This window comes from Podarcis cretensis, assembly GCF_951804945.1.
Source record: "Podarcis cretensis genome assembly, chromosome: 1".
In the NCBI taxonomy this organism is placed as follows: domain Eukaryota; kingdom Metazoa; phylum Chordata; class Lepidosauria; order Squamata; family Lacertidae; genus Podarcis; species Podarcis cretensis.
This window is the reverse complement of record NC_137170.1, coordinates 69,561,434-69,683,809: the sequence shown is the minus strand read 5'-3', so window position 1 is coordinate 69,683,809 and position 122,376 is coordinate 69,561,434. Positions and strand designations below refer to the sequence as shown.

General features: G+C 40.7%; 2 protein-coding genes and 2 long non-coding RNA genes across 10 annotated transcripts; 2 read left to right on the top strand and 2 right to left on the bottom strand.

The window, feature by feature from the left end:
* Positions 1-157: 157 nt before the first annotated feature.
* Positions 158-5,716, bottom strand: LOC307211081. Its single transcript, XR_013836275.1, has 2 exons — positions 5,151-5,716; positions 158-870 (listed from the first exon to the last, which is right to left on the bottom strand). It is a non-coding gene; the product is annotated as an uncharacterized lncRNA (long non-coding RNA).
* Positions 4,772-7,617, top strand: LOC307210998. The gene is made up of 2 exons (XR_013836240.1): positions 4,772-5,055; positions 6,737-7,617. It is a non-coding gene; the product is annotated as an uncharacterized lncRNA (long non-coding RNA).
* A 27,004-nt stretch (positions 7,618-34,621) lies between these two features.
* On the top strand, positions 34,622-99,151 carry USP47 (ubiquitin specific peptidase 47). 4 transcript variants are annotated; one of them, XM_079965735.1, is made up of 29 exons: positions 34,626-35,111; positions 42,675-42,734; positions 46,186-46,389; positions 47,298-47,411; positions 48,385-48,523; positions 49,517-49,613; positions 51,753-51,898; positions 53,261-53,340; positions 53,900-54,049; positions 62,727-62,822; positions 62,926-63,078; positions 64,545-64,709; positions 66,351-66,482; positions 66,932-67,008; positions 67,398-67,453; positions 67,971-68,083; positions 69,477-69,581; positions 69,938-70,145; positions 70,401-70,516; positions 70,705-70,824; positions 71,136-71,916; positions 73,346-73,521; positions 74,462-74,542; positions 75,132-75,247; positions 75,724-75,842; positions 76,703-76,833; positions 79,119-79,166; positions 79,445-79,575; positions 80,425-81,890. In XM_079965735.1, exons 1-29 carry the CDS (start codon positions 35,073-35,075, stop codon positions 80,597-80,599), a joined length of 4,128 nt encoding a protein of 1,375 aa, XP_079821861.1. In that variant the 5' UTR covers positions 34,626-35,072; the 3' UTR covers positions 80,600-81,890. The 4 variants fall into 4 exon arrangements, with proteins under 4 accessions (XP_079821863.1, XP_079821861.1, XP_079821860.1 ...); XM_079965734.1 differs by having other exon boundaries at positions 34,627-35,111; positions 64,542-64,709; XM_079965736.1 differs by lacking the exon at positions 42,675-42,734 and having other exon boundaries at positions 34,628-35,111; positions 64,542-64,709.
* DKK3 (dickkopf WNT signaling pathway inhibitor 3) lies at positions 82,736-114,666 on the bottom strand. 4 transcript variants are annotated; one of them, XM_079966841.1, is made up of 9 exons: positions 114,377-114,666; positions 112,984-113,211; positions 96,824-96,958; positions 95,964-96,047; positions 89,687-89,779; positions 88,717-88,861; positions 86,725-86,760; positions 84,906-85,062; positions 82,736-84,151 (listed from the first exon to the last, which is right to left on the bottom strand). In XM_079966841.1, the coding sequence occupies exons 2-9, from the start codon at positions 113,185-113,187 to the stop codon at positions 83,938-83,940; spliced, it is 1,068 nt and encodes a 355-aa protein (XP_079822967.1). In that variant the 5' UTR covers positions 113,188-113,211; positions 114,377-114,666; the 3' UTR covers positions 82,736-83,937. The 4 variants fall into 4 exon arrangements, with proteins under 4 accessions (XP_079822967.1, XP_079822968.1, XP_079822969.1 ...); XM_079966842.1 differs by lacking the exon at positions 114,377-114,666 and adding an exon at positions 114,227-114,315; XM_079966843.1 differs by lacking the exon at positions 86,725-86,760 and having other exon boundaries at positions 114,377-114,664.
* Positions 114,667-122,376: the final 7,710 nt, after the last annotated feature.

Here is a 122,376-nt window from a genome sequence, read left to right as displayed (position 1 = left end):
AAAAATATATCCATTGCTAAACCACCACTAATCCCGTATTACAGCAATTAGGACTGGTAACCCTGCATGGATTAATTTACATATATTATTCCATGCACAGAGGTATATCATGAACGTAGGGCAGTTAATTACAACATATATATATATTTACACAATCCACTGCAAAGAACCTACTTTTATTGCATATTTTCACATGAAAATTAGACTTTCAGTACTGCTTTGATCAGAAAGGTAATTGAAGAAACTAACTCGTGGGATTTTATGTTTGCATTTCAGATGAAATAATTTCACATACAATTTCTTCAGTTTAAATAGAGTCGTTCCTCCCGCCGCCACCTAACCACAAACTCAGTTTGTCGGCAGAATAAGAAATCAAATTCTATCTGGGTCACACGTAATCAGCAGCAACAAAGATTTTGCTGGACAAATTTAGTTACATCTGTGCAGCAGCCACTGATGAAACAATTCATCATTTTAAAACGAACCTGGCATGTTTGTGCTTCATTTTTAATGACCCATTTCTACCTGGTATTATAATTCATGCCCACACAAGAACATATAATTTTTTTTTGTTGCATATTCATCTCTGAGGGGGGAAATCCATGTGCTGAATTAAAAATACATGAGTTTTTGTTATTTGCCCAGTACTTTAAAATGCTACTACAAGCTTGACTGAAGCTCTAACTATTTCCTCAGATCTTGAGGTACTTGCCTTTGCTATCTGCTAGCTCTGCTGAGCAGAAGAAAGTAATTTCAGTGTGCTGTTCCATGCTGAACAAATTGAATACCTCGGGCCTAAATCAATTTTGTTGTTGCCGCCTCTGCTGAAATGCTGGGATCCCCCCACAGATGCTGAAATGCTGGTTGATGCTTCATAAATTTCCAGGAAATATTATCAAAGGCCTTCTCCGCATCTATAAAAATTAATACTGCTTTTGTATTTATATCTGTTTGCAGAAGTTCCAAAATGTCAATAATGTTCCTTGTATTGGCGAACAAATGTCTACCTGGGAGAAAGCCTGCCTGGTCCTTGTGGATTACTTCATTTAGAACTTTTTTGAGTCTACTTGCCAAAATGTCTGCAAATATTTTGTAATCCACATTTAAAAGAGAGATGGGACGATAGTTCTTAAGTTGTGTCTTTTCAGCTTCTGATTTTGGTATCAATGTGATAAAGGCTTCCTTCCACGATTCCGGCGCCCTCTTCCCCTCCATAATTTCATTGCTAACCTCCATCAATGGTTGTATCAAGTAGTCTTTTAATGTCTTATAATACTTGGAGGTCAACCCATCTGGCCCTGGAGATTTGCCCAGTTGCATGTTCTGAATGGCTTGTTCAATCTCTTGTCGTGTTATTTTACAGTTCAGGATTAATCTATTTTCTTGTGACAATTTTGGTAGTCCATTTTTTTCCAAAAATTGTTTAATCTCAACCTCATCTTGCGGCCCTTGAGTGTATAATTTTTTGAAGTATCTCTGGAAGCACTTTCTAATGTCTGCCGGGTTCTGAATGTTTCTTCCTTCAATCTCTAGATTTGTAACTGTATTTAGTTTTTGTCTCCTCTTCAACTGCCAAGCTAGCAGTTTTCCACATTTATTCGCCGATTCAAAAGTTTTTTGTTTCATTAGTTTAACCTTCCACTCTATTTCCTGATTTATCAATTTAGAATATTGAGCTTGATAAAGTTTAATTTCTCTCAGAATCGGCTGTGACTTCGGGTTTGATCTTAACTTCTTCTCTAATTCTTTGATTTTCTCCAAGATCTTATATTTTCTCTCATTTTGTATCTTTTTCTTTACAGCATTCTGTTGTATCAAGAACCCCCTCATCATAGCCTTACTTGCATCCCAGATAATTCTTTTTTCCACCGTAGTGTTCATGTTTATCTCGAAGTAATCCTTCAAGGCTTTTTGGGCCTTCTTAATAATCTCCTGATCTCTAAACAAGTTGTCATTCATCTTCCATCTAAAGGAACCGGTTGGTAATAGTGTTATATCCATCTTTACTGCATTATGGTCGGAGCAGGTCTTTGGGCAGATTTCCACCTTTCTGGCCTTGGGTGCCAGACCTCTAGATATCCATATTTGGTCGATTCTTGTCCAGGTCAGCTGGGCTTCAGAGAAAAATGTTCCCTCTCTTCCCAAGGGGTTCTTTGTTCTCCAGATGTCAATCAGATCCATATTGTCTGTCATTTCAAAAAAAGTCTTTGGTAGTCTGCCGTCTTTTGTGACGTTTTGGCTTTGTGACTTATCCATGTTAGTTGATACGACCCCATTCATATCTCCCATCATAATGATGTTGTTGTAGTCCAGATAATCCAACATAGTCTCATGCAACTTCTTATAAAATTCCGATTTCCCCTCATTAGGTGCATAAATTCCTAATATCAAAAGCTTCTCTCCTTGATGCTGTATCTCAATTGCCAAAATTCTTCCATGTTCATCTTTAAATAAAAATTTAGGTGACAGGCTCTCTTTTGCATATATCACCACACCTCTCTTCTTTACTCTGTCTGAAGATATAAATTCCTGGCCAAGTCTTTTATTTATTAACACTTTTCTATGGAGCCTAGTCACGTGTGTTTCTTGTAAACAAATAATGTCCAATTGTTCTTTTTTTAATATATGAAATATTTTCCTCCTTTTTTCTGGGATGTTACAGCCATTTATATTCCAACTCAAAAGTTGCAGAGACATCCTGAATAAATCTGGTTAATTTCCTGGGGGTGGTATCTTCTTCACTGGATCTTCCGGTTCCGAAGGTGCAGGTACTGCCGGTGCTCCAGGCCCAGGAGGTAGTTCAATTCCTTTTTGAAGGTCCTCTCCGTGTGCAATCAGAAATTTGTCTCTATCTTCCAATGTTCTGATTTTGACCTTCTTCCCTCTGAAGGTAAAGGATAATCCTTGAGGAAATTCCCACCTGAAGATAATTGAGTTGCTCCTCAACAGTCTGACCAATTCCAAGTAAGCAGATCTAAGATCCAACAGTTGTTTAGGAATGTCTTTATAAATTTCAATTCTTTTGTCCAAAATGTTCAGTGACTTTTCGTAGTGTAGGCCCAAAATCTTATCCCTTTCCTCCTTTGATCTCAATGTTATCAAACAATCTCTGGGCTTCTCTTTCTTTGCCAGTCTTCCAAGCCTGAAAGCTGATACAATTTTAAAGTCCTTTTCCTCTAAATTCCAAAACTTGGAAAATTCTTTGGTCAAAAACTCAGCTAAGTTGCCTTCTTCCGCTTCTGGTATCGACCTTATCCTTAGGTTACTCTCCCTATTCCGCAGTTCTATCATAGAGAGATAGGTCTGATGTTCACCTCCTTGTTTGCAGAGTGGTCTTACCTCTTGTTCTAAATTTCCAAGTCTTTGGCTAGTATCCTCAGCCAATTTCCGATTTTCTACTGTGGCCTCCATCGGTTCTCCAATTGCTTGCACGTTCTGTGATACTTGACCAGTTAATCTATTTAGGCATTCTGTGTTTTGGTCAATTTTAGCTGTTTGTTCGTCAGCTTTCTTATCCAAAGATTCCACTCTCTTATCCAAAGATTCCAATTTTTCATAAATTTTCTCTAATATAGAAGCAGTTGCTCCTGAGGCCATATCTTCCAATTGTAATTGCTCAATTTCTCCCTCCCCTGCTTGTCTGCAGAGAAGCAGCTTCTTCCTCTGAAGGCAGAGTAGGTACAGATGATCTACATGTCTGTGAGGCTGAGGTTAAAGTTGTTAAAGTTGTTTGTCTGGTTTTTGGTCCCTTTTTTCTTGCGCCACTCATTCCAGAGTTATCTAAAAGTCAAGGTCCAGCTGAGTTGTTCCCATGAGAAAGCAACAGCCCAGATGTTAACAACCAAACAGGAGGCCGGGAAAAGGAAAGTAAAATGATGTCACTGTTATAAATCCCAAATCCTCTAGGGGGAGCTTAAAATGTCTTTAGGAAAGAGATCAGTTCTGGTAAAATTACTAGAGTCAAGTTTAAAATCCAGGAACCTTCAATAACAAGTTTTAAGCAGAGTTAATATTGGCAGTCACAATTGTTTCAGACAGTGCATGCTGGTATTCCAAATGTTACTTCAAAGTAGCAAGTCCAAACGCCCTCAGATTGTTGCAATTTTTAATTCAAAGTGTCCAAATCTGCAAACTGACAGCTCAGTTGCTCAGGCAGCTCCAACGCCTGGGTTTCTTACTCAAATTATATTTCCAATAGAAGAAAGGTATCACAATGCAGATAAAGAGCATAAATCAAATGCTTAAAGTCCTTGTTTGCTTACAGGAAAATTCAATGGGTGCTCAGATCAATTAAGTTAAAAATTTCTTTCTTTGCCTCCACTCCTCCAGCTCTTTGCTTTGAAGTTCAGTGACAGCGGAAGACGGACTTCCTGTTTTTACGTCGCTCCGCTTTCAGCCAAATTCAGTAGTTTTTAGTCTCAGATTTTATAAAGTCCTTCTTTACTCACGGGTTGTTGCTTTTCCGAATCAGAAGTTTTCAGGAAGAGAGGTCAGCGCTCACTGGCAGCAGCAGCGCGGCTTCACTCCGCGGATCGCGAAATGACTCACAGTGCCGCTACCCCCTCCACGTTCCGGAGCCCCTTACGGGGTTCCTTCAGCGCTTTGGGGGTCGCTTCTGGCACCCACCGAGTCTCAAGACCACAGGCTCTTGCTGCCTGTGGGTTTCCAAAGTGGGTCTCCGCTTCGCCGTAGCGGACGACCCAATTCCGCGGAGCTTCCTCCTCACTAGTGGAAGAGGACCGCCATTACCGTTCGCGCCGCCTCCTTGAGAAGCCACAGGATCGGATAGGCCTGGTATAAATACAAAGAGCCTGGTTTTCGGCCTGCTGCATAGATAGTGCTGGAGATGGGGAGCAGAGCAGAGAAACTGCCTCTACTCGTCTGTGGCTTAGCATGTCCCTGCCTCTGAGGTTCATTGGAGAAAGTATTCAAGGTTTGGCTTGGGCTGGAACCGAGGGGTGCTAAATTGGAGGGTCGGAGATGGGGAATCTGGTTTTGTAATTCCCATAATTCCTAAGCTACTTGGGGCTGATGGGAGTTCGAGTCTAGACTGAGGTACAATTGGTTTAGATTGAGGTATAACTGTCCGTACAGCCACAACATAACCCACAACCTTTGGGAAATGCAAAGAGTGGGTCTGCAAAACATACTGGATGCAGTTGTGGGGGTGAAATATAGCCTGCATTGCACTTCAAGGCCCAGCTTCCAGAGCATCCCGATTCTGCTTGAACCCAGCCCCCCCCCCGCCTCACTTGCAGCAAGTGGGCGTTTGCACTCTGGGTCGGTGAACAAAACCTCCCAGCTGAGATTCACGCCTGTCAGCCACAGCGCTGCCTGCCCTAACAACCAAAATTTGTACTACATACTTTCGAAGAACTCTGTGATCCAAGAATTTGAAGGGGGGGGGAGAGAAGGAACAACACACAAATAAAACATAAGCATTATGAAAATTAGAAGGACTTTCAGAGAGGAAAACCGCAACAAGGGGGGGCGGGCGGGATTATCCTTCTGGCTTTTACAGCAAAACAAAGCATCTGCCCTAGATACCAGTGTTAATTAAACCAAGCAGTTCTTCTGCTTCTGAAAGCATCTCTGGGAAATTAATTAAAATTTCATTCTGGATAAGGTTTTTACACAGAAGGCTAAAACGAATACACACACACACACACACACACACACACACACGACAAAAACCCCTACTATCTAAGAACATACTGTTGCAACTTGAGGCCAGCATACATATTACTGCTTCCCCCAAATCATGACAGCTTTTTTGGAGCTATTGTGACTGCAGCAATTGCTGCCAGCTGCATCCATGGGGCAAATGACATGCAAATAAAGCCCCTGCCATCCCCCCCCCACTCTAAACTTCCTTCCTAGAATTGCTTTCTGTTATTGTCATGTTTTGATGGAAACATTTGTGTGTAAGTTCTTCTGGACGTTCAACCCAATGTACAGTGGAACCTCGGGTTATGTACCATCCTCATTACAAACACTTCGGGTAACGAGCTCTGCTAACTCGGAAGTAGGTGCTCTTGGTAGCAAACTTTGCCCCGGGATGCGAGCAAAAGTCACACACCGGCGGCACGGCAGCAGCAGCAGGCCCCATTAGCAAAAGCGCGCCTCAGGTTAAGAACGGTTTCGGGTTGAGAACGGACCTCCGGAACGAATTAAGCTCGTAACTGGAGGTACCACTGTACATGTTAGGTTTGCCTAGGGCATGGATAGCCAACGTGGTGTTCTCCAATTCTTAATGTTCTACCTTTCCCATCATCCTTGACCATTGGCCAAAACGGCAGGAGCTGATGGGAGTTGTAGTCCAACAACATCTGGAGGGCAGCACATTGGAGGAAAGTTGGGTAAACTGGCCCTTAGAAGGTAACAAATAGTATGTGTGGTGTGGTTTTTTAAATTGGTTTCATGAGGCCAATTATCCTAATTTTCACTCTAGTATGAGTTATCCATGACTGTACAAGCAGAGCGTAGTTGTCATGTGTGCTTTTGAAGGCTGTAGGCTTGGGCTGCAGCAACCACTGTGATCTCAGAGAATGAAAAACAGGTCTCCCTGTTACACAAGCAAGCCTCTTCTGTCATTCAAAATGATCAGCGCTGTGATGAAGGAGAGCAGGGGCCAACCCTCTAGCTCCACCACTTCCATAGCTGCCCCCAAGAGGTTTTATCTAACTTCATTGTCTTTGGCTTTTCTCCTGACTTTGTTGTGTCTTTTACATTCTAGCTTCCAATGCTATTACAGTTCACTTTCAGCCACTGCTGCCAGGACACCCCTGTCTCCCAGTTTCATTGACAACAGTCACCTATCAATGCTGGCATTCAGTTATGATCCCTGGAGAGCTTTGGGGAAGAAGGGAAGACAGCTGTATACCAACTGAAGGAGCACATATTTGACCTCAATTCAGAAAGCAATTTAAATGCATAAGTAATGTTAAAACATGAATGGACCTATTTAAATCAATAGATTGCTCATATATTTAAAGCAATGAATGGGACAAAACATTTTTCCGGACTCGTACATTAAATCTAGCCTGCTATAATGAGTTGCTATAAAAAGAAATAATATTCAAAATACCCTGAAGGGTTTTCAAAAAGCAAATTTGTGCACTTCATTTCAAGATCCAGAGACATCTTGGGGTGAGTTTTAGAACTAGTTGAATTAAACAAATAATCCTCCCCACCATCAAAAAATAAATTCTTGCCAGCTCTTCACTGTTTTGTGAATGATACTCAGAGCTTCACTGTGACATATATCAGATTGAAGCACTAATTGTGTGATCCTATGCATATATAAAAAAAATAAGTCCCATTGAGTTCAGTGAGGTTTGCTACCATTCAAGTAGGTATTGAAATGTCATTGAACTCAGTGGGACATACTTTTGGGTAGACAAAAATAGGATTGCACTGTAAATCAAAATAATTTCAAAGGTTATCCCACATTACATTAAAGGTAAAAGGAACATTAGAAGGGTCAGGAACCTATTGGATGGTGTGAGACATAATGTTGGGGTTTTACTAAGAAAGAAAGATGGATGATATATTTCCATAGCTGTGCAGCTCCTACTAAAAGTGTGTGGGAAAGAACAGCAGAAGTATGGTGATGAGGGGGGGAAAATGCATCCAAGAAGCAAGGCCAATAATACTTAAACCACTCCAACAGACATCTGTGTTATCTAATGAGTAGTATATTCCAGATATAAAAGCTTACTGTATGGTATGGGAAACATACATTATACATGGCCTGCATGTTTTAAACTCTTTACAATACCATTGTTAGAGGCAGAATGGAAATAATTCAGACCTCAGAGGCAGTGAGGAAGGTCAAACAAGAATCCATTGGATGGGCAAACAAATAACTAAACAGTCAAGAGTATTCTGAAAGATGAAGAAGGGGTGAAGGAGTGCAGAAGGCCCCACTGATGTTCAGTGAGCCATACACATACAGTAATACAGGCAACATGGATAATATATAGTACACACATACATACAATACATACCATATACTATATAGAAGAGCTCCAGAAACATAGGCCCCAAATAATCAACCATAAGACCTGGTGGACCCCTCACATATTTTATTGGGTGGTAAGGGACCTTGGACCCTAGAATTTTGCTCCTATGCCAAGTGATTTCAAATCTTTATTAATAAAGCAGGATCACAATAATCCTTAGATTTGAAGTCCAGAGGCGAATGTAGTGTGGAATCTAGACACATATAAAAAATGTTGTGAATATGCTTTTTTTAAAAAAAAAAAAAAATTGAAAAAAATATATTGAATTTGCCATAGCTCACCATCTCCATCTAGTGAACACATTTGTATCATGCACTTTACAACAAACTTAAAACATTTTATTTGCAGCTATATAGCTGAGTCCTACCATGTGTAGAGAGGTTGCTCAGAGGGTTGAGAGGATCTTCAGAGTCTTGGGGGGGGGGGATTGGTCATGGCTCTGAGCCTCCCTCTGGCAACATTACCATTACCATTTGACTTATGGAAGTTAAAGGTCTTATGTGAGGAGCCTTCTGAACGCATAGAGGTTCCCCACATTCTTTAGAACAGGCATAGGCAAACTCAGCCCTCCAGATGTTTCGGGACTACAACTCCCATCCTCCCTGACCACTGGTCCTGTTAGCTAGGGATGATGGGAGTTGTAGCCCCAAAACATCTGGAGGGCCGAGTTTGCCTATGCCTGCTTTAGAACCCCAGTTTTCCAGGGTTCTAAAACATACAAGGTGTTTCCACAAGTTTAGAAGCCTCCTCACTTCAAACCTTTGCCCCCCATAAGTTGAAATGTTGCAGGAACAGTGACAGATGGCAGAGGTAGTGTGCTTGTCCCTTCACATGTTGATCCTAACTGTAATATCTACAGGGTTTTTCAAAACTCAGAAAACTGCTCCAAGAACATATCTGATAATCACTCCACAACATAAATCATAATCAAGTAACAATTTGGCTATTGCTAAGAGGTTTCTTGGTATGGTTCTAGATTTGCAGCATGAGGATGTAAGAAACCTCTGTTTCAGATACTCCTATTTTCCTTTCAATGCATAATGAAAAACGTGAGTCCAAGGCTAACATAAAATCCTCTAATTTTAGTCTTCATCAGAAATCACAGCAGATCTTGGATCCTATGCTTCTATTTTCATTTATTTTCTGAGAAGTTATTTCCATAACGGAATCATCAGACGCATTTAATAGAAGTTTTTGCCACTTATAAATTTTTATTTGCACTAAAAAGCCAACTCTAGGTCTATCTCTAGGGAGCCTCATCTGTGCCAATATCCTGAAAGACGTTTTCATTAACCTTCTTTGACCTTCCATGACCATAATGTAGGCTTTCACAGAACTTATTTTCTGATACTGCACCTCTGTTAGAATATAAACCAATCTAAATTTAAATGCTCATATCAGCAGCAAATGTCTTAGAAGAATAACCTTTGTAAATGCAACATAAATCCTAAGATAATGGAGAGGTTAAAATATGAGGCAAAAATAAAGCAGCACAATTTGAAGAGAATGGGGAAGGCATTTTGGTGAAGTTGCTATTGCCAATGATGTTTCCACATGTTCCTTTATTATTAAAACAAGAGGGAGAACTTGGTTGCTTCCGTATGTTCCTAAGTATAATTCCTTTACCAAAGATGTGTCTACTTCGTGCTTTCATAAAACAAATAAAATCTGTTAATGCTTGTAGTATTTTTGCACATGTGGGTTCTCTAAACCGATTCAACAGTCGTCACGTCAGTGTATACAGGCCTCCTCTCACTTAAGCGGGAGTTACGTTCCAGGACCCTGCACACATAGGCAAAAATTGTGAAAGTGGGGACCACCCTCTAAAAATCCTCTCAATGCCCATTTTTCCTACTCTCCAGCTCTCTCTAACAGTCTCTCCCCAATCCAGACCTAAATATCTGGAGTTGAAGCTCTGGGGCTGGCTGGAAGCTGCAGGATGTGTGGGAAAGTGGCAGCTACTGCTGCTGCTGCGCTACCCTATATACCAGCTATTAGGCAGGAGGCTCTAACCTGTGTCCGGTCAGATTCGGAATGAGTTATCCGCCACTGGCACTCTAGCTGTCTCAACGATTGTTTCATTGCCCTCAGATCCATGGAAAACCACAGGGCTCTCCAGGCTCCATGCAATCGGAGAGGGCACTTCGGAGCCAAACAGTCAATAGCCCTGGTTAACTCCACATTCCAGCGGGCCACCAGGGAATCGGCTGAAAGGCCATCAACATGGGATAAAGCATCCCCTACCACTCTCTGGAAACCATTTGGATCCATTAAGTGGCGGGGGCGGACCATCCGAATCGGTCCCACCTCCCTGCAGAGGGGATGGATCGCAGAGAAGTCCAGTTGCACCAGGAAGTGGTCTGACCATGGCACTTCTTTCGTTTTGCTTTTACTTAGTGTCAGATCACCAACATCCATAGAGGTAAACACCAGGTCCAAGGCATGTCCGCGGCTATGGGTTGGGCCAGACTTATTCAGGGACAGCCCCATGGAGGCCATGCTTTCCACGAAGTCCCGAGCGGCCCCTTGTAAGGTCGTGTCGGCATGGATGTTAAAATCCCCTAGGACAACCAAGCTAGGTGTCTCCAGGAGAACATCCACCACGACCTGAAGCAGCTCGGGCAGGGAATCCTTGGTGCAGCGGGGAGGTCGGTACACCAAAAGGAATCCTGTACTGCCCCTATTGCCCAACTTCCAGAACATGCACTCGGAAAACTGGGTCTTCCCAATAGGACGCCTGGTGCAAACTAATGACTTCCTAAAAATCACTGCAACCCCCCCTCCCCGCCCACATGACCTGGGTTGCTGTGTGTAAGAGAAACCTGGTGGACAAGCAACGGCAAGGACAGGCCCATCTGCTTCATCCAACCAAGTCTCTGTTACACATGCCAGGTCAAGTCCTCCATCCATGATCAAGTCATGGATGGCAGTGGTCTTATGAATCATTGACCTGGCATTGCACAGCAACACTTTCAGGTCATGTGGGTATCCCTTGCTGATTCTAGTATCCATCCGGTCAGGACCAGACCCGGAAGCAGGGATAGTCCTCAGACAACGACTAAACCTGCCTCCTCTGTAATGACATGGTCTGGTCTTAGCGTAACTCCTCCTCCTACCCGTGATCACTGAGATCGGTTGTCCCAGTGCATCCTCCCCCCCCCCCCCCCGTGGAACATGCCCCAGCCATTTTGTTGGCTGGGACCTACTCCCCGGCAGCCCTGACCCCTCCCCTTAAGAACAAAATAACACCTTAAAAAAAACAAATAAAACAATACAAACAAAAAACAATAAAAATTACAAAAACATAAAATCAAACAAATTCCCAGGCCCAATAAACATCCATCCCATCCCCACCCCCCACATACAAAAAATTCAAAAGAAAAAAATTAAAACATTTTAAAAGCACTCTGCACCCCTCCAGCAGTAACAGCAACTGTCCTAGTGAGGCCCGTCAGGCCCTGCCCTTGGCCAGGTGGTAAGTGGCAGGAAGGAGCAGGGCCCCCAGACACTCACACAGGAGAGTCCTCCCAGGCAGCAGAGCACAGCAGTCCCTGTGAGGCTTCAGGCCGTGCCCTGGGCCAGGTAGATGGTAAGCGGCAAGAGCAGGGCCCTCAGACACTCACACAGGAGAGTGTGAACCAACTGTCTCTCCATATGAGAAAACGCCTGAACAGGGCTAGCTTTGGAAAATGCACTCTACTTTACTACAAGGAAATTCTATATTACAGTGGTACTATAAGCCATTGAAGTAACAGTCTCCAAGTTCATCATACCAAGAATGGTTGGCATTTTTAAAGGCGTCTTTGTCTCTTCTTTGCCCTGGACAATGAAGATATTTCCCCCCCATAATTCAGGATTTAATAGTTAATTTTCTGCAGTTCTCTGAAAAGAGAAGAGAGATCATTTTTCCAGGCAGTCTTGAAAAACACCATCCGGCTTAAAGTGTGCATAATGTATCATTTTGTTAGGGTTATTGCCAGGCAGAGACTCTGAAGGGAGGCATCAAATAAGGCTGGGGACTGCTATTCTTCAGCTTGGAGTTAATGATTTTGCCATTGCTACAGTGAAATCAGACCTACAGGGGAAATGGTGCCCTTTAAAGACATATCTGTGAGCTTTTCCCTATGGGGAAACTCTAATTCATCCATGACAGGATTCAGAGGACATCTCAGACACTTCAGAGTTTTAAATCCATTTTACCTTTTAGGCTTTTGTTATTAACCCTATTATTCTGGTCTGAAGAGGGGGTGGGAAGCTAGAGCCAACTCTCTTGGGAACCAATCATTTCTGCATTCTGATCAGGTGAAGGATTTTCCCCCTAGGGAGGATTCAGAGGTGCTCATTTCCCCCCTTACTGCAAAGTGGCCTTTCTCTTCCTCCAATCACCTTGTGTTGCTGTTTCCTGGCCTTGGCAACAGATTCAATAAGCATTTATCTGTTATTCTAAAGCAGCAATGCAGCAGCAAGCAAAGGCTATAGCAGCCAAGTCTGCTGCTTGTGGCTGGAAAGCCAAACAGGATGTATGTGACTGTTGCCATGGAAACAAAGGGGCAGTCCATTCTGTATTGAGCACCGGATGTTAGCTCAGTGTGTGTGTCATATGACCTGTACAGGATGTACATGGGTGGAGTTTGGAGTTTCTCTCTGTTTGTTGAACAGAGCAGACATGTTTTCTCTGTACTGAAGTGAAAGACAGGAATAAAAGCAATGTAGTTACATTTCTGTCTGTGTCTGATTCCCCTCCCTGGGGATATGCTGGAGAGCAGGGAGGAGGAGAGCAGTTGGTGTGTTTTTCTCACAGCCTGAGGAAAATCGCCGGAACGGACCTAGTGTGTTTTTACTGCCGGGAGTCGCCGGAGGGAGGTCGAAAGAATTCAGCCGGTGCCTGGAGAGATAGGCACATACCTCTGACCGGCCCTGAATTCTGACATTGGTAGCAGAGGATGGTTGCTACGATCCATGGAACTCTGCATCAAGGAGACTGTATTCATCCCTCTCCATGGAGGCCTGAGATGGAGGCTGATTCTCTGCAGCTAGAAGCTGACCAGAAGAAGCTGAAAGCCAAGCTACGGAGCCCAGGTATGAGATTTTCGGGCTTAGAAGTGTGAATGCAGATGGATTAATTCTCTGCTTCATGGGAGCAACGTTTGGGAAAAACAGCTCCGAGAGAGAAGCGTCTGCATTCCAAACATTCCTGTGGTTTTTCCTGTCCAAGGAAAGGAATGTGGTTGCTTAGCAACGCAGATAAGGGCTGGAAGTCAGGCTATGCCCAGAGTGGCAAAAACAGCTTGTGTTTTGACTAGGTCCTTACAAAGGAACTTTCCAAGCGGCCAGTGTTATAGCTGCCAGGTGCACAGAGTGTAAACAAGCCAGCTATTGGATTTTAGAGGCTTGTGTTTGAGAGTCAATGCAAGGACTCAAAATGGATGTCAAGAAGGGAAGCCTGCCTTCTCCACCCCTCTTGACCAGTGACAATTATGCATCTTGGTCTATTAAGATGAAGGCCTTGCTGCAGAATCAGAGACTGTTTAGGGTAATTGAGAACCCCATCCCTGCAGCACCAACGCGTCCTTGGGAGTCACAGGATGTGAAGGCCAGAACTGCTATAATTCTGTGCGTGTCAGACTCTCAGCTTGTTCATATACAAGATTTACAGCACGCGAAAGATGTTTGGGACACGCTGAGAAGGACACATCAGAGAGATGCAGGTTCTTCAGCGTTGCTGTATTTTGAAAAGCTGACTAACCTGAGGCTTGCGCCTAATGGAGATGTTCAAGCGCACCTGACGGAAATGAAATTCCTGCGTCAGCAGATGGTGGAACGCAATTTCCGTCTGCAGGAGGAAGTATTTTGCTTCATGGTGATCAACAGCCTGAATCGGACTTACAAAACGGTTGCCAGTCAGCTGGGGTCTCTCCCAGCGCAAGATCTAACGTCGGACAGGGTCTTTGCCGTGGTCCTGAACGAACATGACAGACTTGCCGCCCTGGAAGTCAAGGACAGGGGGAGGGAAGAACGGAGTTCTAACACCCCCACTGCTGTAGCTACTGGAGGAGACGCCGTAGCTTTGAACGTTGTCCGATGCCACAATTGTGGACAGACTGGGCATCTTCAGCGGTACTGCAGGAAGCCACGTCAGAACAAAGGAGCCAAGGGAAGCTCCACGAAGTCTGAGGCGTCAGGCAGAAGTCATGCCAAGTCACAGGCGAAGCCTGCAAAGGCTTTGATGTCCCTAAAAGCCACACCACAAGTGGGGAATTCCTTCGTTTTAGACACGGGAGCGACGGTTCACATGACCCATCGCAGGGATTTGTTTTCGTCGTTTAAGAAGCAAAGCTTCGTTGTACAACAAGCCAACGGTCAAGAGCTGGAAGCCACCGGAATTGGGACTGTGTATCTTAAAAGTCAGAACTTGACTATAAACAATGTTTATTTGGTTCCAGAGTTGAAGTACAATCTGCTCAGCGTTTCGCAGATTGCCAAGAAGGGACTAAAACTGTCCTATGATGATCAACACTGCGAGATCTACAAAGATGGAGAGTTGTATCTTTCTGCCAAAGAGAAAGATGGACTGTATTTGTTGACTTTTAATCAAAGTGATTACATGGAATGTAATTCTTGTGATTCTAACATGATTTCTTTTGCAGGTGTAGCTGAAAAGAACACCAAGCAGGTCACCTCGAGGGTCGACAAGGCATTTCAGCGGGTGTATGCTGATGTGATTGGTCCTTTAGCACCATCTAGAGGCAATGCAAAGTATTACCTAATATGTGTTGATTCTTTCACAGGTTTTGTCTGGATTTATCTTTTGGAGAGACCGAAAGAAGCCTTAGAAAGGTTTAAAGAGTTTTGTGACAAGGTTAAAAATATGCATGATGCTGACATAGATTGTTTTTGCACAGATGAGAAGCCAATTTTTCTCTTACAGGATTTCCAGAGGTTCCTGAAGAAGAAAGGGATAAGACACAAAATTGCAGCTTCCGAAGAAGCTTGGAACAGATGTGTCTGTGGTAGAGTGAACAAAGAATTGCAAAAGGGAATGCATGCGCAATTGCTTAGTTCACATCTGCCACATGAGTACTGGGCTGAGTCGCTAATGTCTTTTTGTTACACGTGGTTGAGAAAGGTTTCAAAAGACTTGGGATGTTCTCCTTTTGAGAAACTGTTCCACAGAAAACCTTCTGTTGCCCATTTCAAGGTTTTCGGGTCTCATGTGAGAACAGAAGCTCCGGGTGGAGTAAAGAATGCCAGAGGCATTTTTGTGGGTTATGAAAAGGGTCTCTACAGAGTAATTTTGTCTGAATCTGGAAAAGTGATTCTCACAAAATTTCTAGAGAGTGCTCCTGAACAGGAGAGAGTGATTGTTCACACATTTCCCACAGGTGATGATGATGATTCTGAAGATGATGATGATGAGTTTGATCTTATTGAGTTCAGTAGTACTGATGATGACAGCGATAGCTCAGACAGCTCAGTTGTCACAGTCATTGAGGGGAAATCTCACGTAATGACTAGACCCTCAGAAGAGGAGGATGAACCACTGATTAAGCTTAGTACTGGTTCTCCAGAGAGTTCAGAGGCTGAACCAGAAAGCAAGGGAGAGCAGCACCTCTTACGTAGGTCTGAGAGAGCAACGAAGGGTGTACCACCCAAGAGGTATTCAAAAGAGTTTGCCAACCAAGCTATTGCATATGTTGCTGTTGTAAACGACCAAGGTCAAATTGAAGCTGTGTCTGAGTCAGAGACAAAGGCACAACAGAGAGTTGCTAACCAAGGTAATGCAGAAGCACTCATTCCTTGGAAGTCACACAACCAGAGAGGTACATTGGTAAAACCAGTGGCGTGTAGTTCCAAGGGTGGAACTGAAACATCAGGGGAGTGTTATAAGTATAACAACTGTTTGTTTTCTTCTCTGGATGACGCTTTGCTCGCAGCACGCATTGATACTTTAGGGGGAGTATGTTATTCTAAAGCAGCAATGCAGCAGCAAGCAAAGGCTATAGCAGCCAAGTCTGCTGCTTGTGGCTGGAAAGCCAAACAGGATGTATGTGACTGTTGCCATGGAAACAAAGGGGCAGTCCATTCTGTATTGAGCACCGGATGTTAGCTCAGTGTGTGTGTCATATGACCTGTACAGGATGTACATGGGTGGAGTTTGGAGTTTCTCTCTGTTTGTTGAACAGAGCAGACATGTTTTCTCTGTACTGAAGTGAAAGACAGGAATAAAAGCAATGTAGTTACATTTCTGTCTGTGTCTGATTCCCCTCCCTGGGGATATGCTGGAGAGCAGGGAGGAGGAGAGCAGTTGGTGTGTTTTTCTCACAGCCTGAGGAAAATCGCCGGAACGGACCTAGTGTGTTTTTACTGCCGGGAGTCGCCGGAGGGAGGTCGAAAGAATTCAGCCAGTGCCTGGAGAGATAGGCACATACCTCTGACCGGCCCTGAATTCTGACATTATCAACCTGGACTTCACTTCCAAAACATGGCAGCAAGCCTGTTTTCTTTCTTTCCTTTTCTGCTGACTTCCTGGTTCAAGTGTTTCCACATAGTGCATGTGTTCATCTTACTTGCGGAAGGAATCGACCACAGACTACGTTGTACTTAATTTTTTTTAAATCCCTGTTACCAAGATTTAGTAATTTGGCACAGACCTTCCTGACACCCACACGCCAAGTGTGTCAGTCATCTCATCGCACTCTCCCACACCCATTTTTAGTGCCTGCAATATCTAACTCCATTTGTTGCATGTAAAAGGAACCAATTTGATCAGTGGGCAGACACTCCTTCCCCCAGTACCACCTCAGGTTCTACTATAAGTGACATAGGAGTTCTGTAATTTGAATTAATGTCTTTTTAATTAAAAAAAAAATAGCCATGGGAGCTGTAGCTGATGGTATTCTAGTTTTCCAATAATTTCATTTTAGTGGCAGATGACATAAAAATAACTGCACATATAATAAATGTGAAATTGCCAGAAGTGTCATTTTCCAGATAGCATTATGAATAAAATGAACACATTCACGAAGCTGAAATATCAGTATTTCTGATACACATAGCTCCATTGTGAGACTATAAAGCTTCCGGGATGTAAAAAAGAAAGAAAAGCTAGTGCTTCCAGAATTTCAAAGATTATCCAATAAAAGGTATCACCTCCTTTACTCTGCAGGACCAACTTTTTTCTCTGTAGTGCTGGTGCCATCTAGTGGATTAAAAATTACTTAACTGGGAGAGTTTCTGTAACTTTTATAACTAATAGTTTATTCTGGTTTCGGCCTGGTAAAATTTCAATTAGACTGAGGTCATAGTTATGATGTTTTCTTTTTAACAGTTTATAAAAGTACTTGACTATGTGAGAACTTCACAAAAGCTTTTGAAACCTGGGAGAGTTTTGAAAATAGTTTACAGTGTCATGATGTGGATGGGTTACTGGTTTTAAAAATGGAGATATCTCCCTGAGTTGAAGTAAGCCCTTTGTTGGTACTTGTTGGCATCCATATGTCTCGGGAGACAATAAAAGAGTGTGCCTTATGGGGTGAAGTCAAACCATTGGAGAGTTACAGTGCCTTCTGTGGATGTAGAGGCCAGTACAGGAGAGACATGTTTTGTTGCAGCTGGGGCTACAGCAGGTGCACCATGGCGTTTCATGTGCCTATAAGTATTTTTATGAATTATGGCAACATGTTGATAATAGGTAACCATATAAAAATGCTTCCATTTTCTGTTGGTTAGAAGAATTTGTCTGTAATAACTAGAAATAGATGCTCAAGATCAAAATGTTGTTGTTACACTAGCATGAAAGGCTGCATTTAGAATCTTTTCCTAGGCTAAGATGGACTAGCAAAACTATTTTAGTGGTGAATGGTTTTCTGTGATGTCTTTCATAGTACAGCTGTATTAAGAGCAGATCCACACCATGCATTTAAGGCATATTTAAAGCAGATAACTTCCCCAAAGAATTCTAGGAAACGTTGTTTGTTAAGGGCACAGGGAATTGTAGCTCTGTGAGGGTAAAACTACAGTTCCCAGGATTCTTTGAGGTGTAGTGGAGTTTAAATTTCTGCTATATGTGCTTTGCATAGTCAGAATTCTTTGTGTACAGTCAAATTTGCCAAAACAAATGTGTAATATTTCTTTATTCTGAGAATTAACAGTCCCAACAATATTTTAGATTATTAGCATTCAAGAGATTTTTAGATGTACACAGTGCAAATTGCATACTGCCCTTACTTGTCTGGAGCAAGATCAAGAAAGTTGAACACCTAAGCAATGAGCCTTTGAAAAGTTGGGGTTCCTTCTTCTTTTCTAATTTTGCATATGTTCATAGGCAGCTACTTCTCAGAGGTGTAATCAAAAAGGAAGTGTGGCCTGCTAATTCTAGTCTTTGTACTTGAACAAGAGCAAGAGCCAGATAATCTATTTTTGCCTACTACGGTGTAACCTTTCATGATATTCTTAGGCCTATCCCAGAATACTTCTGCCAGTGACATGTGATTCACAAGGCAGGATCATTTACAGGCAGCACCAAAGGAAGTAAAGAACCTCCAGAGCTTCTGTTCCACGGCTGGTGGAGGAATACCCAGGGAAATACTCGTAGTGGAGGGAAGCATTTTTACTGTGAAGGATTGCAAGGGCTTGCTCACCAACCCACTCAGTTTCCTTAAGCCTGCAGCTGAAGATGCCTTGCTGGAGGGAAGCAGTGGCTGAAGTCAGCTTGCTACAATGGTTGTTTTTTTGTGGGGGGAGGCCTTAGGCTGTGTGCGCATTCCCAACTTAAAATGCACTCATTTTGTTTCTCAATTCACATCAAAGGTTTTAGGAAAAACACATCAGAATGCAATATTTCCTGAGAAATGACAGGATATGTACAGGATAAGTATGGATTGTGGCTAATGTCATGTACAATGGTACCTCAGGTTACAGAAGCTTCAGGTTACAAACTCTGCTAACCCAGAAAGAGTACCTTGGGTTAAGAACTTTGCTTCAGGATGAGAACAAAAATCGTGCGGGAGGCCCCATTAGCTAAAGTGGTACCTCAGGTTAAGAACAGTTTCAGGTTAAGAACGGACCTCCAGAACGAATTAAGTTCTTAACCTGAGGTACCACTGTACACTGCTCCCCAAACCAGTAGTAGGAACGCACTGAATGCAGAGGAAATTGGAGTGTGTACACAGCCTTTGTCATGTCCCAGAAGCTTTGCCCTCCTTATTTATCACTCTCTCCTTCTGCCTTTTCTCTGCTTCACTTTGTGTTCTGCTCACTGTACTGATGGGTTATAAAAATTGGTATGGAGTTAGCCCCGAGTGCAGCAACTGTTAATGTTACTGGAAAAGCTTCTATGATGCCTACTGGACTTCCACACTGAAATCTTGATGCAGCCAGGTTACCTCATTGAAAACACAATGCCAATTTGTTGTCTTGTTCTAAATTTCAATCCTTCTTCAGAAAAAAAATATGCTTTTTTTCAGTTTCAGTTAATAGTAGGACAGAAACAAGGCAATTGGCATTAAGGAAATGCTTAAATACTCATTAAGGGAAGACATGAGTAATGTGAGATTCTGGGGGTAAGGAGACCAGCATTTTTCATTTAGTTGCCTGCACGTCTGTGCAAAATATTTTAACTCATGTTCCAGTGCAATAATTTGCCTGCAAATGATAGTGTTGTTGCTGTTGGGTTTTTTTTTTTTAAAAAAAAGAACATCTACTGATGTTTACAAATAGGAACATGTCTTCAGAAACTATCATCTGTACAAGTTGTTTCTGCTAGATTAAGCTAGTTGAGCCCAGATTTTATAAGACAGCCAAGTGTAGAAGATTGTGAGCAATCATATGCACATTTGCTAAAGAAACAAATCCCACTGAAATAAGTTAATACTCTTTATGTGAAAGACTGTGCTGTTAGAGACCCTAGCAATCCTATCAGTCTGTTATATGAACCATTTTAATTACTAGTGTTTCTGAGTTAGATGGCTTACCACTGGTTATGTGCTCAAAATGGTAGGCATTAAGACTAACAGTTTGAATGCCAAAACAGGAATGACACAGGGCTACAATAACCAGCACCTGTAACAAGCTACACTTCCCTTGATTCTTTGAGGGGAAGTCATGTGCCTTCAATATGTGCAGAATGTGCTTTTGATGTATAGTGTGGATATGGCACAACAACAGTAACCTTAAAGCATGCTTAAGAGCTCCCATTTTGGACCCACAGTGCTGGGAAGGTTTCCCCCCTATCTAAATTGCTCCCCAAGCTACTGTTAATCCAACCTGAGAAAAAATAGAGGTACTTGTGGTGGGAGATTTTACAGTCAAAACATAACTACCATGCACAATGTTAGCTAATGTATGAAAGGGGTTAGGACCACAGAGCTATATTTGCTGAAAGGCAGACTCAGAAATGAAATTGGTAGGGAAGGCTCAGTTAAGTCACACCCCCTTACCTCTGGAAGTGAGGAAGTAAAAGTTTATCTCCTCACTCTCTTCTCTTCAAACCTTGTAGCCAATTACATGTGTGAGACTGGCACTCCAAGCCCGGACTCCACATTTAAATAAACTTTTTCTGAATTTTGTACTCAAGAATGCAAAAATGCATTGGTTTTGCTGTGAAATTGAATGATGCTTGACTGAGACCTTGGTCTACATAAGTAAAGCATCTAAACTTACTTCACAATGTGGTCTATTCACTGCCAGAGGGGTAGAGACGGGGGAGCACATTGTGAGCGCCTGAAACTGGATATTCAAAGGTCTAATAGCCTTTGTTTTCCAAACTTCACAAATACTGCATAGATTTGTATTTTTAAACTCTGCTGGGGGGCGTGTTTCAAGCCCCACACTTTTGAGTCAAGTCCCACACTTTTTAAATTCTGGCAGGCAGACATTTCTTTTGCACTTTCCCACACATATTGGACTTCAGAATTAAATATACTTCCCCAATCTATTCCCATAATTTGTTTCATACCTATATTCTGCCCCCCAGGAGGAAACCAGGATTAAGAGCAGCTTGGAGACAAGAACAGGTTAGGGGAAAGGGTTGGCTTCCCAACCCCAGCATCACTGCTTAGAAGAAGAACTATCTGCAGTACCATCACTGCTCTCCCTTGTCAGCCTGTTTGGGCCTTCAGTCTTCAGACAGGGATGCAGAACCTGTGGTCCTCCAGATGTTGTTAAGGCTCCAACTCCAGTTAGTTGCAGCCAACATGGCCAGAGGTCCAGAATGACTGGAGTTGTGGTCCAGCAACATCTGTAGGGCTGCAGGTTCCCCAACCCCTGCCTTAAGCTGTGAGAAGTTAACAACTCTTATCACCTTAAATGGCTATCAACTTTATTTGTGTCATAAGCATCCAAAGACAACTTGTTGCCAAGCTGTATGCATCTGACTCAGGATTTTGTCTATGGAAAAGCATGTCATAATATAGTTGTTGGTGATGGATCCCATCAAAGTTCTTTTAAGTCTTGCTGGCTGTAATGGAATAGTAAAAAGCATATTATTTTAAATCTCTTCCACTAAATCAATGCAAGTTAAAACTATGTGCTGCCTTGGAGTGTTTCCACTAAAGGCAATATTTATTTATTTAACAACACCCACATGGTGCCCCATTTACATAAAGTTCTCTGGGAGCAGCTGTACATCAAACAGCACAACTATTCTGGGGAAAATAGGTTGTGGACTGTAAGCATTGGCCAGAATCCAAAGTTATGTGGATGGAATTTCACTTGCTAAATGAGACATCACCGTCCTCTTCCCCTCTTGGGCCACCAGATCTGATGCAGAGAGCCCCTCAACCCTCTGGAGCAGGTTTTGAGAGCACGCAAGGGGCTGCAGGACAGAGAAGAAGAAGGTGAAGTCCCATTTTGTGCACAGAAGTTGGCTCTGCTTGTGCATGAACAGCACTGGGTATAACCCTTTGGCTCTAGTTGTTTGATCTGTCAGAGGAAAGCCTATGGGCATTGACTGGAGAATACTGTAAGCTCCACCAGACACAGTATAACTTACTTCAGTGTATTATACATAGGCTTCCACTCCATGGTTAATTGAAATCATGGATGTACTTCTGCATCTGCAATGAGATTTGAGCAAACTGGGCACAGTCTCGGTGCTTTTTTTCCAGAGGGTAGCCAATGCACCTGTTGTTGTTGTTAAAAAGTGAGACACTTCCTGTAACAACTTCATGGTAAGTTGTTGTTGTTGTTTAGTCGTTTAGTCATATCCGACTCTTCGTGACCCCATGGACCAGAGCACGCCAGACACTCCTGTCTTCCACTGCCTCCCGCAGTTTGGTCAAACTCATGGTAAGTACTGGCACCTATTTTTCTGCACAGTCTTAACATAGCTTAAGTAAAGAAGAAGTGTAAGAATGGGGGGGGGGATGTTTCCCAGCATTTAATCTGATATACTAATGTCCTTTAATTGGCCCTTTATCTGCCTTGTTACATCCAGACAGGTTGTTTTATCATTGTAGATTGTGACATAAAGGGCATATAACAGTCTTTGTCAGGAGACAAGGATCACCATATGGATTCTGTCTTGCTTAATAGTCTCTTTCATTTGTTACAAATTGGTAAAAATTACAAGAGCCTAGTCCTATGCTTGCCTCACAGCACCAAGCCCTCCAAGTTACACAAAATAGTACATGTCGTCGCAAAACAAAGTAAATTATGCAAATTGCTCAGTTTGCATGATTTATAAAGATTGCTGAATTCAGCTTTCCTTGTGGCAGAAATTGTGCTGTCTTGGCATATAGCTTTAATATTTTTTTTAAAGAGCAGTTCTTGCAACCCTTCTATTGACACTTAACTTTTTCATGCATATAGCATCACTGATAGGTTGCATCTTTCATGCACACAATTACTATGGGGCAGTTTGGTCATATAAACACTTTGCAGTGAGTTCCTAACTTGTCCTGGTAAGACACCATAAGATGCTTCTTGTGTAACAATTTTCTTCCACAAATGTCACAGCACTGAAAGTCTGGTCTTAAAGTGTGTGAGAAATGTCTTGCTGCATGCAGGAAGAAGTGGGTTATTAGATTCCCCCTGAGTAAGCTTTTCTCAGTGAGCTTGCTGTATTCAAAACAGTCATGTTCCCGAGCCAGACAAAAAAACAAAACACTTTGCAGATTTGTTTGAACAAATTGTATTTAATAAGGCACAAGAGGCTGAAATGACTACACATTTCTTGCTAGTTAACGCATACAATGTACACAACACCAAAAAAATAAGAATATGTAATCTGTCATATAACCATGAAGGAAAAAACACCAAAAGAAACAATGAGCTGTAACTGTATTTACTGGTGTTTTACTACAGAAGAAATTCAATTCAATTATGTTAACTAACAAGTCAGAAAGAGTGTGGAGGCAAAAGCTTGATTCACTTTAATGCCTGCCACATGTTTTCATTTCAAAATGTTCAAGTCAATGTAGTGCTAACCTGCATGTGTCATTAGCGGACCTGGCATGTTCAAACACATGTCTGCTTTATTTACATGTAGAATGGGGGTGCACTATTAAGGGCCATGTGGGAAGCAGAAGCTGGACCTCCCCAACATTGTAGCTCCCCCCCCCCGCCATCTCCACTATGCTGGGTTCACTTTCAGTATCATAAACCAACTGGAAAAGAATCTATCTTGCATGCCAGCAGGACTAAAAGAGGAATAGCTCAGCACCTCCTCTCTGTGTGCCTTTTTGACCTTCTAGACTAGGAATAGGCAACCTGTTGACTTCCAGATGTTGCTGAACTGTAACCTCCATCATCCCTGGCCATTGACCATACTGGCTGGGACTGATGGGAGTTGGGGTTCTAATCTCCCACCTCTCTCTTTACATATAAATGGGACAGGCCAGTGTGTGTGTGTGTGTGTGTGTGTGTGTGTGTGTGTGTGTGTAAAATCACTGACAGACTTGTGTTATAATTCTTTAAAGCTGAAGCCAGAAGCAACACATTCTGCAACATATTTTAAGGTGTGTTTCACCCTGTGAATGCAGACATGGGTACTCATGCATTCATAAAAACCAAGCAGTCTGACCAAAACTATAACACAATATATATTCAAACAGAATGAGTAGAATATGAATAAATGTACAGAATTCTAATTAAATTATTTAATAGAACTCAATAAATGCCTTCTTTAATAAGATCATTATAGTAAAGTTTTTAATATGTGCTTTTCTGTTGTAACCTGAGTTAGCAATAGCCAAAAGTAAGTGTTAACTCAGGTAACTTGAGTTACAAAAGAAAAATCCTGGTGGGGTATGAATGTAAGTTAATGTGAGCACAAACATATGAATGCTAAGATCAGTAAAAATAACTTAAATGGTCTACATTTCAGAATATATAATGCAAAATACATCTGTTGCCTTAATCTATCAGTGTGACCATCTTAAGGGCATATTTGCACCACTCATTTCTTTCCTAAAACATGGAAATGCAAACAATCCCTCCTTAGCCTGACAAATTTTTCTGCTGCTGTTTGGGGGTGGACAATTTGCACCTTTAAAAATAGCGGAGGAATTACTTGTGTGAAAGCACCCAAGTGCATGAGGCTGCAGACTGGGGCAGATACTCATGAGCTGATTTAATCTCCCTCTTGAAACAGAGCCTCTCTACAGATCTACTGCAGCTAGTCAGCAGAAACAGATCTAATGTCTTTGCTGGAAGGCAATCTCAGAACCATGTTCACTAGTACAGTGGTACCTCGGGTTACAGACGCTTCAGGTTACAGACTCTGCTAACCCAGAAATAGTACCTCAGGTTAAGAACTTTACCTCAGGATGAGAACAGAAATCGCATGGCGGCAGCAGGAGGCCCCATTAGCTAAAGTGGTACCTCGGGTTAAGAACAGTTTCAGGTTCAGAATGGACCTCCAGAACAAATTAAGTTCTTAACCCGAGGTACCACTGTACAGTGTAAGGGCCACATGATGTAGTGCACTGAATCTAGCAGAGGAAAATTATCACCGTCTCCCCTCTAACCTGGGGCTACCCCTCTTCTCCAGGAAAAGCAGGACATGCAGTTCCATGCAATCCTTTAACAGTTCCTGGAATGCCTCTTGGCTCAGCATTATTCTGTGTGAAGCTCCAGAACTTGGTCCATCTCAAGAGTCAAGAAAACTTCACAGGTGAAAAGTTTCCAACAGTTCCCCCTGCTTCCCCTTTCACACACCTCTCCTGCATTGCCTGGCCCTGGAACATTGCAGGGAAGCAATGGGATCTCACATAAAGCAGAAAAGGAAGTTGCCTTTCCTAGCCTCTCATTGTTTGCCCCAAATTACCCTGCGCTGTGGCAGAGCTGTTGAATGGAGATATGTTATGTTGTCAGACTTTTGAGATTGGGAACCCATGAAGTTTCCCCTTTTGCCATCAACTGCTGAGATGGCCAGCTCTAACCTGTACCTGTCCTTCACCCCCCACCCCAGGAATGGGAAATCCTTTCTGCATTCATAGCATCCGATCTGAGCCTATAAGGCAAACGGTTGCACATGACAATCTGTAAACTCCTTTCTAATTATTGAGGAGGAAGCCAGGGCTGAGGAGCTGAAGAAATCTTCCTTCTGAACCACACAGTCTTTGTGTAGCTGAAAACTGTTCTCTTCTCTTGCTTGGGATCTGATTGCACAGAGTTAGCTGAGAGCATTTCTTGAACATTTCATTCTCGGCAGGCACCTGGGAAACCTGCTGAGCGGCAAAGGAGCTGCTGTCATTGTAGCTCCTGTCTTGAAAAGGCCTCTACAGCATTGTTTTAGGGGAAAGGCGGCAAGTAGTTGCTGGAAACCTGCAGGGTAAAATGGGGTTATAAAGAGCTCTTGACTGTCAAGGGTATTGCTTACTGCTTCAAGATCTGAACCCATGTGAGAAGGCCTGTCAGTCCTTAGGTCTTCCATATTGAATTCTTCAGAGTTTCAAGTTTTAATTTCCAGTGGCACTGGACTTGATGACAAGCGGGACTCTGTACTGCTGGCACAGCTGTTTATTTCAAGAGTGCTGGCTCCATCCTTTGCACAGTTTGCTATTCTGTTTAAAGCCCTTTATGACGTTTCCTCTAAAACAACACACTGCAGAATCAAGTGCTTCTCCTTTACAAGGGAGCTGAAGCCAAAGTGCTTCTCTCCAACTTAATCCCTTCAGGTGTTTGTGTTTTGTATCTCTAAGGGCTTCTCGATTGCTATCAACAAATGCAGAGCCCTGAAGTGTCTTTGTTTTCTTGCCTTTCCTTATTTCAAGGAATTGCAGGCAAGATGAGTCCAGCTTCTCACAAATATCTTTTCAATCATAGTCCAAGCTGTGTGGTTCCTCAGCATGATTTTGACTCACTCCAAGATGTTTATCCTTTTTGAGAACTGGATTCTTTCCATTCCCCTCAGACCTGACCGCATTTTATTTTTTCAATACAATAAAGAGTTTCTTCTTATTTTCTGCCTTCCATGTTTTCCACTTCTTTCTATGTTTCTTTGCTTCCATTTTTTTCTGAGTTTTTGACTGTGTTTCCAAATAGTAGCTTCCACACAGGCCCAAAAGTCTAACTTCCTCCTCAATGGATTCAAAGTAAGTAAGTTGAAAATGAAAAGATTCATGGCTATATTTATGTATGCAATTATTTGGCACCATCAATATTTGCAATACATTTATATAATGGTAGTAAATGCAGCTTGCCTTTTGCGAACCTAGATTCATTTGCGCCCACTACTGGAAGAAATTCCTTTCACATTTTATGTGGCAGCAAATCCAAGGGACATGATCTTACCCAAGTTGTCCCATTGATTTAAATTGAAAAATTAAGGGTGTGGTTTGAAGCTTGCCCACTAAAAATCAATGGGTGACACCCAGTGTTGCCTTTTCTGCTTGCACAACATGATCTTCACCTTTGCAGTCCCTCATATGCCCTCAAAGTCTGCTCTGGAAGTCTCCTTTTGCAATAAATAATATCTGCAGAGAAGGCTTGCAAATAATAAATAACAACATGCACAGATGCGCAAAAGAAGAGGAGCATGGCATGGATGAGAAATGTTTGTTTAATTATTTTACCCTCCCCTCTATAGGCAGTCATCTCTGTTGTTGAGCCAACAAATCCAAAGGCTGAGGTGAGTTTCCCTGGATTTGTATTTTTATGGGTATGATTAGGGCAATCTCCCAAATAAAGATTTATTAGGGCCAAATTACATGTGGCATATTTTTTGAAGGGAGGCAGGACTGCAGTCCAAAGCACACTTACTTGAGAGTAAAGCCCACTGGGATCAACATGCGCATTGAGGACATACCAATACATCTTAAACCCTTATGCTATAATTACGGGATTGCGCCTCTAATTATGAATCTTCCACAATATGTCTAGTTTGTCCCTGACTTCCAAACACATAAAATCAGGCTGCATGCAAGAGTCAGAGTAAAGGACCACTATTACTACACTTATATTATAGATACATATAGAGAAAGTGTTTGACGATGTGATTAAACGTTTATGAGATTTTCTATGAAAATGGATATGTTGTCAACCAGGACTATTTCTGAGATTCCCAGTGAAAATGGATGTACTATCAGCCAGCATTTCTGTTCCTTTCCTCTCAACTAAATGCAGAATGTGACTGTGGATTGCATAAAGCAACTGATAAACAAGATTTCTGCAAGTGCAGGAAAAGGTCGGTATATCCCCCATGTGTTTGTTTAGATGCCATCATCAATAAAAGCATTGCGTACAAGATACAGATTATTTGACAATAAGGAAATCAAACTGAAAGGGCACACAGTTTATAAAAGATGTTCTGACCAGCAAATTCTCATTCCCTCCCCTCCTTTTTAATTTCCTGGTAGAATTTGCAATTTAGCTTAATCCTCTCAGGGAACTGATAGGTAATATTAATGTTGTAACAGAGCACAGAGCTACCATCACCGGCAAATATCAGAAAGGTTGTTGTTGTGAGAGCAATATTAGAAATGAATTGTAGAAAACAGAGCTGAATTCTGAATGTAACAAGGTAATAACAATTCCCCCAAGGAATTAAATGACTGGGAAATGTCAAGCCCTTGTAATCACGAAGAAAGATATATAACAATTTCTGGAACTATTTACCAGCAAGTAGTTTTGAACAGCCATCATAGTAAACAAATATTAGAAAATAACATTCTAGCAGGAAAAAAAATACATCAATTTACCTGCATGTATGTTCTGTATTTCAGAAGACAAGGTATTGGTAAGCTGACGCAGAATTGCAATGGAAATTGTAGCGCCATCCCTGGGTAGCAGGACTGAGTACAATGAACAATAAGTGCAATAATTATATTTCACACTTGCATCTGCAAAAAGTTGTAGATGTTATATCATAGCATTATTCACATATTGTACCAGGAATAAGTGTAATCAGCCCTGACCATAGACATTTTTGTACCTACAGGCAACCTCACATTAACACAGGGATTACTTATACTGTATTAAAAACTTCCCTATACTTCAGATGTCTTCTAAAGGTTGTATCTTATCTCTTTGGCATCTCATAGGAGGCTTGGGTGAGGTATAAAGTGGGGAGTTGGCAACACCGTGGTGGGGTTGATGGGGGCAGGGGCAACATGAGCAGGAGCAGTAGCCCCTAATATAAAGGTATCTCATACTCTCCAACATCTTGAGTCCCAAAACCGGGATGTGTGTCTTCCTGCCTGTGCTCCCGCATGAATCACATGACCCACACACAATCATGGAGCCCAAAAGACACACTTTTTTCAGGACTATTAAACCACAGGGGGGCATGCTTTTTTTAAGAGAGGACAGTGCTTTTTTCAAGGTAAGGTCTCGGTGCAAAATTGTGCCAGATCACAACACCCAGAATGGTTTCCATGCTCTCGTGAGAGAAAACGGGGTGTCCTGTTTTTCCCAGGACCCTTTATGGCCAACTCATAAAGGGTCAAGGCAGTGAACATCAATAAATATATATACAATAAAACATAAACACTATACAAAATAATATGAGTGTCTAATTAGTAAAGTTTAAACATAACTGCATAGGCCAGTCAGCATAAAAATAACTCCAAGAGACATGGATCTCTGGTGGAAGACTATTTTGCATCATGGGATTGGTGACGCTAAATGCCTGACTTCTCGCTGAAGCCAGTTGGGCCTCTGTAATACAGGAAATAACTAACAGCACTCCTCTAAATTATCTCAGTACGATATAAGGTCTCAGGCACTTCCTAATATGATCATCTCTGAGTCCTTGTGAAGAAAGCCACATGCCTGGAAGCATCACCACTGCTAGCAGACACATTAGCACTCATTAGCCTCAAGGGTTTTTGTTTCATTTTCTTGTTTTTATTATGTACTTTGTGTTTTTACCTTGATTTTTTATGTTGTGAACCACCCTGAGATCTATGGATGAAGGTCGGTGTACAAATTTAATAATAATATCCCCTGCATTAGATGCTGTCTGCCTTCTCGTGGCCAGTTAAAAGGTATTTGAGCCACATCTTGCGATGTTGTCAAAGGTGTTCCAACTAATGTAGTTATTATTATCCTGCTGTTCCCTTTTCCATTGTTGTAGATGAATTGGACTCTCTTGTGTGTTGCATTGTTCTCGCTGGCAGACACAATATAATTAAATACACAATTGTCAGAGCTGCCTCTAGGTCCCAGCTCACAGAGGACCAACGCTAGGCTGTCGTTATGTACAAAAGTCTTTATTGAGGTTCAGTTTCCATTTCAAAGCCGCAGCGCGCAGCTCTACGTCTTACACCCTAGACCGGCGAAGTACCGTCTGAGTCTCCTCCCCTATGACACCAGTTTAAGATCCTAGCCCTGCTCCACCTTTTACGCTGCTCTCTCCTCCTCTGGGTCCTCCTGCCCGCTGGGGCATTGCCCTTTCTGGATTCTTCCGACGCTGAGTCGCTTAGCTCCTCCCCCTCCCTCCGGCGGGCTTTAGGACCCGGTTCCCAATCCTCATTCTCTGCTGTCCCGCGCTCCTGTACATTTGAACTTGCCTCTCGCGCCAACCCAGTGACCTTCCTCCTGACCGTTACACTACTTCTGTCACTGCTTCCCTCTTCCGGGATACTGGCCGGATCTGACCTCCCCTCCGTTGTCTGACTCTCCGATGGAGGTGTGGTCAGCCCTGCCTTATCTTCTCTCCCTGGTGGGGAATGCACTGGCCCCGATCCTTGGGACTCTTCCCCCCCACTCTGCTCTGGTGGGGAAGCTGGTCCTGATTTCCAACTACTGCTCTGGGAGTCCCTGCTGCCCCCTTGCTCCTGGGGCGTTCCCCTTGGGAACCCCCTACCCCTGGCCACTGGCGCCCCCTTCTGTGAATCTTCCGATTCGCTGGAGAGGCTCATGGAATCCCTCGGTCCACTGTCCTCTTCTCCTACGCTCCCCTCGGATTCTTCCCCTTCGCTCTCCATCTCCTCTCTTCCCTGTGCCTCTGCTCCTGAACCCCTGACATCAATATAATTATGGCATCTTTGCACTTCATTCCTTTTCTGGTTAAGATCCCCCATGAATAACAAGCTTTTTGTGAGCTTGTTTATCATTAAAATAAAGGATGGAATGATAACCATGGTCTTTGCTGCAGCAGTTCCCAAGCAGATGGCAGCAAGCAGATATTTAATTTCTACCCATTGAAATATGGGAGGTTTTCTTAAAAGCTGAGGATATAGTAGCCAATATATACATGGCTGCAAATAAGAGGGACACTGCTAGTTAAATAATGCCAGTGCAAGAACAGACCCTGGTATAATACTATTTCATAACTGTAGTTTCTTGCATCCATTACTTTCCACAAATAGGGCAAGTGTGTAGTCATTTGGCAAACTAATATGCATTCTCCTTATTCTGAAATAATAAAGTAGTAGAGATGATCTGAGGAAGGAAGAAGACCTTGGGGTTGCAATGTGTTTTATGGCATCATTTCCACTATTTAGCTATGTTTGCCAGTTGTGATCCTATACACACTCACCTGAGTCTTTCAGATTTTGCTATTGATGGGGTGTAAAATTAGGAACTGACAGAGAACACTGGATGAATATAGTGGAGAAACATGGCCTTTACTCATGCAGCAAGTTTGCTTCCCTACAGTAAAGATTGTTAGCAAACTTGTACAGAAGGAGGAGGGAGGAACAGAGTGCCATAATAATTGGACACATTGATCCCAGGCACAGTGGCAGCTAGTCCCAATGGCTGGCTTTACAGGTCCAAAATACATGTGAGTTGCAAGTATGCTTCAGATGCTTCTGAAAAGAATTCTGGTGCACCTAAACCCCCCCCCCAACACACCACTTTTGGAAACATGTGAACTATCCCCACACCATATTCCAATACAAAAAAGGGTTGGGGGCACTATAGAGCCCCTCCCTGAGGATGTCATTTAAGAAATGTAATTCCAGAATTAAAATAGAAACTTATATTTCATTATTCATGAGACTGAATGTATGAGATTGGATTGTGTGAGAGGGAGGCTATTATTATAAGGTCATACTGACCTCAGAAAATAGAAACCTTGAGCACATAGTGCCAGCATGATGGCTGATGCTCAAGTGGACAGCATGACTGTATGAAGAAGTCCTTTCTTATTTGGAGTATGTTGTGTACTACCGTTACTTTTATATTCACTTTATTTTATAACCAACCACATTAAAATAAATCTCTATCAAACATTTTCCAAGTGATGCGAGGCTTGACTCAATATTTATGTTTCTAGAGCTACCTCATTCACATTTGCAATCAGGTAGCTTTGGCTCAGAGGATTTCTTCTTCTTCTTTAAATTTTGGTTAGCTAGTTAGCTTGAAATTGCATCCTCTGAAAACAGTCTTCTTGATCACATTTCACATTTCAAATAGTGTATAATAAATAGCCTTTATTCTGGACACATGGACATACAAACTTTTGTAATATGCATCGCAACTGCTATACCTTAAATATGTCAAAGGCCATGATAATATAATATACAACTGTGTGCGCATACACATGCTATATAGTTTTTGATTTTAAAATAATATAACTTATATGCTATGATGATTTTTGTTTGTATTTTCACAATAAAAACATTTACAATTTCTAGGTATACATACTCTTCAATTGCAAACAACTCTTATATGATATTGCTGGTTTTGAAATACCCTGAAATGAAGACAAACCTATTTAATTTATTTATATAAATACACACATCCTCCCTTTTGCAAATAAACATGTATTAGACAGGGTTGTTTGCACACATTACAGGGCAATTCTAACCTGAGACAATAAAAGCAGAAGAACCACTGCCACATCCAAAGCCAATAGCCCATCTGGTCCATCATCCTATCCTCACAGCAGCCAACCAGAAATCGGAGGGGAACCGACAAGCAGGACTCAAGGACCAAAGCACATTCCCCTTCTGCAGCTTCCAATAACTGGCATTCAGAAGCATTATGCATCCAATGTGGAGGCAGAGCATAGCCATCATAGTTAGTAGCCATTTGTAGCCTTACCTTCAATGGAGTATCCTGCTGACTCCTGCCAGCCAGTTTTTTTATGCACCAGCTCCAGACTGGCACAGAGGAGGAGGAGGAGGAGGAGGAGGAGGAGGAGGAGGAGAAGAAGAAGAAGAAATTTGGATTTGATATCCCACTTTATCACTACCCTAAGGAGTCTCAACGCGGCTCACAATCTCCTTTCCCTTCCTCCCCCACAACTAACACTCTGTGAGGTGAGTGGGGCTGAGAGACTTCATAGAAGTGACTAGCCCAAGGTCACCTAGCAGCTGCATGTGGAGGAGCGGAGACACAAACCCGGTTCACCAGATTACAAGTCCACTGCTCTTAACCACTACACCACACTGGTACATATATTGGAGGGTGCATCTGGCAGTGGGCCAATTAGAGTGAAACAATTTACATGATGGTTTTTATCTTACATCCCACTTTTCAAAACAATCCTCAGAATGGCTTACATAAAACTAAAGTATAAATATTTTCTTAACATTTTTCATTGTCTTCCCCCCTCTTTTCCATTAATAAATGAGTTACCGTAATTCTTGTGCATACAGCTCTCTCACGACCATAGCAAACACTTAATATTTGGGGGCTTTTTCATATCACTCTCATCTTTGCCATTCACTGCTTGCTCTACGGTTTCTAGGCCATCAGACTCTTAATTCTAACTACGGGATTATAGGGGAATTTGGCTTTAGCAACACTGCCTGTAGGGAACAAAATCAGCTATATGGATCAAAAATTGCTTCATCTTCTTTGCGCAGTTGTGTGTACCCTTGTCTGTGGGATTATGTTCACCCCTCCCTTCACTAATTAGTTGAACTTACTCTCATAAGACTCAGAACAGAGAGGCCTTCTTTGATGTTTATGAAAGGTAGGAAGGAATTTCACACTTTGCTGTGCGTCATTCAGCTGCAAGGAAAGAATGTTACAGCTTGCTGGGCACATTACTTGGAATCAATTATTGACTTGTCTTGGCACAGAATGCCTGGTAAAACTCAGTCTTGCAGGAGCTGTCATTTACTCTGGGAAATATACCTCCTTTGTGGATGAGTGCTAGCATGCTTTTTAGCTGAGGTACTGATGAAGTGGTTTAACTTCTTTTCTGTGTGGAAACAAATCATTGCTTGCAATGCCACAGAACTTTTGAATCATTCTCACATTATATTTCTACTGTGTTTCCAGGCTGAAAAGGGGAGAGAAGGGAAAAAGTACCTGTTATGTTTACACACCAACCAAAGTGTAATAGATTAATAGTCTTAAGTGTAAAGAGGACTGAAATGTGCCTTGCATCACTGTAAAATATGCCAGAATATTCTCCCGCATTCTGCTTTTATGGGTTATTTTGACAGTCTTGGTCACTTCCTCATGAATGTTGATGTAGCTGTCATCATGTGTGTAGCCAGGATTTTTGTGGGGGAGGGGGCAGAACCTCAGTGTGCTATGTATTTTTATTGATGGGGGGGCAGCTGCCCTCCCTTGGCTACGTCCATGGCTGTCATTCACTTTCTTATAAGGAAACCAACGCTGCCGGAAGTAATTTGCCATTTCCAAATCAGAAGCAACCTTTGCCGCTATTATTCTTTATCTATCTCAAATCGCTGCTGAAAACTCATCATTTGCTGATCGTAATTTCATTACTGTACTCTACTGAAGACTCTTCAGATTACTTAATAGCATTTCAGTAAATCTGCCTCTTGGATAGAAAGTGGGAGGTGTGGGGGGGGGAGGCATTAATCAAAAAGTAATACAAAAAAACGACGAGCTGTCACGGTTTCTTGCAAGTGCGCCTGCAAGTTTACTTGTGAGTAAGCACCCATCCGCTGAACTCAGCGGGGCTTATCACGGAGCAAACCTGCATAGGATGGGGCTGCGCGTTTCTCTTTACGCGCGACTCAAACCTTAGGCACGTTGACGGTGCGAATCAAGTTGCTGGGAATTAAATGCGGCTTTCCTCTGGGTTAAGCAGCCTTCACGAAAATCGGTGCGTGCCAGTTTAACGACATGGGAGGGCGGAACCAACCGAAAGCAAACTCTCCACCCAAGTTGCCTGCCTGATAGCCAGAGAGGGCGGGGGGGGGCGCCCAGATGTTTGTTTTATGAGGGTCAAGGACGGATCGTCCTCGTCCTCCTCCCGCCTCCCCGGGAGACAGCGCCGCGGAGCCCGGCGGAGCGCCGCCGGCCCTTCACAGGGCGAGCAGCCCGGGAGCAGGCCAGAGGCTTTCCCGCGGCCTCTCTGAGCCGCTTTCCCCCAGCAGAAGGTGGGAGCGGAGGCGCCCTGAGGAGGGAAGGGCTCCAGCTGCGCCGGTGACGTCTCGCGAGAAGCCCGTCGTCGGCCATTTTGCCATTGATTGGCGCTGGCGGAGGGAGGGGAGGGGAGGCGGCTGAGGCGTTGCTGCGCTCGCTGAGAAGGGGGAGAGGCGGCAGAGAGACACACGCACGCAGGGAGCCACAGAAAGGAGGCGGCGGCGGAGACCGAGACCGAGACCGTAACGATGCCGAGCGTGCCGCGGCCCCGCTCCTCTCCCTCCTTCGCGGACGGCGCCTCCTGCTGACGACGACTCCCTGCCCGAAGCTGCCGCGGGCCCCGGGCTGGCTGCGCCACTGGCCATGGTGCCCAGCGAGGAGAACCAGCTGGTCCCCAAAGAGGTGCGTCAGGGGCCCTTGGGCGGAGGCCGCGCCTTCAGGCCCCGCTTCAGGCGGCGGCAGAGGAGGAGGAGGAGGAACGGGAGGCCGAGGCGTGCGCGCAGCCTCACGGAAGGAGTCGTTGCGTGCCCGGGCGGGTTCCAGGGGCGGCGAGGGCCTGGGGCTTGGCGGGGCCTCGTTTGGAAGCCCCGGTGTTGCCTGTTCGGGGACGGGCGGGCGGGCTGGTGCTGCCGGGTGTTTCTCGGCAGGGCCTTCCTTCGCTGCTCTAGGGCCTTGCGGAAGGGAAGGGACGGCCGAGAGGCCGCGCGCATGAGTGTTGCTTCAGACGTCGCGAGGGGAGGGGGGGACCTGTCACTGTGAGGAGGGAGGGAAAGGCCAAGGAGGCCCTCGGGGCATTCATTCGTGTCAGCAAGCGCAGCTTTCCAGGAAGTCGAGGTAGGTTCGATAAGGCTCAACCTTGGAAAGTTGCATGCGTGTTGTGATGCAGCTCACTGTGCTCCCACGCTGTTGAGTGGCAGTTTTGCAGCACCGGCAGAGATCCACGCGACAGGTGTGGGCGAAAGTTCAAAGGATGCTGGAGAGAGGAGGAACTTCCCGGGTTAGTCGGGGCAAGTTCATGTCCATGCGTTCAGGTTCATAGTTGTAATAGGCTCTACCTGGAAGGAGCCTTTTATGGGTGGTGTGTCTGCCATGGATTCGTGTGTGTGTGTGTGTGTGTGTTGCAGAGGATTCTGAGGATCGTGGATGGCACTCACATAAACACACACACACTCACTCAACTAACTGTTCATGTCAGGGTGCTGACTCTTGCAGGACTTCTGGAGAGAATGCAGATTTCACACTAGGGCTGGGGTTTCACACTAGAACATGCTGTTCCCCCTACTCTGGTACTTTGTAAAAGAAAAATAGTGGTAGACAACCTGTTTTCCAGGGAAACCCATCCACCATGACTGATCTTGTCACTGAAGAGCTACTGATAAGGGTTCTCTTGAGTACAGTTTGAAAACCACTAGTGTTAGAGTTTAATAAAAGAAAATAGAACCAGACTTCCAAATACAAGGAATATTCTTCTGGTTGTGATTGGAACCATGTTTTTTTACAAAGGTTGTGAAGACTGAGAAAGAGACTGGTAGCTCTTCCTTTATGAAATGTTGGATTGGGGAAGTGATAGAGAAGTGTTCTATAATATTTTTGTGGCAAGGAAAGGAGCTTTCATTGTGTACAGCATGGTTTGCCCTATGACTTAGGCTGAAGCAATGCTCTTCCAAGTAGATGTATCTATCTATAGCAGCGTTCAATATTGGCCAGGCAACAGGCATATTTTGCACCCGGCTGTCAGCCACTTGTGACCACGTGAAGATACCCAGGTGCTGGGATAGCACCTGGAAGTGAATGCCTGGGAATCCTTAGATCTTGCCTGTTTTCACACACTAGCAACACATCCCATAGAATTCTATCTGTTATATTTTATCTGCACAGTCAGAATGAATTTCAGGAACCAATTTTTATTCAGTTTTCCAGTATGAACTTCTGTCCCCCAAATGGCAACTAGGAATTCCGTTTTGGCCACTTTTACTCTGGTTTAAGGAGTCATTTGGCAGCTAGCTTATATATCTGAGTTTCTAACACTGAAAGACTTGGATACTGAACTGAACTGTTTCTGGATTATTTACACATTATTGCTTTTCATGTAAGAATGCCAAACTCCAGTGTTGGCTTTAGACTAGACTGTTACCTTTCAGCTTTGTAACATGAGAAATAGCCTTGAGATTGTTGGAACTCCTAGAGGATCTTTTTGAAGTGAATATAATCTTTTCTTCCAAGTCAAATCTTTTCAGTTGCAGGGGAGTAAGATGGCATATAATATTAAATTACCATACTGGAATCCTGACCCTAAACTCATTCAGTAAAATATTAAAAATAATTTGCCTTTCTACATGGGAACAGGTGTTTGGATGCATCATTGCAATTACACAAGTTCATAGAGAAGAGGTCACACGCATGACCCAAAAATGCATCTGAAAACAGTACAGTACTTTGTTTGCTTTGCTCCCCCCACAAAAAAATATTTAGTACAACTTACCTTGTATTTTGAAGCCACAGCATAGTGGGTTTCCCTACCCACAGTTAGGGCTGTGAGTTTCTTCAGCCCTAACCAGTAACGTGGTAAGTTGTACAAAATAATATAGATGAAAGGGGAGGTATGTATGTGACATTGTCACACATAAAAATTGTAGCTCAGTGTATTTGTTTTTTTTAATAGTGTATAATTTCCACATTTATGGCATGTATGACATACCGATATAGTTCTGAATTATATAGTAATGTGAACAATAATGGTGCAACATCATGTGACAGCCAAGAAGCAAAGGCTAATAGCAGAAGGCCTTTGGCAGTAATTGTAGATAACTAGCACAGACTGGAATGATTAATGGCAGAGTCTGGCTCTGATCATTGTTCCTCTGTAGATATTATTCAAATGCCTTAGAAGCTTATTTTTATCTTCTAGAGCTGAACAGGATTTCAGTCCTCTCCTTTTTGGATATATTGAATTCTGTACTCAATAGGATGAAGAAAGGTTCTTGTTTCTTCTAACCTCACATTTTAAAGAAATCACTTAACTACATCTGTGGATTGTGTATAATTCTTTTTTGTTTCTTCTTAAAATATAATCATGAAACATATTTTGTAGTGTTTTTTGGACATAAACACAGACTAGTACACACCAAATGATTAAAAGGAGCTGCATTCTTAAATCTAGTTCAATGTAATTCTTAGCATGTTTACTAACAAGAAAGTACATATGAGTTCAGTGGTATTTATTTTCTAGTTAGTTGCAGTCTTGGTGGTATAAATATGCATGTAAAGGTTGGAAACACTTAACTTTTTCTTCAAGAAAGTCAAGGGTGGTGTGGGATGCCTCTGAAAATCCATCAGAATACCCCCCCCCAGTAGCATTTTATTTTCTACTTTAATTATTACACTGTACTACCTTTCGATTAGAGCACTAGAAAGCATTGCATTTTATATCTCTAATCTCTACTCTTCAGACACTGATACTTTTCAGAGTAGAAAAATGGTTTGTGTCTGTATGTGTATAGGAGTTACTTTTTCTTGTCAACCCCATATATTATACCAGAGTTAACAGAAACATTGTGTTTGTATATATCTATGTATCTATATTGCATGATTTTGTAACCATAAATCATTTCCCCCTTTATGAAATACACTCCCCAAACTGCTACATCACATTTTTGTAGGAATGTTCATAACTTAAGTATACAGTAGCACCTCGGCTTTTGTTACACTCGGATAACATAAACTTCAGGTTGTGAAAGCGGCAAACCCGGAAGTGTTTCGCTGCGCGCACATTTGCAGGAACACTCTACTATACCGCACATATGCACAGAAGCGGTCCCTCCAGTTGCAGAAACCTCAGGATCTGACTGGAGCTCCGGAACGGATCCCATCCGCAACCGGAGGTACCACTGTGTTACGGTAAAAACTGATAAAAGCCTGAACTTAAGGATCTCCCATTAAATATTTTAGTGAAATTTATGCCAACTGGGATGTACAGAAATGCATTGTGATAATCCACCAACTCTTTGCCTCAGTTTAGTATCTGAAGGTGGGACACATTTCATTTGCATATTTTTATGTGCAAGCCAACTTAATGAATAGCATGTGTTTTTATATTCTGCTGGAAGCTGCCCTGAGTTGCTGGGGAAACCCAGCCGGATGAGTGGGGTATAAATAAAATAATCATCATCATCATCATCATCATCCAAATAATTACTTGTAAAGGTTCTGTTTCTAGTACATAATTGCAGTGATTTGGTACATAATGTGAAATACTGTACATTAAAAGACTTAATAAACTTGTAATATGAATACTTTTGCCAAAAAAGCTAGCTACTAACATGCATAGGTGAATATTACATTGTTGGACCATGCTGGAAGCAACCTAAAACAGTTTCTGAAAATTAAAGAATGTGGTGTTTTAATAATTAATTTGCAATTAATCCCTGAGCAGTAGTTCAGAGTACATATGTTAAACTTTGAGCAGCTACTGCTCCACAGGGTGAATTAAATCAAATTGTTGTTTCTTTTAAATTTTTAACATATTCTTGAGGTGCTGGAACACTGGGGAAAACAGCAGATGAAATTAGAGGGACAGTTGATATGTTTTTGGCAGTGCTAGAGTGCAAAGCCAAAAAGAACTTTTGCATTTATAACCATAGTACAGATATATGTACAATATAGTTATATAGTGTAATATATTCATTGTAGGCTCAAACATGCAAAAGTAAATCAGTTGTAGAACTTTTCAGCCAGTCACTGAGGACACATAGTACAAATTGATTTTTTTTGTAGCTGGGTTGCATAAATATGCTTGATGCTATTATTAAGTTGAGGTTAGTACCTTTTTGAAGCAGTTTTAGCAAATTTATTTAAGGCCAAGCAACAAAATCAGCAACAACTTACAATACAAGTATTGGTCTGGAAAACCAGGATCATTGGAACTGTATTCAGTACCTTGATTAGAGATTATTACGGTTGGCTAAAATTAAAGCTGTAGGGCTTGATTAGGTTCAGAGGTAAAAAAGTAAAGGTTGATTGCAAGCACCTGGGTCAATGAAGGTAATATTTTAATTGTAATTTTTAATTAATTAATTAATTTATAATACTTTTTTCTGACCTCAAAACAGCTTACAAAATATTCTTAAGGTAAAATTACATGTAAATCTTGAGATATTTCACAGAGTATGAAAGCAGAATTATTCAGGCAGCATTTCCTATATCAGGCAGCAGCTCCTCCCGAATTCTCTGAGGCAGGGGTCTGGGACTGAGCAGCTGGATTGCACTACTTCAAAATATTACTCTATAAAAACAGTGTTATATAATACAACTAGCCCATCCAGTCCCATACACTTTGCTATGTGTGGCAGTTACTCTACATAGTTTTAGGTAGAAGTCTTTTTCAGCACTTCTGTGTGAAATCTTTTTAACTAAACACTCCAGGAGATGAACTTGGAACCATCTGGTTGCAAAGCATACACTCTGCTGGTGATCTGTGGTCCCTCTGCTGAATAAAATACATCCAGATTGCATACAATGTAAATAATAACAGCTGCGGTTTGAACTGGCAGAAAACTAGACCCAGGCCTGGAGGAGAAATGACTAATCAAAACTGAGGCAAATAGTAGTCTTTGGATTTATGTTTAGTCATGTCTGCTGAACTGTGTGTTATGGAAATTTTGATTTTCAAGGTAGACTGCTGTGAGCTCCATTTGCAGAAACTAAATAGACAAGGATTATGTTTTACTACTCAATCTTATGTTCATTTTAAAATTTAAAATGATGATATTGCAGTTGTCATAAACAGATCTTACACATTCTCTGACTGGATATGCATCAATAGAAATGTTATTTAAAATTGGAAATTGCAAAACTTTGGGATGTGATATGCAAGTGCTCTGTTGCAATAATCATTCTCCATCTCTGAATCAATGCAGACATCCAACATGATGCCATCTCAGTGTTGCTGGACTACAACTCCTGTCTTCCTTTACTTTTGGCTGGAGCTGAAAGAAATTGTAGTCCATAGCACCTGGAGGGCATCATCTTGGCTGTCCCTTGTAGTAGGCATACATGGGAAATGGATATTGTTCTTCTCTTTTTCTAATAGCTTTCCTTTAAAAAAAATGCATGCCAAATCAACAATATTTGACACATCTAGGTTGCATCATAGCCATGGATTTTGTTGACATATTGCAGAGATCATACATTTTGGGATCATACACATACACAGTCATAATATCACATTATATAGCCACAGTATTTGTTTTCATATCACTAGGACCACATCCTCCACAAATTTGTTCAAGTCACATTTCCAGTAAATTGTGTGCTCATTTGTTGACCATAGAATGAGATATTCCTACCATGGTTATTAATGGGTTATTTTGAATTGCAGGATCTCTTTAAAATGAAGAGAGTCAACCGCATGCCAAAATTAACAGGGATACTGCAGTAATTGAAGGGCAAAAAGTTTTCAGATTTTTTGGCATTTCTATGGTTATTATTTGGTGATTGCTTTGCTTAGGTTGATTGAGCTTTAGAACTGTTTAGTGAGGTGCAACATAGAAACAATTTCTGGCCAGTAACTTTTTACAGTACTTGTACAGATGATATCCAGCTCTACATCTCCTTCAAATCAGAACCAGTGAGGGCAGTGAAGGTCCTGTGTGTGTGTCTGGAGGCAGTTGGAGGATGGGTGGTGGCTAACAGATTGAGGTTGAATCCTGACAAGACAGAAGTACTGTTTTGGGGGGACAGGGTCTTGAACAGGGTAACTATGCCACTGAAATACCAGGTGCGCAACATAGGAGTCATTTCAGATTCACAGCTGTCCATGGAGGTGTAGGTCAATTCTGTGTCCAGGGCAACTGTTTACCAGCTCCATCTGGTATGCACACTGTCTCACCAGAGTGGTGTGTGCCCTGGTATCTCCTGCTTGAACTACTGCAGTGTGCTCTACTTGGGCTACCTTTGAAGGTGACTCTGAAACTACAACTAATCCACAATGAGGCAGCTAGACTGGTGACTGGGAGTGGCCACTGGAACCATATAACATCGGTTCTAAAGGATCTTCACTGGCTCCAAGTGCATTTCTGAGCACAATTCAAAGTGCTGGTGCTGACCTTTAAAGCCTTAAATGGCCTCTCCACCCCCATTGCTCAGCCCAGACACTGAGGTTCTCCTCCAAGGGCTTTCTGGTTCCCTCACTGCAAGAAGCAAAGTTACAGGGAACCAGGCAGAAGGGCTTCTTGGTAGTGGCACCCTCCCTGTGCAATGCCCTCACTTCAGATGTCAAGGAAATAAACAACTATCTGACTTTTAGAAGACATCTGAAGGCACCCCTGTTTAGGAAAGCTTTTAAGGATTAATGTTTTTAGATATGTTGTAAGCCGCCCAGAGTGACTGGAGAAACCCATCCAGATGGGTGCAGTATTAATAATAATAATAATAATAATAATAATAATTTCCCCATTAGGAATTAAATTCTGGACATTGCTGAAAGTTCCACAACAATATGGGAATGGTGCACCTTTCCCTTGTGGCCATTGGAAGGGGAAAGGCCTCAAGATGCATGTGCTTGGGTTTGTAATAGATTTAGTTGCCCTCTGCATTAGGTTAATCTAAAACATTGATGGGGAACCTGTGACCCTCTAGAATCGATATTCTTGGACTCCCAACTCCTGTCATTCATGACTATTGGTCAGGCTGACTAGGACTGATGGGAATAAGTCCAGCAGCATCTGGTGGGTCAAAGGTTCCCTATCCATGTTCTAAAACTTTGAGATCTCAACCAGACAGACTGTGAACTAGGATTTCCACATTCTTTTAGGCTCAGTTTTCCAAGTGTTCATTATTTTAGAGGAAAATGGTTTTTCTTTTTGCAAGTAACTTTCAAAGCTGTATAGATATTCTGAGTAAACATTTGAAGATTCTTCTCTACTTCAGGGTGCTATAATCTTACTATTTTGTGTTTATATACCATAGGATATGCTTTGGAGATGCAGACAAAGTATCTTTGATGAAATGAAGAAGAAATTTTCGCAGGTAGTTAGCCGCAGTAAACATTTAAAATCGATTGCTTAACTGGGTAGTAACAGCATGAGACTAGTACTTGTTAACATCTGCATGAGTTAGTAAAATGCTTTGTGAGTGTACTTTGAGCTTTATTTTTACAAGGAAGCTTTGGTATTTGGGTGTGTGTGTTGTACAAAATGGTAAGCTTGGTTGCTTTTTTTGTGTAACATTCACAAGAATTAAAAAGCATGGTGTTAAGAGCTCCAAAATAAAATAATGTGCTAGATGTTTTTTAGAAGAGTTGTATGGCACAAAACTGAAAATAAAGTAGTGAGTATGTCTTATGAGCTTTGTATCTGCTTCTCATTAAGGCAGGAGTGTTTGCTTTGCTGCTTACATGACCTTTTTAGCGTTCATGTGGATTGTTTTGTTTATAGTGAGCACATACACGTCTGTCTTTTTGCTGAATGCATGTTTGATTCTATCAAAATGTTGGCTATTGGGAAGCATTTTTCCAGAGAAAATGACACGAGTGTGTTTTATTGGATGTGTAGTGAGAAAATAGTAGATATGTTTTTAAGAGCATAACATTGTCATGCCTCAATAATAGACTGGATAAGAGCCAACAAACAGAGATCTATGAGTATAGGGCAGTATACAAATTTAATAAATAAAAATAATAGCATGAAACATTTCAGTATGCATAATATGGGATGGTGTGATTTATAATTTTAGTACTTCTTAATGGTTGAAGGAAAGGGGCTTTGGTAAAAAAAATGATAATTCTAAACACTGTTCAGGGAGGCTCTTGATGTGCTGAGAAGAGAGAACCTTTCAGTTGTTGTACAATTTGCACAAGTAAGCAAACAACCCAAACTGCAAAGAAGTTGTTTCACACAGTTGCAGGAGGGGAGATTTGGCTTATTTTCACCCCTCCCCTTCAGTATTTTGCTGAGACACACTGTGGTTTACAAACAAACAAACAAGCTGCAAATGGTTAATGAATTGCTTCTCAAAAATGACTTGACTCTAGCAGTAAAGTAGTGCCTCTTTTCTAGCTTTGCTTTTCATTTCTCCTAATAATATTTTTGCTGGCTTGCATGGAAGAATAAAGGCTTGCCCCCTTTATTTGGATACTTGTGAGTGGGTGGGTGGGTCCCTTCTTCTGTAGGTGGGTCCCTTCTTTTGTACCTCCCCACTCTGAACTTTTTTGTGTGTATCTGGTGGCGTGTTTGGTATGGAGGGAGGAGTGTAAGTAGAACAACTATTATTATATCTTGAAATAGATAATAAAACCATTCTGGTCTAGTTCTTGGTTCTGGTCCCTAGCTTTTAGCCAGGGTTTTCAAGCTAATCATGCTTAGCATTGACCTTGGTGTAAATGTAAATGAGGCCACTCACCTGCCAATAAAACAATGATATTAAAATGTTACATGATTGGCTTGTGTTGTCCCACCCATCTGTCAAAATCCTTTGCATGGGGTTCCCACTTGAGAACTACACCACCAGGGTCACCCCCATGTTTGGTATTCCAGGAAGCCCTGAGCATAGGCCTGGCAAAGTGGCTGTTTCTCCTCTACTTGCCATTGACAGGGATAAAAGAAAATGCTGCTTAGTGCTGAGTTTGAGTGCTTTGGAGATCTTCCTTAAGGGAAAACCTTGACAGGCCAAGATTGGAGCGTGAGCTGGAGGTACTTTAACCCTCATTTAAAATATTATAATCAGTTCTGATTGCTTTACTTGTAAAAGCATATAGTAGAGCTAGAGAAGATGTAAAAATTGCAGCTGCAAGGATCTGAAGGATAAGTTATCTTCTGAAAAATGCTTGCAAAAAGGTGACCGGGGTGGCAGCATGATGGAGGCTTGTTAAATGACCAGCTGTATGGAGAGTAAATATACTGTTTGTATATACAGCACCAACAGTGTATATAACACATTACAAAGTGTTGTAAATAAATAAAAAGGATGAGTTATTGGTCAAAAGGAGTTGGCAATCTAAAATACAGTTGTAAATACTGTGTAGTTGTAGAATAGGATTAGGTCTTTGGGTGTAGCTCGAGGTTAGGATTAAGTCTGGTTTGCACAAATACCAAACCAACACAGCTCATCAAGTTTGGCAAGCCCCTGTTTTTGCATTCCCAAGTAGACTTCATGACCAAACAGTGTACTATCACACTAACAAACTGTATTTAGATGACAGGCTTGGCTGCAATGTACAGGCTTTGTTGAAATGGGTTTTGAGGGGGAAATTGAGGGAGATAATAGATGGCACTATTTTCATTTTCAGCATCTGAGAGTTTGATATTAAAACTAGCTAGCAGTTTGGCAGGAATCAGAAATCTGTGGCCCTGTAGATGTTTCTGGGCTATAGCTACCATCATTCCAGGCCTCTGACCTTTCTGGCTGGTGTTGATGGATTTTGGAATTCAGCAACACCTGAGGGCACAGGTTCCCAAACTCTGGATTAAGACAGACAGATGTAATTATCTAGAAAAATTGTAGTTTATCAGTAAGATTTATTATTGTCAGACAATGCAGTACTGTGTAACATAATGTTTTAACAAAGCATTGATAGATAAGTGTATCTGACAGTAGCTGGTCATCGCAGCAAGAACACAACCTTTTTCTCCCTCTGCCCCATACATAGCTTGCCTCTGATTACTGTATAATGTAAGTCCTGCCATTAGAATTCTGTGCTTGGCCATTGGTTTAATCTAGCATGACAGTCTTGTATGTAACACTGCTGTACATAATTCAGTTGACCATGTAAAGCTAATGAGAGGGGGGAAAGTGTGGGAACAGGATCAAGTATGGAATTAACTTGGGGAGTGTTTTGCTAATCTCTTACAAACCAATTTAAGTTTATTGTTTGCCTTCAAATAAACATGCAGTTGGACCATCAATAAAAAATTAACTATTAACTTAAATAGTCTAATGGAAAGAGAACAGAGGTATGAGGCCCACCCATTGTGGCCAGTAATCAGGGATGAAAGATAGCATGTTTACTACCATGTTGACTATTTCTGCTCCAAATAATAGTTATGGATGACTGTAAATAAGTGCTCACTCTTGTACCATTTCTTTTTCCTTCCTCCATATAGCACCCTTCTGTGCTTCTTGTTTGGCACTTACCATAACTTCTGATTCTACTTTGAAGGATAAGCATTAATTTACTATGTGAACTATGTACACATACAAGCAAACTAAGGTTATCGTTAAACAAAATGTAGTGGGAAATGTGAGATGGGGAAGAAGCAATATACAACCCTAGATCAACATGGTTTAGAGTGGTGAAATCCCCCCCCCAAAGATGATTGCCTCTAATGCTGTTAAGATGGTGCAGTCTTAAAGAAAATCATATGCTCATTATTTTGATCCATGAGATGATAAAATATTTCACTTCATTTTACGAAGAAGTTGGCTATGTTTAAGCAGAGGTTGGATGGTCAGTTTTAAAAATCTGTTTTCTTCTTCATTACAGATTGAAAGTGCCGCTGATGAACCTAGAGTGCTTTGTATAATCCAAGATACAACTAATTCTAAGACCGTTAATGAGCGCATCACTTTGAACTTGCCAGCTTCCACTCCAGTAAAAAGACTGTTTGAGGATGTGGCCACTAAAGTGGGCTATATTAATGGAACATTTGATTTAATATGGGGAAATGGAGGCAGCGTTGCTGATACGGTAAAAACACGCTATCTTCCTTAACAGAGTAGAAATGTAGACATTTTGGGGAATACTTGTATAAATGTTGGAGGCAATGGGTGAGATTCACCTAAAGAAGCCATTCAGAGGCAGCTTCCACAACAGAACTACCCTCTTCCTCCCCTGCACAGGATTGGGTCTGTTTATTTTTATTCATTTTTTAAAAATATGCCTTCTGTTTATATTGTTTACATATGTGTCATGCTGCTTGAATTTCTTTTTATCAGTTTATTTAAATGAATTTTTAAATACTGAAGTTTTTTCTTAATTTGAACAGTATGAATCCTAGAATATGTGTAACAGTGATCACCACCTTTTTTTTAGCCCTGTGGTCACATTTGGAGTTTGGCCATTTCTTCCCTTCTCCAGATCAGCCCTTCCCCCACCGACACAGAAAGAGAAGGAGTGCATGAAATGAAGCAACATTTAAAACATAAAACAGAAATTAAGACCTGGATGTGTGAAATCCCTGGCCTCTATTTTATTCATTCTTTTTCTGTATCTTATTGTTAGCAAACTGTACAGCACTTCTAATGCATGTCCACTGTACTTTGTATTTAATTTCTAGTTATGCTGTAGAGGCTACTAATGTTGGAAGTTTAATATATTGCCATTATGGGTGGGGTGTCATGCAGGTGCATTCTGTAATTTGAAGCACTTGTATGGTCCCTGTGCTCTCAGTAGAATCTTGAGAAATTTTGGTTTCTATTAGAGCTAAATGCAGCGAGAGCGTGCTGATGACCAGGGATATTCCAGGTTATACTGATATTTCACATTAGGCCTGTGGTTCTATTATTCCCCCCCCACTTGTTCTCCTATTAATTTAAATTTTCAAAATAAATAGTAGCCAGATCTATTTAGCAAACAATTACTTTGTTTTGTTGTAGACATCATTGGATCAATCAAGTGATAAATCTGTTGTTGATGCTGGTTTTGAACCTGGGAAAAAGAACTTTCTGCATCTGACAGATAAAGATGGAGAACAACCTCAGATAGTATTGGTAAGAGAATTTAAAATTATAAAACAAGTACCTATTATGTACCTGCATTTTCTTTATGAATCACTTTTAAGAAAGCTTGGTTTTTGCCATAATTTTTATTTTTACTGGTACCAGTACTGTATGTGTCATTGCCTAGTATAGGTTCAGAATCTTGTGCTGAAGAGTATTATAAAATGAGATAGCACTGACTATATAAATAGGTGTGGAGAAGATGGAGAAATGTTAGTGGAAAAACTCTACAATTCTATGATTCTGTGGAAGGCTCTGTTTGGCAAGGCATATAGGTTCTCTGCATGCAACCAAAGAGTTGTTCTGTCACAAAAGACTTTGTGAATCTGTATATTCCAGTAAACAGAAACTAAGACATTTTTCCACTCAGAGAGAGCAAATTTGTTGACTCTCTTGCTGGTAACACAAGTAAACCAGTTCCAGTCATCCCCACTGCCCTTCCCAAACCAGTAAGGCCTTTTAAGAAAGAAGACCACTTTAGCTTTCAGGCATGCACTTAAGAGGAAATGCATGCTAAGACTTCAAACACAATAGTGCACTTTGTCTTCCCATAATTATACCTCATAATTCTGATCAGGCCAGTGCAATTTGAGTGCTGAAAGTAGCTTTGAATACTGATCAGCCTCAGATTGGAGCATCAAAGGCTTTTTGGGAGCACAGAGAAGGAGTACCTACACCTAGTAGCTGGAAGAAATTGATCCTGTGCATTATTGCTCAACTAGCAATCTGAGTTTGGGACTTACTAGGTGGGAACATCATAGGAACTCTGTTTAGGCTCCCTCCCCTCCTCACTCCCATTACTCATTCTCTCTTGGAGAGACTGCTTTGTGTAGTACTTGTGGATGGGACTGTTGACATGTGCACTTAGTCTCTAGACTTCCTTAAATAGGATAACTTTGTGTGGATGGATTTGTATTAACTGCATCCTTTGCAAATGTGCTAGTTAACGTATCTTATCTTTTAGGATGAGGCCAGTGGAGCAGATGACCGTAATCCAGATAGGTTTATAGGCCCTCTTCCACGAGAAGGTTCAGCTGGTTGTTCAAATGATTATGTTGGTCAGAACTATTCTTATACATCAATTCTGAGTAAATCAGAAACGGGTAAGGTGGTTTATTATTTCTCTTCCACTGTATAGTAAGGCTTCAATGGTCTGTTAAAACAAGTTATATATTGGCAGGGCAGAATATAGCCATACACCTCACTTTTGTGTGCGGTTTGGTGCAAAGGGAAAAGGCCTAGGGAACTGTTGTTGGTAAAACTACTCCCAAGCATGGTATGAGTGAGTAGGAAGTGGTGGCAGTGAACCCACTGCCCAGGGTGTGAGCTGATTCCTGTTTCTATTATTTGCTTCCAAGTTTTTCCCCCTAGTACAATTTGATACCTGGGCTATATAATGTATTGAGTGCAGATGGTTCCACAGGTCTCCAGGCATGTTCCTTTTATTTTACATGTTAAACACTACTTTGACCTTTGCAAGTATTCCATACGGCTAGAGAACTCAGACTGCTCTCCAAAAATTCAGCACTGTTTTTCCCAACCCCCATTCACAGTTAATATACTTTTTTTCTGCCTGCCTCTTTCAATCAATCCTAGCATAGAAACTCTTGATTCTGTTCACCCCTCCACTAATACAGAGATTTGTTCTACAACCCTTTGTACCTTATAAATTGCTGCTGTGGAGGTTTGGGAAGCCTCTGGGTGTTTGAGATATAGAATAGTGCTGCAATGGGGAGGGGGATTTCTGAAAATTGCCTTCCTACTCCCTCCCTTCAGTGTGAAGCTTCTACTGGATCTTGGGGCCTTCCATGAATAGGAGGACTATTCTGTTCACAGCTACTTAGAATCTAAACCCATGGCCGTTATTACTTTCCCCAGTTTATAAATTTCAAGGAAACTATTCTTGCATTCTGATAGTCTAGCGGGCCTTTGGATTAGTGGTAGACTTACAATGGTCGCAATAGGAAAAGCAATGTCTGTTCCAAATTTCATTGAAATTATTAGAATAACTGTTAACCTGTTGAACAAGAAATGTTACTCTATTACTTTTGGGTGCTAGCCTGGCTGCTAACCATGTCCTCCCCCCCTTTTTAAAGGCTATGTAGGTTTAGTAAATCAAGCAATGACTTGCTATTTGAACAGCCTTCTGCAAACCCTTTTCATGACTCCTGAATTTAGAAATGCATTATATAGGTAAGTGCATGTTATCAAAAATATTTTAATGTCATAGGTTTCAGAGATGTTCTAATGTTGCAGTTTTCTGAAATGTAAGCTTTTGTGATAGTTTTCATGCAGCATTACTTTTGCCAGTTAGGGAAATGAGTATTAAGAAAAAAAATCGACTCTGTGTGTGTTGGACAAGATTTTCCCCTCCCAAAGCATGTATTTTTATGAAAATCATTCTAAGAAATTATTAAACTTCAGTTATACTTAACCTATACTTGAAATCCTCCTTCTAGGTAAAACAGTAGTGGGCTCTTTCTGATTCCCCCCCCCCATGAGAGCACATAATGTAACAGGGTTAGAGTACATTCATGCTCCTATAATAACTTCTTCTATTTGAAGTGTCATGACTACTCCCTCTGCAACACAGTAGGAGCAAGAACTTTTTTTAAACAACTGGCCATTAGTATTGGAACATACTTTCAGAATAGACCTGCAGTTTTAAAAGTTGGAGTTATCAGAAATAACAATAGAATCTTAGAAGGAGCATTATTCTCTGGTAATAAACCTTGGATAAAATCAAATTTGATGCTCCAAGAGATGTCATGAGATTTTTGTTTAAGCAGGGAGGCGCACAGGATGCAGAATGCTCATTTTACTGTGCTCAAGCACTTGAGAGCTTGTTCATAGTACTAGTAGTAGAAAAAGTGATTTGTAGCTAATACCATGTTTCATAGTGTAGATAAAAAATCGTCTTCTTCTTCTTTGGCGATCACTCGTAGCCAAGTAAGATAAACATGGTTTTAACAATGATTCCGTAAGTGACTGTGGAGGCCAGTTCTGGATCCACACGTCCTTCCACAGTGGGGACATTGGTTTCTGGATAGGAGTTGATCACAGTGTGGTTTTGCCAAGCATGCCTTCCTCTTAGCACGTCTCTCCCTTGCATCCTGAGTTTGAGTTTGTCAAAGTCCATGACACCTTTGGTAAAGGCTGTTCTCCAACTGGAGCACTCACAGGCCAGTGTTCCCCAGTTGTCAGTGTTTATACTACATTTTTAAAGATTTGCCTTGAGACAGTCTTTAAACCTCTTTTGTTGACCACCAGCATTACACTTTCCATTTTTAAGTTCGGAATAGAGTAGTTAAGGAGCAATGTATAAACCTTTACCCACTGTATGGTTCAGTGTGTCTCTGTAAATTCTAGGCCAGGGGTAGGGAGCCTCTGACCTGCAACATTGAATAGACTTGGCACGTCCCAATTTGGCCTCTTAGGCCATTCACCCCCAATTCACAGCCAACTTCCCCACATTTGGCGATAAGCATAAATAACTCCATGCATTCTGGCTTTGATTGAAGCTGGCAATGCAAAGGATCTTCCTCTGTAGGCTTACTTAAGCCTTGCCCTTGATGTCAGGTGATTGACAGGTGGGAGACTTTGCTTACCTCTCAAAATGGCCTGAGGTTCTATGACTGCAGAGGTCAGGATTCCACTCACTGATGGGACTCCCTTTCCCCACTCTTGTTCTAAGCAGTGTTTAATCCTATAACAGTATTTGCAAGAATTCATGAGAGTTCACATTTTGTGATTTTATTAATTTCGTTTTCTAATGGGTATACAGTGGTACCTTGGTTTTCAAATCTCTTCTTTGATGAACATTTCAGTTTTCAAATGCCGTAAACCCAGAAGTAAATGCTTCGGTTTTCAAACACGCCTTGGAAGTTAAACATGCCATGTGGCTTCCATATTGAGTTTTCTGTATTGAGTTTTCAGTTTTCGAACGTTTCTGAACTTGAACGGTCTTCCGGAATGCATTATATTAGAAAACCGAGGTACCACTGTATTTGGAAAACAACTGTTTTATAAAAAAAGTGTGCAATGTTTCATAATGCTTCTTTATAGAAAGTTGTCTGATGAAAACATTAAATGCTGAAGAATTGTTGCGCATGTTTTCTTAAAAGTTGTTTTTATGTTCTATATTAGACTATGCTAAGCATATGAATTAGGATTTCGGGTTTTCCATATTTGCACCTTGAACAGCAATTTCTACATCAGCTTGTCGTCCAAGGAAGATCTCTATCTAAAAATGTACATTAAGAAGGCAGCTCTTTTAAATGTGTTGTAACTTAATTGCCTGATCCTACTAAGACCCCTCCTTTTTGTTAATAGATGGGAATTTGAAGAATCTGAAGAAGATCCAGTGACCAGCATCCCTTACCAGCTTCAAAGGCTATTTGTTTTATTACAGACCAGCAAAAAGAGAGCAATTGAAACAACAGATGTTACACGAAGCTTTGGATGGGATAGTAGTGAGGGTAATTAAGACAAATTGCTTGGTTAAATTTAGTGTAATTGTTAGGCTAGATATAAACTGACATTCTGTGTTGAATGTGGATTTGTTCCATAGAAAGTATCCCAGAGAGTACATTAATCTTCTGAGGTGCTGGATATTTTTTTTAAAAAAGTGATTCAACTTTCTTAGGAATGGCGAATGCTCTAAAAGATATAGGCATTGCAAGTTTTTGTACTGTTTTTACAAACATTGTTTAAGAACACATGCTGGATTATCTAGTCCAGAATCTTGGTGACCATGGTAATCACCTAGATGCTTCCAGGGATAGCAGAAGAAAGTCAAGCTACTTTAAAATGATTCTTGGATAAATTTAAACCTTGTTTTCAGTGGGTGAAGCCTAATATTGTATGAGTGGACTTCCCCTTCCACGTCCCCGTCCCCCCTGCAGCCGACATGTTCCCCCCAGATATGCTTTGATGGGTGCAGAGGAGCTGCGGGGGCGGGGGGGCGGTAGGAATTCATTCTGCCGACAGTATCCATTCTGATGGTGGCTGGACAATGTTTCATTTTAAGCAGTATCTGCATTATCTAGTAGGCAGACGGGGGTATTGGTGACTACTGTATTTCTTTTATTTTTTGTTCCATGCAAACATGAATTCATATTTGCAATTTTGAGTTGTTACAATGAATTCACAGAAGTAAACTATTTTTGAACTATGAACTAAAATAAATTATTGAGACTAAAATAAAAGGTGTGTTAGAAGCAGAACTTACAGCTCTTTTTAGTATTGTTAAAGTCCAAAGTGTATGTTCTGCAGTGTTAGGTCTGTATCAAACACTGCTGTTGTATTTGCGCAAGAGACATTTGTGCCGCAGAACTGCCCTTCTTTTCTTGTGCATCTCGAGTCTGCTCCAGAGGTTTTAGGGACCCCAAAACTCCTGTTGTAAATGTCCAGTGGTTTTTTTTTTTTGAAAATATGAACATGCTTGGAAAAAATGGTTAGTTTTTAGCCAAGTGTTGCACATGGGAGAAATTGAGTGATAATATCCTGCTAAGCTGTACTCCAAGTAAACCTATCAAAATCAGTGCACTTAACGTTAGTCATGATTGTAGCTAATAAGTTGGCTGCTTTCAGTGAGTCTGCTCTGAGTATGACTTTGTCTGCTAGTACCCTTTGACCCCAAAGCTAGCAGAATCCTAAACAGAATAAGTTTACTGTGAAGGGAATCCACCTCTCTAGGTCTGCCTTGATATTACATAAAAGGTTCTGCCCAAATTAATTGTGGGGTATGCGTGTGCGCGCATGTAAACCAGGTAAACAGCATTCTGTAGGTAGATGTCTGCCTAAGCCGACATAATAAGGTCACTTTTATTTTCCAACAGCCTGGCAGCAGCATGATGTCCAGGAACTCTGTAGAGTCATGTTTGATGCTTTGGAACAAAAATGGAAACAAACAGAACAGGTAACAGTTTTGGCTCTTCTTTAAAAAATAATGGAATAAAGAGGAATATCATGCTACTTGAACTAGAAATATTAGCTAGAATGGATTAAGTAGATAATGTTGCATTGGACCACATTTCAAATGCTAACTTCGGCAAAGACATTGAGATGGTATGGTGAAAGTCATGCTCTTAGATTTAGCTAGAGAAGAAATAATTCTGAGCCAAATCAGATGCTATTAAGACTAATTGGAGAAAGAAACATTTTACCTGCCCTGAGCTTTGTGAGTAGGTTTATTTTCTGTTTTGATGAATAACCAGTATATTGTAATAAAATTAGATGGAAATGAGAGAGTATGCTCTGCTTTTTAGTAAAAGAACACTCTTACTTGACAGATACAAAAGGTATTGGCAGATTTCACACACTGTGAACTTCTGTCTTCTCCCTGTCGAATGTTACTTGTGCATTTCAATATGAATACCTTTAAATGCCACAGGAATGAATATTGTATAAAGCAAGATAATATCTTGTTTGTCTCCCTTTGGCTTTGCTGAAATATTTAAATTCTTTCTCAATTGCAGGCTGATCTCATAAATCAGCTCTATCAAGGCAAGCTGAAGGACTATGTAAGATGTCTGGAATGCGGCTATGAGAGTTGGAGGATTGACACATACCTGGATATTCCATTGGTCATTCGGCCCTATGGCTCCAACCAGGCTTTTGCAAGCGTGGTGTGTACTGCTCACCTGAATGCTAATGCATCTATGCACACATTACATACATAATGCAACAGTGGTATCACTTTCTTGAAAGGTAAGTATCATCCTAGATACTCCATCTTGGGTTGTCCGTCTTTGTGCAGTAAACCAGCTAGCAAGTTCTAGAAGTTTTTTTGACCCTTCAATGAGTCCTACTGGTGCATGTTTAAGAGGGAAGTTCAGCTAAGTGATTTAATGGCTACCGTAATATTATTATGCTCTTTTTTGTAATGCTTTTGGGATTTAGTGTTAGTTCTGTTTTGGTATGTTGATAGGTGTTTATTTTATTAATATCTAAAAAGTGTTAATGTTGTTGACAGTTGTAATAAAAATAGAGCAACTGCTTGTGGTGGTAACAGGAGTTTCTCGTTTTACTGCAGAAAGGAACACTTTTTGAAATGAGGAGTAAGAGATGGTGTGAGCCATATTTTTGGTGTAGTTCTCCTTAAACTAGTGAGAGGTGTCATATATGCAAAGGGAATGTGTATGGAATTCTAATTTAGATTTCCATGTGTGCTGTGTGTGGGTGTGTTTGCATGTTGTGAGGGGATAATCCAAAGCAGAGAACACGAACAGCAATAAGAGGAGTCATGAGAAAATAAGCCAAGTAGGTAGGATATCTTCTACAAAAGTAGGTAGGATATTCTACAAAATCCTTCCTTATGGTGTGGTAGGTGATTCAGGTGACCCCATCACATTTGATAATATAGATGAATAGATTTTGCATTTATATCTGTTTTGAACCAAAGTATAATGCTGGACATAATAAAAATCAACTGGTTTGACTAAGCTTTTCCAGTTCAAAGACCACATTAAGGGTTTGTCATCCCCTACTCTGAAGGCCACATGAAAGTGTTTGCACACACACACTTAGCAGTGGGAGGAGCAAACAAGCAGTGCCTGCTTACTTGGCAGCGCTTTTGCTCCCTAGTATAGCGCTAGTGTAGGAGAAGCTGCTCCTCTCCCACTCCTTGGTGGGAGCACAAAGCTTTGCCTTCTTGCTCTGGTGGAACACTATTCTTGGAGATGAAACAAGAAGGAAAATTTCGTCCTCTTTCTTAACACTCTGGCCAGTGAACCATAAATGCTTTCTGCCCACCCCAGAACAACTGAACCAAACAGCTGAAAATTGTTTGTTTAGTTTTAGCCATTTTCATGTATTGTTAAATTTATCATGCTATTTAGTATATACAGGCAGCAGCCATTTTAAGTGTGTCCAATTGATGTGTGATTGCCAATGTGTGGGTCCTTTTGGACCTGGAAGAGGGCATGGGGGCGGAGCATGATTATGTGTGAGTTGCCAACATACATAGGGGCCGGGAACAGAATCGCTCCACACCCACCAGCAGTTTTACTGCAGAGTGTTGGGTAACTTAAGGGCTTATAAATGTGACATTATCTAGTAAATAGAACTATTCTGAATGCCTCCCTATTTTGATTGGTATTAAGCTCACCATTAAGTCATATTTTTAATTAACAGGCACCTATTCCCCTTGTCTCTAGTGTATTTTTAAAAATGTTGTAATAAGATCTACTGTCTTAAATGCTTTCTCTGAGGTGGGAGATAAAAAATTAAGTCAATTAACTATCACAGGATGTGCATTTTGCATGAATATTAACTACTGGAAAGTTGCATAGATACCAACTCTTATTCTGTCTGGTTGAAACAACATCTGTTTCTTTCATGAATATCTGCACATGAGAATCAAGTTTATCATATGTTGAGGTTCTTCTAAAGCTATTGTGTTGGAAACTCTGTTGATGCTCCACTTAGTCAAGCTCTCTTATATTTTTTCCTGAATTGTATTGCAAAGTTGGTTATTTTGGTGGTAGAAAATATTTTAGCTGTCTAGTCTTTAGCAGTTGGGAACTATGGAGGATACTTGCTTTTGGAGAAAGGAAAAAATCGCATGTTTCTAAATGGAATTCTCTGAAGGTAGTATCCTCCATTGATCCACAGATAAGTAAGCAGTGGGCTCAAAGGTCATATCAGTCACATAATGGGATCAACACATGCGCTAATAGGGCTTGTGGAAGGGAATGTAAAACTCTTAGATCTTGCTAGTCAGTTCCTGAGGGACTTGCCACAGGCGGCACTACCCAAAATAGGGAATCTAAGGAGGATACTACCTTCAAAGAACTCTAGCCAAAAGGTAAGTGATCTCTCATTTTTTAAATAAAAGTAACAGAAAACATGTCAATTCCTGGCAAAAAGAAAAGGTTTGTCTTGTCAGTGGTTGCCATTATACACTACAAAGGATTTATACTTGAAATTTCTAATAACATTATGGTAAATGGGATTTTTGAGAGAAATTATAAGCTTAAGATATATCCAACTGTTTATTTCTGACTCTGCAAATCAAAATAGAGATTAAATTTCTTAACTGGCAGCTATTGGGGCTTCAACCTTTAATTGCCATGTCTGTTTGTAACTTGAAGAAATAGTTTAGTTTACTATTCTGCTCTCCCATTTTGTTTTGTTTTCTTTTGCATTATAGTATAGCTTCAGTGTTTGAAGAAACAACAAGAGCTTTGTTGTATTCCATATAAGGCCATATAGAAGAGAAGTTTAAAAAAATTAATTGCTCAAACCTTATGAAACCATCAGTAATTTGCTGTTGGTTAAGCTAATGATTTGCAGGTTCCAAATACAAATCTGAAGAAAATGTTAAAAGGGGAAGTTTGTGCTGCTACTGTTTGTTTATAGAGGAGAACATATTTAAGAATTGTGTTATGGAACTCTTGCATTTGCATTAATATTGTACAGACTTTCAGTATATTGCAATCCCATCTAGTTTTAAGATTAAGTGCAGCTTACAGCTTCACACATCAGAAAAGGGTTTAGGATGAAAAATACTAAAGAATCATCTTCCTTAGCTTCATGGTAGTGGCATTGTGTAGGCATTACTGAACAGTCTAGGTTCTATTTTGACCTTGTCCAAATCAAGCTTTCCAAAGGACTTCTTCAAAAGCATATTTTCCAAGCTGATGTGGTGGTTTAAGATTAAAATAGGCCATTGTCTTGAAGGCACATCCTTCACCAACCATGCTGAAGCTGAGCAGGTTTGTGTCTGGTCAGATGGGAGACTGACTAGAAACCTTACACACACCACTTTGGGTACCATGGAAGAAAGATGCAAATGAGACTACTTATAAACTGCTTCAGTAGAAATGTCATTGTGCCAGCGCTACATAAACTGTAGACCAGCAAGGTGATAGAAGCTCACCAGTCATACTTTGTGACTTTCCAAACAATTGAAAATCACCTGAGGGAGGGGGGGTTGCGCCAAGTGCCCAGCAAAAACAGTTCCTAGTGGACCACTATTTGTAGCTGGTAGGCTGCACCACCAAGCCAGAGCTAAACTAAGATGCCATATTTTGGGCACAGCACTTCATACTAGCCTCTAGCCTCTAGTATGCATTCCACCCTACTTCTGAATCTACCCTACTTTTCAGATAGATTGATATATGTAATCTTTGAAAGAGAACTAATTTTGTTAGCAACTTAAATTTTACAATAGGAAACCATCATCCTTTAAATTTAAATAATCATTTGAATTTAAATCGGTGGCTGGATTGGCTGTCTGTTGCTCCTACTCCATCCTACAGTTGGATGTCATTCCTTACACGTGAATTGTCTTACTGTCTGGGGCGGGGTGTATGAGTTTTTAAGGGCAGTAACTATAGTAAGGCTGATATGTTCTAATGCTTCACATGGCAAATTAATAGTAATCAGAATTTTGTTACAAGCACCTGGAAGCATTTCTATAGAAAAGTTAGGCTGTTTGCCTATGTGTTTGCAAGAAAACAAAATTGTTAGGAAACACAACAGTTCAAAGTGGTAAACTTAAAGAAGTATTGGTAATCTTACACAAGCAGATATTGGCAGTAATGAAACTTCCATGAAAGTGGAAAGTCCGTGGATGCAGGAAAAAATAGTGCAATCCTAGACATTTCTACTCATAAGCATGCCCACTTCCCAGGCATTATTCTCCAGTAAGTGGATATTGAGCTGCAGCCTCTTAGTTGTATGTGATCCCTTTTATTTCAGTGCAGCAGAAGTGTAGTGAACATAGGGTTGGATGTTGCCTCCCATGAACAGAAAAGTTCCCTCTATTCTTGGAAGGCTTCTTATCCAACTAAGGAATTCCACAGGCAAAATGGGTGAGTAGGTGGTTTTTGTTGTTTTGCCCTGAATAACAGGGTTGGGGACCCTCAGTTAGCATGAAAGGTGACTGCAGGAGGAAGGGGAAATTTGTAACATTTCTCTTCCCCCTTTTTTCTGCCATCAGTAGCATATTGAATAAAACTTTGAGTTCTGTCACCAGTGGGAGCAAACTCCAGATCAAACATCTAGGACATTATATTATCCCACTAACCTAGAAGTAAATCCTATTTAATTCAACAGTAATAGCCTTGACTTAGACAGCTTCTGGCTTTGCCTGCAAATATTAATCTATCTCCTTGTCCTTGATAGTGATATGAGAAATGAAGTACTTTGGGTGATCTAGGGTCACATTAGGTTCTGCAATGGGACATCACCTCTCTCTTCTACCCATGCAATTCAAGGTCTGCTCTGAAAGCCCCACCACCACCACCAAGACTCTGAAATAGATTTAGGGGAACACTGGGAAGCGAAGGATGCAGTCACAGACACACTTTGCTGTGAATTATTCAGTGGATGATGTTATTGATCAACATTTTCTTGGCCCCAAAGCTAACTTGCTTTGAAAGGAGCCTTTGGAGGCCAACCATGACATGGGATCTAACTACTAGAATAAATTTTAAATGGTTTGACTTTTCTATAATTTCTTCTTGACTTTCCTTGAGCCAGAACCACATTGAAAACCAACTTATGCTAGTTAATAGAGACATTTTGGAAGAAATAGTATTTATAAAATACTTTTCAATTTCATTCATATAAGGCAGAAGCATCATAGAATCGTAGAACTGTAGAGTTGGAAAGGGACCCTGAGGATCATCAAATCCAACCTCCTGTAATTATACAAATTATAGAAAATTGTAGAAAGAAGTAAAAAAAACTGATCTGTAAAAATCCCATTAAAATTACTTTTGAGCATCACTTCCTCTTTGGTAAGCACTAAAGTCATTAAATAATGCATTACCATTCATGAGTTTTTTTCATTCAAGTTTTGAAGATCCATAGGAGCATCACTTGTTTTTGTTTATATCTGTATATATATCTATATCTATAGATATGGATCTATATAATAGTATGGTTCCTTGTTGACTTGCACATCACACAGTCTACATAAATTTTACATAACCACTTTGTCAATCATTCACATGCCATTTTTTTAATGAAAAAGATGTAACACATTCTGTTGTACTGCATATTTCTATATCTGACTAATTGCTTCCCACATAAAAAGATGTTGCTGGAAAAAATACCTCAGCTGTTTTGGTGCAGATTACTTAAGCATTCTAGTCAGCAATTGTTCCCTGAATGGCCTTATTAGCAGGTCATAGTTGTAATCTAAAAATCTATATTTTGTACAGGTGATACGCATGCTTGCTTCAGATTGATTTATATTTTATAGAGTCAAAACTGCAAAATCTGTAATCCACTTCGTAGTAATTGCCTTCTGATGCAAAGATTGTCGCTTATAACTGATTAAAAAAATACTTCCTTGTACTCTGCAATATTTAGGTACAATTTTTAAAACAAACAAACAAACAAACAAACAAAAACCAACGGTGCAGAGGAGCCAAGTAGAGTAGTTCCCCCTACCTTCCCCATTATGGTTTGAAGAACAGTCCCTTTGTAAAGAGTTCTTCTCTATCAACAATGACAGAATTTTTGTTCATGTGGAAAAGCTGGGGCTGTAAAACCTTTGTTCTGTTTGTTCTTAGTGCTTCTCTGAGCTCTCAGAAATGGAGGGAGAAGGGATGAATTGGAGGCTTTTTGAAGACCTTCCCATATCCTTGATCTCCTCCCAAAGTGGGATCCATCAAACAACATGCTTTAGATAGTAATCTTATAAGCTGTGTACCAGCCATTTTGCAATTGGTGAGTTTTCTCTCCCATTAAGCCCCCTATTATTTATTTAGAAATCAGGGGACAGCTGTTGATCATGAGAGAAAGTGACTTTCAGAACTTTTTAGAATGTCCTTATCTGCCTTTAAATTACTCATTTTACAACATAACAAATGGTGTTTCTGATTTTACCTTCACCAGTGAAGGTGCTTCTAGAATTCATGAGCCCAGTCTTCTGTCAGCTTTCAAGCTCTGTGTCTCAATATTTTTAGTTACTTTTGAATAAAAGACTCAGCTGGCATAAATAGAAACTAACAGGTCATATGCTCAGCATTTTTGACAAGTTGTTTCATACAACTCATAATTCGCCCCCCCCCCCAAAAAAAATATTATTCATAGTATTGGGAAGAAGAGAGAAATGGGGAATAATGCACTGAGAAAAAATAAGAATCTCTCTTAATTTCCTATGCTAAGGACTTCCTGTTGATATGTTCAAAACATACCTATTGTGCATGCACCATTTGTGAGGTAGTCACACATGTCTCAAACCAGAAACATTACCTTATTTTATTAAGGGATTTCTGTACCACCCTTCAGCTTTCATTTTCTGAGTGGTGTGTATATAGTGATAAACCTATTAATACAAAGATATAATCTAACCACTGAAAGCATAAAATCCTTGTAAAAACATACTAAAAGCACAGGAGAAAAAAAAGCCTTTGACTACTGGCAAAAAATGCAATGCCATCTTTTTGGCACCAGGTGATTTTTCCTGGACCTCCAGGGACAGGACATTGCAACTGGAAATGCCCTGTCCCTTGCTGCCACTTGCCTTACATCAAACTGTGGAGAGGCCCTTGGAGGAGGTCATTAATGTATAGTCAAATTTATACATTTTTATTACTTGGAGTGACTTACAACAACTAAAAAACTACAAAGCATTTGAAATACAATGGTATGTGGGAGTAGGCATTTCTTCAGGTACCAAGAGTCAAGTACTGAGGCATGCTTCACTGTTGCCTACATCTAAGCATTCCTTATCCTCAGAAGAGTCCACGCTCTGTTTCTTAACGAGTCACAGATTTAGTGTACCAACTAGCTGGAACAAGCCAAGCTGAGCAATGACTTGTTGCATTTATTTACCATTAACGGTGGCACCTTTTTATAAGGATTTATTGAAGGATCTAATCACACCCATAGTAGATACACTGCAAAACTATTGGGGACAAAATGATGCCAAAACAGTGGTTCATACAGAATGGGAAACCTGTAATAAATCTGAAGTTTTTTTGAAACGGGAAAGTTGTACCTCACTCCATTTGAGCAGATGGAATAAATGGTTCAACTGGAGAGTTTTTTCAGCACACTGGCCCAAAATTTATTATGCATCTTAGGGCAGCAGCACCAGAGGATTTACTTCACTATATTCTTGAATATCAGCTTTATTCCGATATTAGAACCTTTACTAAGGAACATGAAATAATAGAGAATTTTTAAAAAGTTTACTACATGGGGCTAATCTGTGTGACATGAAAAGTAGTCTCCTTTGTGACAAAAGCCTCCAGCCTCAGGGAAAGGGATTTGGAATCCATTTCAGACAACCGATAGAATGAATTTATGTCCGTAGAACTGAGAAATCTATCTCCCCCTATTTTCATTTTTTTGTTTTAGTAACAATTAAAACATTCTGTATTATTTGGGGTTTCAATATATTTTGCTTTTATGCAGAATTTAAATGTAGGTTATATTCTCTTTTGATATGGTATACGACAGTGCTTTCTTTCTAGAAAAAGAGGTGCAGGTACTCACCGTGAAGTTGTTACAGTAAGTGCCACACTTTTAACAACAAAAAAGAGGTGCTTGTACTGCGTACCCTTCAGTACCCCCTGAAAAAAGCACTGTTCTACAGATTAATTCAGTAAATTCTACTCCATTGGGTAGCTGCCTCTGTGGTTTTAGGCTTACCAGAAAAATGAATTTCTTATTCTGCTTTCATACCTGACAGTTCACACACATTTTTCCATATATGGAGCTTTTTAATCTGTGTTGGAAAAATTGCAAGCATAAGCCACCTCTCTCATATAGCCATACAATGATATAAAGTTAGGCTGTTGGCAGTTGATACACTGAAATATGCATATTCTGTTTAATGGGACTTAATATACACCTAGCTATGTGCAGAGCTGAAATCTAAGATTTCAGATTAATATGAGAATACCTTTAAGAGAAGACAGAACAGAATTCATACCTTTTAAAATATGTCCTCTGCTTAATTTTGCATTTGTTCCTGAAAGATCAAGGCCATCTTTAAACCAGGGGGGTAAGGCCATGAAACTGCTGACTGTGCCACTGTGGCTTAATGTGATGTGCAAGATAACAGACTTGGATTGTTCACAAAACCTAATTCTGATGGAACCATCAATTTGTTAATAAAATGTGATGTGTTATTGATCATGATTTGACTGCTTACCTAAGGTAGAATGCAAAAGTTGTTTACCCTTCAGTTTTTTCCTCCCAGTAGCTGCTTTTTTAATGTGTTTATGGAGATTATTTTAAAATATTAAATCACCTGTTAAATGAACTTTTGCTTGTTGCACAGTTCCACATTATCTGTCTCAGCAGCTGCTTATCTTTTCCTCCCCACTTGATTAGGAGGAAGCTTTACATGCTTTCATTCAGCCTGAGATCCTTGATGGCCCCAATCAGTACTTCTGTGAACGGTGCAAGAAGAAATGCGATGCAAGGAAGGTAATAAATGCCTTTTGACAGAACTCGGGACTAACTGGATATATATCCTTGATATTTATCATTGCCTTTATATCTTCTTCTTTTTTTGCCTTATGTTTTTCAGGGCTTGCGATTTTTGCATTTTCCCTATCTGCTGACCTTGCAGCTAAAGAGATTTGACTTTGATTACACCACTATGCACAGGATAAAACTTAATGACCGTATGACATTTCCAGAAGAGCTAGACATGGGTTCATTTATCGACATTGAAGATGAGGTAACAAGCTGCATGCTGGTTGTGTTTTAAGAATTATCTTTATCTCTCAAATGTAGTTTTGTTGGCCTGAGTATCAAACAAAAATCATTTTGAAATCCATTCCCAGTGTCAAGCCCTAAACATATCATTTTCCCCTTTTTGAAATTCTTGCTAAACATTAAACACTGGCTTGTTGCTGTGATACCTGGTTTTCAAAATTTTCAATCCCACATGAAAACAACCATTAAAAATATATATCTAGGCCTGACTATGGAACCAAGTTGGTACTTCTTGCATGTTTGGTCCATCAAAGAGATTCACTGGTGGAAGAGTGATATTTGCCACTCTGCCCTGCCCCCCCCCCCCCCCGCAAATACTTTCTTGTTCTGGAAGATTCTCCCAGCCCTCTGGGACTGGATTGCAAGATGGAGGGGAAAATGGCAGAAAATGCTCCCCCCCCCCCACTTCTGCTACAGGCTACCTCCGCTGGCTCAGAACCTCTTCTTTGATTACAAAGGGACACCACTGGCTGTAACCAGTGTTCTGAGCTGCCTGAAGTTAAATCTGCTTTGTTCTTTACTGGAACCTTGAGGTCCACCAACAGGATCCAGATGCAAAATAGTGGTCCATGGATGTAGGAATATAGTTTGAATAAAGGAACAGAGGAACCCTAAGCACATACAGAATAAAATTCCTGGCCTGAGTATCAGACTTGAGCTCATCATTCTTTGATGCCAAAAATCCAGATTTCTTTATTTCAGCAGGGATTTTTTTTTTTTTTGGGGGGGAGCAGCCTTTTAGCTGTTACTGTTACTCTTGTAAAACAACTAGAAACCCTTGCCAGTCTGCTGGAGAGCACAGAGTCCTCAGAGTTGATCTGCCTTCTGCTGACTCCTGTGCAAAAGGCTATTATTGTCTTGTCTAGTATCTTTATCCAAGGGGGTAGAAAAATCAATGAAGTGTAGCGACATCTTAGCAGCTAACAAATTTATTATGACACAGTTCTGCGAAAGCTTATGCCATGATAAATTTGTTCATAAGGTGTGACCACAGCTTATTTTAAACTTTTATGTTACAATTGAACAGTTCAGAGGTCAGTGAACAGACAATGAAACCATGTGCAGAGGGTTCCCATGGGCATCTATAATGCCCTATTTTCCCTTGCCCCTACATGTACACATGTATGCAGGTAGTCCAAGGAATGAGGATAGGCACTCAAACCTATTTCCCCTGCCTCTGTTCATGCATATTTGGGGGTTTTTGAGTCATTGGGAATCCACATTTGTACTTTGAACTTTGAATCCTAGTACTTTGAATTAGATTGGGTCTATGGAACTCTTTATGTTGAAGCATAAGAAATCTTAAGGAATGTGTCAAATGTTTTTGTAGTATTCAAGAGTACAGCACGAGCATTACATACAAAGTTCATCAGATGTATAGGTCCTTACTATTTTCTAAACTGCTTCTGGTTACTTATTTTTAAGAAGTCTCCTCAAACAGAAAGCTGCACTGACAGTGGCGCAGAGAATGAAGGGAGTTGTCATAGTGATCAGATGAGCAATGATTTTTCAAATGATGATGGGGTTGATGAAGGAATATGTCTGGAAAGCAATAGTGCTGCTGAAAGGATTTCAAAAGCTGCCAGTGAAAAGGTACCTTGTAAAAGTGGCTATGTGTTATTTGCTCCACCCAATAATTGATCATGTTTTTAAAATGTATGCCTTATTGAGAGAGTTCTGTTATGCTATCAATGAATAATACATATTCCAGTATTTAGAACTGTAGAGGAATCTCAACTAGATCATCCAACCTCTGGTTAAAGACCTCCAAGAAAGAAGAGGCTACCACCTCCAATGAGAGTCTCTTCCGCTGCTGAACAGCTCTTACTGTTGGAAAGTTCTTCTGATGTTTAGTGGGAATCTCCTTTATTGTCTCTTGAATCCATTGGTTTGGGTCCCAGCCTCTGGAAGAGGAGCTTCATCTTCCATGTGACAGCCTTTAGATATTTGAAGATTGCTATCATATCTCCTCTCAGTCTCCTCTTTAGCGGGTTAAACATACCCAATTCCCTCAACTTTTCCTCATAAGTCTTAGTTTCCAGTCCCTTAATTATTTTGGTCGCCCTCATCTGCACACATTCCAACTTGTCAATATCCTTCTTAAATTGTGCCCAGTACACAGTACTCCTGGTGTGGTCTGACCAAGGCAGAATAGAGCGGGACTATTACTTCCTTTGATTGAAACTCGATATTTTTGTTGATGCCAAATCCCTTCGCAAGCTTACAGTGTAAAACTGACCTGTCAGATGTTGAAAATGCTGAAGGAAAACATGACTACGGCTTCATGACTGCCTAATGTTTGTAGAATAAAATGTATGGTCAAATCAAAATTGTAGTGCTTGGGTCAGAAGGCAGCACTAATCTTCATGATATCTACATAAAAACATGAGATACATAATGTGGAGATAGCAAAGTCATTACCCAATCTAGGAAAATTCCTTCCCCCAGATGTGACCGTTAGTTGTTTCATATAGTGAGTGCAAGGAGGAGGAACAGCAGTATTGGCTAAATGTTACCAGTTTGCTATGAGGATGGAGCTGCTTCCCTACATCCACTGGCAGAGGAAGAGGAGTGTGGGAGGAGCGCACCGCCCCCAGCAGCGCAATCCCGTTGGGGTGTCATCACAGTGGGTCCCCCCACCCGCGCTGGGCGCCATGCCCCCAGGATGTGCACCAGCCCCACCCCCGCCTGCTCTCTGCCCCCTGGTGCCGGAGCATGAAGCTCCGCCATTGCCTACATCAATATAAAAACTAGCTGCTGTCCAGAAAACTTGGTATACAACTGGCTGGAATAATGTGTGTGAAATACTAGAAATGGTTCATAAGCTGTCTTCAGCGTCAGTACCACAATCCAATGCTGTTTACTATACTAATAAATTGGTGAAGGAAGAGAAATGGTTTAAATGTTTTTAGATGGTACTATGACTATGTTAGAGGATGGGATCATAATCTGAAAAATTTCTACAATTTTTTAAAATGTGCTGTTCCAGAAGTATTCTGTTAGATACTCATAGATGTTGGTTAAACGTCCATTGAAAGGAGTTACTTAATGGTGTGGTAGCTACTAAGGAATAAATTTGAAGTATTAGTACTAACCTTTTAGTGCATGGTTGCTATAATCAAGAAAGATACCGTCAAACTTGAACAAATCTTAAATTTTAATTTTATATAATCCTGCAAAAAAATTAATTGTAGCCTTTTTCTGAACAATATGTTTGTTTCTACCTTCTCACAGAATTCATTATTATATGAACTGTTTTCTGTCATGGTCCATTCGGGAAGTGCAGCTGGAGGCCATTACTATGCATGCATAAAATCGTTCACTGATGATCAATGGTACAGCTTCAATGATCAACATGTTAGCAAGGTAAGTTAATTGTCTTATATTCAGTTTCCAGTTTCTGAGACATAGTGCCTGCTCTCATGTAACTATAATGGCAGCACCTGTAAGCTAGTGGTACATATTGACAGGCTTGGGGTAGGGGATCATGAAGATTGCAGTTCAAAAAACCATTCAAATTTCAAAGCAAATGCAGTTAATTCTCTATACTGCAGGTTGGAAAGGACTGTGGCAGACTGCCTTAAGATAGTCATGTAGTGCAGTTTATTCCGCATACTGCAGGGTAGGGTCTGAGCGGACTTGCCACAACATTGTAGCATTTGTCTAGAGACATTAGATGGGGGTTGGGCTAAAGTGGAGAGAATAGCTTATATCAGCCCTGTAGTGTAGCCCATAATTAATATTGCAGTTTAGATATACTACTGTAGCTGACAAAGTAATTAACAAGGAAAATTATGTGCCATGTTTTCCCCTAGATAACTCATGAAGACATTAAGAAAACTTATGGCGGAACATCTGGAAGCAGAGGGTATTATTCCAGTGCTTTTGCAAGGTTAGGAAAGTTTAAATACACTATAAAACTTGTATAGTACAACTCAATTTTCTGAATTAATATAATTATATTCAGAGTTATAGATAAAAGGTTTCTCAGTATGTTCTGTTGACTACCTAGGGGTAAAATCAAAGTATTTTGAGAGAGGAGACACAAATCTTCGTCTCTCCTCCCTCAAAATACTTTGATTTCACCCCTAGGTAGTCTCTAGCCTAATCAAAGAGGTGGGTTTTTTATTGCTAGGTCATGAGCTCTGCTATGCTAATTGTAAAAAGTGTTTGTGTTATTAAGACTTTGGTATGTTTATAAACATTTAGATTAGATATTGTGTGCAGGTGTGGTTTTTTCCACATCCACAATAGATACTGACTCTGAAATCTTCCCAACAGCTCTACAAATGCATACATGCTTATATATAGACTGAAGGATACAACGAGGAATGCAAGTAAGTGGTGGTTTTCATAAATATAGTTTCATACATCACAACAACAAAAACTGCAGAAATGAGTAAAGACAACTGTCTCTTTTAATATAAAAAGTAATTCACACCCTCTCTTTTTTTGTTTACTAAGTTTCCTAAGTGTTGCACGTCAAGCTAAATACTTTTAAAAAAACACGAAACAAAAACTTCACAAAACCAGTGTCTTCACTTACACAAATACTTTTAAAATGCAAGTCAGGGCATGTTGTGGTAAAATGTTAAAACAGTACAACAGATAAAATTACATAGTGAATTTAAAGGTATGGTGTTTCTGCTGTTGGCCTTGAGATGGTCTTGAAGGCGCATGATACAGCTCTGCTGCTAAGGCTAATGGGATATGTGTCAGTACTGTTTATATGATAGGCTGCCTGGAAGCAGTTATGTAAGGTGGTTTGATCTCTATTTTAGATGAAGAATAAGCAAAGTACTGAACGTTCTGAAAGAGTAGCTCATTTGAACTTTTGCCTATTTGCATTGTTAGAGTTCCTAGAAGTGACTGAATATCCAGAGCACATTAAAAGACTTGTAGAAAAAGAAAAGGAGTTGGAAGAACAAGAAAAAAGACAACGTGAAATAGAGCGTAATACTTGCAAGGTTTGTTCTGACATGTTTCATCTCGATAGAATTTGTGCTTTCACAGTAGAATTTGTGGTGGGATTGTGCATTGACCCCATCCCATGGAAATCAGTCAAGACTCAATCCCAAATTAAGACAGCCATCACCAACCTAGGGCTCTCCAGATGTTGTTGGGCTGCTACTCCCATCAGCCCCTGTGATTTTCTTCTTCATTTAAACTATAAAAATGATTAAGTTAGAGAGGAATATTAAGTATTATTTATGTATTAATTAAATTTCTATACCGCCCTTCATCTGAGAATCACAGGGCAGTTTACAATATAAAATAGGTATCATATAGTTAGTTGATAGGCAGCAATATTTTTCTTTGGAAAAATGGAGATCAGCAACAATACCAACTTAATGGAGAGAAAGAAATGTGGGCATTTGTCTCTCAATAGCCATGCTAACTCATTATATGGGATTTAAGGCAGAAGGCAAGCGAAGAAAAGCTAAATTTGCAGCAAATAGGCAGCCATTTGTTGGAAACTAGCAAGGATTTAGTGTTAATCCAAATATATCATACTTTTACAATATTTTGAAGTTGGGTTTTGTGGGGATGGTTGAGCTATTATTTAATCTGTTGTCAAAAGGTTATGATCTAGATTCTTGGTGCTTTTTTCCTCTGCTTTTTCACTTCAATTCCCATTGAAATTATTGAAATTGAATGCATGTTTCTAATTAGGCAGTGTTTTTTCATTAAAGAAAAATAAATTAATCTACAAATTCCAGTAGTTTCACAGAAATTCTTTTGTAGAGCCAAAATGAACTATTTTTTTTTTATTTGCATGAAAATATTACAGAATTCATGAGTGTGAATAAATGCATCTCTTCAGTTTGCAAGAAACATGCACTGAGTTACGGGAGTTTTTAACTCTAACCAGAAATTCCCTTTTAATGTGAAGAGATGACTTTCTGTACCCTGTAGTATTTGTCTCCACAAAAGAGGTGTAATATATGCACATCAGTTACATCAGTGGTCATTGATACCTGAATTGTCTGCATGTTCCCGCTTGATGCTGTGCTAACAAATTACTGTTACACTATAGATTTCTAGGGACCTAGTTTGCCCAAGTACAGTAGGTCTAAATTTTCATTAATTGCCTTGTCTGACAATTGCCCAGTTAAGAGTTCCAGGAACCGTAGTTTTATTAGGCTAAGAACAAGCTATATGCCTGCATGCTTTTCTTCAATTCCCCCCCCCCCAATCTTCCCTTTGTGAACCCACCTTCTGCTCAAAATGATTGTGCATAGAGCATATTTCTTTAAACATTGCTAGATACTACTACTGCATTTTTATAATTTCATAGATCATACCTATCAAATGTATTCAAATCTATTTGACTTGATCCTTTTGTTTATGACTATACAGATAAAATTGTTCTGTTTGCATCCTGTAAAACAAATAATGATGGAGAATAAACTAGAAGTTCACAAGGACAAGACTCTGAAGGAAGCTGTCGAGTTAGCCTATAAGGTACAGTATAATGTATTTCATATTGTAATTTATACACTGGGTATAAATCCATGTATTCATGGTAAACCTTAACTAATTAGCTCAGTCTTCATTAGACAATAACAACACTGAAAGTAGAATTTTCCTGGTCCACTTTTTAGTAGGGCTGAGGGGAATCTTGACATGTCTAGACTGAGCATGCAAACACCTCTTAACATTATATTTATTTCTCATGTTTTCTTAAACTCACGGTGGCTAGAACCAGTTGATCAAATTGTAAAACTTGAAATAATAGTTCCCTTTTACTCCAGTTTTGACTGAATGCTTGCTCAGAATTACTGTACATTTCAAGGAATTATTCTTCATCTTTGCATTAGATAATGGATTTAGAAGAAGCGGTTCCCATGGATTGCTGTCGTCTTGTTAAATATGATGAGTTCCACGACTATTTGGAGCGATCATATGAAGGAGAAGAGGACACTCCAATGGGAATCTTGCTTGGAGGTGTTAAATCAACATACATGTTTGATCTACTCCTGGAAACAAGGCGACCTGACCAAGCTTTCCAGTGTTACAAACCTGGTGGTAAGTAATATTTCTTAAAGATTCCCTGTGTATGACTAAGAAGCATTAATTCTTTCAATAAACATGCTTAATTTAGCTAAACTGAGAGATCTTTGAATCAATCTTCTGAAATCATTTTATAAAATTATGCTATGTGCTTTCTCTGAAGAGAGATTAATTTATATACTAAATGGCTGTAGCTGTTGAAATGATGATCTTTCTTCTTTTCATGTAATGTGTCTTCATGTGTGATAATTTATTTTCTTATTTTGATAGAAGTCATGGTAAAAGTTCATGATGTTGACCTAAAGCAAGAAACTGTGGCTCCTCCAATTAGTGTTCGTGCTTATTTGAACCAGACAGTTACGGAATTTAAGCATCTCATTTCAAAGGTAAATCAATTGCATCATCTTGTGTTATTGCAAAGTTCACTCTTGCATGGCATTTGTGTTTTATAAAGATATAGCAATATCTATATTTTATAAAATGTACCCTGAACAGAAATTATATGCAGATTATCTTTTTATAGTCAGCTTGCAAAAAACGATTAACAGTATCTTATTTCTTTTGGCCTACTTAGACTGTACATTTGCCGGCTGAAACAATGCGGGTTGTGCTGGAACGTTGCTACAATGATTTGCGTCTCCTCGGTGTGGCTAACAAAACACTTAAAGCTGAAGGCTTTTTTAGGAGCAATAAAGTAAGATTTTATGTTAAATTAGGTTTTTCTTGGGAAGTGCTAATGTTGTTTCTTAAATCCACTGTATGTCAACATGTGTTTTTAAAAAACCTATATCTCAAATGGCATATGAAAACAAAATGAGATGGGGTGGCTTTCAAAGAATAACCATTGTCTAGATTTCAGCAGTATTGGCTAAGACCATAGACCTGTCCTGTAAGAATAACTTAATTGACAGGTGCATCCTTTGTGTATTTCCATATCTGAGTGCTCTATACATAAACTCCTTATGAAACAGAATTTTTCTTCTTCATTTCATCTCTATATTTTAGGTATTTATTGAAAGTTCAGAGTCTCAGGATCGACAACTGGCATTTACAGATTCACAGTTATGGAAACTCCTAGATCGGCATGCAAATACAATCAGACTGTACGTTTCATTACCAGAACAATCTCCTGGATCACAGTTCAGGCGGACAGTTTTACAGAAAGCCAGTGGAGACTCTGGAAATCTAGATGAAATATGTGAAAGAGTGAAAGGACCTCTAGGTAATATGAAATCAGTAGAAGCTATCCTAGAAGAAAGCACTGAAAAACTTAAAACCTTATCTCTACAGCAGCAGCAGCAAGAAGGTGATAATGGAGACAGTAGCAAGAGCACAGAGGCAAGTGACTTTGAAAACATTGAATCGCCTTCAAATGAGGTAGACTCATCAGTATCAGCAGAAAACCGAGAACTTGAAAACCAAATACAGGTTTCTGATCCAGATAATTTCCAGTCAGAGGAGCGATCAGATTCTGATGTGAATAATGACAGGAGTACAAGTTCGGTGGACAGTGATATTCTTAGTTCCAGTCACAGTAGTGACACCTTGTGCAATGTAGACAGCGCTGCTATACCCTTGGCCAATGGACTTGACTCACACAGTATAACAAGCAGTCGGAGATCCAAAGCCAACGAAGGGAAAAAAGAAACATGGGATACAGCTGAAGAGGATTCTGGAACCGACAGTGAATATGATGAAAGTGGGAAGAGCAGGGGAGAAGCACAATATATGTATTTCAAAGCAGAGCCCTACGTTGCAGAAGAAGGTTCGGGAGAGGGGCAAAAATGTATGTATGAAAGGCAAAACATATGTTTTGAAATGTACATTTTTATTATTTTACGTTTGCATGCCTCCTTTCAACAAAATTTGTAAATTTACCCACACACGTATTTACATAATGGAGAAAGATGCTCCTAGATACTCAGAGTGATATCCAATTTTGGCTCACCAGATGTAACAGATCTTTCCTTTCCTCTTATACACTGTACAGTCCGCTGCATCTCTGTAACTAATTTGGAGGATCTGGTCCAGGAGTCAGGAAACTTTTTTAGCAGGGGGCTGGGCCACTGTCCCTCAGACCTTGGGGGGGGGGGCGCGGCGGACTATATTTTGAAGGAAAAAAATGAACGAATTCCTTTGCCCCACAAATAACCCAGAGATGCATTTAAAATAAAAGGACACATTCTACTTGTGTAAAAACATGCTGATTCCCGGACCATCCACGGGCCAGATTTAGAAGGCGATTGGGCCGCATCCGGGCCTTAGGTTGCCTACCCCTGGTCTGGTCCCTCAATCCTCTAGAGCAGATTTTGGAGGTTTGCAGAGAGCTGCAGGATATGGAGGCCCCACTGTGCAAGTGAAAATCTGTTGTATTGACCCTGCTGAATATTGCCTTTAGAAGAACATAAGAGAATGAGGTGTGGGGAATTTTCTACTGCCCAATATTTTATTGGAAACCTGCACGGCTAATCTTCATATTTTGGCACAGTATTTGCATTTGAGTGAAAATGGTAGGTGCCATTCTGTAGTTGACAGGAAATGCTGCAAATATGCTGTGCCTCTTCTGCATAACAAAAAAGGGGGAAAGTTAGAGACAGTTCCTTTTCAGGAGGAGGGGATGACATCCTCCCCAAACTCTTGGACCTGTGTGCCTGTAATTTGGCAAACATGATTCATTTTGAAAGGGCAACTATGCCTATAAAGTTTATCTACTTCTGTCAAAAAGAAAAGTGTCAGGCTTTGTTTGGTTTTTGTTTCCTAATACAGTGGTACCTCAGGTTACAGACGCTTCATATTACAGACTCCGCTAACCCAGAAATGGTACCTCGGGTTAAGAACTTTGCTTCAGGATGAGAACAGAAATCGTGTGGCGGTGGTGCAGCAGCAGCGGGAGGCCCCATTAGCTAAAGTGGTACCTCAGGTTAAGAACAGTTTCAGGTTAAGAACGGACCTCTGGAACGAATTAAGTTCTTAACCCAAGGTACCACTGTAGTGAATGGGGGTAGGGTTAGCAAAGCAGATATGTACATCCATTCCATTCTACTCGTTGCTGAACTGGGGTTCACAGTCTGCACTTAGTGGAGAGCACTTGAAGATGATTCACTTGACACTGCTACATTACAGGAGTAGCATAGTAGATATTAGCAAGTATACATTATGCACAAAGAATTTCATTGGGTTTCTTTCTTTCTTTCTTTCTTTCTTTTTTGCTTTAGGGCTATTGATTCATGTTGATAAAAGAATTACGCTCTCTGCCTTCAAACAACACTTGGAGCCTTTTGTTGGCGTTCCATCTTCTCAGTTTAAGGTCTTTCGAGTTTATGCCAGCAATCAGGAGTTTGAGAGTGTTCGGCTGAATGAGACCCTTTCATCCTTCTCAGATGACAACAAGGTTAGCAAAATATGCTGTTAAATACTGAAATGCAGGTAAATAATCCCCAGAATATGGGGATTATTCAGATATTTTGCATGTGAAGCATTTGTCTCTGTGTTGCAATATAGGGACTTAGTAGCTACATAGGAAAAACCACATTCTACAACTAGGGTAATTTATGAAACTTTGTTAAATATATATATATTCCATAATTGAAACTGTATTTTCTCTTCACCTTACTTGTAGCTAGATGACTTGGGTGGGCCATCTAACCCAAATAGTATATTCCACATTAAAAAAATATATCCCTGACTTGAGTCTGTTGAACACCCTTTTTAAAGCTTCTTGCCACACCTTCCTTCACCCTCCTAAAATCTGAGACTCTAAATTTTGTAGTGCAACCATTCCCTCATGCCTGTAATATCAAAATACCAACATACCAATCTGTGGGCCTTCTGGTGGTTATGATTCTTGCTGTATTGACTAAGGGCATCGACTTGACCCCCACATTGTTGGGATGTATTGTGTGATGTGTCGTCACATTCCACGTCACGTGTCCCGCTCCCACCTAGCTGCTAGCGCTTGTGTGCCAGGCCAGGATGCGCAGGCATCCTGCCACCGAGATGCTGGTGCTCGCACACTGGGTGGGGAATGGGGAGTGCGGAGCTGTACTCTGTGCTCGGCCTCCTCCCCGCACAATATCGGGCGGGGAAAAGCCAGCAAAGTGCAGCCGCCGGGCTCCACACTCGGCCTCCTCTTGCCCATGCAACATCAGCAAGGAGGTGGAGCAGGCCACAGGATTTTGAGGGAGCCCAGGTCCTTTCTTGAAAAATTTGGGGGGGGCTGAAGACTCCACAGCCCCTGCCACTTGACATGCCTGGTATTGACTATATTCCATGTTGATGATAACAGCTAACATCTAATCTTGTTTCTATTTTTCCCACCTCTAATTTAAAAGATAACAATTCGGCTTGGGAGAGCATTGAAGAAAGGTGAATACAGAGTCAAGGTTTATCAGCTCTTGGTAAATGATCCAGAGGTAAGTAAAGCTTGAAAAAACTTGTGTTTGGGCTAGCTTATCATCTGAAAGTTGACCATTTACAGTTTAATTATTTGAGTATGTGCATCATCTTTTTATGGGAGCCAGTGTGACAAAAAACAGAAATTATCTCTGGGAAAAGTTGTGCATTTAACATATAAATTGTGGCATGAATCTGTTGTCACTTAGTTGCAACAGATTCATGCCACAATTTATATGTTAAATGCACAACTAACAATAATTGTTAACAATAATTGGTTAAACCATTGATGTTGAGTTCGTACAACACAAGACAGTGACATGTATTTTCCTTAATCATTAAATGGACATGACACATAACAACAAACCAGTAATTTGCACTTTTAAAGAATTGCATTGCTTTATTACTGAGTTCTGCATACTTGATAAACAGAAATCCTAAATAGTCTTTGCCACATTGGTGGTGATCATGTGTGGAAACCATGGGGTATTTTTTTCAGTGCTATGGAGGCTATGGCAGCAGCCCTGTATTTTATAACTCCACCTTTTATGAGTGTCTCAGAGAGTGATTTCTCTAATAAGCTTAATAATTTTACATTTGTTTTTGCAGCCTTGTAAGTTTCTTCTAGATTCTGTTTTTGCTAAAGGAATGACTGTGCGGCAGTCAAAAGAGGAGCTACTTCCTCAGCTCAGGGAACAGTGTGGACTAGATCTGACTATTGACAGGTAAATCACACTACAGTGAAGTTTATGTGAGGTGCCTAAAGCCTGAACTCAAGATACTTATAAAAAATGGGGTACTGTTGATTTTTGCCATTTAAAGCAAAAAGTATGGGGAAATGCTACTTTTTTTATTACGTGTTTTAAAATTAAATCTTGAGCAAATATAGAGTGACATGGGAAACCTAGTAGCACACAATATCTGTCTTTGCATCAGACTTTATATTGTTTCTCATGGAACAAAAACTTTGCTCCATTTCTGCAAGTTCAAACATTATCCTAAAAAACAAAGGATTCCATATGGATATTGAAAAGTTGTATTAGCCCTCTTAGCTCAAATTAGCTAAGTGCTTGTAGTAGAACACATGACCTTTCCCTAATGTAAACAAGGCATTATTCAGATTAAATACTGTGGCCTTAATCTTGATCATGGTTTTGTTTATGGACATATGCTAACATTTCTGCAAATCTTTTTCCTGTAGATTTCGCCTGAGAAAGAAGACCTGGAAAAATCCAGGAACTGTGTTTCTGGATTATCATGTTTATGAAGAAGACATTAATATTTCAAGTAACTGGGAGGTTTTCCTAGAAATACTTGATGGTAATAAGATTGCACAGTAAAAATTATTTAGCTTAAACTGTTGGAAGCCTTTTAATTGTACCAGAATTAGCTAGCTATATTATCAGAAAATTATCGGTTTTTTAAAAACACATTTTAGTGAGACTAAGTGCAACCAATGTGTATTAATGTATTATAGTAATTCAAAAGGGACAAATGAGTGGCAGGAGCTGTATTAAATTTCTTGACTGTGTGAGTGAGATGTCTTAGCATAATCAGTTTTGAGAGATTCATATGCAGGGTGGAAGTTAAAATTAGAAACTAGATTAAAAACCTATAAATGTTATTCATGGTTATCCTTAAAGAATTTGTGAATATCTGTTCTGCAAATAGTTTTTATTGAGACTACATAATATTTAATTCTGTATCTGTGGAACTACTTGCTCAAAGTCTTTACATTATCTCAAATATTTTCTTTTAAAAATTAATGTCTAGTGACACTTATCCAGAGATATACGAAAGTTCATACCCTGTACAAAGTATCTTTTTATAATACACCAGAATAAAAGAAATAGTTTTAAAATCTAATCTAAAAAGGATCAGAAGCAAAAAGATGGAAAGGAAAGAGGGGGTGTGGAGACAAAAGAGAAAATGAAAAAAGATAAAAATATTTCTGGTTCTCTGTTCCTCAGCTAAATATAGTATGCCATTAGCATCTAATTATTCTATTTTCTATAAGCCATTTTTTTCAATATTCAAATCCAGATATTGCAAGTTCATTTTCTCTTATGCAAAAAGTCCTTGTATTTCCAGTTCTTAAGAAATGTCAATAAATGATTTTTCTCCAATTAAACACATTAACTTTGCCATCTCAGCTAATAAGTTTATCAAATCTTCTTCAGGAGCAGAAAAAATGAAATCTATGTCACAGCTTGCTGTTCTGTCAAGAAGGTGGAGGCCATCAGAGATGAAGCTGGATCCATTTCAGGAAGTAGTTTTGGAGAGCAGCAGTGTTGATGAATTAAAAGAAAAGGTAAATTACAGAGCAGTCCTATGGAGGTCCGGGTGGCGGGGGGGAGTCATCCAACACCCTACCTGCTAATTGTGGTCAGGGCAGCTTTTACCTCTCCTATTGACACATTTTTCAACTCAAGAGTTGTCACATTTATTTATGAGCAACTTCTGAGGATTGCATACCAGTGGTAGATGGGGTCAGAGGCAAAGGTGGGCAGAAAAATGTATGTGACTCTAAACCTTTCAGCCATATAGAAGTCAGAGGTTTCTATATGCACACACTTCTTGCTGTCTTCCATTTCAAACAATCAAGAGTGATCAGTCTAAGGATACATTGTAGCCAGAAAAGAGTACTTGGAAGAGCAGGATGAGTGAGGGATGTGGACTGGGGGGAAAGGATGTGACCTAGGAAAAGTCCCAAGGGCTGAATAGAGAGGCCTGGATTGCCATATTGGGCCCCTGCTTCTGAGTTCCTTGCCCCTTCTGTAGTTACCATATTTTTCGTCCTATAGGGCGCACCGGCCCATAGGACGCACATCGGTTTTTTTTGGGGGGGGGGAATGAATAAAAAAAAATTATTTCCCCCCCAGCCGCGGTTGCCGCCCCAAGCCTTGCACACGTCTGCCCGAAGCACGGGGCACCCTCCGGAGGGCTCCCTGTGCTTCGGGCGGAAGGCTGCCGCCCCAAGCCTTGCGCGCTCGGCGGGAGCTCCTGCCGGGCACGCAAGGCTTGCAGACACTCACCCGAAGCACTGGAGCCCTCCAGAGGGCTCCCTGTGCTTCGGGCAACAGGCTGCCACCCCAAGCCTTGCGCGCTCGGTGGGAGCTCCTGCCGGGCGCGCAAGGCTTGCAGGCACTCGCCTGAAGCATGGGGAGCCCTCCGGAGGGCTCCGCGTGCTTCGGCCGGAAGGCTGCCGCCCCAAGCTTTGCGCGCCCGGCGGGAGCTCCTGCCGGGCGCGCAAGGCTTGCGGACACTCGCCCGAAGCACGGGGAGCCCTCCGGAGGGCTCCCTGTGCTTCGGGCAACAGGCTGCCGCCCCAAGCCTTGCGCGCTCGGCGGGAGCTCCTGCTGGGCGCGCAAGGCTTGCGGACACTCGCCGGGGCTGCAGGCTGCTGCCCACAAGCCTTGTGAGCCCGCAGGAACTCCCGCCGGGCTTGCAAGGCTTGAGGATAGCTTCCTGAAGCCTGGAGAGCGAGAGGGGTTGGTGCGCACTGATGCCTCTCGCTCTCCAGGCTTCAGCGAAAGCCTGCATTTGCCCCATAGGACGCACACACATTTCCCCTTCATTTTTGGAGGGGAAAAAGTGCGTCCTATGGGGCGAAAAATACGGTAATTGATTAACCCCAACTGGAGGGAAAATTAACTATGTTGCTGTACATCTTTCCATATCCATCCTATGTGATGGTGACCTCTGTTCTTCCCCATCATGGAAGTCATTCAACAAACTGAGGCTTAATCCAGACGAGACACATGCTGATGGTGGTTAGTTATGTTGATAGGGGCTGAGAAGTTCACATATCCATGTAAAAATCATACCTGCAGTTTGCCAACAGAGGTTTTGTTCGGTATTTACAAATGGCATTCAATATGTGAAAAGCTGCACTTCTTAGGATTTTGTGCTGATTGTTATGTCAAGTCTTGACACTTGAAGCCCTGATGTCCCTGGTAGCAAGAAGTAGCTTCTTCTAGATTCAGCTAGCTGGAGGCTTCAACTAGCCTTGAAAATAACTTGGCCACAGTGATCCATGATTTGGTAGCCCTCCAGTTGGATTACTGTAATGGGTTATATGTGGGGCTGCCCTTGAAGACAAGGAAACTTCTGTTAGTACAGTACTTGCTGCCTGTTCATTTCCAAGTCCAAGTATTTTAAAGCTCTAAGCAATTTGGGTCTGAAATGTCTCCTGTCAAGCCATCCTGTCTATATCCTTAAGATGTTTGGGGACTTTCTCTTGAGTCCTTGGCAGAGTTTTGTATGTATGTTCTAAGGAAAAAATTCTTTCTGCAGTGGCAGACATGCTTGAGACATTTTTCTCAGCCCTGCCATTTATGAAGGGTTATTTTGCCTCAATCTTTTAGTTTTTTTTATTTTGTTGCCTCTGTATAAATTGCATAATGAATATTGTATTGTATTTGTATGTGGATTTAATGTCTTATTGTATACTATATTTACGAACATTTAGAAATATTTTAAATAACATTTTGTGTAGAACTTTAAATGTGCATAAAACATAAATGCAATTTGTGATAAAGTAGCAGATTTGTTATCTCTTCATCAAATAAATCTGGCACTGAATTTTTTTTACAGCTTAGTGAAATAAGTGGAATCCTTTTAGAAAACATTGAGTTTGCAAAGGTGAGAATTTTATTTTTCTCTTAATCCTGCAGTGTTTTTTTAACTTTTAACATGAAAGCCCATTCCTATGCACTAGCTGTTTGACACAAGAGTCTCTGTACTCATACCATAGTGGATGGTATGCTAAATCCTCTGTTGTGGGGAGGAGAGTAAATGGCGAGCAGGGATCTGGATGATGAGCGCTTTCACTGATGGTCTTACAGTATCTGCAGTTACCCATGTATGTATCTTCTTGTTGTATAGATGCTCTTTTTGCTAAGGTGCTTTGTTCTTTCCAGGGCAGAGGAACATTTCCATGTGAGATCTCAATTTTAGAAATACATCAGGATTTGGATTGGAATCCTAAGGTTTCAACACTGAATGTATGGCCTCTCTACATCTGTGATGATGGAGCAGTGATTTTTTATAGGTATGCCTTTCTGTTGTTGTTTTTTAAATACATTGAAAAACATAGTAATTGTTTAGTACTAAACCAATAACAAAGTTGAGGCTGAAATTCTCCCCCCCCCAACCAAACCTCCAGTGGGGCAGTGTTTTAGAGTAGTCAGGAATGGTCAGTGGATTGTGCACAGGCACTCCTTGCAATCAGTCTGCCCAAGTCTGGTGATCCTGCCACCTCTGATTAAATTAAACTTCAGTGTGTTCTTAACCCTGCTTTCTAGATGTTGCTATCTGTGGGGAAGCTATCACATTAGGCACCATACAAGTGTCCTCAGATCTGCTGTGCCCACCACCAGACTTCCAACTAAATAGAGATATTGTGTCAAAACACTTTTTGTGCACCGTTGCCACTGTTCAAGTATTGTATGTGCAACTACTGTGGTAACTAAAATACACAAGTGGCAGAGTAGGCAGCTCTTTGCAGTTATGCCCGTTCACATACCACCAGTGAAGTACTGACAACTAGGTCTTTTCCTCACCAATTCAACAGTGCAACTGGTCCAAACATTGGCTCTTACTTCAGAGTTCTGCATATCTATTCAGAGCAGATGTCAAAGTTGATTCTCAAATTGCTTACCATATCCTTTCAGAGTCTCGGGTTGATGATGATGGATTTGGGATAGGACTATTGCTTCAGGGGGACCACATGGAGAAAAGCTGTCTTTATCTAGCATTCATCTACTACCATGATGTGCCTAGCATTATGCAAAGAATTTCTTTAAAATCTTTTGACTATGCCTTAGATTAAAAATGAGCAAGCCCTATTTATTTAAAGTACATTATTATGGAATTTAAAATTGTTGTATTTATATAAAAGGGATAAAACTGAAGAAGTGGTGGAATTGACGGAAGAGCAGAGAAATGAGTTAATGAAAAAAGAAAGCAGCAGACTTCAGAAAACTGGACACCGTGTGACCTACTCCCCCCGTAAAGAAAAAGCATTAAAAATATATCTGGATGGAGCACCAAATAAAGATTTGACTCAAGACTGATATTTCAGCATTTTCCCTGGGGAATTTTTTGTTACATGTGAGAGGTACACTACTACTGTGTAGTGCCGTTATGGCAGGACATTAGGTGTAAAGACACCAGCACTGATTGGTAAAACTGCAGCCCAATCAAGCTCAGTGCCCAGTCAGGTCACTGTTTGATTTGGAATCATGTTGTGCACTATAGTCAAATGTACTGTAAAGATAAAAGGGATGTGCAAATAAACAAAACGAAACAAAAAATGGGGCGGGGAGGGGTAATGAGCAAATCGACCATGTGCACATAGCAGTAGCTAGTAAACTAGCCTCAAACAGGATATTCATAGCTTGATAATAAAAGCTGTGCAAAGGCCATGAATGAATTCTTTTCTGTTTTGTTTCACTGATGCACACATTACCTCATTGAAGATTTCTGAAGTAAATGTGACAGTGGCTTTTTGAAAAGCTCAAGAGTGGAAATGTGATGGAATTGGCAGAATCCAACCCTTAAAAGTTAACATTTTTATCTGAATCTTGTTAAGATTTCTCTTCTACAAAGCAGGACATCTCTGAAATAAAAAGAATAAATAAATGTATTTTTTAGCAGAAGTTACCATTACCAGCAGATGGTGTTTCATTTTGGAGCAGTGTTGTAACCAATTTTTATTTAGGTTATGAATAACAGGTGACTTCACTGTTCCATTCAGTGTGTAAATACAACTCTGTCCTGAGTTAGCAGAACTACATTTCAGCTGCTTACTATGGTATTTCTCTTCACATATCAATATTCACTGTATACATTTAAAAGTATAGCTGCCTATTTAAATTTGTATTCATTTTGTGTTTGGCAAATGCTGGGTACTTAGATTTGTAATTTTCCCTTGTTACTGAGTTTTTGGGGGTGGGTTTTTGGGTCAGCTACTTATTTTTGTACATTTTTGTTTTTGAGCTCTTACAGGTTTGGATCTTCTAGTACCATTACAAGTCATACTTTATTTTTCTTTGGAGTTGATCATAGTTTTTATATGTAGCTTTTTAAAAAGTTGGACATCTCCCAGTATAAATTATCCAGTAGTTCAGGAGTGGTACAGATTGATGCAGTAAACATGATTTCATTTGCAAAGCTTAGACAAGTAAGATTTTGCTTTGCTATGTTAAGATCAATTACAAACAATTCTATAGAAGGTTGTCCTTTTTTCAGAAATACCATCTAATTTATATCAATAAAAGGTTTTGGTAATCTTTTCCATGCCAGATGCTGTTTACAACAATGAACATGCCAATAAAACATTTGTTCATTCTGTTATTTTAATAACATTTCTCTGGACTTCTTTTAATACTGAAAATATTTCATCTAGTGTTCATGATACCAAGTTTTTCTTTTTGGATTTAACTTTCACACTAAAGGTCTACTTAAAAGTATGCAGCCTGCAGAAATTATCAATGCCCTGCAGCAGATTATGGAAGAAAGTCACATGCAGCTTGGTGTCAGTCCTATGCTTTCAACATGCAGTTTTGAGACAAGGGTTTCAAGTTGCAATTCAGAGTGCTGCAAGAGCCAGATCAATCACCTTTTTTAAAAAATGGTGATGCTAGACTGCAGGGCTGAACCAAATAAGGAACAAAATGATGTTCCAAGTAATTTGAGCATCAGATTTCAAACCCACCTTCCTCTTGCTATTTAAGTGTTATAACAGACTTACGATCTTTAAATAGTTGAACGAGGGGAAGGGAGAGCAAGGACTTGGTTCAAGAAGGTAGCTTTCTTACAGCCAATTAGGGATGGGGTATGGACTGGACTGGACAGACTGCTATTGCCAGGCATGCGGGTGCATTCTATGTGGGGGAAATGACTGCAGAAGTTAAGTATTACATGTTACATCTCACAGCCAGATGCTTTTAAAGAGTATGGTCTCTCGCAAACTCCCCTTATCTGACTATGCCTGCTTTGAAATTAACACACTTTGGAGGTTTCTGCATAGATAGTGAATTGGCATTTTGATAGTTATCTGGCAACTACACTCTGTCTTAGCATCTTTTTAAAAAAGGGGTTTCAGTACCTTCCTTAGAAAACATGAAGAGCCTGCCCTTAGCTGTAATATAGAATAAAGTTACCTGCCACAGTATTTGTAACTCAGCTTTGACATAGAGTCAATTCCCCTTTTTCATACTGGAGCGAGCTGGGTTCTGTTTCCACTCTAGGCTCCAAATGCAAGAGTTCCACCTATAGTCTACTATGTGCTAAATATTATCTGTAGTGATGTTATTTGAAATAGGGCTGCCAGACATCCAGATTTTCCTGGACATTACCAGGATTTCAAAGGCAGAATTCACATCCGGGGGAAATTTCTGAAAGGCGGTGCTTTGTCCTGTATCTTAGGCAAGTCAATAGAAAAATCACAATTTTATGGCGTTTTTGTAACAAAAAAACCTTAACAACTTTGGGGTCTTCCTAAAGTTTAAAAGGTCTCACAACAGGTTTAGGATAAATTACTTGTGAAGTTTGGACCTGGTGGTTCTTAGCATTATTCAGGAAGGGGCTTGACTGTTGGGAGCAGGTAAGGGCTGAAACAGATGACACTAGGAGAGGGGCTCATTACTAGATTGTGCCCATTACTAGGGAAGATAGTAGGATTCATATGGCTTTTTTCAAATCATACTGCTTTATTGTAAGTGCTCAGTAGCAAATATGCATTTTATATAAAACATACATGCCTACTAGAACTTGCTTCTAGGATGGGATAAAATAGCCATCTAGAGGAATGATTACTATCCTTTTGAGGTTAAAGTTCAGATCTTTGTTAGAGATGTTTACTAATTATTGCTAAATTACATGCCACACTGACTTTTCTCATCCCTTATACCTCATTTTAAAATCTTAAGTCCCTGTAGTTGCTGTTTTTAAAAAATACACAGTTACAGCAGTGTCGTCGGTTATATTTTAAAAGACTGAATAAAAACAATGCCCAGTCTAAAAATCAAGAAGGCTCTTGACAAATTTTGAAAAACAAGCAACATATACATAAAATGCAGAGCTCAAACCACCACCAATAATCATAAATAGACTTAAATTAATCAATCCATCAACAAGTTCAAATCATGCCTTGTTTAAAACTCAAACTTGTCCACAAAAGAGTCCATTGACAACTTTTGACATTATAGTGTAGAATTTGGTTTGAGCTTGAAAAGAGAAAACCTCATCTGATCATGCAAGGGCAGAAGAAGATAACTATGTAGAATATACTCTCAATTATTGCACTTATATCCAGTAGTGAAAAAGGGTGCAAGTTTAGAGTTATCAAACAAGACACTATCTAAATTCCTAGAATGGTGAGTGTGACTAATTAACTTGCTTAACTACTTTACATTTCATCTCCAAAAATCAGATCCAGTTTCTTTGGATCAGTTAAGTCTTCATCCAAACCTTCCTGTACTTCTGTAATCAGTCTCTCTCCATAGTCGCCAGGAATGTGTGAGGTTACAAAATCCAGAAGTGATATTTCATCCACTGGTAAAGGCTTCTCCTCATTTTGGGTCTTATTGAAAGAGAGTTCACAGAGAGAATCACTGCTATGCCTGTTGAGAAAGTTGTGCATTTCTCTTAGATAAGTTATACAAGTGCCTATGCAAGCATGTATACAAGTGTGAGAAACCAGTCCAAAATATAATTTGCTTCAGGCTATGAGGCATTTTAAAAGAAGCCAGAACATGTACCCTTAAAATGCAGTGGTCCTGTTTGCAATTCTGTCTTGGATATATCCCAAAGTAGACCAGTGCTACTGAAAATTCTTTCCATTCTCCCTGAACTCTGAAATGATAACCCTTCTTTTGCCACTGTTCAGTTAGGGTCAAAAGAAAGGCAAATCTGATATATTCATGGCATTTATTTCCTATGGAAATTAGGTTTAATACACTTTAGCTCCACTCCAAGTCAAACTTAAGTGCAATTCAAACCACAGAGGCTTAAGTTAGTCTTGAGTAATTTGTGCACTTGATTTAAGCCTGAACCAGGAGGATTGCATCCTTAAGTTTTTTGGGAAGATGAGACCTGGTCCACCCCAAAAAATCAGCAGTCAATATTTTTGCAGTGTGCACATTCACCCCCAGCCTGGTACCCTCCATACATTTGGACTAACTCCTGTCAAGATCAGACAACTGGCCATGCTGGCAGAGACTGCGTTAAAAATCCAGTAACATCTGGAAAGCCCCAGGGCAGGGAAGGCTTGTCTGGAAGTCATATGTCCAGAAAGTGGGTTTGTCTTCAAGTGAAAAATGAGGTGTGCACACAGGATCTGCTCCTGATCTTTCTGTGAAAAATCCATTTTCCTACCTCTGCATCTGACAAATGAATCCATGTGCACATGGGCAGCGATCGAGGGCTCCATCTGGCTCCAGCTCCCATGTAATTAGGTTAAGAAGCCTGTTTGAGGGATCATAGCAAGGCTCTCTCTCTCCAGGTAATGGGGTGCACACAGGGAACAGAAGGTCTGTAGGTTGAAATTGGAAAATCCAGTAAAACATCTGATCTCTTCAGTTTCACATGCAGAATATGTGCAGGTTGAATATGTAAAATAAGGAATATAAAGTTGCCTAATATTAAATATAAGACAAGCTGAGTTTGCATAGCAATGTCAGTCCTTTTCCTTCCAACAAATTCTAAGGGTTCACCTAGAAAAAGTTTCTTAATTCACTTAATTAAGTTACAAGGACACAATACACTACTAATGACAAATAGATCCACAGGAATCCTAACCCTAACCAAGATAGCACATGTATTTAGTCATATGTGCACCATCTTGTTTTCAAGGCCTTAAAACAAGCCTTTAGTGCTCTCAGTTGGAACAAAAGGCTGCATATCTCTATCCTGAAAACCAAATTCACTGATTGCACATTCTTGTGATAAAGGGTGGTGTTCTACTAACTCAGAAGAAATTAATACCATTAGCATACCATTAGCAGCTAGTAATCTCAACACAGCATGTCCTGCTCAAGGTATGAGCAAAAAGATAAACATGATGTCTAGGATTATTTGAAAAGAACCGATATGTTCATTTTAGGGAAATGGGAGCTAATTTGCTTAGTAACAGATATCAACGTTATCAGCATCTATTCTATGTAAGATGCTTCAATTACCTTTATCTTGTTTCTTTACAGTACCTTGTTTCATTCCATAAGAGCTGTTTGAGATCAATGCTAATCCTATTTTACAGATTGCAGAGGACTAAGAGCTAGTGGGAACACTTGTTACCAACATACCATATGGTGATAATTTGTATGGGAAATCTCTTCCTCTGACAATTTCTCTTTCATACTGAGTGATCATGAGAAAAAAGCCACAAGACAGCAAGCTGCCCTCTGGACATCCAACGAGATCACGGCTGGGCAGGGACATGGACTCAGGGAAAGTGTGTAGGACTATGCTACCTCTCCGATTTAAGCTAAGGAAGACTTTCCCAGTGCCTGGTTCTCATTTTCATACTCTTGACAATGGTAGCTTTTCCTCAAAAGCATTGTAAAATTTCTAAAGCAGAGCCTCAAGAAACACAACCTCCCATATCAACAACCTTGCAAATACAAAGTAGACTGAAAGGAGTTTCAAGATTAAGAAAACTGCTGCTAGTTGACAGGAAATCTCGCACAAATCATCCAGAGGTTTTTTTAAAAAAGTACTATTTTCATAGCATCATGCTCAGTTGTCAAGCACACTGCTTTACCATTTGGCCAAATTTTGTATTATACAAGATGTGCATTTTATGGATTATTCTCTGCCACGGACTTCTTCTACACATATAGATTAATATATACCAGCCTCCCTCAATCTGCTGTGCTCCAGTTGTTTTGGAGTACAACTCTTCGGCTATGTCCAAAGTAAGAGGAAGAACAAGCAAGCAAGTGGTAGGAGGCAGCTGCAGCCCAAGACAGGAAGAGAGGTAGTAAGGGAACACCTAGCTACTTCAAATGAATTCAAATCTCCAGGGCCTGATGAGCTGCATCCAAGAGTACCAAAGCAGCTTGTGGAAGTAATTTCAGAGCCTTTGTCTATTATCTTTGAGAATTCTTGGAGAACAGGTGAGGTCCCTACAGACTGGAGGTGGGCAAATGTTATCCCCATCTTCAAAAAGGGGGGAAAGGAAGACTCATGTAACTACCAACTGGTGAGCTTGACTTTGATACCAAGGAAGGTCCTAGAACAGATAATTCAACAGTCGGTTTGTGAGCATTTAGAAAAGGATGCTGTGATCACTAAGACCCAGCATGGGTTTTCTCAAAAATAAGTCATGCCAGACCAATCTGATTTTTTTTTTTTTAATGGAATTGCAAACTTGGAGGATCAGGAAAATGCTGTGGACATAGTGTATCTTGATTTCAGTAAGGCTTTTGACAAAGACTTCCATGATGTTCTCACAAGGAAGCTGGTAAAATGTGAGTTGAAAGAGAACTGTTAGGTGGATTTGTAGCTGATTGACTGACCAAACCCAAAGGGTACTCATTAATGATTCCTCAACATCCTAGAAAAAAGTGACAAGTGGGGTGCCACAGGGTTCTGTCCTGGGCTTGTTGTTGTCTTTCGAAATGACTTATATGAAGAAATTGAGGGGATGCTCATCTAATTTGCAGATGACACCAAACTGGGAGGGGTAGCTAATGATGCAGAAAACAGAATCGGAATTCAAAATGACAGTAACAGATTGGAGAACTGGGCACAAGCTAACAAAATGAATTTCAATAGGAACAAATGTAAGGTTCTACACTTAGGCAGGAATAACCAGATGCACAAATATAGGATGGGGACACCTGGTTTACTAGAAGTACATGTGAAAAAGATCTAGAGGTCTTGGTGAAACACAAGCTTAACATGAGTCAACAGCAGCAAAAAAAAGTTAATGCTATTCTAGGCTGCATCAACAGAAGTATAGGTCCAGATCAAGGGAAGTAATAGTACCACTGTATTCTGCCTTACTCAGACCATACTTGGAATATTGTGTCCAATTCTGGGCACCACAAGCTGGAACATGTGCAGAGGAATTGATCAAGGGTCTTGAAACTAAGTCTTAGGAGTGCTTGAAGGAGCCTGGAAAAGAGACTGAGAGGAGATATGACAGCCATCTTCAAATAACTTAAGGGCTGTCACATGGAGGAGGGGCATGCTTGTTTTCTCCTGCTCTGGAGCGTAGGACTCAAACCAATGGCTTCAAGTTGCAAGAAAGGAGATTCCAACTAAAGATTCAGAAAAACTTTCTGGCGGTAAGAGCTGTTCAGCAGTGGAACAGGCTCCCACGAGAGGAGGACTCTCCTTCCTTGGAGGTTTTTAAGCAGAGGTTGGATGGCCATCTGTCATGGATGCTTTCGCTGAGATTCCTGCATTGCAGGGGACTGGACTAGAAGACCCTTGGGTCCTTTCCAACTCTAAGATTCTATTATTCTTGTCATCCCTATCCATTGACCATGCTGGCTGGGGCTGATGGGAATTGTAGCCCAAAGCATCTTGAACAGGGCCGTCTTAAGCATATCCTGCACCATGGTGCAAAGATCCCTCCAGCGCCCCCCAACTCCAAAACAAGGGAGGTGGAGGTGGAAAATGTCCTCTGCCTCCCCCACCGCCCCGATCCCTGGCATGGTGGTGGCGATCAAGCAGGAAAACATCCTGGTTGACATGCTCTCAGGTGTTGGGGCGCCCGAGAAGGCAGCCCAGGAAGGCTGCACGCTGCCTTTCGCCAGGAAGCAGGAGGAGGACAACGACCGGAAGCAGGGCCGTCTTTAGCAGATGCAGAGGCTTGGGAGGGAAGCAGCTTCCATCCTAAGCCTCTGCGGGGATCGCTCTCCTCCGTGAAGGCTTGGGAAGGAAGTTGCACACCCGCCAGCCATATAGTTGGCAGGGCGCAGCTGGCGGGTGTGCAGGGAAAGGGGATGCTGCCGGCAAAGCCGTGCAGCTCCCCCACTCGCTAGGGTGCCCCTGAGAGGCCAGTGCCCTGGCACAATGAACCACTAAGACCAATGGGAAAGACAGCTCTGATCTTGAAGGTTGGTGAAGAGCAATATACAGTGGAAATGCAAGCTCACACACTGAAGTAGTTTCTTGCTTGGCCTCTCGTGCAAGGGAAAGAATAGGAACAACAGCAGAAAGTGATGTAGTGGCTGACCTTTTGAAAATGCGCAACACATTCCAGGATTGCAGTCTTTCTGGTTTTCACAAATCGTTCCATTTTCTCCTTTTGAGGCAGCTTTCACGCACTCACCCCAGACGCAGAGTTGATGTCCACAACACTCCACATCTCGAGAGCATTGCTTAGGAGAGAAAAATAAACACACACATGCTGAATTGGTTCTTAATCATAATGGGACACACAACATCATAAATACAGTCAATAGAACCTTGCTACAGTAACTTGCATCGGGCATGAACTTCTTCATAGACCTGCATTAAACAATCCCACTGACCTAAATTCTGAAAGTCCACACTATCACTGCATCAGTAATTCTGTAACAGCTTAAAATAAAAACATGGCGCTTGCCTAAGAAACACACCAACACAAACCACAAAGAAAAAACAGATATAGTGGGGTGACTTGCTCCTGATCAAAATGCAGCTAAGTCTGGATTATTGTAATGTGCTCTATGTGGGACGGTTCTTGAATACTTTTTGGAAGCTGGTGTAAACCAACGGCACAAGCTAGGTTTCTAAAAAAATCCAAAAGTAAAGGGGATAAAGGACACCTCTGTAAAGTACCCTACTTAGTTTATATGAATAAACCTATTTTGACTATTAGTTTAAAGGTTGGACTTAAATGTAGAATTCTGCTCCTGTGAAAAATCCAGTTATGTTTTTCTACCATGCTGAACAGGGTATTTCCTGTCATTACATTTAAGGCTCACATATAAACAATTTAAACCACATGTTTCTAATTTAAATTGAGAGCTCAGCAGGCATTTCATCAGTACTTTACCACCTTCACTCTGCTTTTCTTGTACTTAAAATAAATAGGGCTCTACCAGTCACTATTATTCACATTACCTAGGCATCACACAATCAACATAGTTCCGTTATATAACTTCAGCCTCCCTGCCAAGTTAGGAAGAGCTAGATGGGGGGAAGGGGGATGCAATGCTCACAGTGTGTTGAGTTTTGCAAACATGACACCGGTACTCCAAGCCAGAGAATTCACAGTATTTTCCTGTCTCACAGTCCTCATCAATAATGCACTCCTGAGAAAAGAAATGACATACCTTTGGTAAGTATAGAAGAAATAGTTGCTGCGATAACACCACATGCAGCTAAGATTTACTAGTAGCAGACTGGGACACTGCGGTCCTACACATTGCTTTACATAGCAAAGCTATGCGGTCAACCTATTACTTGAAAGTAAAGAATATCCTTTTGCAATCACATACAGTACATGCAGAGTTTTGCCAAACTTTGTCCCACGTCACAGAAAACAGCAAAACAATTCTGTGTTGACCTCCCTGGATGCACTCATTCAGTAACACTAGATCAATATATTGTCAGGTCATATCAAAGAGCTGCTACAAATGGTACATAAGAGTCCAACATCTTACATAGCAGTAAGTAAAAAAGTGATGGACGTATTTCAGGCTGAACTGGATTCCTAGCTGGATTCCTTTCATCAGTTTCTCAAAAGAGTACATGACTTCCCCAAAAGGTCGAACGCAAGATTTTATTGCAAAGCAGTTTATTGCGTGTTTAAATTGGACATCTTCCTTGTTTTCTAGGCTTGGGGAAGATTTCAATTTCAGACATTTTCAAAAACAAAACAAAACTAGCAGCCAGCACACTGAAGGATTAATATCTTAGAAATATTGCCATGGACCTCATCAGATGTATTCTAGCTTAAATACTTTCCAAGTACTTTTGCAGACAGTATAAGCTGCGAAATGATGTGGAAAAAGGCAAAGAGCCACTTATACCACTATAATTATATAAATGGTTATAGTGCTATACCAAGAAGAATGCTGAAATCGCGAATCATAAGAATGCTTCCTCCTCATTTCTTGGCTATGTAGTTGGCACCTTACTGACTTATAAGTCATGCTGACTATGGAAATCAATGGACTTAAATTACTTGAGACCATTGACTTCAATGGGTCTATCCAAAATATGATTAATGTTCCATATCACTCTTAGAGTACAGAGCTGTGCTTAACAGGAGTGCGCCTAAATTAGGCTTGATACAACTAATATTTTAACAACTCACTGTATTAAAATAGAACCACTCTTTGCTGTAGGGGTCATTGGGCCAGTGTGTGCATTTTGAATTTTAAGAAAGTGTTGTGGGTACCAGCCACAAATGGAGGGGCACTGCATGACACAAAGTGGTTGCCGTGGTAGCATGACATAACAAAAGGCATACACCCCTCCATTAGCCATCCCCCAATTAATGGGAAAAAACACCTGCATCTAGGACTGCCAACAGGATTTCCTGGGGGAGGTACTCTGTATGTGGATTGGGCCTCCTGCACCCTCACCCCACATCTATTGGCAACAACTGCTGCTTATGTACCTATATTTACTTAGCCTAGCCTACCTCACAGGGCTGTTGCAAAGATAAAGGGGGGGGAGGGAGGATAATGTACACAACCTTGAGCTCCTGTGTGGGGTGAGTAGCAAGGTAGAAACATATAATATCATTCACAGATAATGTTGAGAAAGCAAGAAAAGCAGTTTTCTTGCTTTAACAGCAATGTTTCACTGTCTCAACAAACAGTATTTCATTGTCTGACTCAGTCCCTTTGTATCTGCAGTGGGCAGACTGTGGTACAGTTTAATCTCAAAACAAAACAAAAAAACGAAAACGAAAGAAAGAAAGCTTGAAGTTCCAAAACAAGTTAGTTGTCAAGAACTGCCAACTTTCCACACTGATTACAAGTCATGCTTGATTAGAGAGGCCTGTGAATTTTAAAATATAAGGCGGCAGGGAACCCCCTTTGAGTTTGTCAACGTCCTTCAGAATAAGTCCTGATTCTGAGCAGCTAAACTCACCTTATATTAGAAGCTTGTTTAAATGAGTCTCAGATTCCAAGAGCAGCAACTTTGGCCTCAAGAACCCAGAATTCAAGACTTACCAGTCACAATGGATTGTACACTCTTCTTATGCTAGGTGGAATTGTGTTTTCAAATGCTCTCTTTTATGAGGAAAAGAACACTTGTGTAATTCTATGAAATAGACTGCATTAAATTCTGATAAGCTATATAAGCTGCCTATAAGGTAGTCAACATGAAAGCAGTTCACAAGCGCTTGAGATTTTGACTAACAAGACTTGACGTCAACTCAGCCAGAAAACTCAGTTTCCCTCACTGGGATCCAGGCTGCTTTCTTTTGCATTATCTTGTACAAAAATAAATTGTAAATTGCACCAAAACTTTGTATGTAACCTTCATCTACATCAGGTCTGCTTTTGCTACTATATAAAGTAACTTTTAGAAAATACTTGAAGAGCTGCAAATAGACAAATGTGTTCTATAGTGCATGCAGCTTCTCTATGCCAACAACTTATTTAAAGCTATGATAGGTATCCATGGGAAATCTGACTTGGAGAGTCAGAGATCAGGGAGAGATGGGGAGAGGGCTGACCCTAAGTCTATAATCTATCTACTTGGCAGACATAGTAAATGCACAACTGTGAAGACTGCACATTCTCTATCTGTAGTAACTGAAAAGAGGAGAAAAATCTTGAGGGAAAATGTTCTGTCTTGTCAGGGAGATTCAGAATTGTAAGTTTATGTTTTTATTCATTCAGGTTTTACATAATTTTATTAACGTTTGCGTAAATTCCATTTCCTTTTAGTATTTCTTTAAAGTGGGACTTTTTTAAAAAAGGGTCATTCTGCACTATGCCAGAGAAGTTCAGCACTTTCAGGCTTGTCTAGATTTAGTTTTACGTATGTGGGTCTGAATTACCTTCTACTGATGTTACCTTGTGTCATGCAAGAAGGATTCATACAGAGCCACCTTACATAACTAATTTTTAATACGTTTTGACTTAAAGGTCTGGCCTACATTATCTTCTGTTGTTGCAAGCTGCATCAGAACTTTCCATGACTCACCACTGAGCTGTGCTTATGAAACACTCTTTCTAAAAAGCAAACTGTCTCTCAACTAGTGTTGTGGAGCATTATGGAAAATTGTGGGAGAATTTGTTCTCTCCTTTGAACATTAGAAGCGCTTAGTGTTCCAGGGACAGATGAAGGCACTGCATATGCAAGATCTGTCAGACTGCATTCTTGGTATTCAAGAATACTTTGGGTCCAGGCTAACTGAAACATCAACTACCCAAGAAAACCTGGTTGTTTTCTACTGGTCTTGCAACTTCTATGGCAGAGATGGGAAATGCACGGCCCTCTGGATGTTGTTGCACTCCAAGTCCCATCTGTTCCAGCAACAATGGGCAAACGCCAGCGATGATGTGAATTCAACATCTGGAGGACCATAGGTTCACCTTTTTTCCACTGGAATGTTTCCAAGTGCAACAGAACTACCATGCAGATTTTTGTCATGCATTATTTTGACAGGACGAAGGAAAAGCTCAGATCCACAGTGAATAAAATATTGGTTTGATGGCAGTATTCTTCTGGATCGCCTTCCTGACAACAGCTAGCAGTGACTCAGCCTTCCAGAAAGCTCAAACACTCATTAGCAAAATATGCTGAAAAAAACCCTTGAAAGTCTTAATCAGAAAAAGGGAACAAATAAGATTTTATCTAGCTGACATAAAAAGCTTAACTTTATCCAAGTAGTTCCAGTTTATATTAGTCATTCCTCTATGCTTCTTTCTCATGCACTCACTGGATTCAGCTAGACTGAGAGGAGAAGATAACACAAACACACACACACACACACACAAACACACACACACACACACACACACACACACAGCCTAGTTCACCCCCATCAGCATTTACTTATTGTGCATTCATGGACCTGATCCATGTGTGGTGTGGGAGCTTCTTATTTAGGGCAATGAGATTTGATAGAGTTCTATCTTAAGTTCATTTATTGCACTGGGTCTACTCTGGGCTTGACTTAGTTTGCTATCACCTATATGCTTTAAAATTTCTACTGTGCTTTCATGGTTTGGTTTGGTTTGGTTTGGTTTGGATTGGTTCTGTTTTATATTGCTTTGTTTTAGTGGATTATCAGTCCCCCTTGGAGTGAACTACTGCAGGCTAGGGCATTTTAACAAATTAACAAACCAAACAACCTATAACTCAATTTAGCGTGCCAGCATTCTTTTTGATGGGCTATAGCAGCTGCAGGTTGCAATATTGTTTACACCTGCTGATTTGATTTGGGATAAGCAATAAGCAGCAAATGCTTAGTACATGGAAACTGAAGTGTCATCTTCCCACATCTATCTCCATCACATCATGAATATACTGCATGAGCCAAGAGCTTCCAGCACTTCTGTATCATCCCACTCACCATACTCCCAGTTTATACCCATAAATTTTCAAAAGCAGGTGACATTTTATGCTTTCCCCACCCTTTAACACTGGACAGAGACAATGTTTTCCAAAAGGCTAAAGACTCGTAGGTAAGACTGCAGACACAGAGGCTATGGGACTTTGCTTCTTAGTGCACCTCTTCTGGGGAATTTCTTCTAAAGCAATTCTAGTAACTTACGTTCCCAAAGACAAGGCCTTGCAACTAGGGGGCTAATGTTTTATATCGTCCAGTATATGTTAGGACTTGAAGCCAGGAACAGATGCCCAGCAGCCTAGCTTTATACATTCAGATGCTTAGCATACAACAAGAGGGTTTTTCTCAGACTTCTGGTAAGTTTCTTCAACCCAATACAAATTGACTAAGGAATGACACGCACCAACATTTAAAGCACAAATTTAATTGTTTTACCTGCTGGCTCTTTATTCTTGTTGCTTTTTAGAATTATCATATTTTAATATTCTTTTATTAGCTGCCTTGCACTTATGTAGGGTAATATGTAATTTAAGTATTTTAAATAAAGTATATTTACTAGTAACGCCAGTATATAAGCCTGCACCGTCTTCAAGGCTGCATCATCACTTATTGCTATCAATTATCTTTTGAGGCTTTCCAATATTTGTTTCAGAATTCCTCTGATCGAAAACAAAACAAACATGGATTATGATCCACAATTTCAAAGCAAGAAAAGCTCTATAAAATTAAAAGTATACATTGCTCCAGACTGAAAATCTGAGAAATTATTTTAAACTTTGTCAATATTAAATGTAGGTTTAAGAAAATACCCAAGTGGCACCACAATGGATAGCCACAATTTATTCAGCTCCATCAGCTCACAGCTCAAGTTCATGAAACTCTTGGATGAAAGCCTAATATCCATCTTAGTGCCATCAATCGCAGCTGAAATCTGAGTAAGGAAGAGTTGGTCTGAGTATGTAAATGGCGCCTCTTCAACAACACAGCACCTTCCAAGAACTGGACTCTGGTGCCAGTACTGGCAAAAAGCCCAGTTCCTGTTCTAGGGACTAGGAATAGATATTTTCACTTGGGGGCCAGAAAGGACATCAACTGAGCTGTCACCAAAATGGGAGTGTGAAATATGCTCTTTTGTGAGGGGAGTTCTAAAATAAGGCTTTGCTTCTATTATCTTTGTGTCCATGTTATTTAAAGTAACATTTTAAAAGCTATATGGATTTCAAACGGCTTTTCTTCTAAAAGCACGAGACTTGGGCAGTTTTTTCAACCGCTGTATTTAATGTCAGCTAGAATTTTACCTACTAATAGCAAAGCAAGTCAGAGGAGGGAATAAGCCAAAAATCACAACAGAAGATTTGTCCTCCCCTGAATGATGTCATGGCTCAGGTATCAAGTGACCTGATGGTTTTAACTCTGGCCTAGCTAATGGGATGCACAGTGACAAATACCTTAGCAGAATGCAAGCACGGTACAACATAACCTTTGTGCAAACTGGGCAAGTCGGACTACAATGCGTGCAGGATTTGCCAAAAGTTTGCATGCCATTCACACATGTTCCTGAGGCACAACATTGTCCCCACGCCACATGGAGAGACATGGTAGAAACAAGCACCTGAACCTTGTCTCTAGCATGAAGCACATTATTTACTTCAGTTCTCTGCATGAGGCACACAGCAGTCTATAAATATGAATCACTGAAACAAATGGACCATCCATCAACCCTAACAGTTTAGCCATTGGGCGCTATCCAACTGAACAGTTCCACTACTTTGGGCTCTGCACTGGAACTACTTCTCCCCGCCCCCATGCCTGCTCTGGAGGAGTGAGAGAACACCAGGTTTTTTTTGTGGGGGCAGAGAGACAAGAGGAATGGATACTGCCCATTATATACAGCACTGAACATCTTTGTAAAGTTAGGAGTTTGTCTTCACTTTTCAAAAGCAGAAGTCACTTACATGATTCCTTTTGCTCTCTCCTTCCCGTATTGATGTAATAATAGTTTCAGAATAGCTAGTCGATCCAGTCTTGTTATCTGTGGCCTAATATTGCAAATAAACACAGTACATTAAATCAATATTTTAAATTCATTTCAGTTAAACAGAGATATGGGGTGTTTCTAATCTCCATGTATTAATCCCTATTTTTTTAAAAATACCCATTATTTTGAACTATCATCAAGGAAATGATACAAATGAAAGATATGAGGGGCACACATTTTTTAAAAAAGAAAGCATGAAATTTACTCCTTACTATGTAAAAATATTTGGAATGCTTTGTTCACCAAACATGCAACAGAAATGGAGGGCAGTGTTGCAGTCCAAGGCCGTAAACATTGTAGGAGCATCTCTAGACTACTTTCCACAGACCTCAAGGAGAGTCAAAAGGAGGCTACCAATGTAACTCTATGCATACTTACTTGGGAGTAAGCCCCACTGAACACAATCACACTTATTCCAAGTAGACTTGCATAGGATTATACTGTAATAATACATTTCTGCTCAGCTTGTCTACACCCAGCTCCTTCACACTAAATATGCCTTTTTCAATGCCTTGACAATTTCCCTTCCATATACGTTGGCTCAGACCACTGAAGCTTTTATAGGCAATAAGCCAACACCTTGGCCTGGGCCCAGATATTGGAAATGGACAAAAGTTACTTTACTATATTGTTAGCACATGGGCAGCATGATTCTGCCAGCGGCTGTAAACTTTCAACCAGCCTTCCAGGGGCAGTACAGTGCAAAAGGTATTATAGAAATCCTATTGTTACCACGGCACAGACAATATAAATTACAGACAAAATGCAGCTCTTTACCTTATTAATTTCTTGGTGACTATGTATGGTTTTATTTCCAATTTTTGTATCTGTGTCCGATTCATTGTGGTAGTTGGCAGGTAGCTTCTCAAAGTCAACTTCTATCCTTTTAGAACCTTCTTCCTCTGCCTCCATCTAGCAAAATCATGATCAAAACAAGTAATAAATACTAGACAGCATCTAAAGCAATTATTAATTATAGGCAGCACTCAACAAATTATGTATATTATTGGAGACTCTACATTCTGCCTACATCAATGTGACCTGGCCCCGATCCCATAACTGTCCAGAAAACAAAGTAACTCCCACTAAAAAAAATAGCCTTCAAAGAGGGCAAGGACACAGTTATTTGCAAAAATAATATCCATGACAGACAGCCACAGACAATCAGCTCCAAGGACTGTGAGTACTAACTTAAACAATCAATTAGCTTCAAGCACTGACAGCTGACTCCCAAGAGTTACTCTCAGAATGCTGACCATTGACAGCAGCAGCCATGTCCAAACCTGGCCAGCAGCATCAATGCTCCCCACACTGCTGTAATTTTACTTGCCTTCAGAGCAAACAAAGTAGTCTTCTGGTCTTTGCATGCCCTGAAATGGACCTGAAATGCAGGGTTGGGGCTGAGGGATTTCTTGTTTACTTATCTGATTGGCACACACTGTGGGTCTTAAGCTAGCTAGTCTCTGGGTCCGACAGGTTTGCATGCCCTGAAAGAGTTGTGCAACTAATCTGACTGTTCAAACATGGTGGTTCATTTTGATGGCTGAAGCAGGCTGTCAACTTTGCTGAATCTTCATTCTAGGAAAAGCTACACCTGTACATCTGCCTCCCCTGCAGCTTTAAAAGCACAAGAACCCTGTGTGGAGAAAATGTGCTAATCACAATCTAAACACTGGGAGCAAGTCCTACTGCATTCAGCAGGGCTAGATTCTAAGTAAACATGCACCGGACTAGAACTGAGTATTGCAAAATAATTTCCTTCCTAAAGACAATGTTTGCTGCCTTTTCCATAGGAACGATGTATTATTCCTGCATGTAATGACTAATTATATTGTGATGATTAACAAAACCCTATGCATTCTACTCTGAGGTAAGTCCTGTGGGGCTTACTTTCATGTCAGCATGCACAGGACTACAGCCTTGCAGGACTTCAACTACCAATAGCTCTGCTTCTTGTTATCCCTGACTCTGACTCTGCATATGGTTGTCTGCTTTGTCCTCCACACCACCAGCCACCACTGGCTAATACTACAGGTGGGCGGCTCACAGCATATATCAAAACATACAAAAACATCAAACATTAAACATGTCCTGATACAGGGATGCCTTCAGATGTCTTCTAAATGTCAGATAGTTGTTTATTTCCTTGACACTTGAAGGGAGGGTGTTCCACAGGGCGGGCACCACTACTGAGAAGGCCCTCTGCCTGGTTCCCTGTAATGTCGCTTCTTGCAGTGAGGCAACCAGCAGAAGACCCGAGGAGAAGGACCTCAGTGTCCGGGCAGAATGATGGAGGTGGAGATGCTCCTTCAGGTATACTGAACCGAGACCCTTTAGGGCTTTAAAGGTCAGCGCCAACACTTGAATTGTGCTCACTGGGAGATAGTGAAGATACTTTAGGACTGGTGTTATATGGTCCAGGCAGCCACTCCCATTCACCAGTCTAGCTGCTACATTCTGTATTAGTTTTAGTTTCCAGGTCACCTTCAAAAGTATCCCAACATAGAGCGCATTGCAGTGGTCCAAGTGGGAGATAACCAGAGCATGCACCACTTCGGCGAGACAGTCTGCAGGCAGGTAGGGTCTCAGCCAGCATACCAGGTGGAGCTGGTAGACAGCTGTCCTGGACACAGAATTGACCTGTGCCTCCATGGACAGCTGTGAGTCCAAAATGACTCCCAGGCTGTGCACCTGGTCCTTCAGGGGCACAGTTACCCTATTCATGACCAGGGAGTTCCCCCCACCTGCATGCCCTCTGTCCCCCAAAAACAGTCTTGTCAGGATTCAAGCTCAATCTGTTAACCACCAACCATCCTCCAACCGCCTCCAGGCAGTTAAGCAACTGAATTGTGCCACCAATAGGAATCCATTGCAGATTTAAACATAACCTACTGTGTAGCCTTTGGAATTAGAAAACTAAGTATGAATTATACATGGCTTTAGGAACATAACCCCTGCACAAGTTGAGGGCTTACTGTAAACGCAAAGTTATCTAGTCCCATTTGGGTATTTGATGTGTGCTAGAGCAGTGTTTCCCAACCTTGGGCCTCCAGCTGTTTTTGGACTACAACTCCCATCATCCCTAGCTAGCAAGACCAGTGGTCAGGGATGATGGGAATTGTAGTTCAAAAACAGCTGGAGGCCCAAGGTTGGGAAACACTGTGCTAGAGTGTGTGGTATACAGATATAAAATGTAACGTAATACTTCTCCTGTCCAGCCAAACCTAGAAATGCTGCAATTTATAAAAATGTTCGTGTGACAATTTTTTTCCAGAGAAGGAAAAAGACAGACACACCCGTTCATGGGAAAGAAAAGGAAAGAGAGACAAACAGAATTAGTTCACTGATAAGAGATTGTAAAGACTACTGCACTGAAAGTTCTCTTTTCCTTTGTTTGCTACTATTTCGTTTGTCGGAGAAGTCAGTTTGCTGTGCTTTTGTTATCGCTTGTTAAGGGAAGAGAGTAATCCACCCCTCCTCTTCAATTATTTGCCTATTCCTGTACTTCCCAAGATAGATGTTTGAACTGTCCTAACACATTAGAACTATGGAACTAAGAAACTGTGTTATGTTTGCTTTGAGCAAACAGAAGGCAAACCTATAATCAGGCTAGAGCAGATGGCTAAATGCATTCTCAAGTCAACTTCACCACCCACCTATATTGCAATCTAGAACCAGCCCAGTCATTAGGCAGGGTGAGGCGCTGCCTCAGGTGGCAGAAGTACCCCAGGTGGCACCCCCATGGGTACCCTGCCTGTCCTGCTGCCTCCTCCAGTGGTGCATGTTTTTGGCAAATCTTGACCAAAATTGCACAGGATATCACCCCAGATCACTGCAATCTTGCCTGAAATTGGTGCTGATGGTGGTGGCACTTCACCACCAGCAGTGTATGCAACAGGGTGCAAGGTAGTGGCAGGAGCAGGTATGGAGGTGGCAACATCAAGTGGCAAAACAGGAGATGCTACCCCTGTTGCAATCACAATCACTTCCAGGAGGCTCCACTAGGGGCTATTCAAAAACAGGAGTTGGGACTTGTGAACAAGCTTTTTATATCATTTCTGGTAGGAACCACAGGTATGATTAGAAGTGAGAGAAATTCAATATTCATTCCCACTTCATGAATAAACAGATTAGCCATGTCCTCTTATTCCGCTCTCAGTGTACTCATGGTGATAGATTCAGACCAGTTTAAGCTATTGCAAGTCCAGAATTCAGGGCAAGGAGGTGTTCACATAACCAGGGATCAGGTCTTAACACAAACGGCATGCCAACCCATATGAGTTTATTGGCAGCACAGATTATTACTGAACAGATTAAGGATGGAATTCAACATACTACTAAGGAGACCATTCCATCAGTGCAACTGTTCCTGTTTGCCCAATGGAGTGACAGCCCTTCCCTTTCCACCATGTGCAGTTCTGAAGATTTTCAAGACCCTCCAGAGCAGTTTTGGGGGAGGAGGTACACAGGTGGAGAGGGGGAAAGCCCTGTTATGCTAGTGGGATTCCTTGCTCTGGCTTCAGCTAGCAGAATGGGCTAACTGGGTTGGCTCTTATTTTCCAAATAAGAGTCAAACTCTACTCATGAATAAACACTCCCATCTTCCCATGTGCATAAGTATACTGTTCAGTTCTTCAGCACAAAGGACACAGACTCTGTTCAGGGTTGCAGCAATTTTAACAATGTATGTCACATGTTCAACTTTAGGGAAAGCATGTGATGTGTTATAAATCAGAATTGTAGTGTTGGGTGGACATTGTTTATATTCCTTACCAAGTCTCCTTTCCATTTACTACTATCACTTACATTCTTGTGTGCTGAAATATCCAAAACCAAGCTACAGTGTTATGGAAAAAGGAAAAGTGTTCTTACTGTGTAAACCTAATACACTGAAGGATCATATGATGGAAATTCTGGCATATGCGTAATGATACTTAGCTGTTCCTACATTACAGGAAACTCTTCCTAGAGGTCTGTTTTCCGTTGAAATGGGAGTTCACACATTATAAAGAAAAGTATTTAGCAGGGGCCTAATCACATCCAGAATATATAAAGTGCAGGCAACAAAATCATTTCTGTTTCATCTGCTGTATGACACATCTTTGAATTAAAGGTGTAGTTTGTCACACAGCAGAACACACATCTTTGACATAAGAATAATTTTTCGTGCTCTGTTCTACTAACAACCTACCTGACAGATCATTGCAAAGGGCTGTTAATATACCAGTTTCTGTAATGATTATTACATTTTTAGTCTTCCCATAAAATAAGTTCCCTGGTGACATAAGCAAAATAGGATTAAAACAATTGAAAAATGGAAACAAACACAAAAGGACAGAGCCAGCAGAGACTGCCATCCACAGTCAAATCACTTAAGAGTGCCAACAAAGCTTTGTAAGGAATACAAATGATGTAATCTACTCAGCATCCTATTCTAAAATAAGCTCCCAAACCCTCTAGACCAAGACAGTTACTTCCTAGTACTCTCTCTCTTTTTTTTTTTTCCAAATACATTTTTATTGAGGTTATACACATAACAAACATACAAACAGATACAAAAGAAAAAATTATAACAAAAACAACAACAACACAAAAAAGCGTCAGGATATACAAGCCAACTTTTTCCTCTCTCTAACTATACAAAGATAGATTAATCTGGCTGTTTCACAAAACAGTAAACGATTTTAAAAAACAAACAAAAAAAAAACACACGCAAAAACCACCTCCTGGACTTCCTTCCATCCTTTTGGTAAGTATCAAATATCTGCTTCCATTACGTATTTGATTTTTAATCTATAGGCCTAAATTCACACGCTGGTAGTATTGTTCTGACCCCGCCAATCACATTAAGCATTTATTCCAATATAGTTCCAGTATTTACTCCAATTATTCAGAGATTTCTGTTCATCGTGGTCTCTTAATTTACCTGTTAATTTATCAAGCTCAGCATAATTTATCATTTTAATTTGCCAATCATTTATATTGGGGATAGTTTCCACTTTCCAATATTGTGCCAATAAAATTCTCGCTGCTGTGGTGGCATAGAGGAATATCGTTCTATCTTCTTTCTTAATATCTTTACCCGTCATTCCCAGCAAAAAGGCTTCGGGTCTTTTGGGAAAAGTGTATTTAAATATTCTTTTAAGCTCATTGTAAACCGATTCCCAAAAGCCTTTCACCTTTTTGCATGTCCACCATAGATGATATAGGTCACCCTCCACCTCCCCACATTTCCAGCATTTCTTATCTTTTAGTCTATACATTTTGGCCAACTTCACAGGGGTGTGGTACCACCTATATAGCATCTTCCAAACATTTTCTCTCAGAGACATACATGCTGTAAACTTTATATTACAATTCCACAGTTCCAGCCACCTTTCAAAATCGATATTATAACCAAAGTCAATTGCCCATTTAATCATTGCCTCCTTCACCTCCTCGTCCTTTGTATACCACTCTAAAAGTATGTCATAGATTCTAGATAGGGTTTTGTTTTTACCTTCTATTACTTCTACATTGAATTTTGATTTTTTATCATCAAAACCCAACTTCTTCTTGTCCTCTTTTAGCAAGTCATTCACCTGGTGGTATTGCAACCACCCAGTGAATAGATTTTTTATCTCTTCATAAGGTCTAAGTCTTGGCCCTTGGTCTGTTTTTCTTAACATTTCCTCATAGGTGGCGTTTTTTTCCTCCATGTTTGTTTTCTTCACCGTTAAAGCCTCAATTGGTGAGATCCACCATGGGGTCTTTCTTTCAAGGAGATTTTTATTCCTTTCCCATGATTGGTATAAAGGTCCTCTAAAAATATGATTTAGAAAGCTCTTGTGGACCTTCACTTTCCCATACCAAAGGTACGAATGCCATCCGTACCAATTATTAAAGCCTTCTAAATCCAGTAGATCTCTATTCTCCAGTTTTATCCAATCTTTTAACCAAAGTATACAGGCCGCTTCGTAGTATAGACTTAGATCTGGGAGAGAAAAGCCCCCTCTTTCTTTTTTATCTATCAAAATTTTCATTTTTATCCGTGGCCTTTTCCCCTGCCAGATATACTTTGCCAAGACTCTCTGCCACTCTTTACATTGTTTTAGGTCTTTAAGTATGGGGATGGTCTGGAATAGAAATAGCATTCTAGGCAGAATATTCATTTTGACAACAGCTATCCTCCCCAAAAAGGAGAGTTTCATCCTCCCCCAAAATTCCATGTCTTTCTTTATACTCCTCCAGGTGACATCATAGTTATCCTTATATAAATTTATGTTCTTAGCTGTGACCCATATCCCAAGATACTTCACTTTCTTAACTACTGCAATTTCCGTCCTTCTCTCTAAATCTATTATTTCTTCCTTTGTTAAATTTTTAACCAACATTTTGGTTTTATTTTTATTTATCTTAAGTCCTGCCACGGCTCCAAATTCGTCAATCTTTAGTAAAGCTTCTTTTACACTCTTTTTTGGGTCTTCTAAAGTTAGTACGATGTCATCTGCGAAGGCCTTGATTTTATATTCCCTCTTTCCTACCTGCACTCCTTTTATTTCTGTTGCCCCCCTCAGTCTCTCATTCAGTATTTCTAGTACCGTTATAAACAGTAAAGGGGACAGGGGGCAACCCTGTCTAGTTCCTTTATATATACCAAAATATTCTGTTGTGGTGTTGTTTATTACCAATTTTGCCTTCTGTTCCTTGTATATTGCTTCTATCCCTCTTCTAAATTTCTCTCCCATTCCCATCGTTTCCAGACTTTTCTTCAAGAACTCCCATGAGATGTTATCAAACGCCTTTTCAGCGTCTATAAATACCAAGGCCGCTTGTCTGTCTATACTCATATCCAAATATTCAATAATATCTATCAGATTCCTTACATTTTCCCTTAATTGCCTCCCTGGAAGGAAACCCGTTTGATCTTTATGTATTTTGTTGTTCAAAACCTTTTTTAGTCTTTCTGCCATTATATCTGTGAATAGTTTATAATCATTATTTAATAATGAAATTGGCCTATAGTTTTTCACTTCCAGAGTATCTGCATCTTTTTTAGGAATCAAAGTAATATATGCTTCCTTCCAGGTGTTCGGGATCCTTCCTTCCTTTAATATATTATTCATCAATTCTCCTAGCACTGGGGATATTTGGTTACTTAATGTTTTATAATATTTGGCCGAAAGGCCATCTGGCCCTGGGACTTTCCCACTTTTCATCCTTTTAATAGCCTTTTTTATCTCTTCTTGAGTAATTGTCTGGTCTAATATCTCATTTTCTTCTTTTGAAATTCGTTTTAGGTGATGCACTTGTAAAAAGTGGTCTATTTCTTGCTTTGTTTCCTTTCCTCTTTTATATAAATCCTTGTAATATTTTTGAAATATCTTTCTTATCTCTTTTGGCTCTTCCACAATCCTTTCTCCTTCCCTTATCCTACTAATCGTATTTTGTTTTCTTCTTTCTCTTATTTGCCACGCCAGGTATTTTCCTATCTTATTTGCTGACTCAAACGTTCTCTGATTCATCATTTTAATTTTCCATTCTACCTCTTGGTCGATTATTGTAGAAAATTTAGCTTGTAATATCTTTATATTCTGTTTTGCGATCTCCTCATTGGGGTTGATAGTCAACTTTCTTTCATTTTCCATAATCTGTGTTAGGATCTGTTCCTTCTTTGTCTCTTTTTCTTTTCTTACTTGACTATTTTTCTGTATTAAGAAGCCCCTCATAACTGCCTTTCCTGCGTCCCACACAGTCTCTATAGCAATTTCCCCATTTAAATTCCATTTAAAATAGTCTTCTATTGTCTCTATTGCCTTATTTACAATCTTCTGATCATTAAATAAAAATTCATTCATCCTCCATCTAACCGTTCGGATATCTCTACCTTTTAGCTCAATGGAGACCGCATTATGATCAGATATAGTTCTTGGAAGAATTTCCGATTTAGTTAGATTTTGAGTTAGTTCCTTCGAAATCCAAATGCTGTCTATTCTCCCCCAACTCTGATTTGGGTTTGAGAAGAAAGTATATTGTTTTGTAGTGGGGTTTTTAAGTCTCCACGCATCAATCAGTCCCAGATTTTTTACCATATCAAAGAAGGATCTCGGTAATTTACCTTCCTTCTTCTCCTGTTTTTTTGTTGACTTATCTAGGTTTGGGGACACCACCCCGTTAAAGTCACCCATCAATATCATTTTTTGGTCCATCCATTCCATCAATTTGTCTCCTAATTCCAAATAAAAGGCTGATTTTTTATCATTTGGGGCATATATTCCCACAACAATTATTTTTTCTCCCTGAAACACCATTTGAACAATGACTACTCTCCCTTGGTCATCTTTGTATAATAATTGTGGATCATATTTTTCCTTTATGTATATTACCACTCCTCTTTTCTTCACTCTATCTGATGTCACAAAATCTATTCCCAATCTCTTATTGCTTAGTAATCTCTTATGCTTATTTATTATGTGCGTCTCTTGGAGACATATTAAGTCACAGTTCGTTTTCAGTAATATGTGAGTAATCTGATTCCTTTTATTTTTATTGTTCAGTCCATTCACATTCCAGTTTAGTATTTTTAATGCCATCTGTTATATACTATTTAATTAACTTATTAAACCTATGTACAATTTAGTGTTCTTTGTCTCCTTCCTCTAGTTCTTCTCTTTCTCCTATTGAGCTCTCCTCTCTTTCTTCTTCTTCACTCCCTCCTTTTTCTTCTCCTTGCTGGTTCTCTACCTCCTCCTCCCCCATCATTTTCCCCAGGTCCTTCTCGTATCTCCTTGCAAATTTTTGAAGTTCTGAGATAGTGGACAGTTTAAACTTTTTTTCTTTGAAATAGAATGAAATACCTTCCGGAAACTCCCATCTATACAAGATCCCATTTTTCTTCAGTTGATTTGTTAATTTTTTATATGGGTCCCTCCTTCGAAGAAATCTCGAAGGAATCTCTTTGTAAATAATAATTGGGTTTTCTTCAATATATAACCTTTTGACATAGTTCTGTTTCAAAATTTCGTTTCTTATCTCCAATGAGTTAAACATGGCTATTACATCTCCTGGCAATTTTTTCCCTCTGGCCTTGGCCGATTTTGTTCTTATTCGAAATATGTTTACCAAGCAATGGTTTATTTCTTCTTCTTTTCTATCTAGCCATATTGCCAGCTCTTTCACCACTTTAACTCTAATATTCTCATTTAAATCCTCTGGTATTCCTCTAAGTTTTAGGTTAGATTGATTTTGACGCATCTGCGTCATAGCCATGTTGTCCAACAACTCTTCCTGTGTTGCTCCTATTTCTTTAACTTCTAATCTAATCCTGTCCATCTCTTTCCTACTGTCTTTCGTGTCCTTTTGAACCCTTTTCACTGAATCCTCCAAAACCTTAGCTTTTACCGAGAGATCCTTAACTTTCCCTTTCAGTTCCCCTACCACTTCCTCCAATTTTTTGTCTAGAGTATCTTGTACCTCCATCAATTTTCTCTCAATATACTGTTCATTATTTTTAAATTCTTTTCTTATTTCGGCCATCAAGCTGTCATAATCTCTAATATCTCTTGCCTCCTTCCCCTCTTCTTGTTTTGAAGGCCTCCTTTCCGCTGGTGTTGCCACCCCCTTCTTAGAACCGTTCGGCATTTGTATATTTAAGTTTAGTTCTTCCTAGTATACTGTATAATATACTATGTGGGTAAGATATAGAGGTAACAAGGTTAACAAGGTTAACGTCTCTCAGATATTGCAACAAGAGTCCAAAATTGACTAAATTGGTACAGCACAAAAATTAACCCTTAATTAAGATCAGATATTAATAATACAGTTTTAACTGTACCTAAATTCAGACACGTATTTAAATCCTCAGAGTCTTATAATTAAATGTAGTAAACACCTGAACCTCCAGAAACGCTTCCAGATTCAGGGGGTTCTCAAACTCATAAGCAAGTTCCTGCGAAAACGTATTCTTTAACTTTGCATCCCGGGGTGTATGTCTCTTTAAATCCCGAAGAATCAAGAGAATCACAGCTGTCTCTGAAGCTCAAAAACGTATCCGGTTGGGGATGAAGAAGGCGGGTCCCCTTTAACTCACTCAATATGGCAGTCCTTTCACAGTCTCACCATCTTTAAACAAACTTTAAACAAACTTTAAACACAGTCTCACAGTCCCTGTCTTTAAACACAGAGCGCTGCTAAGGCACCTATATTCCACACTCCGTTTAAGTCCCAATTCTCCCCAATCCTGAGGTTTAAAAGCAAAAGTCCTCCACCGAAACCCGTGCTGGTTAAAGCGCTCTCCGTCCCGATGAAACAGAAAAGTCTTTTTCCCCTCTCCCTAGTCGATATAGTAGTTCAACTGTTACCTTGCCTCTGACACTTTATACTTTGTGTCTGAGGTCTTTCCACCACACACTCACTGGCAGCTTGTTTCCTCTTTTCCTCTTTTGTTTCCTCTCTGCCAGCGTCTTGCTATACTTTCTTTTCACCTTACCCCCAGGAATGGACTCCTCCTCCTTTTCACCAATTATTTCTTCTCCGCTGGGTTCTTATCAAAACGTTCCTTTAATCTTATCTAAGTAATTTCCAGTATTTCTTTATCCCCACTGCTTTTTCCACAGTGATTTATAGCTACTTCCCAGCTTCTCCGCTGTTGTTGGAGGTCCGCCGCTTTCCCTCGGAGTTTGAGGCTTCACAGCATGGAGTCTGTTGCCTCCCCTTTACACTGCAGCTCCAGCCTTGTTAAACGCCGGCAACACAGGCGAGCACAGGCAGCGTCGCAGGGTACCTTGTCCCGCAGGATTCCCTCCTGTGGTTTCAGGGTTCACGTAGCCTTCGCGACCCCTCTAAATCTCCATGCTGTTTGAGACTCCCCCAGAGGAGTTATCTCACACTCCTTTTCAGCGGCCGCGGCGTCCCGGAAGTCCCTAGTACTCTCTCTCAGGTACCCTCCTTTTGCTCCCTGTGCATGTCTTAAGCTTTAACACCTTGCACAAATTAGCTAACACAACACTCCAAGATACATTCAGCTATACAATGGATGGAAAGCCAGAATTAAGTTTGAATCAGGTGCTCATTGTGATACAAAAGTCTTTTAATGAATCCACAGAAGCTACTGAAGACCTGTAGGTGTCTGGATTTAATAACGATTCAGATATGGATGGACAAACTATAGCTTTAACCCAGACAAAACAGAAGCATTATTGGTCAGTAGAACAGAAGATCAGGAAACAAAGGCTCAGACTGTATTGCATGCGATTGCACTTCCCTTGAAGACTCAGAAACAGTCTGGGTGTCCTCCTGAATCCATCTCTAAGCCTAGATATGCAGGTCCCGGTGGTAGCCAGGAATTCTTTTGCATAAATTGAAACTGGTGTGCCAATTATGCCCATTCCTAGATTTGTCAGATCATCTTCTTACGTTTTACTACAAAATGCTAAATATGGGGCTCCCTTTGAAAATTGTTCAGAAACCTCAGCTATCGGAAGCATGTGACTGCCTTCACTGACTTCCAATGTGTTTAGGAGCACAATCCCTCTATAGCTTGGAATCAAATTACTTTAAACAACCACATTCTCTCATATGAACCTGCCTGGAGTTTGTTATTTTCCGGAGTGGTCCTTCTCTCAGTCCCTCCAGTATTCGAGGCACGTATATATTGTGTATTATGGCTGGTTTTGTTGTCAGTTGCCCTGTGCATCTGTATAGGATATAAATAAATTTGGCAGCAGAATGAGGAAAGGGCCTTCTCAATAACTGAACCCAAGCAGTGGGGCTTCCTCTATGGAGTCTCTCTTTGACTTTCTGTTATCAAGGCTTTTGGCCTGTGGGCTGACTTTATTTATGGCTTGCTTTAATATTTTAATGTAGCCTTGTTAGCTTTTATTTGGACAGCTGAAGTCTCATTTCAAAGCAAACTGACACAGCTATCCAGTAACTAAAGTATGGGGTTACAACTTGCATGAACCAGCAATTCAGCAATTAAACTGAGATTGGGATTAAGTCCAAGGCCATATGTAATCAGACTATGTCTTTTGTGTGTGTAAATACGGTAGATTTTTCTTGGTTTTACAATTTCAAATTCAACAATTGTTTTCCATCAAAAAAAGAGAATGAGAAATACAAAATATACAACATGGAATATAAGAACTAAAACAAAAAACATATTTTCAGAAGTTCTCTTTAACCTCCTGACTTCCTTCCATTTCCTTTCCTGGTTCTCATACACACACACACACACACACACACACACACAGAGAGAGAGAGAGAGAGAGAGAGAGAGAGAGAGACTATGTCAACAGGAAGTAAAGCAGCATAGAAACCTATAGCTTTTTCAAGAATGGACCCAGAAGTGTTACAAAGGCAGAACTTTAAAACGAAATATAGTAGTCAGATTTAAATTTAAATTTATATCAATATAATTTAATCATTCCCATGTTAACAAGAGCCCTCTTAAATGTATGTGTTAGGAAGGAGATAAAAGTTTTTCCTTAGAGAAGGACCATTATTGTTCTCCCTTATCCTATGAAACATGAAAGAGTAGGAGGGGGACAATGATTTCCCAGATTCCTGCAGCAAAGGGAAAAGCTGTAACCAGTGCTTCAGTTGTCAACACATTTCTGGAAGGCATGCCCACTGATTACATTGCCATTTAGTTTAAAGTGCTGGAGGGTGCCAATAACAGAAAACAAGGCAACACTGATATCTCACCAGTGTCAGTGAAAAATGTTTTAAGAGAGCTAGAAGCAGAAGGCAGAGGCAGTTTATAGGTACCATGACCTTTACAAAATTAAGTGCCAAGGGTCAACCTTGCCTGGACATAATTTCTTTTGATAAGGAAGTTTTTTGCCTAATCCCGGATGCAGAACTGTGAGCTGTTCCCATCTACCCAGAGAGAGAAGGAACCTGAATAGAGTCAAAAAAGCATTCATCATTTCACATATCCCAAACCTGAACTTGACACAGATTCTAGGCCAAACCTGGGCTAAATAAGCAATGGATGTATAAGGAAGAAAGAAAGAAAGAAAGAAAGAAAGAAAGAAAGAAAGAAAATTAGGGGTGTGGTGTTTATCTTCCAATCTAGAGTTTTCAGAGTAGGAAATGCAACCATGCAAGAGTAAGCTATTAAAATTCAGGATGAAGAAAAGTGCAACCATATTCATTTCAGTCTCTCAGGAAAACAAATTTGAAACAGCTGGATTACTCTCAACTATACAAACAGAAACCTTGTTCTCTCCCTCCTGCTGCTCCATTAAAACCACTGAAATTTAACTACTGGAGCCCCACAAGACAGAAACCATTAGCTTTTTCACAAAGAAGTTGCAAACATATCTTAAAAACAACAACAACAACTGCTGGCCAAGAAAATAAAATCTTCAAGTTCAGACAGTAAGACTTTCACCCTCTTTTCTGTCCCCTCTTCAAACACAAGCTACTTTTAAGATTTACCGTATGTTCCTCAGCACCCACCCTCACTTCTTTGAATTGTTGCCATTGTTAAAGGTGAAGAAAAATACATCATGCATACACAACCCTGTTAAAAAGCTTTTACTGTAACTCTTGAGAAACTGACATTTTCAAATGCAACTTTGGATACTTGTTTCCTCTGAACAAGCTTTTATTGTTAGAAGCCAAGTTATAAACAATTGAACTGATGGGTAGGCATGCAGTTTGTAGCGAATAAAAAATGCTGTGAAGCAGCAGGATAAAGGGAGGAGAGCAAGCTAAATCTGGAGAAACAGACATTATGATAATCTCTCAACAGAATAATTATTTCTGTGCAACAGTGTACAGGATGGGGAAAGGTTCCCAAACCAGGAATCATAAACAGTGGACAATTAGCAGGGACATAAAGCAAGTATTCAATAACATCCTCTCCAGCCAATTTCCCGTACAACAAATGCACAGATTTAATACATTTTTGGGGGGAAGATGCAGAAAACACAAAATCAAGCAATGCCTTCTTTCATTTAGAGAAGTGTTTCTGTTGAAGGGTTACTACATCCAACCAGCACTAGCACTCATTTTGCCACTGGAAAAGTATGCTTTCCTGTTCCTTAGCTTATACCATAAATTGCATGTGAAATATTCCAGGGTTGTAAAGTTAGGACTCTCACTGCAAAAAGGTAATGTTTCTGGAGCAATAATATGGAGTGGGTCATATCATACTCAAGACTAGATAGGTTTCAAGCAGCCATTTCTATGTTTCCCTTCAGGTCATGTATAAGTTCATTTGAGTTTGCAGCTAAGCTCCATTCATTCCTAAAGTCTTAAAAGAATACTCAACCAATTATTTATTTTTTAAGAAATGTAATCTAAGCATACAAACTAATATCTCCACGCTGAATCTAAACAAGGTTCAGATGAGCTAGCTGGGTTATTATAAAACTTAGGCAAGCATTTAAAATACTTGTAAACACATAAGCAACTTTGAGGGTCTACTGGAAGGCACACATATGGGGCGGGGGGCGGGTTTCCTATGCTCAACAAGGCTTACTCACTAGTAACTATACTCAGGACTGTAGCTATCTCTTTCCTCCCAAAAATCTTTGTTTCCTGTAGGACATAACTATCAGTTTAGAAAAGCGCTGAGCAAATTTCATCCCTTGCATTAAGATAATTCTCCCCCGCCCATGGGATGAGAATGGGATATAGTACTACTATTGCCAATGTAACCTGTTCATATGGATCTTCCATATCACATTCAATTGTTCCTTCTTGTCTTTTATGCCACTCAGGAAATCTATGGCCATTTCCTGCTGTAACAGTATGTAATGATGATGGTGGAAGATGCCCCTGGGTCTGGAAGATAACAAAACCATATTCTAGATATATATATTGGCAGAAGAAGGCATACTTAGCAGTATCCAGAACTGGAAGGTAAATGTAAAAATGCAAGTGAAATGTAACAGTGGTGTGTAATAAGCCTGCCAGCATTGCTTCAAAAGCAGATCAGCCATCCACATTTGCTGATTTTATCCATCATGAAATTAGCAGGGGCAGGAGCCACATATCCGGCTGTGTAGTAGTAGTGTGAAAGCACCCCAGACAACTAACTGCAGCAAATCCCTCACATTATCAAAATGTTTACTGAGGCTAGGGAACAAGGTCAAACTACACCCCCACCCTAGCATTATTGGCCAGAAGAAACATATGCAACTTCAGAGAAAGAAAATAGGAACGGGAACAGCAGCTAATGTACTCTCCTTTGTGCAAAGTGAAAGTGGAGATTTGTAGATGACAGGAATGGATGCCTAAAGCCTGCTTCTTCCAAGCTCTGCACCTGGATTCATGTGAACAATGAATAACTTATTTGTACGGTATCTGCACTTCTCATGGTCTGTGCATTTTAGAATTGTGATTAAGTGCCCTGTTCTCTCACATTCTTTCCCCCACCCTCTCTCTTGGCTCTGGCATCTACTACTTTTGTTGAAAAGTGTTACACTAGGAGACCCAGTTACTGTAAGATTCTTTGAAGCTATGCTGCCTGCATATATTTTAATGTCCTTCAGCAAGAACTCCTCCATCACTCACAGATGCCTAGAACAGAGAGGATACAAGTGAATAAATGAACTGTTGGTGCAGCAATACTGAAAAGTGGACACAGCTCAAAGCCTGTTTCCATATCCCCAATGGTTTGCATGCTCATTATCCAGACAAGTAGCTCAGGAAGAGAACCCGTACTATCTAAATGCATAGCCTGAACAGATTGGTCCAATTCCTGACAAACAAGCAAAAATCCACCAATCCACCATTTAGGGAACTCTGAACACAGTTTCCCCCATGTTTTGCCACACTCTCATTGTTCTGATCAACCCAGCTGTGGGTTTTCAAGCCAATATTTCAAATAAACTAGTTCTGTTTTGTATGTTAAAAAAAGAAGTCACTCTACTTAGTATTTAGGTTAACCTTCTGCCCATTTCTCATCCACAGCTGTACCAATCGATCTGGACAGCAAGTCTCACCTCTTGGACTGCATTCCTCAACTTGTACTGTGTGTCCTCCATCAGCTCTTCTACCTCTCGGAACATTTCATTCAGACTAGCTTCATCCTTGGGAAAGTTTAGTAGTACTTCTTCAGGCTGCTCATCTCCATCTGAAGCAGGAGCTGCGTGGGCCACCCCAAAAAGGACAGCCAGCAACAGGAGCTTTGAGCCAAGCAGGAACATCCTCAGAAATGTCTCACCAACTCCCTGGAAATAAATGCCAAAAAAAAAAAGAAGAAGAAGAAGAAAAAGGAACTGAACCCATTTTCATGACATAGGGAACACACACACCTTTCTTCCTAATCCTTTAATGGTGTGCAAACCACACAATGAAAACACATTTCTCAGCAAAGAATTCTGCGCACTGTAATTTAAGGGATGCTGGGAAAATTTGCCAAGGGGTAAACTACAGCGCCCAGAATTCTCTGAGAGGAAAATGCACTTTATAGGTATAGCAGGTAGGATCCAACCAAGCATATTCAATCCTCATTGAATAGTAAATGGCTTTGGGATGCCTCATGGGAAGAGTTTCATAATAATAAAGTTGTTCCGGGGTTCTCACCTTAAAGTTTCCCCCCCACCCCAAAAAAATTCTGCCAACTTTGCAATTCTCCCAGGTTTGCTGGTGCTTCCCTCTTACGTGCAGGGGCTGATGTTGAGACTGCAGAAGGAAGAGCACTTATCCTTGAACTTCAAAAACGGATATGCAGTAGAAGACTATGCCTATCGCTGGGCATAAGTTTTCATAGACCACATACATCCCAGACCACAATAACGCGTGAAGCATTTACCCGCACCACCCCTCCACCTCCTCCTCCTCCTCCTCCCATCCCACCTCTTCGTTGTTTCGAGGGAAGGGTGCTTGGACAGCCGTCTTAAGGAGGCAGCTTTAAAGAGCGAGGACGCCGCGCTCTTGTTTTATTTTAAAATTTATTTGGTTTTTCGAACTATAATTTCAATTAGGACGCCTTGCTCTGAACTCAGGCGAGGGGTGCCTGCAGCAGTGCCCGCGCAACTGAGAAGCCCTCCGAAACACACGTTGCAGCAGCGCGACATCCTCAGACAACAGAAAGAACCCAGGTGCCTCTTATCCTGCAGGAAGAGCCCACCTTCAAGGTTCTGCAGGAGAGCCCTCCCTTCACACGTGACGGGGTGGAGAGGGAGGAGAACAACGACCTGCCTGCACGAGGGCCGTTTCCCCAGCAGCCAGCCCAGCCCAAACCTTGGACGACGACGGCGGCGAGGAGCCCACTCCTTCCCGCTCCTGGGCGCGCGGACTCCACTCCCGCCGAGCCCACGTCAGCGCGCGCCCAGGGCGGCCGCCTCAGCCCCGAGCCCACCGCGCGCGCCGCCTCCTCCTCCTCCTCAATACCTGCTTCTTGCGGAGCCACAAGCCCTGAGGTAACCGCTCTCTCCCGCCTTCGCGTAACTCCAGGCCAGCGCGCACGGACCGCGGGGCGCCACAGCCGGCCTCTCTTCAGCGGGCTGCCCTGCTTGGGTGAGGGATGCTTTTCCCCACCTCCGGAGTTGGCTACTCCCGCCCGACTGCTGAGGAAGGAGACGCCAGAATCCTCCCTTCGCCCCAACAGAAGCAGGCGGCTGTGGCTCTGGCTGCTGAGCAACATTCACCGCTATTGGCTGCAGGCGAGGAAACCCAAACAGGCGCCAACAGGCAACCACAGATGAGATGAATGAAGTGGGAGGAGCCAAGGGACTGGGGTCCGGAGGGGGGCGGGAGGGCTAGGAGTTGCCCAGCTGCCACAGTGATTACCGGTAGTTGGTTGGGGCTGCTGGGGGCTGCCCAGCCACGGGTGAAACCTGAAAGAAGAGGGGGCACATTGTCATTCCCCCCCCCACAAAAAGGGACCCCCCCCGGGCTGGATGGAGAGGCCAGGTCAGCACGTGTCATCTGTGTGCCACAAGATGGATCTGCTTTAACCTGCTCATATTTTCTTGGAAGAAAGTTCCTTTGGCTTTCTTTTTCTTGCTTTCTTTCAAAATATTTTTTGTTAAAAGATTTTCTTAGGTTACAAATGTAGGTGAGTGCAGGTCGTGAGTGCAAGGAAAAATAATAAATGAATAGAAAGAGAACCTACCCAAGTGACACTGATGCACCCCTTCACACGTGATTAAAAGAATGCAAGTTTTACCACACACACACCCTCCATCCACTTCTCCCCCAACCTGATACTCTAATGTCTCACATGGAATGTAACTGATCTGTAGAAAAGTTCCCTTGGCTTTGAGGTTTACTCCTGTGTAAGTGGATAAAAGGAACACCTCCATTTTTTACCTCAAGCACAAGGGGGTGGGGTGGGGTGCCAAGATTATATGCACAGACTAATATTTAGTCATAGGGTGCTTCCAGACAACCTGTTTATTGTGTATCCCTCTTTAATTTGTTTGCAGTGAGATGAACGGGTATTGGCTGTTTAACAAGCATTCATTCTGCTTTGTTTTCAGGGAGGTGACATGTCAAAGCTAAGTGCCTATCCCACACTTCCTAGTGCATTTTCCTGGCATGTTTCCAGTTGCAAAAAGTCTGATCTTTGGGGGAAGTGGGCTTGTTGTGGATGATGTCCCAGTCAATTATAATCACAAACAATCATAGGTCAGATCAGGAACCCATTTTTTACAACGTAGAAGCTCAGGCCCTAGAGCAGTGGTTCCTAACCTTTTTGTGGCCATGCCCCACCTAAGTATTTCTAAAATCCTGATGTCTCCCCCCCATGACATATAATTCTTATTATTAACAAAGTGAACTCCTATTCACGTGGAGGAAGCCTAAAAGGCTATTCACTGTTAATAACTCATTCTTGAATTGCGCCCCCCCCCCCACTGTGGGGTGTATGCCCCACAATGGGAACCATGGCCCTAGGACTAATGCTCATATTACTCCTTAGCATGCACAGAGCATTTTCAGTACAGTGGTACCTCAGGTTACAGACGCTCCAGGTTACAGATGTTTCAGGTTACAGACTCCGCTAACCCATAAATAGTACCTCGGGTTAAGAACTTTGCTTCCAGATGAGAACAGAAATTGGCGGCAGGAGGCCCCATTAGCTAAAGTGGTGCTTCAGGTTAAGAACAGTTTCAGGTTAAGAATGGACCTCCGGAACGAATTAAGTTCTTAACCCGAGGTACCACTGTACTGGTGAGGTAGGAATTTGGTCATAGGATGTGACTTAAGGTAGTGTCTGGTAATAACACATAAGCTATTTCTTTGGTTCCTGTGTTACCAACCACTGTGTGACACTTTTAATGCTAGACCTTTATCTGTCCCTCTAAACAACTGGCATGGATGCTCCACAAAGATGCCACGAACACCTTTTTTCATGGCTGCCACATGCACACAACACTCCTCAGGTATCACCTGTACACACTCTTGAATAGCTGCAATAACAAATAGTAATGCAGTAATAAATACAGTACAATGGTGCCTCTGGTTGCATACTTAATTCGTTCTGGAGGTCCGTTCTTAATCTGAAACTGTTCTTAACCTGAAGCACCACTTTAGCTAATGGGGCCTCCAGCTGCCGCCATGCCTCCGCTGCCACGCAATTTCTGTTCTCATCCTGAAGCAAAGTTCTTAACCCGAAGTAATATTTCTGGGTTAGCGGAGTCTGTAACCTGAAGCGTCTGTAACCTGAAGCATATGTAACCTGAGGTACCACTGTAGTGCTTATTTATTTCATAACATTTATACACTGATTGCTGGGTGCGGGGAGCCAACCACCCTCAAATCAGTTTACAGTTTACAATATACCAGTATACCAGTTTACAGTATGCAGTATACCATTTCAGGAACGCTTGAATAGTCCTGCTGATTTCAGTTTAGATAGTTGAATCTGAATGTATAAGGAAGGGATGGCCACAGACATTTTAGTACCTGAGGTGAACCACAAAATGGTGCCTCTCCATTCCCAGTAGGGAAGAAGGATGTGCGGGCCATTTTCGGACCCAGAAGAGGGTGTGACGGGGCTGGGCTGGGCTGGGCTTTGCTTCACGGTATTACACGTGACACAGAGCCACAGCCAATTCTTACTCACTTGTGTACACACACACACACAGAGAGAGCCAGAAATATACATATTATAGTTTAGTGTGAACATTTTAAAAAAAATTTGCATGCATTCACAGAAAATGTAATCAGTCAGAAGAATAGAATACTTAGGATTTTTTTTTAATGGAAATGAGAGCTGGCTGGAATAAAAACAAGTCCATTGCTTGGCAGGCAAACAAGCAATTATTTAAAAATGATATATTGCCCACTGGTGCAACTAATAGACCAGAGAAACTAAAGGACAACAGTATCAATAGGACACAAGGATCTGTTTCTAAAAAATAAGTGAGAATATATTTTCCCTTAGCAGACCACATTTGAATTTTGTTTTAAAAAAAATCACATGGGAAAGATATCAAGGAACCAAACAGAACTACTGTTATCAGGGGTTGTGGCCATTGTCACAAGTTGTACAATAATCTAATGCTGCTCTAACATATAACCTTATTCAAATATAATTATAGCATTCTGGGACTTCCACGTCTCATCAAATGTTTGCATAAGACTTAGAAAGAAATATCTGTTCTGAGCTTGACTGTTGCGAGTCAAAACATTTTCTATTCCTAGAAGTGCAGATTGCTGTGAGATCACCTGGATTTCCTCAGCTCACACTTTAAAAAGAAAAGAAAAAGAAAAGCTAGCATTTTTAAAATTATTATTCCTGGTGGGCATAAAAACAAAAAGGGGAGACAGAGTAGTGAGTCACTCATTATGTGCTGCAAGAGCTATGCAACTAACTGCAAGGAAACATTAAACCTCTGAATCATTCTCTGTCTGCCAGACCATGGAAACCTGGCAGTTCTAGCATGGACATAAGAAAACGCTTGTCTCCCAACGTTATTTTTTTAAAACTCTGAAGAAATTTGACACTACAGTAGCTGGTTTTGAGACATCAAAAATGAGCTCGAAATATGTCATTTATATCTCTGAAATGTATCACTTTATTTTAAAGCAGCGCATGCAGATAAAATTCCATTTGTGACATTCAAACTGGTTATCAGCTTCTGTTAGTGCATTCTAGTATGCAAAGTAAGTTATAACCTCATCATTTGCCTTCATGATATTATGTGAGACAGAGGGCGAAGGGGAGGCAGGGTGAGTGATTTCAGTGCCCCATTACCACCGCAAGGTGGCCTTAGTTAAATATATATTTCAGCACAGCATGAGAGGCAGAATGAACATGCATCGGTGTTTTGATACTCCTGGGCAAAAAGTACTCATGAATGCTTGGCCAGCAGTGGAAACAGTGTATGGCAGGCATCCCCAACCTGCGGCCCTCCAGATGTTTTGGCCTACAACTCCCATGATCCCTAGCTAACAGGACCAGTGGTCAGGGATGATGTGAGTTGTAGTCCAAAACATCTGGAGGACTGAAGGTTGGGGGCACCTGATGTATGGCTTTCACCAATAGAGAAAGTAGCTGCATGAGGGGGTTGTGCTTTCCCTGTGTCTAAGAGACACTGCTCCCAGGTATTGGGTAAGAGTGTTGGTGGTGCATTACAGTTGAGGCGAAATGCAACTTTTGCATATGGCAAAGGGGAGGGGGGAAACATGAGAAGAAAGCATACTTTGCAGCAATCCTCCCCTTCCCTTTCTTACCTGCATACGGTGCTATTGGAGCTTACCTGCAGATGGAAATTAGTGGGTCCCCTGTGTATGGGGCTCCCTGTCATTTGAAGGTGAATGTTCACAATAGCTCTGGAATATGATTTTGGTCTCTGGATTGTGTGTCATGCTAATATAAAAAAAGCAAATAAATATATAAGCAATGATGCCATTGGGATTCTGGAATGATGACTACCCTAGTTGCAGCACTTTTTATAATGGCAGGCTTAAGTCCTTCATATCATCAGCAGTGAAATAAGTAGGAGATAATACCACACTGAAGCAACATCACTGTCATCAGTTTTAGAAAATGACTCAGTAGATCGGCCAAAGCTTTACTGATGACAGCAGTGTGTTGTTAACATCTTTCTCCGTAGTGTCATTGGAAGTAGGGATATGCCAGACATCATTCCCTGTCTTAGAGATCAAAAACAGAAAGGGAGGAGAGAGAGAGAGAGAGAGAGAGAGATGTTATTAATAGATTATACCACAATCTGGTATGGTTGTCACCATAATGAAGGACAAATAAGGGCAACCCTTGTATTAGCTAAGTGGGACAGTTGCTCTCTGATTGGAAGTTCCATTTTAAGAACTGTCTCTTCCTATAATAATCTGCCTTGCTTTGGTGCATTGCAAAAAGGTTATAGATTTCTTCAAGTGGAGGAACTCGTCTCATCATAGTTGATACTGGTGGTGTCCTAATAGTGCTCTGATAGAACTCCATTTTGCTTGTATGCGTGCAAGTTAAACCACAAATAGCTTTGGGGGAGAGGACAAGAAGATTGCAACATGTCTGTTTATATAATCAGATTTTCCTCTTCGGTGCAGCTCATTCCTCTTTTGGGGGCTGTTTACATTTAGGTGGCCTTCCCCTGGGGAACTAACACTGCAGATGTCTAGTGCTATGCCATCTGCCTTTCATGTTCCTACATCCATTATGCCCATGGCTGCAGCTTAAAGGACAATCTTGGTGGGTCGGGGGAATAACCTTTTTTAAAAAATAATAATAAAAAAATCACAGGAGGTATTGCAGAGAATGAGCACAGGGCCTCCATGGAAAGTTTTTAAAAACTAGAAGAAAAATAAAACAGGTTTGGTTGTTTTCATGGGTGCAGAGATAGATTTGGTCAAAATGGCATGAAGGAGAAACATGTGACATCTTGTATCGTGTCACTAATACAGTCTGTGTCTGTGTTATTACTGACAACAGTTTTGTGAATGGCCCACTTTTAATTATATCACCTGTGCTACTGTATTTCAGTTCCCTCTGGCCTCACTGTTTCTTCTTTAACTATGTGTGTATCTGTGATCCAGGATAGGACTTCATGCATCTGCTAAAGGGGACTCTAGTCCACAAGCACTTATGCTGTAATAAATGTATTAGTCTTTAAGATGCTGTAATGCTCTTGTTTTTTTGATGTAACAGACTAACAGAGTTACCCATCTCTGGCTGCTTGTGACCTTCAAGTGACAGGGGAAGACATGCCGCAATTCTCTTTGCTGTGGCTGATAACAGCATTTGCCAGCAACTTGGCATCCAAGATTGTAAGTTGGCAAACTGCATTTCTCCCACTAGGGGGCACTATTTGAGGTGATATCATCTGTCTGCTCCAGTCAGGGTCCACAAGCTCCTGCTATTCCAAGAATCTCATTTGTGTGTTATTTTATTTCTTACATTTCTATGCCTTCTTTCATCCAAGGATCACGGGGCGGTTTACATTATAAGAACACAAAAATACATAACACAGTAACAAACAGAAACAGTAACTCCTCCACCCTGACACATAGGTTGTTTAAGGCCTGGGAGAAGAGAATGTTTTTCCCCCTAATGCCTAAAGATATGTAGTTCAAAAGAAAGCAGTGTAATGCATTTGGCACCAGCTTGGCTGCAGGAGTTGCTGGAAGGAGTCATACAAGGCACTATCCAACCATCTTAGGAACTCCACTCCAGATTTGTGTAGGGTTTACCCCTTAGCCTTTTGTTGTCCTGACGATATCCTGCAAGGCAGGAACAGTTTCCTTAGAGGGGCCACCTTTCCAGTTTGACAAGCCCCACCTGCTCTTCAGCCCAGGAGATGTAATTTTCAACAACAACAAAATTCAGAGAAAACAAGCCATCCAAGGAGTTAATGACTTCTGTTGAACATCCACCAATACGTTATTGAGCTCATAGCAGTTATTTCTGAAATGCCAACTGAGAACTATTTCTGGCTGGCTAGAATCCATTTGGAGCAGCCCAACAAAAGATATAATGGGACAGGGTGAAACAAGGCCTGGATAGCTCAGTTGGTTAGACCATGGTGCTGATAACGCCAAGGTTGCAGGTTCGATCCCTGTATGGACCAGCTGCATATTCCTGCATTGCAGGGGGTTAGACTAGATGATCCCCAGGGTCCCTTCCAACTCTACAGTTCTATGATTCTATGATTCTAAGGGTGTAAGTGTGCATCTAGTGAAGTTCATGGAGCCAAGCGCTTTGAGCAAGAGCACTTAGGCCAGAACCTAAGGTTGTAACAGATAATCATTTACTTGGAACAGCATCCCCATTTGTATTTCTGGGGCATCAGCCCTGAGCCAATAGCAGCAGTTCAATAATGGTACAAATGGAACAGAAGAAGACAAGTACAAAAGAAATAAATAGAAGTCGACCGATCCTCACTGATGCAGCTACAAGCTTGTTTACGCTTTAATTCCACTTGCCGTCTCCTAGGTTGATAGAATCCAATTTACTAAAGCAGATAATGAACAGCCAGTCTGGTAAATTTCACTAGTTAGTGATCCTAAACTTTTTAGTGGGGAAGGAATTGAAGAAACTTGAAACAATCATTACAATTTATTTATTTTTAAATAAAAATATTTTAAAATAATTATTATTTTAAAAAGTGCTTTGACTTTATTCTGTCTTTTTTCTTTATTGTATTATTAAAACTCTTAATAAAATTTTTATAAAAAATAAAAATAAAAATAAAAAGTGCTTTGAGAGTCAGTGTGCTCCTGTCCAGAGCATTGTCGAGTATCCTAGAAACTAACTAAAACAGAGGTTCTTCTTCTCTTGCCCTAAATGGAATTTGCCTTTATGACTTTAAAGAAAAAGCATTCAGTGTTGAAGTTTAAAAAGGTAAGGTATTTTTAAAGGAGTTTTTAAAGTTTGCATCTCACCACATAGGTTACAGTGGCTCCAAAACTTTTTCCCAGACTACTTGAAAATTGCTGAGGGTCCTGGCAAACCACTTAAAATGATTTTTCTGCCTGTTGTAGCAATTGTAACATTCTGTGCCAGATGCTACAATCGTAACATGCTGCGCTAGATGCTACATAAGAACTTGTCACGATTCTTAAGGTTTGCATGTGGTAGATCTAGTGAAGAGCAGTTTCACAGTTTTGATTAAAGTTTTAAAAAAACAACCCACCACCATTCTATCAATATTCTTTTTGCTGCTTTCCTTCTCTTCCCGATGCCTCAGGTGTAGTTTCCTACCACCACAAATTCTGTGAAAAACATAAAAATTCTGAAGCACCAGAAACTGACAGCAAGAAAAATAGTTCATAAACAATAGGTTGGTTGTGCAAATTAAAGTAGATTCATCTAACTAAATATGCTTAGCACTGGCACTGCTTCACCCTTATGATTTTGGGCCAAACTAGCAGTCATGTTAATTGTATGAATGTAATTAATGGGCACCATTATTGTTAAGAAAATAGGA

Excerpts from the sequence above, each read along its gene's own strand:
- USP47 (XM_079965734.1), top strand. The coding sequence starts at position 35,073 with ATGGTGCCCAGCGAGGAGAACCAGCTGGTCCCCAAAGAG. Across the intron at positions 49,614-51,752 it reads TTTAGAAATGCATTATATAG|ATGGGAATTTGAAGAATCTG; the intron begins GTAAGTGCATGT and ends TTTTGTTAATAG. Across the intron at positions 71,917-73,345 it reads TTCGGGAGAGGGGCAAAAAT|GGCTATTGATTCATGTTGAT; the intron begins GTATGTATGAAA and ends TTTTTGCTTTAG.
- DKK3 (XM_079966841.1), bottom strand. The coding sequence starts at position 113,187 with ATGTTCCTGCTTGGCTCAAAGCTCCTGTTGCTGGCTGTCCTTTTTGGG. Across the intron at positions 96,048-96,823 it reads GTCACCAAGAAATTAATAAG|GCCACAGATAACAAGACTGG; the intron begins GTAAAGAGCTGC and ends TTGCAATATTAG. Across the intron at positions 85,063-86,724 it reads AAAGTCAAGCTCACCAGTTG|ACCTTCTGTTCCCTGTGTGC; the intron begins GTAGTTACATGA and ends TTCAACCTACAG.